The 138,512-nt window shown below is 44.3% G+C and overlaps 2 protein-coding genes across 2 annotated transcripts in view; both read right to left on the bottom strand.

Annotated features, from left to right (window-relative positions):
* Positions 1 to 11,174, bottom strand: part of PSMG1 (proteasome assembly chaperone 1) — a 28,940-nt gene extending 17,766 nt beyond the window's left edge. The window contains exons 1-4 of the mRNA XM_077479892.1: positions 10,975 to 11,174; positions 8,635 to 8,744; positions 5,941 to 6,089; positions 3,636 to 3,698 (exon numbers count right to left, since the gene is read on the bottom strand). Of these exons, the coding sequence (XP_077336018.1) occupies positions 3,636 to 3,698; positions 5,941 to 6,089; positions 8,635 to 8,744; positions 10,975 to 11,096 (444 nt within the window). The 5' untranslated portion in view covers positions 11,097 to 11,174. The remainder of the gene's footprint in view (positions 1 to 3,635; positions 3,699 to 5,940; positions 6,090 to 8,634; positions 8,745 to 10,974) is intronic.
* Positions 11,175 to 17,817: 6,643 nt separating this feature from the next.
* On the bottom strand, positions 17,818 to 119,788 carry FAM3B (FAM3 metabolism regulating signaling molecule B). The gene is made up of 8 exons (XM_077479891.1): positions 119,635 to 119,788; positions 76,511 to 76,654; positions 50,287 to 50,410; positions 47,726 to 47,784; positions 42,909 to 42,959; positions 33,680 to 33,767; positions 29,162 to 29,294; positions 17,818 to 20,510 (listed from the first exon to the last, which is right to left on the bottom strand). The coding sequence occupies exons 1-8, from the start codon at positions 119,660 to 119,662 to the stop codon at positions 20,427 to 20,429; spliced, it is 711 nt and encodes a 236-aa protein (XP_077336017.1). The 5' UTR covers positions 119,663 to 119,788; the 3' UTR covers positions 17,818 to 20,426.
* Positions 119,789 to 138,512: the final 18,724 nt, after the last annotated feature.

The raw sequence follows: 138,512 nt of genomic DNA, 5'->3' as shown, positions 1-138,512 counted from the left end.
ATCGTGAATCAGTGCTCCCGATTGAGCAGGAGCACCGGTAACAGCGGCGGGAGGCAGCGGGAGGGGGGGGGGGGGGGGACAACGTCCCCTCCCGCTCCCCCGGCATAACAGCCGAGCAGCTTTTGGATAGCCAATCGCCCGCTGTAAAAAACGGGACCAGGATGATGCCTGCAGGTGCGGGCATCATCCCGGTATAATCCCCGGAAGCCGAGTACGCACATCTGCATATGCTACATGTACACATCAATGCATTTTTGTGCCTCTGCATTTTTTGGAAAGGGTCATGGAAATTTTTTAAAAGCAAAACGTTTTTTTTTTCTTCTGTTTTTGGTTCGATAGACTTTAATGTAGAAGCTGCAGAAAAGCACGCAGTGTGTTTTAACCTGCAAATTTTTGCCGTGATTAGCGGTTTGCATTTTTTTAATCTGCCCTACAAAAAATTTGCCAAAAAAAAAAAAAAAGGATGAAAAATAATGTGAAACGCAAATCAATGTTACAAAAAAAAAAAAACTGCGGAAAGCACAATAAAACGCACTGCAGAAACACTCAAAAGCAAATGGCATAGGTGTGAATGGAGCCTTACAGGTTACCACTTCAGATTTACACAGGTGGCCTACTGCCCATGATCCGACGTTCATGCGAGCGGGATCAACTCGTGCATTCACCTGTGTGTAAGAACAGGGGGAAAAGATATACACCAACCCGGGGCTCTCTATCTTCAGACAAGTGACTGTAATGTTCAGATTTCATTGGACCCAACTAAAAATAACACTCACTTTTTTTTAATTAAAAGGCTACTTAAAGTATTTGTAATCCTTACATATACCTAATAAAGTGACTGGCTTCAGGTGATACACAGAGATGAAACAAATCCTTCTACACAAGTTTTACCGGTTTATCTACAGTCGTCTTTCCACTACAGCCATTCACAGTGCAGAATTTACACAGGATCTCTTAGCTCTGAAAAGCATGGGGGGGTAACATCAGAGAGCTGAAGTTACATCAGTGAAGAGAGCTCTAAGAGCTGATTGGAGGGGACACACCCCCCTTCACACAGCACACAGGGACAGAGCTGGGTCTGTCAATCAGCTGGAGGTCCCTCCCCTGTCACCATTTTTCTCTTGGTGTCAGGAAAACTTGTCAAAAAGTGATTCAGGCTGACAGCAGAGGAAGGAGGCAGTGGACAGAAATGGCACTTCGTGCTCTGGATTGAGACAAGTACACACTATAGAGGGATATGATTTGTTCATATTTCATGTCTGAGGTTTACAAGCACTTTAAGCCTAGTACACACTATTAGAAAAACCAAAATATTTGGAACGATCATTCGATTTTCTGTTCGTTAGCACACTGCTTTCGAGAGCCGATGTGGACTGTTCAGATGAAAAATTCCAAAAAGGGATATATTTTGGTTAGCCATCATAATGTTCCACTTCCGTTTAATTAGAACAGTATTCATCCTAATAAAATCAAAATGAAAGTCTGTGCGTGATCAGAATCAAAAGTTGGGCCATAGACAAGACACATGTACATGGGAAGTTGTTCTGTTTTTCGAGAATTTTCCTACTATTTTTGGCATTCTCGTTTTCAATCTATGACAAGGACATCCGATTTTCTATAGCTTGTATAAGACTTTATCTTGCTGTGTGGGCTTCATGAATTTAGCCACATATACAATATTTTGCCAAAAGTATTGGGACGCCTGCCTTTACATGCACATGAACTTTAATGTTATCCCAGTCTTAGTCCGGAGGGTTCAATATTGAGTTGGCCCACCCTTTGCAGCTATAAGAGCTTCAACTCTTCTGGGAAGGCCATCCACAAGGTTTAGGAGTGTGTCTATGGGAAGGTTTGACCAATTCTTTCAGAGGCTCATTGGTGAGGTCAGACGAGAAGGCCTGGCTTGCAGTCTCTGCTCTAATTCATCCCAAAGGTGTTCTATCGGCTTGAGGTTAGGACTCTGTGCAGGCCATTCAAGTTCCTCCACCCCAAACTCGCTCATCCATGTCTTTATGGACCTTGCTTTGTGCACTGGTGTGCAGTCATGTTGGAACAGGAAGGGGTCATCCCCAAACTATTCCCACAAAGTTGGGAGCATGAAATTGTCCAAAATGTCTTTGTATGCTGATGCCTTAAGAGTTCCCTTTACTGGAACTAAGGGGCCAAACCCAACCCCTGAAAACCAACTCTACACCCCCAAACTTTACACTTGGCACAATGCAGTCAGGCAAGTACCGTTCTCCTGGCAACCACCAAACCCAGAAAACGTCCATCGGATTGCCAGACAAAGAAGTGAAATTTGTCACTCCAGAGAACACATCTCCACTGTGGCGTCAGGCTTCACACCAGTGGTTCTCAACCCTGTCCTCAAGTACCCCCAACAGGCCATGTTTTGGGAATTTCTCTTAGCCCTTGTACACACGGTCGGACATTCTGACGGAAAATGTCAGATCGGACCGTGTTGTCGGATAATCCGACCATGTGTGGGTTCCATCGGACTGTTTCCGTCGGAATATCCAACCGACAAAGTTTTAGAGCTGGGCTATAAAATTTATCCGACAACATGATCCGATCGAATTTTGTCCGATCATTTGTAGAGAATTCCGATCGGACAAAGTGCCACGCATGCTCAGATCAAATACCTAGACCAAAGCTATTGGCTACTAGCCTGAACATAGTCCCGTCGTAACGAAATAACGTCATCACGTTCCGAACTATCGGATTTCCCAACAACTTTGTCCGACCGTGTGTATGCAACACCAGTTTCGGACAAAATTCGACGGATTTGGTTGTCGGAATGTCCGACCGTGTGTACAAGGGCTTAGATAACATAGCTATCCAAAATACCAAGCCATTGATTCTGATTTAAAGCACCTGTGCAAGATAAAGGAAAACCTGCAAACATGGCCTGTTGGGACTACTTGAGGACAGGGTTGAGAACCACCGCTTTACACCCCACCCTTGCATTCAACGCTTTGCATTGCACTTGGTGATGTAAGGCTTGGATTTAGCTGCTCGGCCATGGAAATCCCATTCCATGAAGTTCTCTACACATTGTTGTTGTGCTAATCTGAAGGCCACACAAAGTTTTGAGGTCTTGTTTGTCATTTTCTTACGTGGCCTACACCCCTTCATGGCTGTGGTTCCCAGGTGCTCCCGCTTTCGTTATAAAACCACTAACAGTTGACCGTGGAATATTTAGTACGGAAATTTCACGGATGGATTTATTGTGCAGATGGCAATCTATAACGGTACCACGCTTGAGTTCACGGAGCTCCTCAGAGTGACCCACTCTTTCACAAATGTTTGTAGAAGCAGTCTGCATGCCTAGGTGCTCGATTTTACATAACTGTGGGCATGAAGGTGATTGGAACAAGTTGTCCAATGATTTGGAGGCGTGTCCCAATACTTTTGGCAATATAGTAATATATATATATATATATATATATATATATATATATATATATATATATATATATATATATATATATATATATATATATATATTTTTTTTATTATTAAATATAATATATATATATTTTTTTACAGTTGTACACATCTCCTTGGAGTTCTTTGGAAAAGCCTACTATGATCTCCCTTTTGTAACTAGGAACAGGGAACAGATGATCACTCACCTTCTCACACCACTGGAACTGCTGGTCTTCCGCCACGTAACAGGCGCACTGACACAGCATCACCTGGAACACAGCACAGAACACCGATCACATCCAGAATCAGCCCATAGATTACAGTGCATTCAAACCTTGTATGGGCAGGATAAACATACCCAAGTTGATCGATCAACTTGTATACAACCAGCCTGTCAGATTCTACATGCAATTATTTAGCAGTGATTAGTCTTCTCATAGTGAGGACGGCTCCCCCCCCCCCCCCAATCGGAAGAATACAATATTGATGGGGGGGGGGGGGGGATGGGGGAATAAAGCAAATTTATTTCCTGCAACCCAATGGTTGCAGGAAAGAAATTAGTTTGGTCTATGGCAATGGTTTCCAAAATGTGGCCCTAGGGCCAGACGCGGTCCTTTGTTTGCCTTTATACGGCCCTATTTCTCCCACTGATACAAGACACTATTCTGCCATCTGATACCAACAATGGGGCACCATTTCTCCTTCTGACACCAATAACGGGTCATTGGTCTATGGTCTGCCTTACCCCAATGCTGATTATACATTTGGCCATTTTATTGCTATCATTGAACGGTCACCCACCAACATTTCCTGGTGGAGTGAACACCCACTAAAAATTTATTTGTTGGTTCTGATCCATTCTCTGCCCATTTTCAATCATTTAGTTGCAAAAACGTTGAGATTCGCCCATTTTGCCCAGTATGGCTACACATGCCACAAGGTTTAAAGATCTGTATAGAGGTCTTGTGCAGATTTTATTTATATATGATAACGACTAGAGTCGAAAGAGTAAAAACATTTTCCCAGATAAATATTTATTGCCCATTACTGTGATTTGGTCTGATTTAGCCAGCAGGTGGAGTGCTGGGCCCCTTTTCACATGTATGTTTCCATGTACTCCCTGCTGTATACAGAGCTCAATAGCTCAAACAGATATTCATACACACACAGTGACTGACTTGTTGCACTGAACCTAAACTGACTTTAGGGTCTCCACTGCATCAGCTACATCCCCCATTCAGTGTCTTCCACTGAGGGTGCAGGTAAGGCTAATGTAATTCACAGAACAAATAGAGAAAAATCTCAGCCACCGCACACCATACAAACCCAACGTGTAATAAGTAATAGCAGCCCTAGCTTAACTCCATCCAGGCCACAGCCCCTCTTCTGACATGTTTCGCCCCAACCACAGGGCTTCGTCATGTAGGTCCTCCATAACCAAGCCCTGTGGTTGGGGTGAAACATGCCAGGGGACGTGGCTTGAATGGAGTTAGGCTGAGGCTGCTATCCGTTATGACTCATTACTGTGTCTTATTTTCAAGATAGACCCTCCCCGGCCAATTTTGCAAAGATAATCATCACTTTAGCATTTATTTTTTTGGTGCTGTGTATACATTCTGTGACCAATGGAACTCTGCCTGTGAGCTGAGTTTAGCCTTACAGGTTTTTCTGCACACATGTGCAAAGCTAAAGGGGTAAGAATGTATGCACAGGTAGAAAGACAAACTTCTATGCACCTATGTAGGTATGCAAGGTTGAACCCAACCCGGTGCCACCTAAATCTGACCTCCGGTCTTAACTTCAGTCTTGCACAGTTGTCCAGGCATCTCTCCTCTACTGAAATCGCTTAGTCTGCTCTCCCTGCACACTTTAAGCCTCCTATTGTGTGCATTAGAAGCTGCAGCAAGTCAGGCAGAGCCCATCTCATTTCTTGGCTGGAAGACGTCCAGTGTCATCTAGCCATTTCTCCCCAGCCTGACAATCCTTGGCCTGCCCCTTTCATTCACTGGATTTCAGTTTCTTCAATCATGGAGGTTCAGCATCACATGTGAATTCATAGCAACCTCCTCTCCTCCAGTGTGACAGTCATCCAGCATAGTATTTTGATATTTGCACAACTCCCCCTAAGAGGCATCCCACTGCTTACATCTGGGGCCGTGGACTCCAAGAGGAGTAGTGAGGCAAGGTGATCTGATGATTGCAGGAAGTTATGTACCCCATCCTGCCCCACCCCCACCCACAAGCCATGATCTTCTGAATTTCATAGAGAAACACAGAGAAGGTTTAATTTATAAATGTTCATTAGCATGTTGATGGGGGGGGGGGGTGGAGGAAGGCACCAGGAAAGGTCAATGTGTCCACCCCATGCCGCTGCAGCTAGAAGGGGAGCGGGGAGGTCGGGGCATTAAAAATCCAGCTCAGTGTATAGCAGTTAGAGTTCAGTCTACTTTACTGAATACCCCGGAATGTATATGGCGCTTTCCCTATACATCCCTCCCGGTCGCGGCTCACCGTGGGGTCTGTGATACAGCGGTAGAAGACGCAGGAAGATGGGGTGCTGCCAGATCCGGGTACTTGCTCCCGACATCTCTCATTCCATAAGGTGATAGATCCAGATACCTCCCAACTTCCAGAGCTCAGGATATGAGAAGACAAAAACCCTGGAGAGAGACCAGAAAACATATAAATGTACTACTGTGCATCCAAACAACACTTCTCAATTCATTACACCAGAAGTAATGAGGGTCCTTTTATTAGATGCAAATTGCCATCATTTTATCCTTCCATCATGCTTGGGGAGAGTGAAAGAGGGGTGTTGGATCCTGACGATTCTTTATAGCCGGTTATCAGAGGATCTAGGCACCACATCCCCCAAACAATGACAAAAAATATATACACACAGGGAACTAGGGTTTTTAAGACGCCATAACAAAGCAAACAGAATATTGGCATTAAAAAGGGGATTAATTCCAGAGATAAAGCGATAATTCTCCCGCTCTACAAGACTCTGGTCCAGCCGCACCTGGAGTATGCTGTCCAGTTCTGGGCACCAGTCCTCAGGAAGGATGTATTGGAAATGGGGCGAGTACAAAGAAGGGCAACAAAGCTAATAAAGGGTCTGGAAGATATTAGTTATGAGGAAAGGTTGTGAGCACTGAACTTATTCTCTCCAAGAAGAGACGCTTGAGAGGGGATATGATTTCAATATACAAATACCATACTGGTGACCCCACAATGGGCATAAAACTTTTTTGCAGAAGGGAGTTTAACAAGACTCGTTAAAATTAGAAGAAAAGAGGTTTAACCTTAAACTACGTAGAGGGTTCTTTACTGTAAGCCCTTGTACACACGGTCGGACATTCTGACGGAAAATGTCTGATCGGACTCATAAGAAGTAAACTCATTGTTCATAGGAAGTAAACCCTGGTTCGTTTTACTTCCTCTTTATTTCCCTGCAAAGGTAAAGCATAATGGGCTACTGTGCATCATATAGCAGCCCATTATGTGTCACTTACCTGAAACCGAAGCCGGCGATGTCTCCGTTGTTCCCACTAGCAGGGAGCTTCCATCTTCACCCCTCTTCCTTCCGGGGCTGCGAACTCCAGCTCTGTGACTGGCGTGCGGGAGCCACCAGTCTCGGCATGACCCCCTTTAGAAACAGCACAATGTGCCCGTTCTAAAGTTTGCATGCGCCGATGACCATGGAGGTTTAGGAGATATTTCCAGCACCTACAAGTAAGCCTCAATATAGGCTTACCTGTAGACAAACATGGTTGTACAAACACTTTTACCTACTAGCTGCCCTCCCACCATCAAATGACGGCTGGGCGGTGCAGCTCTTGTTCTGGGCAGCTGTTATATGACAGCGGCCCGGAAAGGCTGCTCCCGCACGCAGATCGCAGCCGCACCATGTTGCGACACCGATCTGTGTAAAGAGCCATGTCAGCGGCTCTTTAACCATGTGATCGGCTGTGTCCAATCACAGCTGGTCACATGTAAGCACGGAGATGCCAGTAATCGGCACTCCTCGCCTCACAATGACAGAGTGTGAGAGGAGAGCCGATCACCCCCCGCCCAGGCATTCTAAAGCAGGGGTCTCCAAACTTTCAAAAGAAAGGGCCAATTTACTGTTCTTCAGACTTTAGGGGGGCCGGACCATGCCTAATGGGAGTAAACATTGCCCAATCGCTGTTATTACGGAAATAAATAGTTGGTGGTAGGGGGAAGGAATAGTGCCCCATTGTTGGCGGCAGGGGGGAAGGGATAGTGCCCCATTGTTGGCGGCAGGGGGAAGGAATAGTGCCCCATTGTTGGCGGCAGGGGGAAGGAATAGTGCCCCATTGTTGGCGGCAGGGGGAAGGAATAGTGCCCCATTGTTGGCGGCAGGGGGAAGGAATAGTGCCCCATTGTTGGCGGCAGGGGGAAGGAATAGTGCCCCATTGTTGGCGGCAGGGGGAAGGAATAGTGCCCCATTGTTGGCGGCAGGGGGAAGGAATAGTGCCCCATTGTTGGCGGCAGGGGGAAGGAATAGTGCCCCATTGTTGGCGGCAGGGGGAAGGAATAGTGCCCCATTGTTGGCGGCAGGGGGAAGGAATAGTGCCCCATTGTTGGCGGCAGGGGGAAGGAATAGTGCCCCATTGTTGGCGGCAGGGGGAAGGAATAGTGCCCCATTGTTGGCGGCAGGGGGAAGGAATAGTGCCCCATTGTTGGCGGCAGGGGGAAGGAATAGTGCCCCATTGTTGGCGGCAGGGGGAAGGGATAGTGCCCCATTGTTGGCGGCAGGGGGAAGGGATAGTGCCCCATTGTTGGCGGCAGGGGGGGGCTGGACTGTGGCCAGTGGGGGTAGAAAATGTCATGGTGTCAGTGAGAGTAGACAATGTCCTATCTTTGGGGGATTTTTAGTGCCCCATCATTGGTGACAGTGAGAGGAATAGCACTCCGCTGTTGGTGTCAGTGGCAAGAATTATGCCTCTATTGCTGGTGTCAGTGGGAGGAAAACTGCCCCAAGGGCCAGATAAAGGCAAGCAAGGGGCCACATCCGGCCCCGGGGCCGCAGTTTGGGGACCGCTGGTCTAAAAGGGAAACCAGGGAGGTCAGGAAGGTGTTAAGAATAAGGGGTCTTGGTGGAAAGATTCCACATTGGTCAGGGTTTATTTTTAATGCAGTTGTAGGAATACTTGTGTTTTTTATGGCCGTATTACCAACCTGTAGCATTGTCACCAACAGCGAGGATGAGGCTGGAGCAGCTGAGTCTGTGGTCAGGAGAATTCTCAATGGCGGCGCTGGTCTCCGGGCTCCAGGTCAGAGTCACCTCCCTGCAAGAAAAAGAGCAGAATGTAACACACTTTCTATAGAAATATCTGGATAGAGATGTGAGAAATCAAAGCTATGCAGAATATCCCACTATTCTGTCACTGTTTATTATCCAGCAAAAAATGTCATTATTATTATTATTATTATTATTAGTGGAAATGGCAAACGTCCTGGTGAAACCCGACAGACCTCCATTCCAAACCTTTTACTAGTTTTGGATAGAATTGGGAAAAGTTCAAGCCTAACGGAACGTTCAGCCTTGGCTAAACACATTCCAGAGGCAAAAGGTGTGCAAAGTCTTACAGTTGGTTTTCTTTAGAAAGCAGCCACAGCCCGAGTAGAGGAGCCTGTCCCCTGCCAGCATGCTGCAGAGAATTCTAGAGCCATGGTTCACAATGAATTCTGAACTGATGACTAGTGATGGGCTCAGGCATGTTCGGATCGACCCCGCTAGGAAGTCAGCACTGCCCACCGCCAATCATAGGCAGTGAGGCATTTCCCAACCTGTAGTGGCACACACACAGACTGCCTATCATGTGGTGGGGTTTGCTTTACATAACCGGTCATAGTTGGTGTAGTTGGGTGTAAAGGAGGTTATAATTATAATTGCAGACTCCTGTAGTGTGCTGTGTATGTGCCCCCTATATGGACTCTACACTCAGGATGCAGTGAAGCATTTAATAGATGGCAGGGCACATTCCCTGGTATAATATATTTTCCTACGATTAGATCAGGATCCCCAAGAAGAGTTCTATAAGGCCTCTCTGAGGATCACACCGACACGGATCCTATGACAACCATTGAAGAGACATTAAATTACAGCAGTATTACCCAGCCATCACAATTTTCAGCTTTCAGGTTTCGTGCGGGAGGCAGACAGAGAGCGCAGGCGTGATGCGGGAGGCAGACAGAGAGCGCAGGCGTGATGCGGGAGGCAGACAGAGAGCGCAGGCGTGATGCGGGAGGCAGACAGAGAGCGCAGGCGTGATGCGGGAGGCAGACAGAGACCGCAGGCGTGATGCGGGAGACAGACAGAGACCGCAGGCGTGATGCGGGAGGCAGACAGAGAGCGCAGGCGTGATGCGGGAGACAGACAGAGACCGCAGGCGTGATGCGGGAGACAGACAGAGACCGCAGGCGTGATGCGGGAGACAGACAGAGACCGCAGACGTGATGCGGGAGACGGACCGCAGACGTGATGCGGGAGACGGACCGCAGACGTGATGCGGGAGACGGACCGCAGACGTGATGCGGGAGACGGACCGCAGACGTGATGCGGGAGACGGACCGCAGACGTGATGCGGGAGACGGACCGCAGACGTGATGCGGGAGACGGACCGCAGACGTGATGCGGGAGACGGACCGCAGACGTGATGCGGGAGACGGACCGCAGACGTGATGCGGGAGACGGTCCGCAGACGTGATGCGGGAGACGGTCCGCAGACGTGATGCGGGAGACGATCAGAGACTGCAGACATACTACAGGAGATGGTCAGATAATGTAGATATAGTACAGGAGACGGTCAGAGACTACAGATGTGATATAGGAGATGGTCAGAGACTACAGACATAGTATAGTTATTGGAGACTTCAGGAGATAGTTAAAGACTGGAAACACATTACGTGTGACGGCTAGAGATGAACGCTCCGCTGATCTCCTTTATAAATCAAAGCGTTCACATTTTCGGTTCCTACATCATCTCATATCACAGTACATGGGAAAGAGACAGCACAGAAAAAGAGACGACACGTTGGGGGTTGATTTATAAAACTGGAGAGTGCAGCTTTGCATAGAAACCAATCAGCTTCTGGGTTTTATTGTCAAAGCTTAATTAAACAAGCTGAAGTTAGAAGCTGATTGGCTGTACAGCTGCACCAGGATTTTGCACTCTCCAGTTTTAGTAAATCTCCCCCATGAATGAAATGATCCATAATTATTCACCTACAAGAAGTCAGTATGAAGAATCTTGTCCTTCAATCCCCATAATAAAGACAACTGTCTGCAGGGGCCCCTGAGGGCCACACAATAGGTGCCAAAGGGCCATATGTGCCCCCTCCCCCCCAGCTGCAGATTGAGTACAAGAACCATAGAATGTGTCAGGATGTTTTGGTCCTCCCATGTATTATAATCCCCAAACCTCCCCAGGATAGGAGAGCCCATTACATGGAAATGTGAAAGTCATTCCTTGTATACCCCCCCCAGTAATAGAAGATGAGTGTGATATGGGGGACCTTTTCTTCTCCAGCTCTCTCCGGATCTCTCTGTCCTCCTCATCCTGTTCTTCTTCTTCTTCCTCCTCATCATCCACTGCCCGGCTGAACACAGACACAACCTCCCCGAAGAACGTGGCCATTCCTCCAGCAGTCTGCACACACCACACTCAGCTTCCTGATCAGCATGACACAGAGAGCAGGCCTCACTATAGAGGAGGGACCAGGAGGACAGGGGGAGGGGGATAGGGAGCAACGCCACTCCATGAGCGGCCGCTAGAGGGAGACATAATACCATCCACCACAGTGTGCTGACACTTACCACAAACGGCCGCTAGATGGAGACTAAACACATTCCTATAGAAACTAATGACAGCAATTGCAAAAAGAAGGACACAGTCATGGATTAAAATATATATATTTTTTTTACAGAATTATTAAAAAAAAAAAAAATAAAAAAAAAATAAACAGATGGCACTTGAAAGGTGTTAAACCCCCATTTCAGAATGATTACCAGTACATGGATTAACTTTTTTTTAAAATAAAAAAATGCTTAAAAAAGTGTCATATTGAGGATATACATCCCTTGTTAAAACCATAGCAAATAGTTACAAACTCATATTCAAACCCAAAGCACCCCTGAAGATACAGATCCCTCCTTGTGTATGTATACAGTATAAATTGTATTGTTATTTGGTAACCACCATACGCATATAAATTGTACATAAAACATCACACGATTTATATGTGTATGGTGGTTACCAAATAACAATACAATTTATACTGTATACATACACAAGGAGGGATCTGTATCTTCAGGGGTGCTTTGGATTTGAATATGAGTTTGTAACTAATTTTCTATGGTTTTAAAAACATATTTTTTAAAGAATTTTTTAATAAAAAAAAATGATTTGAATCCATGTACTGGTAATCATTCTGAAATCAATCATTCTGAAAGGGGGTTCAACATCTTTAACCACTTAAGCCCCAGACCATTTTGCTGGTTTAAGACCAGAGCACCTTTTGCTATTCGGCACTGCGTCGATTTAACTGACAATTGCGCGGCCGTGCGACGTGGCTCCCAAACAAAACTGACGTTCTTTTTTCCCCCGCAAATAGAGCTTTCTTTTGGTGGTATTTTATCACCTCTGCGGTTTTTATTTTTTGCGCTATAAACAAAAAAAGAGCGACAATTTTGAAAAAAAAAAACGCATTATTTTTTACTTTTTGATATAATAAATATCCCCAAAAAATATATAAAAAAACATTTTTTTTCCTCAGTTTAGGCCGATAAATATTCTTCTAAATATTTTTGGTAAAAAAAATTGCAATAAGCAATTATTGATTGGTTGGTGCAACAGTTATAGCTAAACCTGATTTATGGCTTTTTAACACTAGTGTAGGGGCTGGAGTTTTGTATGCACTAGAACACCAGTCAATGCAAGAGCATTAAATGAATTGATATCTTACCAGCCACTTTATTAGGTACACAGTTCAATTGTTTGGTAACACAAGTTGCTAATCAATCACATGGCAGCAACTCAATGCATTTAGGCATCTAGACGTGGTGAAGATGACTTACTGAAGTTCAAACCGAGCATCAGAATGGGGAAGAAAGGGGATTTTAAGTTACTTTGAACGTGGCATGGTTGTTGGTGCCAGATGGGCTGGTCTGATTATTTCAAAAACTGCTGATCTACTGGGATTTTCACACACAACCATCTCTCGGGTTTACAGAGAATGGTCAGAAAAAGAGAAAATATCCAGTGAGCGGAAATTGTGTGGAGGAAAATGCCTTATTGATGTCAGAGTAGAATGGGCAGACTGGTTCCAGATGATAGAAAGGCAACAGAAACTCAAATAAACCCTTGTTACAACCAAAGTATGCAGAATACCATCTTTGAACGCACAACACATCGAACCTTGAAGCAGATAGGCTACAGCAGCAGAAGACCACACCAGGGTGCCACTTCCGTCAGCTAAGAACAGGAAACTGAGGCTACAATTTGCACAGGGTCACCAAAATTGGACAAGAGAAGATTGGAAAAACGTTGCCTGGTCTGATCAGTCTTGATTTCAGCTGCGACATTCAGATGGTCAGGTCAGAATTTGGCATAAACATGAAAACATGGATCCATCCTGCCTTGTATAACCGGTTCAGGCTGGTGGTGGTGTAATGGTGCCGGGTGTATTTTCTTGGCAAACTTTGAGCTCCTTAGTACCAATTGAGCATCGTTTAAACATCACGGCCTACCTGAGTATTGTTGCTGACCATGTCCATCCCTTTATGACTACAGTGTCCCCATCTTCTGATGGCTCCTTCCAGCAGGATAATGCACCATGTCACAAAGCTCTAATCATCTCACCACTGGACAATGAGGTCACTGGACTCCATTGGCCTCCACACTCACCAGATCTCCTCCAATAGAGCACCTTTGGGATGTGGTGGAACAGGAGATTCTCATCATGGATGTGCAGCCGACAAATCTGCAGCAACTGCGTGATGCTATCATGTCACTATGGAGCAAAATCTCTGAGGAATGTTTCCAACACCTTGTTGAATCTATGCCATGAAGAATGAAGGCAAAAGGGGATCCAACTCGGTACTAGCAAGGTGTACCTAATAAAGTGTATATTCTCAGCACTTGATGTGATGAACTTTTCTGATATTTGGATTCATACAAACATGCACTATTAATTGCCCTTTATCTTTTATGATTTGTTTTAGATTGTTTCTGTTTTACACACATAATTGATTGCCCTTTAATACTGGTCACCTATTTGGATTATTTGCACTTATAATATTAGCGCTGCTTCTTTTGTTTATTGATCTATGTACATTGCAAGGATTTTATTAACAAACTTTGTTGCAGATTCCTAACTTTTTGTCATTCTGAAGAAATAGGTATTTGTCTGCGTCCATGTGGAAAGTGAATCTAATGGGAGTGACTTTATAATTATCAATCAGCTGCTGCACCTGCAGGGTTCTAATGAGGAAAGTGGCAGGATATACATCCCTTTAGACATGATTTGCCTTTGATATTCTCTTACCAAAATCTAACATTTCCGGAGGGGGGGGGGGAGCGTTCAGTGCAACATCTGTATACAGAACACCTCCAGGTTGCCGTATTGCATTTTGCAGAAAATCTACAATGCTGTAGATTGAAAAGGAAATTTCATTTTTAATAACATTCAATTACATTATGACTGGTGTAGAAATTGTATTCGCTATGTATATTTGTTTATTTTCTATTTTTCTTTCCCACGAAAGTGAAGTTACCCTTGTAATGGTTCTGATGCATATTTAATGCACACTAATTAATGTGTGTTATGGCATTCGCTAACATGCCTGGTAATAATGCAGACAATTCATTATGTAAGGGCTGCCAAAGTACCAAAACAGGTAGAAAATGTAAATACCCTTTTTTTAAAAATAAAATAAAAAAATGCAATGTACAACAAAGCACGGTATACATGTAGCCCCCTGGTGTTTAGGCAGGGTTGCTTATAAACTTAGTTTGCCAGGTGGTAATTTCCCTGGTTAATTGTTAGAAGATCCACTGATTCCTCTCTAATTCTGGAATTGCTGCACCTTTTCTCTTCCGTCACTAGGTGGCACTGTGGCTGGTGACATTAGAATGACAGGGGGCTTCGCAAGGTCAGAGTATGAATGGATAGGGTGTCTCAGCCCAGCGTTTCTCAACTCCAGTCCTCAAGGCGCCCCAACAGGTCATGTTTTCAGGATTTCCCTCAGATGAAACAGCTGTGGTAATTACTAACGCAGGGAAACTGATGAAATCACCTGTGCAAAATAATGGAAAACCTGAAAACATGACCTGTTGGGGCGCCTTGAGGACTGGAGTTGAGAAACACTGTCTCAGCCAATGAGCAGGGGTTTCTTTAGTCCCTTGGCCTGCTTGGAGAGCCTGTTTGTTTGGGTGGAGTCAGGTGATCGGGGGGTTCTGTACCACCTGGACGGCTGTCTGGGTGGACGTGTGTTATGTCTCTCCGAGCTGCTAGGCCAGAAGCCTGAGGCTCATCCAGGACACCTGGCTGCTAGGCTGCCTGAGGCCTATCCAGGAGCAGGAGAAGCAGCGTAGGGTTAGGACTGCAAGATTGGTGTCCAACCAAGTTGAGAAGGTTCAGCCGGAAAGGGAACCAGTTGTGGTCGGAGGTAGAAGGGAAGATGTCACCACTAAGAGACCATCCACTTTTCTACCAGAGACTACAGTGAGTAAGCTTGAGCAAGTACCAGAGCAGTCTTCTCCCCAACCCGGGATAGTGAAGAAGTGGGAAAGCTTCAACAAGTGCCAAGCCAGGGACCCAGCAGGTTAGCGGGGGTGACTCTTGAGGAGTATACAGCGGGCATAGCTGTGAAGAGCTCAGGGGATCCGGTGACGACTAGGATCTGGAAGTCTAGGGAAAGACTAGTAGCTCAGTGATTGAAGATCTACAATGGGATAAATAAAGGACTGTTCTGTGTTACCAAGTGTTGCGTATATCTACCTTTCATTGACTTTTGCAAGATTACTTGCCATAGGAGACAGCAGTCCTACCTATACAGAAGTGGTGTCTGGCTGGAGGCCTTCCACTGTATAGCTGTCTACCTATAGAAGTCTCGGAGTCTGCCAATTAGCATTGCATCTACTCAAGGATGTCCTGGCCCTAACCCTCTCTACCCCAGTTCTGTTAAGAGACAATAAATCTCTTGTTTACATTTAAAAAGTGACTGGCGCCCAGCATTTCTTCTTGCACTTCACCCACCATGCCTGGTAACCCACTTTACAAAGGATGTCAGCTCTCCCTGCCTCTGGAGGTCACCATTAGGCCTCTAGGGATCGGGGCCCTTGCTGCATACACATTGTGGTGTACTGCAGTGTATTCTGCATTGGACTCTACTGTACAACGCACTAAGGTGCCATTCACAATGAACGGTACTTCACATAGAGCAAGTGGGTAGCCATGCGTTGTAGTATCTTACATACTGCCAAAATGCAAATCCAGTAGAATGAATGACTGAAGGTCCTGCATTGCATGGGATGATATCAGAGAGCCGCAACCGGTTGGACAGTGAAGGGAAGAGGCTTTGGGGGAATTAGTTGCACAAAGAAGATGAAGCCTGTAGGAGTGAGGTTGGGCATATCACATTATTCATCATCCTCTAGGCCAGGGGTCTCCAAACTGTCTAAGCAATCGGCAATGGGCTAGTTTGCCATCCTTCAGATATTAGGGGGGCCAGACTGTGCAAGTGGGAGTAGAAAATGCTCCAGCATCCGTGGGAGTAAACAAGGTTTCAGGCTTTGTGGGTCGTCAGCCACAGTGCCTGTGGTTATTAGGAAGAGTAATGGTGCCCCATAATTGGTTTCAGTGGGAGGAATTGCGCCCCATCATTGGTGTCAGTGGGAAGAATGGTGCCCCGTCATTGGTGTCAGTGGGAGGAATGGCACTCCATCATTGGTGTCAGTGGGAGGAATGGCACCCCCTCATCAGTGTCACTGGGAGGAATAATGCCCCGTCATTGGTGTCAGTGGAAGGAATGGCACTCCATCATTGGAAGGAATGGCACCCCGTCATTGGAAGGAATAACGCCCCGTCATTGGTGTCAGTGGGAGGAATGGCATCCTGTCATTGGAAGGAATAGTGCCCCATCATTGGTTTCAGTGGAAGGATTGGCTTTCCATGATTGGTTTCAGTATAAGGAATAATGCCCCATCATTAGTTTCAGTGGGAGGAATAATGTTCCATCATTGGTATCAGTGGTGAAATAGTGCCCCATTGTTGGTATCAGTGTAAGGAATAGTGCTCTGTAATTGGTGTCGGTGGGAGGAATGGCGCCCCGTCATTGGTGTCAGTGGAAGGAATGGAGCCCCGTCATTGGTTTCAGTGGAAGGAATGGCACCCCATCATTGGTTTTAGCAGAAGGAATAGCGCCCCATGATTGGTTTCTATCATAGGTATCAGTGGCAAAATAGTGCCCCATCATTGGTATCAGTGTAAGGAATAGTGCCCCATATAAGTAGAAGCTCCAAGGGCCAGATAAAGGTAAGCAAAGGGCTGCATTCAGTCTGTAGGTCACAGTTTGGAGACCACTGGGCTAGGCAAAACAAGCAGCTACTACTTGCAGTGAAGAAGAGGACCCAGTGCAAGAGAAGGTTCTTTCCCTGGAGTTCAGCTAGACACCTGAGCACCACACATAACATAGGGGTTTAGATCAAATCTATGGATATTTATATTTTCAATTTATGGCTATAATAACTTCCGTTCTTCAGGGAAGACTTCCACAATATATCGGTATGTGTCGGAAAATAGGTCCATTGAGCGAAATGAGCATTTGTAAGGTTCAGGTACTAATGTTGGACAAGAAGACCTGGCTCAAATTCATCCCAAGGGTGTTCTATCGGGTCGAGGTCAGGACTCTGTGCAGGACACTCAATTTACTCCACATCTTTATGGAGTTGGCTTTGTCCACAGGTGCACAGTCACGTTGGAAGACAAAAGGACCTTCACCAAATTCTAGCCAGTCCTTAACTTAATTCTGGAGTTAAGCTTTAATTTATTGCCAGGACCAAGAACAGTTTTTAAAAACACAGTTAGAGTTAGAGAACAATCCTTAGACATAAACATGTGGCCAAAAGCTTGGGGTCACACCTATATGGGCTTATTGGACACCCCCCCCCCCCTTTCAAAACCATGGGCATTAATATGGAGCCTCCACTCCTCTGGGAATGCTTTCCAAGATTTTTGGTGTCTATGGGAATCTGAGCCATTCCAACCCAAAAGAACACAAGCCATGATCTGCCTGCAGTGCATAGAGACTCAATGAGGACATCACTGGGTCTAAAATAAAATACAAAATAAGAAAGGTTTTATTAAAAACATTTAATAGCATTTTGATGAGGAGGAACAAAATATAAGCAGAATAAACTTCAGCTTTAACATTCTATTTTTGTATACAGTATCTCACATAAGTGAGTACACCCCTTACACTTTTGTAAATATTTTATTCTATCTTTTCATGTGACAACACAGAAAAAAATGACACTTTGCTACAATGTAAAGTAGTGAGTGTACAGCTTGTATAACAGTGTAAATTTGCTGTCCCCTCAAAATAACTCAACAAACAGCCATTAATGTCTAAACCGCTGGCAATCAAGAAGATTGTCAAGACCCTGAAACCGAGCTGCAGCACGGTGGCCAAGACCATACCGCGGTTTAACAGGACAGGTTCCACTCAGAACAGGCCTCGCCATGGTTGACCAAAAAAGTTGAGTGTACATGCTCAGCGTCATATCCAGAGGTTGTCTTTGAGAAATAGATGTATGAGTGCTGCCAGCATTGCTGCAGAGGTTGAAGGGATGGGGGGGGGGGGAGGGTCAGCCTGTCAGTGCTCAGACCATACGCCGCACACTGCATCAAATTATCAAATGGTCTGCATGGCTATTGTCCCAGAAGGAAGCCTCTTCTAAAGATGCTGCACTAGAAAGCACGCAAACAGTTTGTTGAAGACAAGCCGATTAAGGACATGGATTACTGGAACCATGTCCTGTGGTCTGATGAGACTTATAAACTTATTTAGTTCAGATGGTGTCAAGAATGTGTGGCGGCAACCAGGTGAGGAGTACAAAGACAAGTGTTTCTTGCCTACAGTCAAGCATGGTGGTAGGAGTGTCATGGTCTGGGGCTGCATGAGTGCTGCCGGCACTGGGGAGCTACAGATCATTGAGGGAACCATGAATGCCAACATGTACTGTGTCATACTGAAGCAGAGCATGATCCCCTCCCTTCAGAGACTGGGCCGCAGGGCAGTATTCCAACATGATAACAACCCCAAACACATCTCCAAGATGACCACTGCCTTGCTAAAGAAGCTGAGGGTAAAGGTGATGGACTGGCCAAGCATGTCTCCAGACCTAAACCCTATTGAGCATCTGTAGAGCATCCTCAAACAGAAGGTGGAGGAGTGCAAGGTCTCTAACATCCACCAGCTCTGTGATGTGGTCATGGAGGAGTGGAAGAGGACTCCAGTGGCAACCTGTGAAGCTCTGGTGATCTCCATGCCCAAGAGGGTTAAGGCAGTGCTGGAAAATAATGGTGGCCACACAAAATATTGACACTTTGGGCCCAATTTGGACATTTTCACTTAGGGGTGTACTCACTTTTGTTGCCAGGGGTTTAGACATTAATGGCTGTGTGTTGTGTTATTTTGAGGGGACAGCAAATTTACACTGTTATACAAGCTCTACACTACTTTCCATTGTAGCAAAGTGTCATTTCTTCAGTTTTGTCACATATAGAAAAGATATAATAAAGTATTTACAAAATTCTAAGGGGTGTACTCACTTTTGTGAGATACTGTATATATATCTCCCAAAGTTTACCCACTTGAGCACCAGTCTAATACTCCTTCATATCCAGGCCATTTTTCAGCGCAGTGACAGTTTTGACTGATAATTACTCAAGTCTGCAATACAGTACCCAAATGAAACATTACATTTTTTTTTATTTTTTAGATAAAACAGAATTTTCTTTTGATGGTATTTAATGATGAGTTTGTTTTTTTTCTTTTTGAGTTTTGTTTTGTTTTTTTACTATATATAAAGAAGAAAAAAAGACCTCAAGTTTTGAAAAAAAAAAATATAAACCCAAACCTTTCTGTTATAAAATATATTAAATAAAAATCTCAGGACAGTACAAACACCCCCAAAATCACATTTTGTTTAAAAAAAAAAATGGACACCCCAGGGGGGGGGGGGGGGGGATCTCATTTTTTGCCACAACTGTTTGCAAATGAAGAAACATTACAGCGGTTAAAACATGGATCTTGGTAATGGTGCACTAGCTACAGCCCATCATTAATGTACAGGTAATACACAGAGGGTGGTAAAGGCGAAAGGGATTAAAGTACAGATCACATACAGTGGGAGGATGGGCTCTGATTGGCTCTGCCTGTGATCCATGCCATCCAATGACAGTACAATCACAGGCATTGCCCTCACAAGTACTAAACAGAGCGCCGTTTTTTTTTGTTTTGTTTTTTAAACAACCTGCCAGCAAGTAGTTAAAGTGATCAAATGCTTTAGATTTCCAGTGTATACAATGAACCTAACTTTGTGCAAAGGATTCTGGGTAAGGCAAACTTTTGACTAGTCATACAAGAATCTTAGTAGTTAATTTATAATAATATCTACAGTCAGTAGTAAAATACACTTTCACCAAATATACAAACATATTCTTCTGTACAAAGTTCCCAGAGTCCCGGTATAGTAAAAAAAAAAAAAATAACAGTATTTACGGCTTCATTGAGAATTTCCTGATTATTGTAATTTAATAACTTAATCACATTCTTCCACACCTTGCTCCTCGGATTTGGAAATGTGGATAAAATGTCATCCCTTTGTCTATTGTCCATTTTTGCTGTCTTCTTCTCTTTTTTCTTTTAACTCAACTTAAATATACAGTTGAAGAATTGCAGTTTAGCTTTTCTGTAAACAACCATCGATTTGAATTTCTGCCGGCCAGCCGTTGTATCTGTTCCTGGAACCGTCCGAGTGGATGATCTGCAGAAGAGAACGTAGAAAACAATTATAATATGTAGTGGAAGGAGAGTGACCATCAGCACTGTTGTCTAAGGCCGAGGTGTGAGACCAGGAGGCGAGAGCGTCGGTACCTGGACGCCAAGTACTGTTGTTATGGCAGCAGCTAGCTACCATAACCCAGGCATTTTCAGGAACGGCGTGCCTTTCTCTTTAGGACAAAAGTGGTCTCTGTGGTGGATTCACCGCTAGATCACTTTTAATCGGTAGCGAGAGAGGGGCCCCCTCCCGCCGCGCTGTGGTGGTCTCCGTCCCTAACTGGCGTCCGCTCCCCTCACTGAATGAATGCAGAGAGAGGGAAAGATGGCCCCCGCTCGGCTCCATAGCATTGGAGGGCGGATGCGACGTCAAACGTCACTTCCGCCCAATGCTCTTAAACGGGAAGTTTCCTTTTCTTAATTACATTTACTATATTATATACACACATATATATATATATATATATATTTATATTATTTTTTTATTTTTTTTATTGCATTTTTGTGTAAATATGAGAATCTGAGGTCTTTTTGACCCCAGATCTCAGATTTAAGAAGTCCTGTCATGCTTTTTTTCTATTACAAGGAATGTTTACGTGTTTCTATCTCCCGCTTTACTGTTTGGGGGTTCTAAGTAATTCTCTAGCAAAACAAAATTATTTTAACTTGTAAACAAATCTCAAAAAAGAGGCTCAGGGGTGAAATGGTTAACTCTTTTCCTGCTGCCAATGTAAGCATTAGATGGGTGGCTTTGGGGGGGGGGGGGGGTTTACACCCACTCCCGACAGTGCTCTCAGACAGAAGTGGTCCTTCCACAAATTCCGTTACTGCAGGCTCCTTTCTCCTCGCCATGTTTCCTGGGCTCCATGTGGGACTGACATGGTGAGCGCTGCCAGGTAGTGTCGGGGCTGGACTCAGCCCTTCCTTCTCTGAGCTGATCGCTCAGCTGTCAGCTAATTGCCAGCTCCTATCTCTCCACAGGTACTCAGCTGTTGATGATATCCTGCTAGTCAGTCCTGTCTACTTAAGCTGTCCATCCCAGAGGATTTCTGCCTTTGCCTTGGTCAACATCACAGAGACATCCTCCTGTGTTCCTGTTAAAGACTTGCTTGGCTGACATCCCTTCTGGCTTCAGATCCTGCCTGCTGTTTTACTACGCTCATCTCCGGCTCCCTGACGTTTGGCTTGTCTGACTATCGTTCCGGTTCCTGAACTCTGGCTATGTTTTGAATAGGTTTTTTCTATTTACATTTATTATTAAACAAGTGTAATTTAACTGTACTTCTGTCTTGGTCTGATGTCATGGATTTTGACAGGTAGAGAGGAGGGAGGATCAGCAAACATCCATTCGCTGATCTCCCCTTCCTGTTGCTGACCCATAAGTGTCAATTCCGGGTCCTGTTGTCCCTTTTTCCAGTCAATATGGCCAGGGAAGCAACTAATGCAGTGCAGAGGAGACATCAGAGGTCTAGCATTAAAGAGAACCTGTCACCAAAAATGCATTGCATAGGGAACATTTTGTCCCCTATGTGATAAAAAAAGTTTAGTAAAAAAAAAAATAAAAAAAATAAAAGAAAAGATAAATAAAGAAAACTAAGGAATTAAAGATGCATCCAAGCACCTAAAATCCCTCAGAATTAAAGTGTTACTAAACCCACAACAGTAAAATCAGTCTGTATATGCAGTAAAGCATACTTGTTAAATTTACTGTGGAACCTAAGGGGTTAATCCTCTGCATTGTGTAAAAAGGCTGTTTGATCCTGTCTTCTCCGATCCCTCCCCTTCTTCCACAGTCCCCAAACCATCTCCTGATAGGGGACAAGCTGCACATGCTCAGCTTGGTGTGTATTGCTAGAGAGTTTTTCTTTTCTTGTGAGGGTACATGTGATCAGCACAGGGCCAATCAGCACTGTCCAGACAGAGGGTCTGTGGAGAATGAAAACTCGTCCTACAAGCTTTAACCAGACACTGATAGAAGTCATAAGACTGCTATATACTGCTGTTGAGAAAAGGTATTTAGCCGTTTATATTTAGAGTCCTGGGTTTAGTAACACTTTAAAGTTACACCCAAGCACATAAAATCCCTCAGAATTAAAGTATATGTAAAACCTCACCTTGTAAAAGAACCCATTCAGTTTAAAATAGAAATGAAAGGCAAAACATTTGTGTATGATATAGAAAAAAAAAATATATAAAATCCTTTTTACCCTTTGTTTATTAAGTCATCACATAACCTCTGTTATCAACTGAATAAGGAGCCTAGAAAGCTGGAGAAGCAGCAGCACACTGATCTTCCCAGAGGATGGCTCTTCAGGGGGTAGGGAGCATGTCAGGACAAGTCTGATCATTGGGAGGAGAGCCTATAAATTGCCAGCACAGCCAGAAAACTGACCACCATGTGATCTTCTGCCTAGTGTAGTCAGTTTTTAACTGAAAGCAGAGGGACTGGCAAGAACACCAGGGATTTCACACAAAAGGAAGCAATACAAAGAGAACAGGACTAGTGATGGCCGAACGGTTCGCCCGGCGGTCGTTTCGCGGCGAATTTCCGACTTTCGCCGTCCGCGGGTTCGAACGCCTTTTTCCGTCGTTCGCCCCGGCGGACTTACGTGTTTAATGTATACAAGAACTTTAACCTTTCGTGACACGTTTATCATGTGTTACAGGACAACCAATTGAGACATGACAGCTCATGGACACTTGGACATTCCCCCTAACCTATAAATACACCCGATCCGGTGGCCATTTTACATTCTTTCTTCTGTCACTGTAGGGAAAGGATCCTGTGTGGAGTAGGGACAGAGAAAACGCTAGCTATTTGGTACACAAAAGTTCTTTTCAGGACTGGTATAGGTGTTAGGTCAGAGTTTCTTTTGTCAGTTTAGATAAAGGGACAGAGCGCTGTATGCTGCTATTTTAGGGACAGCTCAGCCAGATTAGTCTTTCTTCATCATCATCATCATCATCATCATTAGCTGTTACTATCAGGTCCACAAAAGAGCTGTTCCAGCTAATCGTTCCAGCCTACTCTTTTTTGCCAATTTGTATAGGGACAGGCAGGAAGCAGTGTGTCAGGCAGTGAGGATAATTTTAAAGACTTGCTGTTACTATTAGTTCCACAAAGGTTCTTTTCAGGACTGGTATCAGTGGTACGGTAATAGGCTTGTACACGTATAATATTCTTTCTTCCAAATATAGAAAGAATATTATACTTGACTGCTGCCCTTCTGCTGCAGTCTGCTAATCATTCACAACTCACTTGTTCCACAAAGCTCTTTATCAGGACTGGTAACTTGGTCTGTCTAGGGTGCTACGGTACATAGGCTTGGGTGCGGTACAGTCTGCTGTTCTGTAAGGACCGCTATCGGTCCACAATAGATAGGGTTGCCGTGCACTACTGCTGACCGCTGCCCTATACTGCAGCAGTCCTTCAGCGGTATAGGGACTGACGCACAGTCTGCTAAACACTAATACACAACCTGCTTGGTCCACAAAAGTTCTTATAAGGACTGGTAACTTGGTATAGGGTGCTACGGTACATAGGCCTGAGTGCGTTACAGTCTGCTGTTCTGTAAGGACCGCTATCGGTCCACAATACATAGGGTTGCCGTGCACTACTGCTGACCGCTGCCCTATACTGCAGCAGTCCTTCATTGGTATAGGGACTGACGTACAGTCTGCTAATCACTAACACACAACCTGCTTGGTCCACAAAAGTTCTTATAAGGACTGGTAACTTGGTATAGGGTGCTACGGTACATAGGCCTGAGTGCAGTACAGTCTGCTGTTCTGTAAGGACCGCTATCGGTCCACAATACATAGGGTTGCCGTGCACTACTGCTGACCGCTGCCCTATACTGCAGCAGTCCTTCAGCGGTATAGGGACTGACGCACAGTCTGCTAAACACTAATACACAACCTGCTTGGTCCACAAAAGTTCTTATAAGGACTGGTAACTTGGTATAGGGTGCTACGGTACATAGGCCTGAGTGCAGTACAGTCTGCTGTTCTGTAAGGACCGCTATCGGTCCACAATACATAGGGTTGCCGTGCACTACTGCTGACCGCTGCCCTATACTGCAGCAGTCCTTCATTGGTATAGGGACTGACGTACAGTCTGCTAATCACTAACACACAACCTGCTTGGTCCACAAAAGTTCTTATAAGGACTGGTAACTTGGTATAGGGTGCTACGGTACATAGGCCTGAGTGCGTTACAGTCTGCTGTTCTGTAAGGACCGCTATCGGTCCACAATACATAGGGTTGCCGTGCACTACTGCTGACCGCTGCCCTATACTGCAGCAGTCCTTCATTGGTATAGGGACTGACGTACAGTCTGCTAATCACTAACACACAACCTGCTTGGTCCACAAAAGTTCTTATAAGGACTGGTAACTTGGTATAGGGTGCTACGGTACATAGGCCTGAGTGCGTTACAGTCTGCTGTTCTGTAAGGACCGCTATCGGTCCACAATACATAGGGTTGCCGTGCACTACTGCTGACCGCTGCCCTATACTGCAGCAGTCCTTCAGCGGTATAGGGACTGACGCACAGTCTGCTAAACACTAACACACAACCTGCTTGGTCCACAAAAGTTCTTATAAGGACTGGTAACTTGGTATAGGGTGCTACGGTACATAGGCCTGAGTGCAGTACAGTCTGCTGTTCTGTAAGGACCGCTATCGGTCCACAATACATAGGGTTGCCGTGCACTACTGCTGACCGCTGCCCTATACTGCAGCAGTCCTTCATTGGTATAGGGACTGACGTACAGTCTGCTAATCACTAACACACAACCTGCTTGGTCCACAAAAGTTCTTATAAGGACTGGTAACTTGGTATAGGGTGCTACGGTACATAGGCCTGAGTGCAGTACAGTCTGCTGTTCTGTAAGGACCGCTATCGGTCCACAATACATAGGGTTGCCGTGCACTACTGCTGACCGCTGCCCTATACTGCAGCAGTCCTTCATTGGTATAGGGACTGACGTACAGTCTGCTAATCACTAACACACAACCTGCTTGGTCCACAAAAGTTCTTATAAGGACTGGTAACTTGGTATAGGGTGCTACGGTACATAGGCCTGAGTGCGTTACAGTCTGCTGTTCTGTAAGGACCGCTATCGGTCCACAATACATAGGGTTGCCGTGCACTACTGCTGACCGCTGCCCTATACTGCAGCAGTCCTTCATTGGTATAGGGACTGACGTACAGTCTGCTAATCACTAACACACAACCTGCTTGGTCCACAAAAGTTCTTATAAGGACTGGTAACTTGGTATAGGGTGCTACGGTACATAGGCCTGAGTGCGTTACAGTCTGCTGTTCTGTAAGGACCGCTATCGGTCCACAATACATAGGGTTGCCGTGCACTACTGCTGACCGCTGCCCTATACTGCAGCAGTCCTTCAGCGGTATAGGGACTGACGCACAGTCTGCTAAACACTAACACACAACCTGCTTGGTCCACAAAAGTTCTTATAAGGACTGGTAACTTGGTATAGGGTGCTACGGTACATAGGCCTGAGTGCAGTACAGTCTGCTGTTCTGTAAGGACCGCTATCGGTCCACAATACATAGGGTTGCCGTGCACTACTGCTGACCGCTGCCCTATACTGCAGCAGTCCTTCATTGGTATAGGGACTGACGTACAGTCTGCTAATCACTAACACACAACCTGCTTGGTCCACAAAAGTTCTTATAAGGACTGGTAACTTGGTATAGGGTGCTACGGTACATAGGCCTGAGTGCGTTACAGTCTGCTGTTCTGTAAGGACCGCTATCGGTCCACAATACATAGGGTTGACGTGCACTACTGCTGACCGCTGCCCTATACTGCAGCAGTCCTTCAGCGGTATAGGGACTAAGAGTTTTGTCACAGGGTGATTTAAAAAATGACAGGCAGAGGAAGAGGCAGGCCCTTCCGCAGGGGTGGTAGGGGTAGGGCAGGAGCAACAGCCTTGAGCCAAAGTGGGAAGTTGCAGAAGGTGCGTTCAATTACTTTAAAGGACGCACCAGACTTGGTTGAGTGGCTCACTCAGCCTTATTCTTCTGCACCCTCCTCATCCTCTCGATCTGCACCCTCTTCTTCACTCTCTGCTATGTGCACCCCCAAAGACACTACCACCAACAACACCACCACCACCACATACCTTCCGCTTGAGTGCAAATGGGGGCCTTCATGCTCCAGTGTTTTAATAGGGACCCCCGTATAAAAAGCATGAGGGTCAAGGACCAGTACTGGGTGGCAACGTACTTAGATCCCCGGTACAAACACAAAATGGCGGAAATGTTACCGCCGTCGCAGAGGGCTGTCAGAATGCAGCACTTCCAGGCCTTGCTTCGAGAAATGCTGCATTCTGCTTTTGCGTGCGCTGGCAGAGGAGCAATTCCCACTCCCAGAGAAGGATTTGCGGGTACCAATCCAACAGCGCCTGCAAGAAGAGGCCGGTTTGAAGATGTGTTGGTGACTTCGGATATGAGGTCATTCTTTCAGCCGACCCATCGACAGGTGTCATCCGGATCCAGCATCAGGGAACGCCTAGACCGTCAGGTGTCCGACTACATTGGGTTAACGGCCGATGTGGACGCTCTGAGGAGTGATGAACCCCTAGACTACTGGGTGGGCAGGCTTGACCTCTGGCCAGAGCTTGCCCAATTTGCAATCGAACTGTTGGCTTGCCCCTCATCCAGTGTCCTGTCCGAAAGGACGTTCAGCGCAGCAGGGGGGATTGTGACCGATAAGCGTACTCGCCTAGCTCACGACAGTGTTAACTACCTCACATTTCTAAAAATGAATGAGGCATGGATCTCGGAGGAATTCAACACATGTGATCAGTAGACCATGTATATGTCTATAAACAATTTTTGGAATCAAGCACACAGACCTTCTTAATTCATTTGGCTCACTTCCCTGACCCAAAAAAGCACACCGTACTATATGCCCCTACCCTCCTCTTTGAAGAGGTTGAGCGGTGTCATATTTCTACTGGGGCTGCTTATTATGAGGGGTTCCCACCATCCCTGTGCTGTGCTGACTTCCTCCTGGGTGTTCTTATTATGAGGGGCTCCCACCATCCCTGTGCTGTGCTGACTTCCTCCTGGGGGTTCTTATTATGAGGGGCTCCCACCATCCCTGTGCTGTGCTGACTTCCTCCTGGGGGTTCTTATTATGAGGGGATCACACCATCCCTGTGCTGTGCTGACTTCCTCCTGGGGCTGCTTACGGTGCTGCTGTCAGCGCTGTATGTCACGGAGCTGCTGTCAGCGCTGTATGTCACGGAGCTGCTGTCAGCGCTGTATGTCACGGAGCTGCTGTCAGCGCTGTATGTCACGGAGCTGCTGTCAGCGCTGTATGTCACGGAGCTGCTGTCAGCGCTGTATGTCACGGAGCTGCTGTCAGCGCTGTATGTCACGGAGCTGCTGTCAGCGCTGTATGTCACGGAGCTGCTGTCAGCGCTGTATGTCACGGAGCTGCTGTCAGCGCTGTATGTCACGGTGCTGCTGTCAGCGCTGTATGTCACGGAGCTGCTGTCAGCGCTGTATGTCACGGAGCTGCTGTCAGTGCTGTATGTCACGGAGCTGCTGTCAGCGCTGTATGTCACGGAGCTGCTGTCAGCGCTGTATGTCACGGAGCTGCTGTCAGCGCTGTATGTCACGGTGCTGCTGTCAGCGCTGTATGTCACGGAGCTGCTGTCAGCGCTGTATGTCACGGAGCTGCTGTCAGTGCTGTATGTCACGGAGCTGCTGTCAGCGCTGTATGTCACGGAGCTGCTGTCAGCGCTGTATGTCACGGAGCTGCTGTCAGCGCTGTATGTCACGGTGCTGCTGTCAGCGCTGTATGTCACGGAGCTGCTGTCAGCGCTGTATGTCACGGAGCTGCTGTCAGCGCTGTATGTCACGGAGCTGCTGTCAGCGCTGTATGTCACGGAGCTGCTGTCAGCGCTGTATGTCACGGAGCTGCTGTCAGCGCTGTATGTCACGGTGCTGATGTCAGTGCTCTGTATTACGGTGCTGCTGTCAGTGCTCTGTATCTCCTGCACCCTCTTGTTTGCCTACCCTGGTCCCTGACCTTCCCTCTCCTCCATTGCCTTCATTAGCTCCATAGTCCTGAATTGTCAGAACAATTTCCCAAATAAAAAAAAAATGCTTGTAGTTATCGATCCCAAATTCACCTCATACATGTATTATGCTATTGTCCAGGTGGTGGGACTACGTGCTACCCCCTAATAATTACCCCGTGGCCGCAAATTCGACCTAAAGGTTTGCGAAATTCGCCTCCCATTGAAGTCAATGGAGCCCGCGGCGAACGGTCGTTTTCGCGAACGTTTGTGTCCGTTCGCGTTTCGCGTTCGCGAAACGTCCCGTCGGAAGTTCGTCCATCACTAAACAGGACACATTCTCAAGTACATGGTACAGCAGCCACATATCAGCAATATGAAGTTTTGGGTTGACTCATTCCTTAAGGCATAAATGCTGCAGGTATGTGCATATATCTACAGATGGGTACACCTTAAAATAAAAATGAACATCTACAGTATAAAGTAATTTTAAAAGCCAATCTTGGAAATATTTTTGACACATTAATTTAAAAAAAATTCTAGCAAATTAAGATAAAGCATAGCCTGCTGGGTACCTTTTCTTTTTCAGCTTCCACAGGAAGGCTGCCACCTTTAATAGCCAAGAAAACAAATCCGGATCGGAATTTTAAGTTACGGATTTCTTTACTGCCGAGGTCTTCAAATGCTTTCTTCGCAGCATCGTTTAACCTGTGAGGACAGATGCGTGTTAGGGAAAGGAATACTATATACTGTGTGTATATATATATATATATATTTTTTTTTTAATTATTATTATACAGGTTTTATATAGCGCCAACAGTTTGCGCAGCGCTTTACAACATGAGGGCAGACATTACAATTTGGTACAAGAGGAATCAGAGGGCCCTGCTCGTTAGAGCTTACAATCTAAAAAAAAAAAAATGAATGAATGAATGAATGAATGAATGAATGAATGTATGTATATATATATATATATATATATATATATATATATATATATATATATATATATAAATTATACACACACGCATACATACATACATACATGCTGCTTGAGGATATACAATTTAAGTTGTTTTTGGATAGATGGAGGTCAGACTAAAATGGTGGTCATTGCAATACTTTTTTTTCACACCGTGCTTGCACAGCGGTCTTACAAGCGCACTCGAATAAAAAAAATAAGACAACCGTAAAATTAGCCCATTTTTTTTATATTGTGAAAGATAATGTTACGCCGAGTAAATTGATACCCAACATGGCACGCTTTAAAATTGCGCCCACTCGTGGAATGGCGTCAAACTTTTACCCTCAAAAATCTCCATAAGCAACATTTAAAAAATTCTACAGGTTGCATGTTTTGCGTTACAGAGGAGGTCTAGGGCTAAAATGATTGCTCTCGCTCTATCGATCACGGCGATACCTCACATGTGTGGTTTGACTACCATTTCCATATGCGGGTGCTACTCATGTATGCGTTCGCTTCTGCGCGCGAGCTCCTCGGGACAGGGTGTTTTAAAAAAAATTATTATTTTTTTTTCTTATTTATTTTACTTGATTTTATTTATTTTTACACTTAAAAAAAAAAAAATGGATCACTTTTATTTCTATTACAAGGAATGTAAACATCCCTTGTAATAGAGAAAAATCATGACAGGTCCTCTTAAATATGAGATCTGGGGTCAAAAAGTCCTCAGATCTCATATTTGGACGTAAATGCAATAAAAAAATGTAAGTAAATTGTCATATGAAAAAATGACATTGAAAAAAATGACATTGAAAAAATGTGCCTTTAAGAGGTATGGGCGGAAATGATGTTTTGACGTTGCTTCCGCCCAGGTATGGTATAGAGACGGGTGGGGGCTATCTTAGCCTCACTCGTCTCCATACCACAGACAAAACAGGTTCCGATTGCCTCCGCCGTTACCGACGGCTTCCGGTAAACGGTGGTGGGAGCGGGAGAGCAGCGGGAGGGGGGTCACACCTCTCCCGCCACCGATAACGATGATCTCGCGGCTAACCCACCCCAGAGGCCACCATTATTGTACACACGATCGGCGCCTGAAGAGATGGATATCTCGGTTGTGGCAGCAGCTGATGCAGTTACTGAGATATCCCTCTTCAAAAAATGGACGTACATCGTCATGCACTGGTCGTAAAGTGGTTCAACCTGCATCCGGATGACACTTAGGCCGCGTACACACGCGCGGACTGTTGGCCCAACCTTGTCCGCTGAACAGTGTTTGGGCGGACAGTCCGCTCGTGTGTGGGGCTTCAGCGGACAGTTTCAGCGGACAGTTGGACGAACAAGGTCTTACGGAAATTCCGAAAAACTGTCCGCTGAAACAAGGTTTCAGCGGACTGTTCGCTCGTGTGTAGGCTTGTTCGGCCAACTAAGTCTCGCGCATGCTCAGAAAGGATTTTCACGCCGAAAGCTATAATGCAGTGTATAGGACGTCGTATTTTTCGTCCCGTCGTACGTGCCGTTCACGTCATCGCGCACGGTTTCAGCAAACTGTTCGTCCGTCGTGTGTGGCCATGTCCGTCCATGCTAAGTTTGAGCGGACTGTTCGCTCAAACTGTTGGACGGACAAAGTTGGGCCAACAGTCCGCGCGTGTGTACGCGGCCTTACAAGAGGGGTGACACCATCAATTACAGGGGCGTAGATAATGAGGGCATCAAGGGGGTTCAACTCCTCCCCGTGTAACCATCCACAGTGTGGCAATCTGTTTCCTCCATGTACTTATATGCAGTGCAGTGAGAGAGCACACTTGCCACTTTGCCAGCTTTCCCTGAATCCGAGCTGTGGTGACAGGAGCAGTCTGCCAACATCCCTTGTGCTCAGAACATGCAGCAAGATGCCGGGCACTGGAAAGCTCCCTGCATTCCAGCACCCGGCAATGAAAGGAACACTGTACCGTGAGAGGAGATATCTCTGCCAACAGTGCAAGCAAAGACCTCTGATCAGGTAAGTGATCAACAATTGGGCAGTTGGGGTTGGTGGGTTAAAAAGCCACTGCCTTGACCAGCAATGCAGGATGGGGATTGAGGTTTACCTTCACTGAGGGACTACTATTGCCATGTTGGCACCATGTTTTACTGCACCATGTGACACCAACCCTAGTGAAGTCACTGCCAAGACCCACCCAGCAGCCAGAATATGGGTGGTGCAGTAAACTATTCAAGTGATGGAAGGACCCAGTGGGGGGATTCAAGCCCCCAACACTTATTGAACACAACACATCAGTTTTATGTACACAAATCCTTTACAGTCATCCAATACTTAAACATTAACATTCAACATGACAAAACTATGTCAACACTCTGGCTGGTATGAGTTACAAATGAGATGAACTGCTTATATTTCCTGGAGAAAGTGCTGCTCCAGGTTCCCTTTAGTATTGGCCACATACACTATATTGCCAAAAGCATTGGGACGCCTCCCTTTACACACACACATAAATTTTAATGGCATCCCAGTCTTAGTCTGAAGGGTTCAATATTGAGTTGGTCCACCCTTTGTAGCTATAACAACTTCAATTCTTCTGGGAAGGCTGTCCACAAGTGTGTTTATGGGAATGTTTGATCATTCTTCCAGAAGCCCATTTGTGAGGTCAGGCACTGATGTTGGACAAGAAGGCCTGGCTCGCAGTCTCTGCCCTAATTCATCCCAAAGGTGTTCTATGGGGTTGAGGTCAGGACTCTGTGCAGGCCAGCCAAGTTCCTCCACCCCAAACTCGCTCATCCATGTCTTTATGGACCTTGTTTTGTGCACTGGTGCGCAGTCATGTTGGAACAGGAAGGGACCATCCCCAAACTGTTCCCACAAAGTTGGAAGCATAAAATTGTCCAAAATGTCTTGGTATGCTGACGCCTTAAAGCGGAATTCCAACCAAAAATGGAACTTCCACTTTTGGGAGTCCTCCCCCCCTCCGGTGTCCCATTTGGCACCTTTCAGGGGGGAGGGGAGAGCAGTTACCTGTATAATCCAGGTATTAGCTCACACAAGTCCCAGAAGACAGGATCACGCATGCGCAGTAGAGAACCAGGCTGTGAAGGCACAAGGCTTCACTTCCTGATTCCCTTACCGAAGATGGCGGTGCCTCCACCTGAGAGCCGAGGGATAGTTCGGCTTCGGGTGCCGACATTGCGGGCGCCCTGGACAGGTAAGTGTCCATATTTTAAAAGTCAGCAGCTGCAGTATTTGTAGCTGTTGACTTTAAAAAAAAAAGAAATTCGGCAGGACCTCCAGTTTAAGAGTTCCCTTTACTGGAACTAAGGGGCCAAGCTCAACCCCTGAAAAAAAAACCCACACCATAATCCCCCCTCCACCAAATGATTTGGACCAGTGTCAAAAGCAAGGTCCATAAACACATGGATGAGCGAGTTTGGGGTGGAGGAACTTGATTGGCCTGCAGAGAGTCCTGACCTGAACCCGACAGAACACCTTTGGGATGAATTACAGTGGAGTCTCATCCAACATCAGTGCCTGACCTCACAAATGCACTTCTGGAAGAATGGTCAAACATTCCCACAGACACACTCCTAAACCTTGTGGACGGCCTTCCCAGAGGAGTTGAAGCTGTTAAAGCTGCAAAGGGTGGGCCAACTCAATATTGAACCCTACGGACTAAGACTTGGATGCCAATAAAGTTCACGTGCGTTTAAAGGCAGGTGTCCCAATACTTTTGGTAATAGAGTATATCTGAAAGCCTAGACCAGTGATGGCGAACCTTGGCACCCCAGATGTTTTGGAACTACATTTCCCATGATGCTCAACTACACTGCAGAGTGCATGAGCATCATGGGAAATGTAGTTCCAAAACATCTGGGGTGCCAAGGTTCGCCATCACTGGCCTAGACCCTTCTACTGAAGGAGTTACTCAGATGTCAGACTGGTTTACTCTCCCCCTTGGCAAGTACCAAATGTCCAAGCCCCTACACCCGAATACATGTGGTCAACAGTTTATTATTAAGATCATTGTGAATAGACGACTTCATCCCACACTGTTAGAACGCACAAGTGAGATCCAGTGTGGGGCCCATCCAGATGTGTACTGTATTAGTATTTTAGAAACATAGAACTTATTCTTACTTGGTATTTACGTCATCATAGCTGGCCACCATGATAATGGACTTATCAGGGATCTTATTTATAAACTCGACCATCGGTCCGGAGAAATCTGTCAAATAAGCACAACATAAAGACATGATTTATTGTACAATCTAAGTCTTCTGTGAGTATCCACTGTCGATTTGTTTCTGAAGGGGATTCTTCTGGCTTTTATCCTTATCCTGGCTTCACTTATATAATATATACAGTGCATCCTGAAAGTATTCACAGCGCTTCACTTTTTCCACATTTTGTTATGCTACAGCCTAATTCGAAAATTGATTACATTTATTATTTTCCTCAAAATTCTACAAACAATACCCCATAATGACAACGTAAAATAAGCCCCATGTAAATCACAACCTTTGCCATGACACTGAAAAGCTCAGGGGCATCCTCTTTCCACTGATCCTTGAGATGTTTACACAACTTGGACTCCACTTGTGGTAAATTCAGTTGATTGGACATGGATTTGGAAAGGCGCACACCTGTCTATACAAGGTCCCACAATTATCAGTGTATGTACAAACCAAGCTATGAAGTCCACGGGATTGTCTGTAGACCTCCGAGACAGGATTGTATGGCGGCACAGATCTGGGGAAGGTTCCAATGAGCACAGTGGCCGCCATCTTCCATAAATGAAAGAAGTTTGGAACCACCAGGACTCTTCCTACAGCAGGCCGCTTGGCCAAACTGAGCGATCGGGGGAGAACGGCCTTAGTTATGGAGGTGACCAAGAACCTGAAGGTCACTCTGACAGAAATACAGCATTTCTCTGTGGAGAGAGGAGAACCTTCCATAAGAACAACCATCTTTGCTGCACTCCACCAATCAGGCATGTATGGTAGAGTGGCCAGACAGAAGCCACTCCTCAGTAAACGGCACATGACGGCACGCCTGGAGTTTGCCAAAAGTCACCTGAAGGACTCTTGGACCATGAGAAACAAAATTCTCTGGTCAGATGAAAACAAAGATTGAACTCTTTGGGCTGAATGGCAAGTGTCCTGGAGGAAAGCAGGCACCGCTCATCACATACAATGCGGGGCTATTGGGCCTCACACGCAATGCGGGGCTATTGGGCCTCACACGCAATGCGGGGCTATTGGGCCTCACACGCAATGCGGGGCTATTGGGCCTCACACGCAATGCGGGGCTATTGGGCCTCACACGCAATGCGGGGCTATTGGGCCTCACACGCAATGCGGGGCTATTGGGCCTCACACGCAATGCGGGGCTATTGGGCCTCACACGCAATGCGGGGCTATTGGGCCTCACACGCAATGCGGGGCTATTGGTCCTCACATACAATGCATGGCTATTGGTTCTGCATTGTGCTTGAAGACATCAGTAAGTGACCACCGGCTGGAACGCCTTAGGCCGCGTACACACGGGCGGACTGTTCGCCCAACTTTGTCCGCTGAACAGTGTTTCAGCGGACAGTCCGCTCGTGTGTGGGCTTCAGCGGACAGTTTCAGCGGACAGTCCGCTCGTGTGTAGGCTTGTTCGACAAACTAAGTTTCGCGCATGCTCAGAAAGGATTTACACGGCGAAGGTTGCATTGCAGTGTATTGGACGTCGTATTTCTCGTCCCGTCGTACGTGCCGTTCACGTCACCGCGCACGCTTTCAGCGGACTGTTCGTTCATCGTGTGTGGTCAAGTCCGTTCATGCAAATTTTGAGCGGACTGTTTGTCGGATTGTTTGACGAACAAAGTTGGGCGAACAGTCCGCCCGTGTGTACGCGGCCTTAGAGTAAAGGCTTTAGAAGACTGGTCACACAATATGGTAGAAGCCTGCCAGCATAAGGAATGAGGTATTACACCTCATTCCTCTACCCCTAGACCAGTGGTCAAACTGCGTCCCTTTGGGGCACTATTCCACCAACTGACACCAATGATAGGGCACCATTCCCCCTACTGACCCCATCAATAAGGCAATATTGCTCCTATTAAAATCAATGATGGGCCACTGATGCCGGGGCATTTTCTACTCCCACTGGCCACAGTCCAGTCCCCCCAAAGCCTGAAGGACATTAAACTGGCCCCTTACTTAGAAAGTTTGAAGATTTACCAAGCATTGAACCTTTGCACTACTAGGGGGCCCCACTGCAAGGGTTAATTTTTTTTCTGCCTGAGGAGGGGGCTTTAAGTAAGAAAAAAATAAATAAAACAAAATATGGACAAAAATATAGGTCCCTCTTACACTTTATTGTCAAAAAATTATGGGACGCCTGCCTTTACACACACATGAAATTTAATGGCATCCCAGTCTTAGTCCATAGGTTTCAGTATTGAATTGGCCCACCCTTTACAGCTATAACAGCTTCAACTCTTCTGGGAAGGCTGTCCACAAGGTTTAGGAGTGTGTCTATGGGAACGTTTGACCATTCTTCCAGAAGCACATTTGTGAGGTCAGGCACTGATGTTGGACGAGAAGGCTTGGCTCACAGTCTTTGCTCCAATTCCTCCCAAAGGTGTTCTATCGGGTTGAGGTCAGAACTCTGTGCAGGCCAGTCAAGTTCCTCCACCCCAAACTCGCTCAGCCTTGTTTTGTGCATTGGTGCGCAGTCATGTTGGAACAGGAAGGGGGCCATCCCCAAACTGTTCCCACAAAGTTGGGAGCATGAAATTGTTCAACATGTCTTGAAAGACATGGATGAGCGAGTTTGGGGTGGAGGAACTCCTGACCTCACTGGAGAGTCCTGACCTCACAAATGCAATTCTGGAAGAATGGTCAAACAGTCCCATAGATACACTCCTAAACCTTGTGGACGGCCTTCCCAGAAGAGCTGAAGCTGCAAAGGGTGGGCCAACTCAATATTGAACCCTAAGGACTAAGACTGGGATGCCAGTAAAGTGTGTGTGTGTGTGTGTGTGTGTGCGTGCTAATACTTTTGAGAATATAGTGTATCTGATCACATAAATTACACCTTTCGTAATTAGTTTGCACTTTGAGTGCTTCCTTTATATTTCTTTATTAACCGCTTGCTGACCAGCCGCTGCAGTTGTACATGGCAACATGGCTCGGCTGCGCAAATCGCCATTATGTTATGTCGTACCCTCTGGTGGCCACTAGGGGCACACACAGCTCGCCCCCGTAGCCGATGCGGGCTCCTGCGATTGCTAGTACCATGGCGAGAACCGGGATCTCGATTCTCTGAGGGGAGAAGTGACAGAACGTCTGTTCGTACAAAGTATGAACAGCGATCTGTCATCTCCCCTAGTCAGTCCCCTCCCCCTTCAGTTAGAACACACACTAGAGAACACAATTAACCCCTTGATTGCCCCTAATGTTAACCCCTTCCCTGCCAGTGACATTTTAACAGTAATCAATGCATTTTTATAGCATCGATCACTGTATTGATGACAATGGTCCCAAAAATGTGTCAAAATTGTCCGATGTGTCTGCCATAATGTCGCAGCCACGAAAAAACAAAAAAAAAACAAAAAAAAAACAAAAAAAAAACGCAGATCACCGCCATTACTAGCAAAAAAAATAAAAAATATATCAGAAAATTTTTATAAAACTATCCCCTATTTTGTAGACACTATAACTTTTGCGCAAACCAATCAATATACGCTTATTGTGATTTTTTTCTTTTTACCAAAAATATCGAGAAGAATACATATCAACTTAAAATGTGGAAAAAAATTGTTTTTTTTATATATTTTTGGGAGATATTTATTATAGCAAAAAAGTAAAAAATAATGCGTTTTTTTTCAAAATTTACGCTCTTTTTTTGTTTATAGTGCAAAATATAAAAACTGCAGAGGTGATGAAATACCACCAAAATAAAGCTCTATTTGTGGGGAAAAAAAGGACATCAATTTTGATTGGGAGCCACGTCGCATGACCACGCAATTGTCAGTTAAATCGACGCCGTGCCGAATCGTAAAAAGTGCTCTGGTCAGGAAGGGGGTAAATTCTTCCAGGGCTGAAGCGGTTAAAAAGTAATTTATACCTGATAAAAAGGTGATTTATAACAACAGGTGCCGGTGCAGATTCGTAAGATAATGAATAGTCAGAAATAAACTTTGATCACTGCTGTGCGAAAATAAAAGTTAAAATTTGACAGAGTTGTTTAATTTCTCAGCCAATGATGGAAAATCTATTGGGCCAATGCCTGGTAGGAGTGCTTTCTGAAAAAGAAAAAAACAGTCCAACCAGACATGCTTGCATGAAAGTAATGCCGTGTACACACACACAGACAGAGAATAAACTCTGACGATTTTTCCAATGGAGTTACAACGGAGTTCTGCTGAAACGGTCTTGCCTACACACGATCACACCAAAGTCCGATCGTCTAGAATGCGGTGACGTACAACGCGTATGACGGGACTAGAAAAAAGGAAGTTCAATAGCCAGTAGCCAATAGCTGCCTTTGTGTCGTTTTTGGTCCGTCGGAATAGCATACAGATGAACGATTTTCCCGATAGGAATTGATTCCGTCGGAAAGATTTAAAACATGTTCTATTTCTGTCTATTTCTAGGTCCGTCAGAATTTTCGAAACAAAAAAAGTCAGATGAAGCCCACACACGATCGGAATATCCGATGAAATGATTCCATCAGACTTTTTCTGCCGGAAAGTCCAACCGTGTGTACACGGCATAAGGGTATGATTTCCTTGCTTCATCAATATGGATACCAGAGAGCAAACTGGAAACGGTCTTTTATGCCCCATACACACGGTCGGACATTCCGACAACAAAATAAATCGGATTTTTTCTGACGGATTTTGTGCCAAACTTGCCTTGCATACACACGGTCGGACAAAGTTGTCGGAAAATCCGATCGTTCCTATCGAGGTGACGTACAACACATACGTCTGGACTATAAACAGGCCAGTAGCCAATAGCTGTGGTCTCTTGATTTATTCTGAACATGCGTGGCACTTTGTCGTAATTGTCTACATACGATCGGAATTTAAACGATCGGATTTTGTTGCTGGAAAATTTAAGATCCTGCTCTCAACCTTTGTGTGTGGGAAATTCCGACGGAAAAAGTCCACTGGAGCCCACACATGATCGGATTTTCCGACACCATTTTTCCGTCACATTTTCCGTCAGAAATTCCGACTGTGTGTACAGGGCATAAAACCACTTCAGCCCCGGATTATTTGGCTGCTGAATGATCAGGCAATTTTTTGCGTTACGGCACTGCGTTGGTTTAACTGGCAATTGCACGGTTGTGCTATGCTGCACCCATGCAAAATTGATGTCCTTTTTCCCCCACAAATAGAGATTTCTTTTGGTGGTATTTGATAATCTCCGCGGTTTTGATTTTTTGCACTATAAACAAAAAAAAGCAACAAAAAGCAACAATTTTGAAAAAAAAACACAATATTTTGTACTTTTTGCTATAATAACTATCCCCAATTTTCTTTTAAAAAAGCTATTTTTTTCAGTGCCCAGTGTCGCCTAACAGTGCCCACCAGTGCCACCTATGGGTGCCCATCAGTGAAGGAGAAAACTTATTTACAACATTTTATAACAAAAACAAAGAAAAACAATTTTTTTCCAAAATGTCGGTCTTTTTTTTATTAGTTTAGCAAAAAATAAAAATCGTAGAGGTGATCAAATACCACCAAAAGAAAGCTCTATTTGTGGGAACAAAATGATAAAAATGTAGTTTGGGTACAGTGTAGCATGACCGCGCAATTGTCATTCAAAAAGTGACAGCGCTGAAATCTGAAAATTGGCTTGGGCAGGAAGGTGCGAAAGTGCCCGGTAATGAAGTGGTCAAACAATAAAAAGTGTTTGATTTATATACTACACTATCTGGAACCCCCCCCCCCCTTCTCTTTTCCTGCATACTGTACATATATCAACCGGGAAAGGTGACGCCATTGCCATTACTGGCTCCAAGGGGGCGGATATACATCACCATATTGTGAGCGTCTCATCAGGACAAAGAAGGTCCCCTAGATGTTCACTCACAACAAGTTATTACTGTGAATACCTACGATCCCTATTGCTATACATATACGCTGTTACCTTACAGCTGTAAGGTAAGAGGCCACCTTATGCCTTGTACACACGGTCGGAGGTTCCGACTACAAAATCCGTCTGATTTTTTCCAATGGATTTTGGCCCAAACTTGTCTTGCATACACACGGCCGCACAAAGTTGTCGGAAAATCAGATCGTTCTGAACGCGGTGACGTAGAACACGTACGACGGGACTATAAAGAGGCCGGTAGCCAACAGCTTTTGTCTCGTAATTTATTCTGAGCATGCGTGGCACTTTGCCCGTTGGAATTGTCTACAGGCGTTCAGAATTTAAACGATCGGATTTTATTGTTGGAAAATTTTAGATCCTGCTCTCAAAATTTGTGTGTCAGGAATTCCAAAGGAAAAAAAAAGTCAGATGGAGCCCACACACGATCGGATTTTCAGACAACATGATCCCATCGCACATTTTCCATTGGAAAGTCCGACCGTGTGTACGGGGCATTACACCCAAGTGTGTTGCACAGAAGAGGACAAGTCACTTTGCACATTGCGTTTTTGCATAACTTTTTTTTTGCATAGAAGAGGATGAAGTCACTTTATACATTATATTTGTACTTGTAGAGGAAATCCAGCACATGGCTTCGCTGCCCCTCCACCACACTTTCAAGACGGTTATTCATTTATTTATCTATGTTGGATTGTATCACATACAGTGGTGTGAAAAAGTGTTTGCCCCCTTCCTCATTTCCTGTTCCTTTGCATGTTTGTCACACTTAAGTGTTTCGGAACATCAAACCAATTTAAACAATAGTCAAGGACAACACAAGTAAACACAAAATGCAATTTGTAAATGAAGGTGTTTATTATTAAAGGTGAAAAAAAATCCAAACCATCATGGCCCTGTGTGAAAAAGTGATTGCCCCCTAAACCTAATAACTGGTTGGGCCACCCTTAGCAGCAACAACTGCAACTAAGCTTTTGCGATAACGTGCAATGAGGCTTTTACAGCGTCCTGGAGGAACTTTGGCCCACTCATCTTTGCAGAATTGTCCTAATTCAGTTACATTAGAGGGTTTTCGAGCATGAACGGCCTTTTTAAGGTCATACCACAACATCTCAATAGGATTCAGGTCAGGACTTTGGCTAGGCCACTCCAAAGTCTTCATTTTGTTTTTCTTCAGCCATTCGGTGGTGGACTTGCTGGTGTGTTTAGGATCATTGTCCTGCTGCAGAACCCAAGTTCGTTTCAGCTTGAGTACACCAACAGATGGTCGGACATTCTCCTTCAGGATCTCTTGGTAGACAGCAAAATTCATAGTTCCTTTTATCACGGCAAGTCTTCCAGGTCCTGAAGCAGCAAAACAGCCCCAGACCATCACACTACCACCACCATATTTTACTGTTGGTATAATGTTCTTTTTATGAAATGCAGTGTTCCTTCTACGCCAGATATACTTGGACACACACCTTCCAAAGAGTTCCACTTTTGTCTCATCGGTCCACAGAATGTTGTCCCAAAAGTCTTGGGGATCATCAAGATGTGTTGTGGAGAAATTGAGACGAGCTTTGATGTTCTTTTTGCTCAGCAGTGGTTTTCTCCTTGGAACTCTGCCATGCAGGCCATTTTTGCCCAGTCTTTTCCTGATGGTGGAGGCATGAACGCTGACCTTAACTGAGGCAAGTGAGGCCTGCAGTTCCTTGGACGTTGTTGTGGGGTCTTTTGTGACCTCTTGGATGAGTCGTCGCTGCGCTCTTGGGGTAATTTTGGGCGGCCGGCCACTCCTGGGAAGGTTCACCACTGTTCCATGTCTTCGCCATTTGTGGATAATGGCTCTCACTGTGGTTCACTGGATTCCCAAAGCTTTGGAAATGGCTTTATAACCCTTTCCAGACTGATAGATCTCAATTACTTTCTTTCTCAATTGTTCCTGAATTTCTTTGGGTCTCGGCATGATGTGTAGTTTTTAAGGATCTTCTGGTGGACCTTACTGTGTCAAGCAGCTCCTATTTAAGTGATGCCTTGATTGTGAACAGGTGTGGCAATAATCAGGCCTGGGTGTGGCTATAGAAATTGAACTCAGGTGTGGACAACCACAGTTATAGTATGTTTTAACAAGGGGGGGCAATCACTTTTTCACACAGGGCCATGATGGTTTGGATTTTTTTTCACCTTTAATAATAAACACCTTCATTTACAAATTGCATTTTGTGTTTACTTGTGTTGTCCTTGACTATTGTTTAAATTGGTTTGATGTTCCGAAACACTTTAGTGTGACAAACATGCAAAGGAACAGGAAATGATGAAGGGGGCAAACACTTTTTCACACCACTGTACACACTGCTACCTCTATATTGTTTATGTAGCACATACCGTATATACTCGAGTATAAGCCGAGATTTTCAGCCCCTTTTTTTCGGCTGAAAGTGCCCCCCTCGGCTTATACTCGAGTCACCGCCGTCTGTCTACCCGATCAGCGTGTCGTGCAGACAGACGGCGGCCATTCCACTATTCAAAAGCCGCGCCTCCCTGTCTGTGATAGGCGGAACACTCAATTTCCCAGCAGTCAGTGGTCTGCCTATCAAGGACATCCCCTCATCCTCATACTACGGACGAGGATGAGCGGATGTCCGTGATAGGCGGAACACTGACTGCTGGGAAATTGAGTGTTCCGCCTATCACAGACGGAGGCGCGGCTTTTGAACAGTGGAATGGCCGCCGTCTGTCACAGACGAGAAGAGGTGCGGCGATCCTGGCATGGCCGCCGTATGTGCAGAAGGACACAGGCTCAGGACACAGGTAGGCTGGACACACAGGGATGGACGGACACACAGGGATGGACGGACACACAGGGATGGACGGACACACAGGGATGGACGGACACACAGGGATGGACGGACACACAGGGATGGACAGGCATGTCTCACCCTCGGCTTATACACGAGTCAATAAGTTTTCCCATTTTTTTTGTGGTAAATTGGGGGCCTCGGCTTATATTCGGATCGACCTATACTCGAGTATATACGGTAGTCACTTTTGTTTCAGTAATCTGGTTTTGGTTATTTATCGCACATAACAGCGCAGCACCGTCTATTGTATATTATTTTATTCTCCGGTTATGGACTGACCGTTTCGGTGTTTGCAGCAGCTAAATAGTTCTTTGTTTAGTAGCGCGGGAATATGTATTTATTTTATCACCTTAATTTTCACCTTCCTCCCCCATTTATACACCACAAACAGATTCAACAATCCCATGAACTCACCTCCGTCGTACATGTCAAATGTCTTGGTGTCGATAACTTTCATGGTGTTAGCTGAAAAGAAAGATGCAGAAGTAGTCAATGGTAAACAGATATACAAGGGGGATGGGGGGGGGGGGGTTCCATATTTTACAAGAAATATAAGCGCAGCCATTGCTTTCTTGTTTTTGACGGTGTGTGAGCTGCCACCCTGATCCCTACTTTGTGACCCAAACCAAGCGTGTGCATATCGGATAAAACTTGCTTGCAGATACTAGATGCTGACGCGTTTCAAGGGTGACCCCCTCTTCCTCAGGGCTGGATGTCTGCTGTGTCTACAGGAAAAGTCACTAGCTCCACCTCTATATATTATAAATTTAAATTAAATGTAATATATATATATATATATATATATATATATATATATATATATATATATATATATATATATATATATATATATATATATATATATATATAAAAAAAAATATATATATATATATATATATATATATATATATATATATATATATATATATATATATATATATATATATATATATATATATATATATATATATATATATATATATATATATTTTTATTTTTTTTATTTTTTTAATATATATATATATATATATATATATATATATATATATATATACTAAAATTATATTTACACACACAGTATCTCACAAAAGTGATTACACCCCTCACATTTTTGTAAATATTATATTCTATCTTTTCATGTGACAACACTGAAGAAATGACACTTGTCTATAATGTAAAGTAGTGAGCGTACAGCTTGTATAACTGTGTCAATTTGCTGTCCCCTCAAAATAACTCAACACACAGCCATTCCTGTCTAAACCACTGGCAACAAAAATGAGTACACCCCCAAGTGAAAATGTCCAAATTGGGCCCAATTAGCCATTTTCCCTCCCCGTTGTCATGTGACTCGTTGTGCTACAAGGTCTCAGGTGTGAATAGGGAGCAGGTGTGTTCACTTTGGTGTTATCGCTCTCACTCTCTCATACTGGTCACTGGAAGTTCAACATGGCACCTCATGGCAAAGAATTCTCTGAGGATATGAAAAAAAGAATTACTGCTCTACAGAAGATTGGCAAGACCCTGAAACTGAGCTGCAGCACGGTGGCCAAGACCATAAATATATTTAACAGGACAGGTTCCACTCAGAACAGACCTCACCATGGTCAACCAAAGAAGTTGAATGCACGTGCTCAGCGTCCTATCCAGAGGTTGTCTTTGGGAAATAGATGTATGAGTGCTGCCAGCATTGCTGCAGAGGTTGAAGGGGTGGGGGGTCAGCCTGTTAGTGCTCAGACCATATACGCCGCACACTGCATCAAATTGGTCTGCATGACTGTCATCTGAGAAAGAAGCTTCTTCTAAAGATGTTGCACAAGAAAGCCTGCACACAGTTTGCTGAAGACAAGCAGACTAAGGACATGGATTACTGGAACCATGTCCTGTGGTCTGATGAGACCAAGATAAACTTATTTGGTTCAGATGGTATCAAGCGTGTGTGGTGGCAACCAGGTGAGGAGTACAAAGACAAGCGTGTCTTGCCTACAGTCAAGCATGGTGGTAGGAGTGTCATGGTCTGGGGCTGCATGAGTGCTGCCAGCACTGGGGAACTACAGTTCATTGAGGGAACCATGAATGCCAACATGTATTGTGACATACTGAAGCAGAGCACGATCCCCTCCCTTCAGAGACTGGGCTGCAGGGTAGTATTCCAACATGATAACGACCCCAAACACACCTCCAAGATGACCACTGCCTTGCTAAAGAAGCTGAGGGTAAAGGTGATGGAGTGGCCAAGCATGTCTCCAGACCTAAACCCTGTTGAGTATCTGTGGGGCATCCTCAAAATGGAAGATGGAGGAGCGCAAAGTCTCCAACATCCACCAGCTCTGTGATGTCAACATGGAGGAGTAGAAGAGGACTCCAGTGGCAACCTGTGAAGCTCTGGTGAACTCCATGCCCAAGAGGGTTAAGGCAGTGCTGGAAAATAATGGTGGCCACACAAAATATTGAAACTTTGGGCCCAATTTGGACATTTTCACTTAGGGGTGTACTCACTTTTGTTGCCAGCGGTTTAGACATTAATGGCTGTGTGTTGAGTTATTTGAGGGGACAGCAAATTTATACTGTTATACAAGCTGTACACTCACTACTTTACATTGTAGCAAAGTGTCATTTCTTCAGTGTTGTCAAAAAGATATAATAAAATATTTACAAAAATGTGAGGGGTGTACTTACTTTTGTTGTGAGATACTGTATATATTATACATATATATACACACACACACACTTGTGAGGTAAGTCACTTCCTTAGTCTCTGAGTGAACGAGGGAGACCATATCAATGATGAGCTCCTGTTCATCCACCTCCAATGAATATCAATAAAGAAGGATACGATCTCCAGATGCAATATCGTTTACTTCCAGATAGAATTTAATGACATAAACATGAAATGTATTAGTAGCAGTGACTGTACAATTTCAAGCATCCCTGCTCTTCATCAAGCTGGCAGTTCTATTTGGAAGTAAACGATATTGCATCTGGATATTGTATTGTATTGCATTATATTGTCAAAAGTATTGGGACACCCACCTTTACACACGCACATGAACTTTAATGGCCTCCCAGTCTTAGTCTGTAGGGTTCAATATTGAGTTGGTCCACCCTTTGTAGCTATAACAGCTTCAACTCTTCTGGGAAGGCTGTCCACAAGGATTTTACAAGTGTATCTATGGGAAGGTTTGACCATTCAGAATTTGTGAGGTCAGGCACTGATGTTGAACAAGAAGGCCTGGCTCGCAGTCTCCGCTCTAATTCATCCCAAAAGTGTTGAGGTCAGGACTCTGTGCAGGCCAGTCAAGTTCCTCTGCCCGAAACTCACTCATCCATGTCTTTATGGACCTTGCTTTGTGCACTGGTCCAAATCATTTGGTGGAGGGGGAATTATGATGTGGGGTTATTTTTCAGGGGTTGGGCTTGGCCTCTTAGTTCCAGTGAAGGGAACTCTTAAGGCATCAGCATACCAAGACATTTTGGACAATTTCATGCTCTCAAATTTGTGGGAACAGTTTGGAGATGGCCCCTTCCTGTTCCAACATGACTGCGCACCAGAGAAAAAAGCAAGGTGCATAAAGACATGGATGAGCTCATTTGGGGTGGAGGAACTTGACTGGCCTGCACAGAGTCCTGACCTCAACCCGATAGAACACCTTTGGGATATTGAACCCTAATGGGCTGTAGGATTTTCTAACAACAAGTGTTCGATGTGAGCTTGTTGTCGGACATTTCCAACTTTGTGTATGCTCCATCAGACATTTGCTGTCGGAATTTCCAACAACTGTTTGAGAGCAGGTTCTCAAATTTTCCGACAAGACTTGTGGGAAATTTCGGACTGTGTGTACACAATTCCGAAGCACAAAAGCCCACGCATGTTCGGAACCAAGCAGAAGAGTCGCACTGGCTACTGAACTTCATTTTTCTCGACTCGTTGTACGTGTTGTACGTCACCGCGTTCTTGATGTTTGGAAATTCCGACAACTTTGTGCGAGCGTGTGTATGCATGACAAGTTTGAGCCAACATCCATCCGAAAAAAACAAAACAAAACACGGTTTTGTTGTCGGAATGTCCGATTGTGTGTACATAGCATTAGAGTGGAGACTGCGAGCCAGGCCTTCTCATCTCGTCCGAAATTGACGTTTTTAAAATTATTATTATTAATTATTAATAATTATTATTTATAATATATATTTGTATAAATACATTGTTTTGGCTGGAGCTACACTTAAAAAATGTACCTGTTCTGACTTACAAACAAATTCAGCTTAAGAACTGCCTATAATTGTATTGTATGCAATTTTTTTATTTAATATGAATTTAAATTAATTATTTATTATTTTGGCGAGTTTCCACCTGATGGGACACATACGGTGGTGGATACCTTACGTGTTTTTTCTTAATTAGAATATCACTGGGAATATCATCCAATTTTTATTTTGTTATTTAAACAGGACTGCTATTGGACTTTTGTTTTGTTTTTCTCTTCATGAAATTTAAATGTTATTATTTTTTATATTTCCTATATTTTGTGAATTTTGCTATATATGCACTTTGGTTTATATATTTAATTTTCACTGGTTTTGATATTTATGGTTGTAAAGTAGTAGCATTGGTTGCAATTTTTCTTTGCCATTTGGAGCGCGGGAGATCACTATCACACACATAATATGAATTTATTGTATACCATTATCGCCATCTTTTGAAGTGGTGTTAAAAATCCAGCTTGCTCCATTTTTGGTCAGTTAAAAAAAAAAAAAAAAGAAATGCAAAAAAATAAAAAAATATATAGGAAAAAGAAAACGCAAAAAACTAAAAATAAAAACACAAAAAAATAAAATGTAAATAAAAAAAAATTATAAAAAAATGCATCTCCCCATTGAAATGCATTGAAAATGTAGCAAGAATGTATCAAAAATGCACTCATATTTCATTTTTGATGCATCTTTTGAGTCACATGACCTATGAAACACACATCATAACCATGGTAAAAATCACAGCAAAATCGTAGCAAAATCACGGCATAAAATTGCTGCAAATCATGATAAAATCGCAGGAGTTTTCGGCAGCCATTATCAGCACCTTTTTTCTTCCTTTCGCACAATACTCAAAACTCTGTTTTCAGATGATAAATTTCAGTCACTAATTTCAGATCACAGTTCTCAGACTTTCATCAGCGCACTTCTTACAATTGACAGTTGCTGAGCGGTCATTATTTCTCTACAATAGACAAACTTACGGTTGACGATGACGAAGTTGAACCCTCTATCCCCGGTCTTCTTAGGCCCGCCTAGTAATCTGAGCGACAAAATCAAAGAACAAATCAATAATTAGCAACATTTTCATTAAGGATCTAGAAAATTATATGATTTGTACAAAAAAAAAAAAAATTATAATAATAATCAGTACCGATCCCACTGCTCCCTCCCTAGCTATGAGCCTGTACCCATCCCCATGTCTCCAAAACTGAAGGGCCCATTCACACCAATGGGTGCGTACTATGGTCCACATACACCCATCACCCATAACATTATGACCACCCACCATAACTTGTCAAGGCATGGATTCCACCAGACCTCTGAAGGTATGCTGTGGTATCTGGCACCAAACCATCAGCAACAGATCCTTTAAGTCCTGTAGGTTGTGAGGTGGGGCCTCTGTGGATGAGACTTTTTTTTTTTTCCGGCACAACCCATCGATTCTCAATTGGATTAACCATTTGACCTCTTTGAAAGATTTACCCCCTTCATGACCAGGCCAATTTTTGCCATACGGCATTGTGTTAGTTTAACTGAGAATTGCGCTGTAATGCAACGCTGTACTCAAATAAAATTGATGTCCTTTTTTCCCCACAAATAGAACTTTCTTTTGGTGGTATTTGATCACCTCCACAGTTTTTTATTTTTTGTGCTATTAACAAAACGTTAACAATTGTGAAATTATATATATATATATATATATATATATATATATATATATATACACACACACACACACATACATAATATATATATATATATATATATATATACACACACACACACACACACACACACACACATATACATACATACATATATATATATATATATATATATATATATATATATATATATATATAATTTTACTTTCTGCTATAAAACATATCTAATAAAAAAAATTTAAAAAATTCTTCATCAGTTTAGGCCAATACATATTATGCTCCATTTTTGCTAAAAAAAATAAAAATAAAAAAAAATCCCAATAAACATATAGTTGACCCCCCCGAAAAATTTGCGGGGTTTACGTTCCTAGAGCACCCACGAATTGTGAAAAACTGCAAATTTTGGATGTGGTCAAATATAAAATGCCTATAGTTTTTCTTTTTTTTTTTTTTTTTTTTTAAAAGAAGACTCTAAGCACTCAAACAACTTAATCAATTTTTTTGATAGTTTAAACCCTAAATATGCACCAATATATAGTGCCATGAAAAAAAAGCCATAAAAAAATTTGGGGAGGATATTTGCAATTTCTGTGAAATTGCGGGGATTTCCGTTAACAAATTATTCGTTTGATTCTAAGGAAAGATCCACGACTGAGGCCACGAACTCTGAACCGCAACTTTCGCGGGGGTCAACTGTATATTGATTGGTTTGCGCAAAACTATGGGATATTTTATTTATTTAAATAGTAATTGTGATGATAAGCAACTTATAGCGGGACTGCGGGATTGCGCAAAACTATGGGATATTTTTATTTATTTAACTAGTAATTGCGACAATAAGAGACTTATAGCGGGAATGCGATATTGCAGCGGACAAAAGTGACACTTTTTGGGGACCAAAGACACTAATACAGTGATCAGACTACAAACAAACAAAATATATATAATATATATTTTTATAGAATTTACTTTTTTTTTTACTAGTAATGGCGGCGAGCAGGGACTTATAGCAGTGGCTTATAACGGGACTGCGATATTGTAGCGACAAAACTGGCACTGACTTTCTGAGACCAGTGACACTCATGTGGTGATCAGTGCTAAAAAAAATATGCACTGTCACTGTACTAATGACACTGGCAGGGAAGGGGTTAACAATAAGGGCGATCAAAGGGTGTGCCTAGCCTGTGTTTTAGTACAGTGGGGGAGATGCTTTTCCTAGGGGAAGACATGGATCCATGTACCTGCTTTGCAGGAACACAGGATCCATGTTTTCCCTCCTGTAAGAACGGCGATCTGCCTTGTTTACACAAGCAGACTGCCTATCTGTCTCCCCGCCTAACACTCAGCGACATGGAGTTTGTGGCACCCGCAGATCAGCTCCTGCTGTGTATAATCACAGTGGGAGCAGGCTGCCATTGGCGCGCATGCGCCCCCTCTACCCGGAAGTGTCGGATGGCATACTAGGTATGTGACGTGGTGCAGCAGAGCCACATTGCTGCTGTATATTTAAGTGGTTAATAGGTCATGACCACTGCAGACCAGGAACATCCCACAAGAACTGCAGTTTTGGAAGTTGCTGTGAGAATCTCAGGAATGTGAGGTTCATACATCAGTACAGTGTGCAGGTTCCCTAATCCCGCTCTCCCTGGGATCACCATGATTGGTCACCAGTGTTATCACATCACTGGGAACCACGCTGACTGCTTCCTTATCTTTTGTTCAGACTGACCGCTAGGAGCGCGCACCTGTGTGTGCTTCCAGCTGTGAAATGACCAATGTAGATCAGGGCTATCCATTATAAGAGCAAAAAAAAAAAAAAAAAGATCATTGTTGAGATGATATAACATTTTGATTGACGTGATCTGTGCCACACTTACATCTCATCTTCCAGACATATTACAGGTAGGATGGACTTTGCGCCACCACATCGTATACTGTACACGACCTCGTCTGGTTGGCATTTCCTCCACACGGCACACTTCTGTCTCACGGGCAGCGGGGCTGGCAGACAAAAAAAAAATGACAAAAAAAAAAGTGTGAAATTAAAGCCTTATAAGAAAACGAATGATGTTAAGTAGAACTATAGCCAAAACCTTTTTCCATTTTGGATAGAGTAATGAAGGGGTATAACTTATAACCCCTGTCAGTTTTTTGCCATCTGTGTCCCATTGGGGAGATTTCCCTTCACTTCCTGTCTCATAGCGAAAAACAGGAAGTGAAAGGAAATTCCTGAAATTAAGGGAATTCCTTGGGGACCCCCAGGTCACCAGAACTAGTGTCCCCATTGGAAGATTTCCCCTTCTATTACTTGTCCGGGGACAACCCAAAAGTTTAGGATTTTCTTTTACTTTCAATGATAATGGTAAAACGAGAGAGAGAGACGAGAGAGAGAGAGAGAGACTCCCTAATGGGGGCACAGACAGCAATAAAATAAATAATGACAGGGGTTCTAATCCCTCTCCACTCTATCCAAAACGATATAAAAAAATATATTATATCTATATACACACACACACACGTGGTACACAGATTAGTCCTGTCAATTTAAGAAGGTGTTCCTAAAGCCCCATACACACTATCAGTTTTTCTGCTGAGTTTTTTCTTCAGATTTACCAAAACCATATAATATGAGGACAAACCTTAGGAGTTGCAATGTGTATGCAATCAGGCAGGCCCTTCTACTACATGGTTTTGGTAAATCTGAAGGAAAAAACTCAGCAGATAATCTGATAGTGTGTATGGGGCTTAACGACAACTTGTGTATAAAAGACACCTGACCACAGAATCTCTTCCATTCAAACCTCACCATCATGGGCAAGACCAAAGAGCTGTCAAAGGACATCAGGGACAAGATTGTGGACCTGCACAAGGCTGGAATGGGCTACAAGGCCATCAGCAAGAAGGTTGGTGAAAAGGAGACAACTGTTGGAGCGATTGTTGAAATACGAAAGAAATACAAAATAACCACCAATTGCCCTCGGTTTGGAGCTCCATGCAAGATTTCCCCACATGGGGTAATAATGATCATCAGAAAAGTGAGGGATCAACCCAGATGACACAGGAGGAGCTTGTGAATGATCTGAAGGTAGTTGGGACCACAGTCACACCAAACAAACCATTGGTAACGCAATACGCCGCCATGGATTGAAATCCTGCCGTGCCCGCAAGGTCCCCCACCTCAAGAAGGCACATGTACAGACCCGTCTGAAGTTGGTCAATGAACATCATTCGTAACGATTAGGGATGAGCTTCGTGTTCGAGTCGAACGTACGTTCGACTCGAACATTGGCTGTTCGTGCGTTCGGCGAATTCCGAAAGTTTTGGCCGTTCGCGTCAAAATTCGAGTGACGCGCGCGCGGACCATAATGCACTGCGTTGGCGCAGTGCATTGCTGCCCGATGATTGGCCAAGCATGCACTGTGACCCCGCATGCTTGGCCAATCGCAGCGCCGGCAGCGAGGAGAGCCATGATTGGCCACAGGCATCCTGCCTGTGGCCAATCATAGCTCAGGCTGTGTAGTGCACGCCCCACACTATATAAGGCCGCCTTTGAGGCGGCCTCGTGTAGTGTGTTACTTAGCATCTGAAGCAGTGGGTGTTCTGTGTACCTTCAACACAGTACACACCAATCGTTTTTGGCTGATTTCCTATCTTGCTGCTGTGTAGTGGTTGTTGTCTGTGCCCTGACTGCAGTATACACCACTATATTCACCTCACCTATATAGCTAGTGATCTAGCTTTAACCACTTAACAACTGCCCATTGCCGATTAACGGCTTCAGGGGGGTTGTTTAACTCTGAGAGGCCGTTAATTAACAGCCTCCCAGAATTCTGCTTTTGCGTGCCCCGAGGTGTGCGCACTCGAGAGCATCCGTGACCGCCGGGTCGCATCACGGATCACGGTAAACGGCCGCTCATAGCGGCCGTTTACCACGTGATTGCTCCGTTAAATGACGGAGTGATCACTTGGAAACAAACCAGCGTCATGTTATGACGCCTGTTCCTCCCTCCCCTCTCTGTACCGATCGGTACAGCGGAGGGGAAGAGATCGGTGTCAGCAGCGATGTGGGCTGCATCTGCAGTGCCCACATCGCTGCTCACCGAATTTAACCCCTCAATTCCCTGCCAATACTCTGCAATACCAGTGCATACTCTGCAGTACCCTGCCATTACTCTGCAGTACCCCCCATTACTCTGCAGTAACCCCCATTACTCTGCAGTACCCCCCAATACTCTGCAGTACCCGCCATTACTCTGCAGTACCCGCCATTACTCTGCAGTACCCCCAATACTCTGCAGTACCCTGCCATTACTCTGCAGTACCCCCCATTACTCTGCAGTAACCCCCATTACTCTGCAGTACCCCCCATTACTCTGCAGTACCCTGCCATTACTCTGTAGTACCCCCCAATACTCTGCAGTACCCTGCTATTACTCTGTAGTACCCCGCCAATACTCTGTAATACCCTGCCATAAATTGCCATACCCAGCCATACTCAGAGATACCCAGCCATACTCGGTGATACCCTGAAATACCCAGCCATAGACGCCCCCCACCCCTCACCGCCCTCCGGTGCTTCTACCAACTCGCCAGTACGATCAAAGCCAGAATCTTTTTTTTATTTTTTATTTCAGGCTTCCCAGCCTAGAGGTGAGATGTGGGGTCATATTGACCCCCCAGATTTCACTGTAAAGAGGACCTGTCACCCCATATTCCTATTACAAGGGATGTTTACATTTCTTGTAATAGGAATAAAAGTGATCAAAAATATATTTTTGGGGGAAAAAATGTCAAACTAAAATAAATAAAGTAAAATGAACAATAAAAAAATAAAATAAAAATTAAAGCGCCCATGTCCCCATGTGCTCGCATGTGCCACACATGTGAGGTATCGCCGAGAATGTTAGAGAGAGAGCAATAATTCTAGTCCTAGACCTCCTCTGCAACTCAAAACATGTAACCAGTAAAAAAATATTTAAAGCGTCGCCTATGGGGATTTTTTAAGTAGCGACGTTTGGCGCCATTCCACGGGCATGTGCAATTTTGAAGAGTGACATGTTTGATATCTATTTACTCAGCATAACTTCATCTTTCACTTTATGCAAACATTGGGCTAACAAGTGGTTAATAATAGAGCTTGCAGTCAGTAGTGTTAGGAGATAGTGCGTGCTGTCTGCGTGCTCTGTACCCAGTACATACCGCTATAATATAGGGCAGGCCCCTACTTTCAAACATCCAACTTACAAACATCTCCTACTTGCAAACGCAAGGAGACAGCAGCAAGTGAGATGAAAAAAGATGGACGACAAAACAAATTATACAGGGGTGATAACCCTTCCCTATGTTTTCCAAAAAGCTTAAAGATAGTTTTTTTGACTGGAGCTACACTTTAAAAATGTACCGCTTGAAAATGACAAACAGATTCAACTTAACACAACAAACCTACACAGTCCCTGCCTTGTTTGCACCGCCTGTATACTGCTGTTCTGAGTATATAGGGCCTGGGGGCCACACGCATTTCCTTTTTTTAATATGGGTACGGGGTTCCCCTTAATATGCGTACAAGACCCAAATAGGCTGGTAATGGGCAGGGAGGGCTACCCATGCCATGTTTCTCAATGATTTTCAACCATATTGCAGGAACCAGATATAACATTAAAACCGCAAGCAGTTTTAAATGGTGTTATTTCCGTTTAATGTCATTTTGTGCAGGGACTGTTCTAAACATGGGAAACACGTGGCACTTCACAGGCATACTACAGACACCCCCCAGGCACCATATTTAAAGGAATATTTCACTTTTTTTTTTTCACTTTAATCGTCATTAAAATCAGTGCTCCCGCCAAAACGGCCGTTTTTAAAACTTTTTTTTGCAGTGACCCATGTCCCCTGAGGCAGGAGGCAGGTCCCCAAACCCTTTTTAGGACACTATCTTGCATATTAGCCGTTAAAATTAGCACTTTCCAATTCGAACGTTCGAGTCCCATAGACTTCAATGGGGTTCTAACGTTCGTACCGAACGCGGTGGTCGTTCGCAAGTTCTGGTGCGAACCGAACCGGGGGGTGTTCGGCTCATCCCTAGTAACGATTCAGAGAAGGACTGGGAGAAAGTGCTGAAGTCAGATGAGACCGAAATTGAGCTCTTTGGCATTAACTCAACTCACCGTGTTTGGTGGAAGAAAAATGCCATGACCCTAAGAACACCATCCCTACAGTCAAGCACGGAGGTGGAAACATTATGCTTTGGGACGGTTTCTCTGCTAAAGGCAAAGCTGACTTTGAGGGGCCAATGGACGGGGCCATGTATTGCAAGATCTTGGATGAGAACCTTCTTCCCTCAGCCAGAAGATGGATCATGGACGGGTCTTCCAGCATGACAATGACCCAACACATACCGCCCCAGGCAAAAAAAATAAAAATAGTGGATCAAGAAGAAGCACGTTAAGGTCATGGAGTGGCCTAGCCAGTCTCCAGACCTTAATCCTATAGAAAATTTATGGGAGGGAGCTAAAACTTTGAGTTGTCAAGTGACAGCCAAGAAACCTTAAGGATTTAGAGATCTGTAAAGAAGAAGAGTGGACCAAAATCCCTCGTGAGATGTGTGCAAACCTGGTCACCAACTACAAGAAACATCTGACCTCTGATTGCCAACAAGGGTTTCTCCACCAAGTACCCAGTCATTTTTTGCTTGGTTAATACTATAATTTTACTCACTGAACTGCAACTCAATTTATAACATTTGTATCATGTGTGTTTTTTTTCTGGATTTTAGGTTGATATTCTGTCTCTGTCATTTAAAACACACCTATGATAAAAATGATAGACCCTTCATTTCTTTTTAAGTGGGAAAACTTACAAAATCTGCAGGGGATCAAATAATTATTTTCTCCAATGTAAACACGTACAATGCTATAAAAATATCCTACGCATTTCAGACGTTAGTCCTTAGTCATGTATGTGGGAAGGTTTGTAGCGCCTATACACCTGTTTTTCCCTTGCTACAAAGTTACAATGTTGCAGTCTGATCACCAGGAAATGGAAATGCGTCCTCCTGCCTGCAGCAGACGAAGCTGTATATTGCTGATATGTTCCTGCTGTACCATGTACTTGTATGAGAAACTATCCTGTTCTCTTTGAATTGCTTCCTTTGTGTGAAATCCCTGGTGTTCCTGTCAGTCCCTCTGCTTTCCTATAAAACTGACCACACCAGGCAGGAAAGCACACACCGTGGTCAGTTCCCTAGCTGTGTTGGGAATTCAGTGTGCCCTGCCTGCTCTCCTCCAATGATGCGATTTGTCCTGACACCCAAAGCCATTTACTGGGAAGATCAGTGTACTGCTGTTTCTCCTCCCCCGGGTCTTTTGCAGCGGAGAACAGAGGGAATGCGATCACTTATAAATAAGGAAAAATATGTGTTTTTTATTTATTTATTTATTTTTTTATTTATACACAAATGTTGTTTGTCTTTCATTTCTATTTTAAACGTAATGGGTTGTTTTACAAGATGAGGGTTTACAAACACTTAATGGCGGTTTCACACTGCCGCACTGCGGTTTTGAGCGCACCGCAGTGTACCTGGGGTTCCCCATAGACTTCTATTAGATGGTACGTTTTTGTTGCATTTTCTGAAAGTGCACCAAAAGTCCCGTATACTGCATCTCTGGTGTCTATATCCACTTGCCGACCGGCTCGCGCCGATATACATCGGCAAAGTGGCACGGGCGAGCAAAATCATAAACCTGTATGTCGCTGTGTCATCAGCGGTTAGCGGGTGCGCGGCGGGAGCTTGCACGCGGACTCGATGTCCACTGGTGGCCCACTATCGTGGCATGTAGAGGAAGAACGGGGAGATGCCTATGTAAACAAGGCATTTCCCAGTTCTGCCTAGCAACATGACAGGGATCTACTGCTCCGAGTGATCTCTGTCATGTTCTAGTGAGCCCATCCCCCCTACAGTTAAAACACGCCTAGAGAACACACTTAACCCCTTGATCGCCCCCTAGTGTTTAACGCCTTTCCTGCCAGTGACATTTACAGAGTAATCAGTGCATTTTTATAGCACTGATCGCTGTATAAAGGCTAATGTTCCCAAAATAGTGTCAAAAGTGTACGATCTGTCCGCCGCAGTCCCAATAAACATCGCAGATTACCGCCATTGCTAATAAAAAACAAAATTAATAATAAAAATGCAATAAATCTATCCTCTGTTTTGTAGACGTGATAACTTTTGCGCAAAATCAATTAATATATACGCTTATTACGTTTTTTTCTTTTTTTTTTTACTAAAAATATGTAGAAGAATACGTATCGGCCTAAACTGAGAAAGAAATTCATTTTTTTATAGATTTTTGGGGGATATTTATTATAGCAAAAAGTAAAAAATATTGCTTTTTTTTTCAAAATGTTCACTTTATTTTTGTTTATAGCGCAAAAAATAAAAAACCGCAGAGGTGATCAAATACCACCAAAAGAAAGCTCTATTTGTGGGGAAAAAAATGCCACCAATTTTGTTAGGGTACAGCGTCACACGACCGCGCAATTTTCAGTTAAAGTGGTGCAGTGCCGGATCTCAAAAAAAGGGCCTGGTCAGGAAGGGGGTAAATTCTTCTAGGGCTGAATAGGAGACCACAAAGTAGACTGTGATGCACCTACACTATGGCTGAACCGCAGAGCGGCAGCGTGAAACCATCCTAACGCTATCATCTTGGGATAGGGAAGGTCGCTTAGCCAGGAGCTCAAGCTTAGCTTATTAACCACTTCAGCCCCGGAAGGTTTTACCCCACCTTAATGACCAGGTCATTTTTTGCAACATGGCACTGTGTTGCTTTAACTGACAATTGCGCAGTCGTGTGACGTTGTACCCAAACAAAATTGATGTCCTTTGTTTCCCACCAATAGAGCTTTCTTTTGGTGGTATTTGATCATCTCTGCGGTTTTTATTTTTTTCTCTATAAACAAATAAAAGACTGACAATTTTGAAAAAAAAAAAAAAACAATATACTTTACATTCTGCTATAAAACACATCCAATAAAATAAATAAATAAATAAATTAAAAAAAATTTTTATTTCTTCCTTGATTTAGGTCAATATGTATTCTGCTACATATTTTTGGTAAAAAAAATAAATAAAAATAAAAAAAATAAAATAAATCGGAATAAGCATATATTGATAGGTTTGCGCAAAAGTTATCGTGCCTACAAAACAATAGGGGATATATTTATGCCATTTTTATTTATTTTATTTTTTTCTTGTTATGGCGGCGATCAGTGATTTTTGATCGGGACTTTGACATTGCAGCGGACAGATCGGACACATAGCTGGCACTTTTGACACTTTTTTGGGAACCAGTGACATTATAACACTGATCAGTGCTAAAAATATACACTGACATTGTGTAAATGACACTGACAGGTACGTGATTTTGCCTAATCGCGCCACCTTGCATGCATTATATATAGTATATATGGTCGAGAAGTGGTTAAAAAGGCAGGGATTTGTTTGAACAACTGTGCTGTTATTGTAGATTGTAAGTTGTATGGAATGTGCGTATTCATGCAGACATACAAAATAACTGAACTGTCCACACTGTGACCCACGATAAAAGCTTAGTGGCCCCCCGACTCAGGCTGACAAGCTCTGATGAATTAAAATGCCGCTGACAAGTGAGGGTGCCAGGCTGGGGAAAGGTTCGTCCAGACCCAAAGCATGTTGTAGAAATAGGAAGAGATAGCCCGGCCGCCCCACACCTCCCCCGGCCTGAGTGGTTAGCAGGGAAAAGCAGCCTAAGCTCGATTCATCCAGGCCACGCCGCCAACATGTTTCGTCCTGGGGGCCTAATCACGTTTAAGCCCTGTGGTTGGGCGAAACACGTTGAGGCATGGCCTGGATGAATTTTTCAAAAAACTATTAGATAAGCACCTAAACTACCACAACATACAGGGATATACAATGTAATATTAACGTAAAAGCGCAAACATAGACATAGGCTGGAATTGATGGACTTGTGTCTTTTTTCAGCCTTACCAACTATGAGTCTGTCAGGGCTGGTCCGCCCTTCCTTCTCTGAGCTGGCCACTAATTGCCAGCTCCTATCTCTCCACAGTTACTCACCCGTTGAGGATATCCTGCTCGTCAGTCCTGCCTACTTAAGCCGTTCAGCCCAGTGGATCTCTGCCTTCGCCTTGGTCAACATCACAGAGACATTCTCCTGCGTTCCTGTTTAAAGACTTGCTTTGCTGACATCCCTTCTGGCTCCAGATCCTGCTTGCTGTTCCACTACATTGATCCCTGACTTCTGGCTTGGCTGACTATCCGTTCCGGTTACTGAACTTTGGCTATGTTTTGACTACGTTTATTCTTTTTACTTTTATTATTAAAAAAAGTGTGACTTAACTTTTACTTCTGTCTTGGTCTGATTTAATGGATTCTGACAAAGACTAATTTTACCTGCTAACCACTTGGGCCGGGTGAAGTGTGCGGTGGCCGGGCTATCTCTATTTCTGCAACTGAAATGTCCACTTTAGGGGCTGGTTCACATTACAAAAATGCCCTCCAGATCCGTTCCGCATGCACTTTTTTTTTTTTTTTTTTTACATATTTTGATGTGTTCCAGATGTTTTTTTTCTTGTTTTTTCCCCCCACTGTACTGGGATCCAGTGAGTTCAATGCGTCCCAGTGCATTCTGGTGCGTTTTACCACATTCCAGTCCAGTCCAGTACAGTGCACTGCAGGAAAAATGCAACAAGTTCTTTTTTTTTTCTGGATCTGGAACGTCCTGGTGTGAACTATGTAATTGGAAACCTTATAACCTACTTTCCATGCACTTTTGATGCAGAAAAAAATGCCCTGGACTGCATGTGGTGTGGTCCAGCCCTAAAGCTATGAATTTGCTTTACTTAATTGGATAAATAAGAAGCAACAGAAGGGTTTAAAACAGTATTAAGGTGATTGTAAACCCTTATGTAGCGGCCATAACCCTTGCAGGGCGACCTTAACTTTTGGGCTTACCAGTTACCTCCGCTTGGCTGGTTCTTCCACGTCTAGGGGTTCGCAGATTTAGTACCCAACAACTTTGGACGCTGACACCATAAAAGTCCTTTAGAAAAGGTTTTTATTTGCAGGGGTAACATTCAACAAACACAGTCTCATATGGGAACAGAGGGCACGGGTGAAGAAACTCAGGCACCTTGAACTGCTAATATCAGAAAGTCTCTAATACCACCCAGAGAGTAGCCACTCGCAGCTGGGCGCTTCAACGCTGAACAAATCTCTAGCCAGAGATTATGGCAGCCAGCACTTTGATTCAGAACTTGTAAAATCTCTGACCTTGAACAAGTTGTAACTGAAAGTGAATGGGAACCTTTTTCCTCAGTACCTGGAACTGTCTCCTTGATAGTATTGGAAAAAGTGTGAATTTGTCAATGTCCTTCCCAACTCAGTAACCAGGCACTTCTCAGAATGCCAGCTTGTTGGCCCTCCTCCGAAGAGTCCTCCCCTGGTTACTTTCACGAGCTGCAGTGCCCCTCCAAGCCAAGAGCACACCCGGAGGCCTTGAATCCTCCCTCAGTTACTGCGCCTCGGACCAGCCGGTTCCGAGACTCGGGAACAGACGGATCCCTACCCCAGACCAGGCGGGTCTATTGGGGTTAGCCGACCAAAGCATGTTGCATAGCAAAATACCCTCCCGTGACCGGGGCCCCTCACGGGGCTACCCCGGTCCAGAATCAGGAACAGGCCACTATGGCCTCACGAACTAACCCGGAACACGTGACCTCAACATCTTAAGTACCCTTCCCCAGACTCCTCAGCGGGGCCCGGTGCACCCACTGATTGGCTCCAGGGAAGCTGATACCTAAAATGTCCAACCAGGCCTGATTCTGAGCCTGTCATGTGCACCTCACTGTACACATGACCAGGCAGAACTCTAACACAGCCCAGCCAAACTGAGGTCAAAGTTAAACCTACACAATTAACCCTCAGAACCCCTTTACTGTTCTGAGGCAAAAACTAAATTTGTACATGATAGACACTTTGTCCGAAGTGTCATCGCTACACTTACATACCACTTTTACCTACAGGTAAGCCTCATTATAGGTACTGGAAATATGTCCTAAACCTGCGCGGTTTAGGAGAGATTTACCATATACGCTTGTGCTAACGTCATTGGCGCATGCACACTGAAGAAAAGCGCAGTTTCTAAAGGGCCTCTGCCGTGACTAGGGGCTCCCGCGCGCATGCAAGGCAGTGACGTCGCATGACTCCAGCTAGTCACAGTGCCGAAGTCCACGGCCCCCCGGAGTAAAGAGGGGTGAAGATGGACGCCGCCCACCAGTGGAGACATCGCGGGCTTTGTTTTTTGCAGGTAAGTGCAACATAATGGGCTAGTATGCGGAGCTTTTACTTTGCAGGGAGCAAAAGAGGAAGTAAAACCCATCAGGGTTTACTTCCTCTTTAAACCCACAACCAAATATTTATTACATTGCAGCACCAATTCTTAAATATGGTGGCTGCATTAGTTTCCTTTTTTAGGCAGTCTTTCTTCTATTTGACCTGGTGATCCATCCAGCAAGTCTGTTTTTCAAAAGATTAAGCTTTCCAGTAGAATGGATCAGTTTACATGGATGAGGCAAACCATTTACCACCGACAGATGTGGTTAAAATAATCAGCTGTTATTTATTCATGTAAAACCTTTATCCTCAAAAGGAAAAAAAAAAATGATTATAAAGTGAGATCTGCTATATATATATATATATATATATATATATATATATATATATATATAAAATATATCTAATGCTCCCCTCTTCCCAGATTGACAATGCTGCTCACTGTATCACTTGGCCCCGCCCCCCGGTGCGCCACATCATTGGATGTGATTGACAGCAGCGCAAGCCAATGGCTGCGCTGCTTTCCATCCATCCACTCTAGCCGATCAACGGCCAGGGTGAGCGGCGAAGTGGACGTCGGGGGCAAGCGCGGGACTTTCAAAGGGGTCAGGTAAGTAAAATGGGGGGGGGGGGGGGGGCGGTATTGTCGGATGTTTTTTCACCTTAATGCAAAGAATGCATTAAGGTGAAAAAACGTTTACCTTTACAACCCCTTTAAAGCGCAAGTTCCATTTTTGGGTGGAACTCCACTTTAATGCCATGCCCCAAGTTTCCTGTTTCAGGGTGGCCAATCTCTCTTGCGGCTTCCTGTGGAGCCACCCTTGTATTCTCTCTACACTGTGTGGAAGAGAAGAAAGGTAACAGCGCTCTCTGCAGGGACAACTCAATCCTTACACCAGGCTCAATGTGTCCCAGCACACTCCAATGCAACAGTAGTAAGAAGAGCCGGCAAAACTGTAATCCTTGAAGTGACGTTTTTTGGTACATTATAGTGACAATAAAACAATGAACCTGACGCGTTTCGGCAGTAGCCTTAGTCGTAGCTAGTTTGAAACAGATATGGCAAAATATATATATAATATATATATATATATATATATATATATATATATATATATATATATATATATATACACACACACACACACATACATATGCAAACTCCATCTCTACATAACCGGCCTATCAGGTTGGTGTCACAGAAAATGAACATATTTCATTGATACCACCAACTATTCAAGTGATTAGTGACTACACCTGTTTTTAGCCAGCATGAGATCGGGGGGGAAGAGGAAAGAAAGACAATAAAGTTATTTTGTTGAGCCAAAAAGAAGTGTGTAGAAAAAAATGCTACATGAGATATTAGGACCCGATTACTCCAAGGGAGAAATGTATTCCTTAGAAGAAGGTGAAAATGCAGACTTATGTTCAAGTAAAATACTTAGTGGTAGCAACACAATGTAAAATCAAGATAAATGGCAGAAAAAAAAAGAGAGGGGCATTCAATTTATGGCAGGATCAGAGAAAAGGGGATTACATTTATGGCAGGAAAAAAAAAAAGAGGGATGCATTTTATGGCAGGATCAAAAGAGAGGGATTCAAATTATGGCAAGATCAAAAAAAAATATGCAATTTATGGCAGGATCAAAAAAGGAGAGGGATTACATTTATGGCAGGATCAAAAAAAAAAAAAAGGGGGGGGGGATGCAATTTATGGCAGGATCAAAAAAGGAGGGATATAATTTATAGTAGGATAAAAAAAGGGATTCAATTTATGGCAGGATCAAAAGAGAGGGATTCAATATATGGCAAGATCAAAAATAAATAAAAAACGGATGCAATTTAGGGCAGGATCAAAAAAGGAGAGGGATGCAATTTATGGCAGGATCAAAAAATAAATAAAGGGGGGGGGGTGCAATTTATGGCAGGATCAAAAAGGAGGGATATAATTTATAGCAGGATCAAAAAAAAGGGATTCAATATATGGCAAGATCAAAAATAAATAAAAACTGATGCAATTTATGGCAGGATCAAAAAAGTACAGGGATTCAATTTATGGCAGGATCAAAAAAAAAAAAGGGATGCACTTCATGGCAGAATCAACACTGTGTGCATCAATAGAAACACACAGCCCTGTAGCCTAGGGTGGCAAGGCACTCCCCTCCTCCTCCCTTTTCCAAGCACACAGACTGGCTGGAGACTACATTGTCCACTGTTAACCATTTCCTGTGAAGACCAGAAGTTCAGGGAAGCAGCACTGATAGAGCAGGAGACAGGTGCATTGAAAGCTGTAAATTGCGTGTGAGGGGGTAGAAATTTTAACAAAATGTTTTCCAGGAAATGGTTATTTCACTGTGCTCATTGTATCAGGCTAAGAAACGCAGAGCACTTTAAATACTACTTTAAGGACTTAATGAAGTTGTAAACTCTCAGAGTTTTTGATCTGAATGAATTAAGGTGAAAAACCTCCTGTGCTGCACATGCCCCTCAGACTCCCCCCCCCCCCCTTTTACTTACCTGAGGCCGGTCTTCCCAGTGATGGGGATGAGCACAGTAGCTCCAGCCGGTGTCTCGGGTCTTCATTGGATAGATTGATAGCAGCAGGAGACATTGGCTCCCTCTACTGTCAATCAAATCCAATGACACGGGGGGGGGGGCGGGGCCAAGTCCTGCTGTCTGTGTCAATGGTTGCTGCAGCAGGACTCGGGAGCCCCCATGGAAAGCACTTCTCCGTCAGGGCACTTGAGAAGAGGAGGAGCCAGGAGAGGAGGATCAGAGCCACTCCCAACACAGAGGAGGCAAGTATGACATGTTTGTTATAAAAAAAAAAAAAGACTTTACAACCCCTTTAAAGTATAAGATGAGCCCATCTTTTTCTGTTTATTTTTTAATACATGAAAGAAAGGAAGGGGGGGGTTGCTTTTAAAATTGAGAATCAGTAAGCTTAGAGGAAAAAGAGGGAGGCCAGGGCAAAAGGCGGGAGGGGGGCAGAATAAAAGGAGGAGGGAGGGGGCCCAGAGCAAACGGAAGGGGAGGGAGGCCAGAGCAGAGGGGGGCGGGAGGCCAGATCAAAAGGAGGGGGGCAGAGCAAAACGTGGGGGGGGGGCACAACAAAAGGTGGGGGCAGAACAAAAGGAGGGAGGGCAGAGCAAAACGTGGGGGGGGGGGCAGAACAAAAGGTGGGGGCAGAACAAAAGGAGGGAGGGCAGAGCAAACAGAGGGGGGAGAGAGTGCAGAGCAAAAAGGGGGGGAAGAGTAATAGGAGGGGGGGCCGCAGAGTAAGTAAAAGGAGGGGGTGGGGAAGATCAAAATTAGGGGGGGCAGATGAAAAAGTGGGGGGGGGGTGCAGAGCAAACAGAGGCAGGCCAGAGCAAAAAGGAGGGGGGAGGGAGCACAAAGCAAAAGGGGAGGAGTCCTTTTCCCTCCTATACCGGACTAGTCTCAGGTCTTACTGAATCAACCTTAAAAATAAATAAAAGAAGGCGGGACACTCTTCTTACCTCCCGGCTCCGCACACAGCTATTTGGTGTTCACATATTTCTGGTGAGTCAAAGCAAAGATCAACCAGGATGTAGGAAATATCGCAATCCCTTCGCTCAGATCGTTTCTTTATAAAAACAACAGTAGATGGACGGACCGTATGAATGGCTAGAAATGTCCCCTAATGCAAAACCTCCCTCTAATCATATTTATTCTTGATTATTTCTATTATCAGTATGGTGTTGGGGCATTCAGACGGTCAGGCAGTCATCTTGTCCAATAGAAGATCATATTCGGGTCGATTCAGGCAGGAGCCAATCAACAGACCAGCATGTATCCCAGTGCCCTGCCTGAGATAGGAACTGAGAACCTGCCAGGTAGAATTGCCAACCACCCAGCCACTGTGATGCCCAGCAAGGTGTCACTTTGAATAGTTGAGAAGCACCGGAGCGCTCATCAGACGCATCCAGGGAAACCTGTAATGGAGTCTGCTTGATACACAATGCTTCTCCCCACACTACAAATCTAAATACATGACTCTTCATATTAAGGAAGACACATTTCCCTGCCCACATGACTTATCCTTAAAGTGAAACTCCAACCAAAAAAGAATGAAAGTCAGGAAGGGAGTGGAAATCTTCCAATGGGGGGTTGAACAGCAACCACTGCATACCCTCAGGTGCTCCTCTAATATGCGTCTCCTGTCCACTGCCATACTCTCAGGTGCTCCTCTAATATGCATCTCCTGCCCACTGCCATACCCTCAGGTGCTCCTCTAATATGCATCTCCTGCCCACTGCCATACCCTCAGGTGCTCCTCTAATATGCATCTACGGTCCACTGCCATACCCACCAGCAATTCCTGTAATGTACATCACCCTGTCCACTGCCATACCCACCGGCGCTCCTGTAATGCACATCTCCTACCCACTATCATGCCATCAAATGCTTCTCTAATGCACATCTCCTACCCACTATCATGCCATCAAATGCTTCTCTAATGCACATCTCCTGCCCACAGCCATACCCTCCAATGCTCCTCTAATATACCTCTCCTGTCCACTGCCATACCCTCAGGTGCCCCTCTAATGCACACCTCCTGCCCACTACAATACCCTCCAATGCTCCTCTAATATACCTCTCCTGTCCACTGATATACCCATGGGCTCTCCTGTAATGCACATCTCTTACCCACTATCATGCCCTCAAATGCTTCTCTAAGGCACATCTCCTGCCCACTGCATACCCTCAGGTGCCCCTCTAATGCACATCTCCTGCCCACTGCCATACCTTCCAATGCTCCTCTAATATACCTCTCCTGTCCACTGATATACCCATGGGCTCTCCTGTAATGCACATCTCTTACCCACTATCATGCCCTCAAATGCTTCTCTATGGCACATCTCCTGCCCACTGCATACCCTCAGGTGCCCCTCTAATGGACATCTCCTGCCCACTGCCATACCTTCCAATGCTCCTCTAATATACCTCTCCTGTACATGGCCATACCCATTGGCGCTCCTGTAATGGACATCTCCTACCCACTATCATGCCCTCAAATGCTTCTCTAAGGCACATCTCCTGCCCACTGCCATACCCTCAGGTGCCCCGCTAATGCACATCTCCTGCCCACTGCCATACCCTTCAATGCTCCTCTAATATACCTCTCTTGTCCACGGTCATACCCATGGACGCTCCTGTAATGCACATCTCCTACCCACTATCATGCCCTCAAATGCTTCTCTAATGCACATCTCCTGCCCACTGCCATACCCTCAGATGTTCCTCTAATGCACATCTCCTGCCCACTGCCATACCCTCACGTGCTCCTCTAATGCACATCTCATGCTCACTGCCATACCCTCCAATGTTCCTCTAACATACCTCTCCTGTCCACTGCCATACCCACTGTCGCTCCTGTAATGCACCCACTCCCACCCACTATCATGCCCTCAAATGCTTCTCTAATGCACATCTCCTGCCCGCTACCATACTCTCCAGTGCTCCCCTCGTACATCTGGAACCCACTACCATACCCTCCGCTGCTCCTCTAATGCACATCTCCTGCCCACTGCCAAACCCTCCGATGCTCCCCTAATGCACATCTCCTGCCCACTGCCATACCCTCAGGTGCTCCTCTGGCACATCTCCTGCCCACTGTCATATCCTCCAGTGCTCCTCTCATGCACATAATGCCCACTGCAATATTTTTCAGTAACGCCCTGCCCCAAGTAAAAAGATTTCCTCTTTCTTCAATCATATAAAATAAATTCCCTATTCACTATTTATATGCAACATTAAAAACACTTTGCTAGTAAATGATCAAAATGGTAATTTCCTAAATACATAACCACCTATACAAAGCACACAGGTGTAAAATTATTAAAAAAACAAATGGGTATGACACACTAAACTAAGACCTGGACCCCCCTTACCCCAGGGGCACCCCCTACCTTTCTCCCAACAGGAACCCTCCACCACTTTTTTTTATAAAAAGGAGTGTGCCCCTTTAAGACAAGGTGGCATTTAAAGCTGTGAACTTTCTTGATCAGAGGATGCAGGTGTCAAGGCGTTCCTCATCACAAAACCATACAGGAGTCCAGAGCTGTAAAACTGGTTGTGCCAGCTAAGAACAAAAAGGAAATTGTCTAATCCCACAGTGTTGCATTAAATGAGGCCAGTGTGGCGAGTTCCTCCCAGCGACAGCGGAACTGAAAACCCCCAGAGGAATGGCAGAGGAGATGTCACACAAATCCGTCCCTTGGCGATCACCAGGAATCCATATAAACACAGCAGGCTGCACAGGGCCACGCAAACCGCACAGCGCCATTTAAAGGTGAAGACTGAGCTGCTTATACTTCACCCACCCTGGTTTTGCCTCATCAACATGCTAATAAAATTATTAACCCCTTGGCACAGGCCATCCGCAAATATGCGGGCTCTCTGCGCCTGGTCCTTAGCGCCGAAGGATAAGGGCATATTTGCATGAATTGCCCCCAATACACCTGTGCCAAGAACGTACTCCCGGCACAGTTACCGCCGCCTTACCGAAAGAGTGATCGGGAGTTTTCTGACCACGTGACCACCATGACAGCCAATCACAATCTTAACCACTTTCAGACCGGACCATTTTGCTGGCTTAAGACCAGAGCACTTTTTGCAATTCGGCACTGCGTTAATTTAACTGACAATTGCGCGGTCGTGCGACGTGGCTCCCAAACAAAATTGGTGTCCTTTTTTTCCCACAAATAGAGCTTTCTTTTGGTGGTATTTGATCACCTCTGCGGTTTTTATTTTTTTGCTCTATAAACAAAAAAAGAGTGACAATTTAAAAAAAAAAGCATTATTTTTTACTTTTTGCTATAATTAATATCCCCAAAAAATATATAAAAAACATTTTTTTCCCCCTCAGTTTAGGTTGATACATATTCTTCTACATATTTTTGGTAAAAAAATAAAAAAAATAAGCGATTCTTGATTGGTTGGCGCAAAAGTTATAGTGTCTACAAAATAGGGGATAGATTTATGGCAGTTTTATTAATAATTATATATTTTTTTAACTAGTAATGACGGCGATCAGCGATTTTTATTGTGACTGCGACATGGCGGACACATCGGAAATTTTTGGCACATTAGCATTTATACACCAATCAGTGCTATAGAAATGCACCGATCCTGTGTAAATGACACTGGCAGTGAAGGGGTTAACCACGAGGTGGCAGTGTAAGGGTTAAGTGTGTCCTAGGGGCGTGTTTCTAACTGTGGGGGGCGTGGCTGTGTTTTACAGATCACTGATCTCTGCTCCAATCACAGGGAGCAGAGATCAGTGTCACTTGTTGCTAGGCAGAACGGGGAAATGCTGCTTATATCAGCATCTCCCCGTTCAGCCTCCCCGTGAGACGATCGCGGGAATCCCCGTGGCCATCAAGTCCGCGGCACCCGCGGTCGGACTCACGGGGGTTCCGACCGGAACGCGTGTGCGCCGGCGCACACGTGATGGCAAATTCAAAGGGAAGTAGCCGTAAGCCCATTTGCCTGACCGTGCCATTCTGCCGACGTACATCGTCGTGCGCCGGTCGGGAAGCGGTTGAGCCGCGCCCGCCTCCCAGTGTCATAAACCTCTTAAAAGGCCGGGAGGCACCAGTGCTATGAAGTTAAATACAATCGGTTTTCATTCCATACCTAATGTCAGACCCAGTGAAATCTTCATCATCAGTGCTTTTATATGCAACACAGGCAGAGCATGGCTGAGGGAAGGGGCCGGCAGGGTGCTCTACAAACTGGAAACACCTACATGTGATGCTGAGCCCCCCATGAAATTAATGGAATCCAATGAACAAAAAGGGCAGACCAGGGAGAGCTATTTTGGACATGAAAGGGCTAGACAATGCAGTGCGTCTTCCAGCCAGGAAATAAGGCGGGCTCCATACGACTTGCTGCAGCTTCTAATGCACACTGTGAGAGGCTCTCGGTGTGCAGTGAGATCAGAGTGAGCAGATCCAGTACAGGAGAGGAGCCTGAACAACTGGACTAGACTTAAAGTGATACTAAACACACACTGTTTAATTTGCATTGTCACTTCTATTTCTGTATATGGATAATGACACTGTAATTGTTTTAATTAAACAAAAACAAAAAACAAAGAATTACTTTTTTCTTAATTGATATTCAGCTGTCACATGACCCAGATCTTTCCCAGCCTGTCTGCAGGGAAACATAAGCAGGAGGAGCTTCTAGTCCCCTTCTGCTGGTCACATGTTCAAAGAAAAAAAAGCCATTGGAATGCAGAGTAAAAATAATGAATATCAATAAACTGTTTTAATTTTTCATATAAATATACAGAATATTGAAATTAAATTTGTATTATTTTTCGGCAATACCACGGTGTGGGCAGATTTCTGTCAGTCACAAGCTGCATCGCGCCCCTTCAGCCTGTGTCTTAGAATAAGAGGGAGGTGAAGCCTACATTAATCTACATGTAATATCCCATCCCCCCAATGTGTTTAGATGGTTAGTGGACATGGAGGAGGTGCTCGGTTTGGGGGCTCCTGACAGGAAAGAGGGGGCAGGAGCACTGATGTGGGACCCCAGAAGAGGAGGATCCGGGCTGCTCTTTGCAAAACGACCGCACAGATCAGGTAAGTACAGTGAGGGTAAAAAGTATTTGTTCCCCTGCTGATTTTGTACATTTGTCCACTGACAAAGAAATGATCAGTCTATAATTTTAATGGCAGGTTTATTTTAACAGTGAGAGACAGAATAACGCATTTCAATAAAGTTATAAATTGATTTGCATTTTAGTTGCAGAAAAAAATGACCCGGTATTTGACCCCTTCGCAAAACCCTTGTTGGCAATCAGAGGTCAGACATTTCTTGTAGTTGGCCACCCGGTTTGCACACATCTCAGGAGGGATTTTGTCCCACTCCTCTTTGCAGATCCTCTCCCAGTCATTAAGGTTTTAAGGCTGATGTTTGGTAACCTTCAGCTCCCTCCACATATTTTCTATGGGATTTAGGTCTGGAGACTGGCTAGGCCACTCCATGACCTTAATGTGCTTCTTCTTGAGCCACTCCTTTCTTGCCTTGGCCATGTGTTGTGGGTCATTGTCATGCTGGAATACCCATCCACAACCCATTTTCAATGCCCTGGCTGAGGGAAGGAGGTTCTCACCCAAGATTTGAAGGTACATGGCCCCGTCCATTGTCCCCTTGATGCCGTGAAGTTGTCCTGTCCCCTTGGCAGCAAAAAATCTCCAAAGCATAATGTTTTCACCCCCATGCTTGATGGTGGGGATGGTGTTCTTGGGGTCAAGCATTCCTCCTCCTCCAAACATGGGGAGTTGAGTTGATGCCAAAGAGCTGGATTTTGGTCTCATCTGACCACAACACTTTCACCCAGTTCTCCTCTGAATCATTCAGAGGTTCATTAGCAAACTTCAGATGATATATGGATGATGACACTGTAATTGTTTTAATTACAAAAACATAGAATTACCTTTTTTCCTAATTGATATTCAGCTGTCACATGACCCAGATCTTTCCCAGTTCAAGTCCCTTTGAACTATGAAAAAGTGCAGATGCACGAAACGCGTTGCCAAAGGCAACCACCACAGGTCACCCAGGTCCATGAGGTGCTCCAATGATCAGCTCCCCTGGAACCCCCAGCAAAGCTGACCAACTTACCGGGCCCTCAGCAGTGGCGGAGCCGATTGGATGTTGTTCCACACTGGGTATGGAGATGAATGAGGGGAAGATAGCCTCCACCCGTCTCCATACCATTGCAGGGCAGAAGCGACGTCAAAACATCACTTCCACCCATAGCTCTTAAAGGGCCATTTATTTATTTATTTAAAAAAAAAAAATTCTTATTGCATTTTAGTGTAAATATGAGATCTGAGGTCTTTTTAACCCACCTTCCTTGTAATAAGAATAAAAGTGTCATTTTTTTTTTTAAAGAACAGTGTAAAAATAAAAAGGTAAAATAAAAAAATTAAATAAAAAAAATAACTTTTTAAAAGCACCCCATCCCGCCGAGCTCGTGTGCAGAAGCGAACGCATACGTGAGAAGTGCCCGCATATGAATGAGGTATGTGAGGTATCGCCACGATCTGTAGATCGAGAGCAATAATTCTAGCCCTAGACCTCCTCTGTAACTCAAAACATGCAACCTGTAGAATTGTTTAAACGGCGCCTATGGAGATTTTTAAGGGTAAAAGTTTGTCGCTATTCCACGAGCGGGCGCAATTTTGAAGCGTGACATGTTGGGTATCAATTTACTCGGCGTAACATTATATTCCATAATATAAAAAAAAAATTGGGCTAACTTTACTGTTATCTTAGTTTTTAATTTTAAAAAAGTGTATTTTTTTCCAAACAAAATTGCGCTGGTAAGACCGCTGCGTAAATACGGTGTGATAGAAAGTATTGCAACGACCGCCATTTTATTCTCTAGGGTGTTAGTAAAAAAATGTATAATGTTTAGGGGTTCTAAGTAATATTCTAGCAAAAAAAAAAAAAAAAAAAAACAGCTTTTAACTTGTAAACAACAAATTTCAAAAATAGGCTGGGTGTGTGCCATAGTTGGGTTGGGTATCATATTATTCAGGGTGGCATGTTATGATTATAATTTAGAATTTCTAAAATGGAAATTTAGAAAAAAGTTGGCTGTACAAATAGGTACGTTTACAGGATATTATTTTCAGGCACGCTATATTAAAAGAGGACCTGTCACCACTGGTGGCTGAATGGATACGAAGGCGTCATGCACACTGAGGGTTTAGCCCCTAAGCATGAAATCCAGCAGGTCGGAGGGCTGCTGCTGTGGCAGGATGGTGCATCGAGTGGTTCTAGGGCAGTATGTGCCCAGTGACGAATACCCAGAACGCAAGCAGGCCACATCCCAGGCATTTATACCCGGGCGTATTACTGCCACATGGTACACCACCCAGCCCCGTTCAGCCGCAGCAGCTTTCAGCCTCTCCAAGTTTTCCAAAGTTCACTTCCAGTGACAGTTTTGGATCTGGTCTTACTGCCGGTTCACATCAGAATCCTGGATGGCGTTCTCCTGCAGTGTGCCATTTTCCAGCCCATTCATTTAAATAAGCTGCAAATCGCACTGGCACTGCGGTACCATTGATCTGGTCCCAAAAAAAGGAAACCTCTGCTCCAGGTGAGGCTGCAATCCATGTAATGAGATCCCGGTAGTGGGCGCTCGCTGCGGATTGCCACCGTTACATCGTAGGATAAGAAGGGTTGGCCACACACCACTCGATGCAGATACTCAAGCTTTTATTTCCTATAAACCAGAGAAAACACAGGTGACACCGTGTCTGTATGGTTAACGCGTTTCACACAGATCTCAGTGCTTATTCATAACGAGACGTATAAGCACTGAGATGTGTGAAACGCGTTTGTGAGCATCGAGTGGTGTGTGGCCGATTCTTCTTATCCTACCATTGATCTGGTGCCTGCAAAACGCAACTTGGTTGCGGGCTGCATTTGGAGTGACAATGTATTGGAACCCGCAGCAGATTGCAAAGGCAATGCGTTTTGAAGGCGCTGCAGAAAATGTGCAAAAAATGCGCCTTTCCTGCGCCGCGTTCTGGTGTGAAGCGGCCCTTACAGTAGAACGCATTACATTATATACTCACCACTACCAGTTCCCAAGTAAGTATATGTGGTACACTTGTAGAGTGATCGGACAGCACATCCGTAAAGTGTACACTGCTGCATCGGCGCACAATCCTTTTGCCATCCGGTTCACTCTATAAGTGTTTGTCTAGCGCAAGTTCTAACCTATTGTCCACATACAATGCGATGGGTTTTTGAGACCTGAAACGCGTTAGCTCTTTCTTCATGTCATGACAGTTTAAACCCTTACTGGACTCCAAGTTTGGGGAGCTCTTATCTTTCCAGTACTCGTATGCCGCATACAGACGATCGGACATTCCGACAACAAATTATTTCCGACGGATGTTGGCTTGCATACACACGGTCGCACAAATGTTGACGGAAATGCCGAACGTCAAGAACGCAGTGACGTACAAGACATACGTGAGCCGAGAAAAAATAGCCAGTGCAGCTCTTCGGCTTGATTCCGAGCATGCGTGGAATTTTATGCGTCGGAATTGTGTACACACGATCGGAATTAACAAAAACTGATTTTGTTGTCGGAAAATTTGAGAACCAGCTCACAAATATTGCTTTTGTCGCAAATTCTGACTGGAAATGTCCGATGGAGCATACACGCGGTTGGAATTTCCGACAAGCTCACACCGAACATTTGTTGACGGAAATTCGGATCGTCTGTACGCGGCATTATGCCGCGTACACACGATCGGAATTCTTGTCGGAAGAAGCTCTGATGGTTTTCCCGACGGAATTCCGCTCAAGCTGTCTTGCCTACACACGGTCACACCAAATTCCGATAGTTTAGAACGCGGCAACGGAACTAGAAAAGGAAGTTCAATAGCCAGTAGCCAATAGCTTCTCTCTCGTAGTTGAATCTGAGCATGCGTGAGTTTTGGCGTGTCAGAATTGCACACTCACGATCGGAATTACCGATAGAAAGTTTTTCCGTCTGGAAAATTGAGAACATGCTATCAATTTTTGGCTGGCGGAAATTCGGACAGCTAAATTCCGATGGAGCGTACACACCATCGCATTTTCGTTGAAAAGCTCTCATTGGTCTTTTTCTGGCCGGAATTCCAACCATGTGTACGCGGCATTAGGGTTCGGTCAAACATGTGGCAGCCCTCGCTGCCCCTCTGATCCACAGTGAATCGCTTTTAAAAGAGGGCAGCGATTAGGCAAGCATTGCGTGCTGGGCAGGTGCTGCTTGGTCTATTTACTTGAATGAGTTGCGTTTGGTGGTGGCACCGCCCCCCGAATGCAACTTTTCATTTAATTTTGGCTACCAAGCATCGCCGCAGTGGCATACAGCTGTGCGCATGATGGGTTGCTGAGGGGGGCGGTAAAACTGCAGCTCAACCATCTAATATTACCACCCTCCGGCTGCCCATGTGTCCTTATAGGCCACTCCAGGGACCCTCTGGGACACCCCGCTTAACGGAGCTGAACAAGAGAAATCTTTCAGCTTAAAGCTGGCCATACATTATACAATCTGATTGTAGAAATTATGCACAATCTCCTATAGATTTACCAAAAAGATATAATAAGAGGACAAACGATACTTTCAATTTTTAATCCAATCGGACAGATCCTCCTACATAGTTGATTGCAGATCCAGAGGAGATTGTACAATCACACTGGGCAGAGTATGGGCACATACCTATTATATACTTACTGACTCAGAAAAATGATGGCCCAGGCGTGACTCATTCACTAGAACAGAGATATCACCCCTCCCCCTCCCTTTGTCTCTATTGTGTTCCCGTCTTCAGTGTTCAGTGAATGAATGGTTCCTTTATTGTATTTGGACACTCAGCAATGTCACCTTACCGGGTCATCCTGCCCAACAGGACTAGAGTTGCCACCTCATCCCTGTAAACCTGAACACACACAGATTAGATTACAGGCTCTGAGACTAATTTAATGCAGATAAGGCACCAAGTATATTTACCCCCTTAATCAGCCACAGAACCCGTGTAATTCATATGAGTTCGGGTTTAGAGGGATGAGGTGGCACCTCTACCAACAGATCCGAGCACCCCGAGATCCCCACCATACATGGAAGACCTATGAGGCTCCTACACAATGACCCCTACGCAGTTCAGGCTCCTCTGCAAAGATCCCTAGGCTCCTAATAAATCCTACACAGTTCAGGTTCCTAATGATCCCTACGCAGTTCAGGCTCCTAATGACCCCTAACGCAGTTCAGGCTCCTAATGACCTCTATGCAGTTCAGGCTCAGACACAATGACCCCACGCAGTTCAGGCTCCTACACAATGACCCCACGCAGTTCAGGCTCCTACACAATGACCCCTATGCAGTTCAGGCTCCTACACAATGACCTCTATGCAGTTCAGGCTCCTACACAATGATCCCTACGCAATTCAGGCTCCTATTGACCCCAATGCCGTTCATGTGCCTACAAAATTACATCTACGCAGTTTAGGCTCCTAATGGTCCCTATGCAGTTCAGGCTCCTATGCAAATATCCCTATGTGATTCAGGCTTCTACACAATGACCCCTATGCAGTTCAGGCCGCCTTAAATCGCACTGGGTCGCACAAAAAGTAGTGCATGTACTACTTTTGAAAGTATGCAGTTCAGGCTTCTACACAATGACCCCTATACAGTTCAGGCGCCCAATGACCCCCTATGCAGTTCAGACTCCTACACAATGACCTCTATACAGTTCAGGCGCCCAATGACCCCTACGCAGTTCAGGCTCCTACACATTGACCCTTAAGCAGTTCAGGCTCCTATACAATGATCCCTACGCAGTTCAGGCTCCTACTGACCCCTACGCAGTTCAGGCTCCTAATGACCCCTACGCAGTTCAGGCTCCTACTGACCCCTACGCAGTTCAGGCTCCTAATGACCCCTATGCAGTTCAGGCTCCTATACAATGACCCCTATGCAGTTCGGGCTCCTAATGACCCCTACGCACTTCAGGCTCCTAATGAACCCGATGCAGTTCAGGCTCCTAATGACCCCTATGCAGTTCAGGCTCCTATGCTAATATCCCTATGTGATTCAGGTTTCTACACAATGACCCCTATGCAGTTCAGGCCACTATACAAAGACCCCTTTGCAGTTCAAGTGCTTTTACAAGGACCCCCGCTTAGTTTAGACTCCTATACAAAGACCCCTATACAGTTTAGGCTCCTGTACTAAGACCCCTATGCAGTTCAGGCTACAAAACAAAGATCCCTGTACAGGCTACAATACGAAGACTCTGTCTCTCCCAGATAGATAGCTTTCACTTGAACAGGAAACAGGTGACCCTATGGGAAGATTTCCCCCCACCATCTGTTCTGGTGACGTAAGCCACCATGACAAGTGTGGGGGATTCCAAGGGTTCAGTGCCTCCTGATTTGAGCAGTGCTACCTGGTCTGGCCAGGCAGAGAGCCTGCAGTGCCAAGCGCCCCTTGGGTGTGGCACCCTAGGATGCCAGAGTAACCACATGGGTTAGGAACCCCATTGTATGAAACCTCACTATACCTCAAGGGCTCGGTGCTTTGGCCAGGGCTGGGGCAATTTTAGTTACAAGGCCTAACTGATGCACTTGCCTTTTTTTTTTGCAAATTTATATTTGCTCTCCACATGTTGCACCCTGCACTTATGCTTGGGTTTTCCTTTCACTCAGGAAGGAGGGTGCGAATCCTCGGGCCTACCCTGAAGTCTAGAATTTTGGATATGTGGCCATCAGGTTCCTTCCCTGTCTTGAGGGGGGTCGGGTCTCTCTTCAGAAAAGAGCACCTCACCTAGTACTCCTTGGACGGCTTCGGCTGACCATGAGGAGTGGGGTTTGGCTAGGTGGACCAGAATGGACCTTACCTCTGTCAGGAGTCTTGCACCTGGGAGGTCAGGGAGGGGTCCTTTCTTTTTGGGAGAGGACCAAAGATACACCCAAAGTATCTTTTTTGGTGCACAGCTGGCCCTTTTGGTCCGGTTTTGGTTGTGCCTTTGTCCTGGGAGGATGTAACCAAGTAGAGGACCATGGAAGGCGGGGGGGTCAAAGAAAAGGGGGTATATAAAAAGGAGATACCCAACTATATCAATACCGGAAGATCCGAGACACATTGGGAGAAAAAAAAAAGGTACCTTTGATGATCGGTTTTTCTCCCAGCCGTTGCACGTGTCCGATGGCAGTCTGTATCGAATCTTCAGGTAGTATTTCGGCAAAGAAATAGCCCAAGTACCAGGCAAACACGGAGGCACATATTAATGTGAGAACCTTCACCGAATCTAGGGAAACACAAATACAGATAGTTATGGAGGAGCTCCGAAATCTGTCCAGGAGAGACGCACAGAAGAAGAGTCGTTCATACAGGAATAACCTAACTACTGTGCTAAAGTCAGGAAGTCAACCAATCTCTGTATTTAAATGCAGTCAGATTTCCCACAGCTCCTCACATGGGAAATGGACTGGTCTGCCCCCCAAAGCCTGCGCAATGCAATGTCCTTTCCCTCTTTGAGGGATACACCATTAGTTCAGACTGTGCATCTCCACAAGAGCCCTCTGGGACTTAGGGGCCCATTTCTACTAAATGTGGGTCAGAGGAGTTCTCGGATCCCCTCCTGCTGTCATGAAGAAGCATGTGCGGTCCACTTCTAACCAGCAGGCTGTTGATACACAGGCAATAGATCTATTTTTTACTTGACTGGTAGTTGAATGGAGGGGGCAAAAACAAATTCTGAAATGTGTTCCTTTACTGACGTCTGACCCCGGGATCACCAGATTCCAACTTTGACTGTAATGAATAGAGATGACACTTTGATACATACAGGAATTCTATAGATGAGTAAAAGGAGATCCCAGATAGCAATATATAGAAGTGGGGTACACGGCTGTGCTGCAGCAGGACCTGGATGAAAATCTTCAGTGATGAAGAGTAGACATGTGCAGAATGAAAATAATGCGTTTCGCTTCGGATCGATTCGTTAAGTTACTAAGGCATTTGTAACTAAATTTGTTTTGTTTTCGAACAGATGCAAATTTTTCCAATGGATTCAAATCATTCTAAATCCAATTTGATTTGAAAATATTGTATCGATCTGATTCATTGTGAAGAATACAGGGGGCCCCCAGGTTACGAACCCGTTAGGGACTGTCCTGTTTGTAATTCGGAAATGTTCGTAAGTCGGCCGCGTATGCGCAGAATGACAATTACGGACATTTTCGATGTCCCGTCGAATGCCGCTCTGCGCATGCGTGGCAAATTACGGACATTTCTGATGTTTTCCGTCATTTTACGAGTCTCTGTCTGGCCGTGCATGCACAGAACGGCCGATGTCCACGAAAAATGGCAGAGGGTCCCCGCAGCTCTCGGTTCGTAAGTAGGAGATGTTCGTAGGTCGGGGACCCCCTGTAGCTGGTTCTAGTCTACTCGAAATTTAAATTTCGGAAGACAGCTACATTAAATTTTATTCTGTTTTAGTCTATTCTTTTGCATTCTATTCTTTTCTAAATTCGAATTTCAGAAGACAGCTATATTCTACTTTATTTTTCTCTATTCAAACTTCAAAAGACAGCTATATTCTTTCAAATTTTATTCTATACTATTCTAAATTTGAATCTCTTTTCTATTCTATTCCCTTATTTTCTATTCAGTGCTTTTCCAAATTAGTACAGAGATCCCCTCTCAGGTATGTTTGCTATTAGCATCCATTTGAAAGATTTCCCCTCTATTCCTATACGGGTGAAAACACACAATTTGTGATTTTCTATCCCATTCAGTCCCTCAGTGCTGCTCTCCAGGATAAAAAGAGGGAAAACCTGGCGGGGCTCTAACCCTTTAATGCAAAACTGGGGGGGGGGGGGGAATACAGCTTAACAAAAACCAAACTCTAAAAATAAATTGAGTCAATTTATAATTTTGCCTTCACAGGTTGGGAGGAGTTATATACAGTATCTCACAAAAGTAAGTACACCCCTCACATTTTTGTAAATATTTTATTATATCTTTTCAGGTGACAACACTGAAGAAATAACACTTTGCTGCGATGTAAAGTAGTGAGTGTACAGCTTGTATAACAGTGTAAAAGGGATGTACTCACTTTTGTTGCCAGCGGTTCTGACATTAATGGCTGTGTGTTGAGTTATTTTGAGGGGACAGCAAATGTACACTGTTATACAAGCTATACACTCACTACTTTACATTGTAGCAAAGTGTCATTTCTTCACATGAAAAGGTATAATAAAATATTTACAAAAATGTGAGGGGTGTACCCACTTTTGTGAGATACTGTAAATGCCTTGATAGGTGGGTGTCAGTCTGGAGGTGTGGGCGTTCCTAGGCAGAAGGGGTTTGCATGCAGACCAGCCCAAGTAAATACCCACATGTGATGCTCCAGGATGTAAAAAAAGCCTGAAATCTAATCAATGAAAAGACGGGCCAGGGACAGTCAGGCTGCGAAGGAAAGGGCTAGATGATACTGGAGGTCATCCAGCTAGGAAATAGGGTCTCTACCTGACTTTCCACAGCAACTAATGTACAATGCAAGAAGCTCACAGTGTGCAGTGATTTTTTTTTCAGGAGGGGAGCCTGTACAACTGTGCAAGACTGAAGACTTTTGGTCCAAGAATTATGGAGGCTACCACTACTGCTAACATCTGTCCAAACAATATATATACTTTCTGAATCAATTACTAGGAATAAATGCACAGATAATTTTCAGAGTGAATCCAAGCCATTAGCATGTCAGCCAGGCATCTGACAGTCACCAAACTGACAGTAAGGGGCCTCTGTATTTCTGGCAGCTATAGGCCTCCCTATTTCTGACAGCTACAGGCCTCCCTATTTCTGACAGCTACAGGCCTCCCTATTTCTGACAGCTACAGGCCTCCCTATTTCTGGCAACTACAGGCCTCCCTATTTCTGTTACTATAGGCCCCCGTATTTCTGGCAGCTATAGGTCTCCCTATTTCTGGCAACTATAGGCCTCCCTATTTCTAGCAACTATAGGCCTCCCTATTTTTGGCAGCTATAGGCCCCCATATTTCTGGCAGCTATAGGCCCCCATATTTCTGGCAACTATAGGCCTCCCTATTTCTGGCAACTATAGGCCTCCCTATTTCTGGCAACTATAGGCCTCCCTATTTCAGGCAACTATAGGCCTCCCTATTTCAGGCAACTATAGGCCTCCCTATTTCAGGCAACTATAGGCCTCCCTATTTTTGGCAACTATAGGCCCCCGTATTTCTGGCAGCTATAGGTCTCCCTATTTCTGGCAGCTATAGGCCCCCGTATTTCTGGCAGCTATAGGCCCCTGTATTTGTGGCAACTATAGGCCCCTGTATTTCTGGCAACTATAGGCCTTCCTATTTCTGTCAGCTATAGGTCTCTGGTGTTACCAACAACTGGATTTCCCACTAAATGTTGGTAAATATGTGTAGAGCACATGTGACCCGATTCCCGAGCATGCATGGTCCTGTTGATGAAGGATCCATGAATTAATCATCTGCTGCTTCGGTGGATCACTTTCAGCCGCGATACCGCCTGCCAAATGGGCCATGATGTTTAACGTTTGCTGCAAAGCATGGGTATAGCCATTGCAGGGCAGTGAAATCCGCCTTCTTTTACTGCCCACCTAGAGTTGCAATGTGTATGGTTAGCTTTAGATACAATCAGCTCTAGTGAGGTTAATCCAATTCTCTCCTTGCTATATTTCACTTGCAGGCATTGAACAAACACAAGTGAATTTGCTTGAACGCTGTATAGCTTCTGCAAACAAAAAATGTATGCCTAACAGGGCGATGACAAAAAAGCGTCAACATACTAAGCCAACCAACGAATAAAACCTGGGTCACCTTTCCAGAGAACGTGTGTCATCATTTTCACTCAACTATATACATATTTACTACAAGGAAGTGAGAGTTTAACACACAACTCCAACCAGGAAAGATAAAAACTGTAAGTGATTTAAAAGATAAAATGAACATTATTCCACTTCCTCCTGCACTACTACTTTTTAGCCACAAGAGGTCCATCCCTTTATACTACAGCAGTGATGGCGAACCTTGGCACCCCAGATGTTTTGGAACTACATTTCCCATGATGCTCAAATATACTGCAGAGTGCATGAGAATCATGGGAAATGTAGTTCCAAAACATCTGGGGTGCCAAGGTTCGCCATCACTGTACTACAGTGTCCCCATCTTCTGATGGCTCCTTCCAGCAGAATAATGCACCATGTCACAAAGCTCCAATCATCTCACCACCGGACAATGAGGTCACTGTACTCCAATGGCCTCCACACTCACCAGATCTCATCCAATAGAGCACCTTTGGGATGTGGTGGAACGGAAGATTTGCATCATGGATGTGCAGCCGACAAATCTGAAGCAACTGCGTGACGCTATCATGTCACTATGGACTAAAATCTCTGAGGAATGTTTCCAACACCTTGTTGAATCTATGCCACGAAGAATGAAGGAGGTTCTGAAGGCAAAAGAGGGTCCAACCCGGTACTAGCAAGGTGTACCTAATAAAGTGGCCGGAGAGTGTATATAGCTGGATGGGTGATATGCCTCTATGCTTGCCATGATAGAAAGGGACTAAGTCTTTTGAATGGTACTTCTGACCATTGTAATATTTACAAATTCCCTGCTGGGTTATGTCATCTGTTCCGGAATCCAATAAATGTGTCTCTCTGATGAGTTGGTGCGGGAGAATTTGGATGGACTGAAGGAGATTTGCATTGAATTGGTGTACGCCTCTTTCCATAATAACACAAATTACCATACTAATTATCATTCCTCACTCATATTGACAGCAGATGCTAAAGAGATTTCTGCCTCTCAGATAAGTTCCCACTGACACCATTGATCTATTTATCTACCTGTAATTAGGTCATTCCCAATGACCACAAATGTAAGGAGCATTCTTCCCAAATGTAAGGAGCATTCTTCCCAATGACCACAAATGTAAGGAGCATTCTTCCCAATGACCACAAATGTAAGGAGCATTCTTCCCAAATGTAAGGAGCATTCTTCCCAAATGTAAGGAGCATTCTTCCCAATGACCACAAATGTAAGGAGCATTCTTCCCAAATGTAAGGAGCATTCTTCCCAAATGTAAGGAGCATTCTTCCCAATGACCACAAATGTAAGGAGCATTCTTCCCAAATGTAAGGAGCATTCTTCCTAATGACCACAAATGTAAGGAGCATTCTTCCCAAATGTAAGGAGCATTCTTCCCAATGACCACAAATGTAAAGCCGCGTACACACGGGCGGACTGTATGGCCTACTTAGTCCGTCGAAACACATTTCAGCGGACAGTCCGCTCGTGTGTGGACTTCAGCAGACTTTTTCAGCGTGCAGTCTGGCGTACTAAGTATTTTGGATTTTTCGAAATTCTGTCCGTCATACTTTGGTTTCAGCGGACAATCCGCTCGTCAGTATGCTAGTTCGACGGAATAAGAATGGCGCATGCTCAGAAAGGATTTACACGGCGAAAGGTTGCATTGCTGTGTATTGGACTTCCTATTTCTAGTCCCGTCGTACGCTCTGTACACGTCATCGTGCAAGCTTTCGACTGACTGTTTTGCATCCGTGTGTGGTCAAGTCTGTTCATTCGAAAGTATGACGGACTGTCCGTCGGATTGTATGACGGACTAAGTAGGCCATACAGTCCGCCCGTGTGTACGCGGCTTAAGGAGCATTCTTCTCAATGACCCCAAATGTAAGGAGCATTCCTCTCAATGACCCCAAATGTAAGGAGCATTCTTCTCAATGACCACAAATGTAAGGAGCATTCTTCTCAATGACCACAAATGTAAGGAGCATTCTTCTCACTGACCACAAATGTAAGGAGCATTCTTCTCACTGACCACAAATGTAAGGAGCATTCTTCCCAATGACCACAAATGTAAGGAGCATTCTTCTCAATGACCACAAATGTAAGGAGCATTCTTCTCACTGACCACAAATGTAAGGAGCATTCTTCTCACTGACCACAAATGTAAGGAGCATTCTTCTCAATGACCACAAATGTAAGGAGCATTCTTCTCACTGACCACAAATGTAAGGAGCATTCTTCTCACTGACCACAAATGTAAGGAGCATTCTTCTCACTGACCACAAATGTAAGGAGCATTCTTCTCACTGACCACAAATGTAAGGAGCATTCTTCTCACTGACCACAAATGTAAGGAGCATTCTTCTCACTGACCACAAATGTAAGGAGCATTCTTCCCAATGACCACAAATGTAAGGAGCATTCTTCTCACTGACCACAAATGTAAGGAGCATTCTTCTCACTGACCACAAATGTAAGGAGCATTCTTCTCACTGACCACATATGTAAGGAGCATTCTTCTCACTGACCACAAATGTAAGGAGCATTCTTCTCAATGACCACAAATGTAAGGAGCATTCTTCCCACTGACATCACACTAATATATCATGAGTTGTAGGTATAGTCTTTATTAGCAGGAGTTCCCCGAGACCTGAAAATGAACTCAAGGGTTCCTCTGTGTTGAAAAGGTTGAGAAAGGCCAACCTAGACATTCTCTTTATATAGAAAAGCAGGAGGCAGAAATATTTTATTAGGTAGAGAATGTGAGTGTTTTGGGGGCTTCGAAATATTAGGCGGAAACTGAAGGAGTACTGGACATTTATAAGGAGACACAAAAAAAAAGTAAAAAAAAAGGACAAGCATTGGGAACACCGCTTTCCAATCTGACCTGTGTAAAGTGCATTTTACGGCCTCACCCAACATTACTCCACTGATGCATTTCACCTGCCCACCAATCCTTAGACATAGCCCCGATGCATGGTGGCGAAATGCATCAGGAACGTTGTTGGTTGAGTAACCCTGGCTGAGGCCGTATAATACACTTTGCACAGGTCAGGTGGGAGAGCGGCATTCCCGATGCTTGTTATCAATAAGGCTGGATGTGACATTTGAACGCCGGCGCCCCTACACCTGAGAACTGAGGGGAAACGACAATATGTTCCTGCGTGGAGCAGCGCTGCAAAGTTTTTGGGTAACAAAAAAAAGGCAAAACCGTGTAAAAGAAACTACTCCAGACTCGGACTCGTCTTCACTGTATGACTGCCATTAATTTCCCTCTTCATAATAATGAGATGTAAATGCACAATTCTTTATGGAGAGGAACAGAAAACAGACCAGGAAGTTGGAATATAGTTATTATATGTCACTATAATTTTATGAGGTGTATAAACTTCACAGGCCTCGCCTTGTGTGTAATATATCATTTTAACACTGAATAGGCACAAGCTAAAGCAGACCTTGCACTTCAGACAAGATTCATCTATATAATGTCACCCCCTCCCAGGAGCCTGCATTCACTATATCTGGTCTCGCACAGTACACAGTACACGGAAATGCAATCGTTTTAGTAAATATAAACTGCTAAATACCTTTTCTCATCAGCAGTATATAGCAGTCTTGTGACCTCTATCAGTGTCTGGTTAAAGCTTGTGGGAGGAGTTTTCATTCTCTTCTGACTGTCCTATGAGGCTGCAGGACCCCTGACCCTCTGTCTGGACAGTGCCGATTGCATGTGATTAGCACAGAGCCACTCTGTTCCGCGCATTCACAGACGTGCAGTCATCCTGGCACACAGGCATTGCGCTGCAATGAAAACTGAGCTGCGCATACACAACGCAGTGTGCATTCTACAGCCTGCAAGCAGACAGGTCGTGTATGTATATATATATATATATATATATATATATATATATATACAGTGGTGTGAAAAAGTGTTTGCCCCCTTCCTCATTTCCTGTTCCTTTGCATGTTTGTCACACTTAAGTGTTTCGGAACATCAAACCAATTTAAACAATAGTCAAGGACAACACAAGTAAACACAAAATGCAATTTGTAAATGAAGGTGTTTATTATTAAAGGTGAAAAAAAATCCAAACCATCATGGCCCTGTGTGAAAAAGTGATTGCCCCCTAAACCTAATAACTGGTTGGACCACCCTTAGCAGCATCAACTGCAACCAAGCATTTGCGATAACGTGCAATGAGGCTTTTACAGCGTCCTGGAGGAATTTTGGCCCACTCATCTTTGCAGAATTGTCCTAATTCAGTTACATTAGAGGGTTTTCGAGCATGAACGGCCTTTTTAAGGTCATACCACAACATCTCAATAGGATTCAGGTCAGGACTTTGGCTAGGCCACTCCAAAGTCTTCATTTTGTTTTTCTTCAGCCATTCGGTGGTGGACTTGCTGGTGTGTTTAGGATCATTGTCCTGCTGCAGAACCCAAGTTCGTTTCAGCTTGAGTACACGAACAGATGGTCGGACATTCTCCTTCAGGATCTCTTGGTAGACAGCAGAATTCATAGTTCCTTTTATCACAGCAAGTCTTCCAGGTCCTGAAGCAGCAAAACAGCCCCAGACCATCACACTACCACCACCATATTTTACTGTTGGTATAATGTTCTTTTTATGAAATGCAGTGTTCCTTCTACGCCAGATATACTTGGATACACACCTTCCAAAGAGTTCCACTTTTGTCTCATCGGTCCACAGAATGTTGTCCCAAAAATCTTGGGGATCATCAAGATAAGTTGTGGAGAAATTGAGACGAGCTTTGATGTTCTTTTTGCTCAGCAGTGGTTTTCTCCTTGGAACTCTGCCATGCAGGCCATTTTTGCCCAGTCTTTTCCTGATGGTGGAGGCATTAACGCTGACCTTAACTGAGGCAAGTGAGGCCTGCAGTTCCTTGGACGTTGTTGTGGGGTCTTTTGTGACCTCTTGGATGAGTCGTCGCTGCGCTCTTGGGGTAATTTTGGGCGGCCGGCCACTCCTGGGAAGGTTCACCACTGTTCCATGTCTTCGCCATTTGTGGATAATGGCTCTCACTGTGGTTCGCTGGATTCCCAAAGCTTTGGAAATGGCTTTATAACCCTTTCCAGACTGATAGATCTCAATTACTTTCTTTCTCAATTGTTCCTGAATTTCTTTGGGTCTCGGCATGATGTGTAGCTTTTAAGGATCTTCTGGTGGACCTTACTGTGTCAAGCAGCTCCTATTTAAGTGATGCCTTGATTGTGAACAGGTGTGGCAATAATCAGGCCTGGGTGTGGCTAGAGAAATTGAACTCAGGTGTGGACAACCACAGTTATAGTATGTTTTAACAAGGGGGGCAATCACTTTTTCACACAGGGCCATGATGGTTTGGATTTTTTTTCACCTTTAATAATAAACACCTTCATTTACAAATTGCATTTTGTGTTTACTTGTGTTGTCCTTGACTATTGTTTAAATTGGTTTGATGTTCCGAAACACTTAAGTGTGACAAACATGCAAATGAACAGGAAATGAGGAAGGGGGCAAACACTTTTTCACACCACTGTATATATATATATATATATATATACACACATTCTGAAATAAAAACAGTCTGTAGATCTGTAGAATGTACACTGCGTTGCGTATGCGCAGCTCAGTCTGCATTGCAGCGAAATGCCTGTGTGCCAGGATGACTGCTATCCTGTGAATGTGCGGAACAGATGTCCTCTGGCACTGGCCAATCAAGATGGCTGAAGACCAGCACCCGGGCGAAGATGTTGATACCAGTGAGGGAGCTCCTGTCCGTTAAGGCAAAGGTAAGTACAGATTGCAGTGGGGCAACCCCTTCTCACTGCAAAAGTTTATGCCTAGGGCAGTGATGGCGAACCTTGGCATCCAAGATGTTTTGAAACTACATTTCCCCATGATGCTCATGCCCTCTGCAGTGTAGTTGAACATCATGGGAAACGTAGTTGCAAAACACCTGGGGTGCCAAGGTTTGCCATCACTGGTCTAGGGTATCCTTAACAAGTACTTTTACTGACCCGATCCCTCACTACAGCAGGCTCCCCAACGCTTTCCCAATCACAGGCACGGCAATGTAATCATGTCACCCGCGTGGCTTAATAACTATATAAAGGCAGCCTTTCTCAACCTTTTCAACACAGAGGTCTCGGGGAACCCCTGCTAAAAATTCGAGATCTGGAACTCATGATACATTAGTGTGATGGTCAGTGGGAAGAATGGTCCTTACACTTGTGGTCATTGGGAAGAATTACCTCCTTACAGATAGTTAAAAAGATCAATGGTGTCAGTGGGAACTTATCTGAGAGGCAGAAATTGCCCAATGCTGAAGGAACCCCTAGTAACTTCTGGAGGAACCCTGGTGTTCCACGGAACCCTGGTTGAGAATCACTGATATAAAGGTAATATTAAATCCATCCTCATCTGCATCACTTTAGTCTAGTGGTCTCCAAACTTCAGCCCTTTGCTTTCCTATATCTGGTCCTCAGGGCACTATTCCATCCATGGGGCATAATTCCTGTTGCTGGCACCAACGATAGGGCACTATTCTTCCCACTGACATCAACGATGGGGCACAATTAATTTATTTGACACCATTGATGGGGTATAATTCCTTCCCACACCAACAATTGGGACACTATTCCCCCCCACTGATACCAACGAAAGTAGAATTTTAGGCTACATTTAATAAAAGCCAACACATTTTAGGAAGGTTTGACCATGTTTTCAGAAGCACATTTGTAAGGTCAGGAACTGATGTTGGACGGGAAGGACTGGTTTGCAGTCTCTGCTCCAATTCACCCCAAAGGTGTTCTATCGGGTTGAGGTCAGGGCTTTGTGCAGGCCAGTCAACTTCCTCCACCCCAAACGCTCTCATCCATGTCTTTATGGACCTTGCTTTTGTGCACTGGTCCAAATCATTTGGTGGAGGGGGGATTGTGGTGTGGGGTTGTTTTCCAAGGGTTGGGTTTGGCCCCTTAGTTCCAGTGACGGGAACTCTTAAGGCGTCAGCATACCAAGACATTTTGGACAATTTCATGCTCCCAACTTTGTGGGAACAGCTTGAGGATGGGCCCTTCCTGTTCCAACATGAATGCCACCAGTGCACAAAGCAAGATCCATAAAGACATGGATGAGTGAGTTTGGGAAGGAGGAACTTGACTGGCCTGCAACCCAATAAAACACCTTTGGAAAGAATTCGAGCAGAGACTGCAAACCATGCCTTCTCGTCCAACATCAGTGCATGACCTCACAAATGCGCTTCTGGAAGAATGGTCAAACATTCCCATAGACACACTCCTAAACCTTGTGGACAGCCTTCCCAGAAGAGTTGAAAACTGGGATGCCATTAAAGTTTATGTGCGTGTAAAGGCAGGCGTTACAATACTTTTGGTAATATAGTATAGTGTATAGAAGAAAGCCTTTTCAGAAGGAGTTGAGCTCTAGCAGTCTCAGTGTATCTCTCAGCACAATTTCCTTTAAATAATAGAGAGAGCAAAGTGCAATGTTACAAGAACTGATGCAGCGCATGAATCTGGTTCTAAGTTTACAACCCAGTGACACACTCATACCTATTAAACATTAATGATGACAAATGACACTCACATCTGCTATACTGCATGTATGGTAAGCAACCATCGGTAAAGCCAACGTCAGGCAAACATAAAAGACACAAATGAATGCAGCTCTATCTATATTCCATCTAGAAGGGAGAGGTGCAGGGGCCCAGCCAGATGGCAGCGGCGCAGGGGCCCAACCAGGACGGAGAGGCGCAGGGGCCCAGCCAGGACGGAGAGGCGCAGGGGCCCAGCCAGGACGGAGAGGCGCGGGGGCCTAGCCAGGACGGAGAGGCGCGGGGGCCTAGCCAGGACGGAGAGGCGTGGGGGCCCAGCCAGGACGGAGAGGCGCAGGGGCCCAGCCAGGACGGAGAGGCGTGGGGGCCCAGCTAGGATGGAGAGGCACGGGGGCCTAGCCAGACAGGAGCGGTGTAGGGGCCCAGCCAGATGGCAGTGGCGTCGGGCCCAGCCAGAAGAGCATGCCCGGGGGCCCAGCCAGAAGAGCGCGCCACGGGGGCCCAGCCAGAAGAGCTCGCTACGGGGGCCCAGCAAGAAGAGCGCGCCACGGGGGCCCAGCAAGAAGAGTGCGCCACGGGGGCCCAGCAAGAGCGCGCCACGGGGGCCACAGCAGTGGCCTATATCAATCACCAAGGCGGTACCAGGAGTCTGGTAGCGCAAAAAGAGGTGAATCGCATACTTGTCTGGGCAGAAAAGCATGTTCCATGCCTTTCTGCAGTCTTCATTCCAGGAGTGGAAAATTGACAGGTGGATTTTCTGAGCCGCCTGCAGTTGTGCCCAGGAGAATGGGCTCTGCACCCCGACGTGTTTCGGAACATATGTCACAGGTGGGGTACTCCAGACGTAGATTTGTTTGCCTACAGGTTCAACAGAAAACTGGACAAATTCGTGTCAAGAACAAGAGATACACTTGCTCAGGGGTCGGATGCTCTGACAGTTCCCTGGGATCAGTACAATCTGATTTATGCCTTTCCCCCGAGCCCGCTACTGTCGCGGTTCCTGGGAAGAGTCAAGAGGGAAACAAAGTCGGTCCTTTTGGTAGCCCGGCTTGGCCCAGGCGACTGCGGTATGCAGAGATCATGAAGTTGGCAGTAGGGAGGCCGTGGATCCTCCCTCTCCGGCCAGATCTGCTCTCACAGGGTCCAATCTACCATCCTGCTTTACACAGTCTAAATTTGACGGTTTGGCTGCTGAGACCCACATTCTGAGAGACCGTGGGCTTTCGGGGCCAGTCCTTTCTACTCTGGTCAATGCCAGAAAGCCGGCCTCCAGGCTTATTTATTACAAAATCTGGAAGGCATATGTTTCCTGGTGTGAACTCAGGAAATGGCATCCTAGAAAGTATGTCATTAGCAGGATCTTGGCCTTTCTCCAGTCAGGCCTAGAAATGAATTTGGCCATAAGCACTATCAAGGTGCAGATTTCGGCCTTGTCAGTGTTTTTTCAGAAGCCACTTGCATCGCATTCCCTGGTGTGGGCTTTCATCCAGGGGGCTATGCGGATAAGGCCGCCAGTCAAACCTCCGGTATGCCCATGGGATCTAAATTTGGTTCTCTCGGCTTTGCAGGGGCAACCTTTTGAACCTTTGCATCTGGCTTCATTAGTTCTTTTGACCAAAAAATTGGTTTTCTTGGTAGCCATTTCCACGGCTAGAAGAGTGTCAGAACTAGCAGCTCTCTCCAGCAAAGAGCCGTATCTAATTGTTCATAAGGACCGGGTGGTCATGCACCCCAACAGGTCCTTTCTACCTAAGGTGGTTTCGGGATTCCATTTGAATCAAGATGTAATCCTACCATCCTTTTTTCCGGATCCACAGTCCGCAGAAGAAGAATCTTTGCACACTTTAGATGTGGTTAGAGCAATCAGTATATATCTTCAAGCAACTGCTCAGATAAGGAAAACTGATTGCTTGTTTATTTTGCCGGAAGGCCCTAGGAAGGGCCAGGCGGCGTCAAAATCCACTCTCTCAAGGTGGATTAGACAGATTATTTCTCAGGCCTATAGTGTTAGAGGGAAAAATCCCTCCTTTTCAAGTGAAAGCGCACTCAACTAGGGCTGTAAGTGCTTCTTGGGCAGTGCATCACCAGGCCTCCCTGGCTCAGATCTGTAAGACTGCAACTTGGTCATCAGTCCACACATTCCCCAGATTCTATCAGGTGGATGTCAGAGGGCAAGAGGATATCGCCTTTGGCCGCAGTGTACTGCAGGCTGCAGTTTAGGTCCTCCGGTCCATGGAGGTCTATAATTATGATCTGTGTCTCCCATCCCTCAATCTGAGCATTGCTATGGGTATCCCACTATGTAATGAGCTCCTGTGTCCCGTGATGTATGATCAAGAAAATAGGATTTTTATATACAGCTTACCTGTAAAATCCTTTTCTTGAGAGTACATCACGGGACACAGGGCTCCCGCCCCTCTTGGGTTTTACGTGGTTTCTTATTGCTTTGCTATAAAACTGAGGTGCCTCCCATATGGGAGGGGTTATATAGGGGAGGAATTCTCCTTAATTGGGGGTTAACCAGTGTCCAATCACCAGAGGTGCCTATATAACCCACTATGAAATGAGCTCCTGTGTCCTGTGATGTACTCTCAAGAAAAGGATTTTACAGGTAAGCTGTATATAAAAATCCTATTTTCATCTATCAAAAAGTATTTTCCAGTGCTAAACCTTTCCTCTAATTTCTAAATTGCTGCATTTGTAAATTCCAAAAGCCAATATAAAGGAATATCAGTGATAAAAAAAAAAGCCCTTGTGGGTTTAACCAATCTTGTTTTTTTGTACAATTCCCCTTTAAGGGGGCGTGGTGAGGAGGTGTGTCCTATGCCTGCATACTTTTGCTGATAGGTGTCCCTCATTCTCATCTCAAAAAGCTGGGAGGTATGGCAGTACACGAGTGGCTTCAGCATAGCAGGAAAGAGGATAAATAAACAAAACTAGAACAGAATGCGTGTTCTTTAGATGTGTTATTGTAGTTGTGCCAGGCCATGAGCCGCGGGACCCAGACAGAAGGGTGCCTTTCACAAAGGCGCAATTTAAAGAGGAACTTCACGCCTCTACCATTTTTTTTCCTGCCACTTACTTGTACTGCTGGGTTCTCTTCAAAACATTGTCACCTGCCCAGAAAACCCAGCATTGTCCCACTGACACCCTCAATCTAGATATAACCTTGGCCCCCGAATCACCATCTTGGCCCTCCCCACTAATGGGAGCTGGCTGTTTCTATAGGATTCAGGCAGTCGGTCCTCCTGAAGACGGATGCCAGGCCCTCCCTCTGGCTGCTTTGTATCCCTGGTCCTGCAGGTGTTCACATCAATATAACCTAGCACAGTCCTAGCACAGTATGATTTTTGAAGTTGCAGGTGCTTTTTTTTGGTGCTGCATGTAGCTTTTTTTGGCCACGTAGACTTAAAGCGGGAGTCCGCCGGGACTCCGCGTTTTTTTTTTTTTTTTAAAGCCAGCAGCTACAAATACTGCAGCTGCTGACTTTTAAAATAGTGACACTTACCTGTCCAGCGGGTGCTGCCGCCGCCATCTTGGGTATGGGAATCAGAAAATGGAGCCTTTCGGCTTCATTTCCCGGTTCCCTACTGCGCATGCGCGAGTCGCACTGCGCAATAAGGACGGTCCCCGCTGCCTCTGGGATCTGTGTGTTTCCCAGCAGGCAGCGGGGCACTTGCGGAAAGGGGCGGGCACTTGTGGAAAGGGGCGTAATCTACGCCCCTTTCCGCAGAGAGCTATCCCCGAAGTGGGTGCAGATACCTGTACTGTACAGGTATCTGCACCCCCCTCCCCCCTGAAAGGTGCCAATTGTGGCGCCGGAGGGGGGGAGGGTTCCGATGAGCGGAAGGTCCACTTTAGGGTGGACCTCCGCTTTAAATGGGGAGCAGATGAAAAGCACAAGTACTTTCATTTTTGGTGTGTAAAAAAACAAAAAAACAAAACATGGAGAATGAAAATGCAATAAAAATGTGTAAAACTGCTACAAAAAAAAGTTCAGAAAAAATTGAAAAATGCACTGATTATACAGCAGCACTAAGGCGAGCCTCGGCTAAATGCCTCCAGTCAAATGGACGTGTCATTGAATGTTCAATATAACAGTCTGACACTCCTAAAAACAAGGAATTTTAAAGCGGAGCTCCACCCTAAAGTGGAGCTTTCGCTCATTGGAACCCTCCCCCTCTCCGGCGCCACAATTGGCACCTTTCAGGGGGGAGGGGGTGCAGGTACCTGTACAGTACAGGTATCTGCACCCACTTCCGGCATAGATATCTGCAGAATCTACGCCCCCTTTCCGCAGAATCTACGCCCCTTTCCGCAGGTCCCCCGCTGTCTGCTGGGAAACACACGGATCCCAGAGACAGCGGGGACCATCCTTATTGCGCAGCGCGACTTGCGCATGCACAGTAGGGCACCGGGAAATGAAGCCGCAAGGCTCCACTTCCTGATTCCCATAGCCAAGATGGTGGCGGCAGCACCCGAGAGACGATCGAGAGATCGGCTTCGGGTGCCGACATCGCGGGCACGCTGGGCGGGTAAGTGTCATTATTTTAAAAGTCAGCAGCTGCAGTATTTGTAGCTGCTGGCTTTAAAAAAAAAAAACGGCGGACTCCCGCTTTAAGAGCTACAATTATAAACCGACTCAGCTTGTGTCTTTATTATCATGTTGACTGACAACAGAAATCACCAAAGAGACGACTAGTGCAACGTCTGTTCCATTGTTGGGGAAGAGCTGCTTCAGATGAACTCAACAACCGCAAGACAAGGAGAAAGAATGGCCAGGAAGCTGCAGGAATGGGACATGTTATTCTCACTTAGGCAATAATGTTAATGAGGTTTGATTCAAGGTCTTCAAAGGCAGGAGCCATTAATGAATCTAGCCAAGCTGCACTGCACTCATGTAATCAATGGAGATCACAAGGTGCCATATACAGATGGTTCCTGCCTAGGCAAAAACATTGCCTAGTAAATATAACCCCCCTCAAGTACTTTCACAGTCATCCTCAAAGACCAAGCCTAAACATTTCCTCTTTTACATTCAGCCTGCCCGCATATGCACCAGAGCTGTAGACCAGAACTTAAGAATGAGGAAGAAGTATGCATCAAATTTCAGTTTTTTTTCAACTTCAGTGGCAGAAGCCATAAATGGTGACTGCCAAGCTGCCCTGCACTTGTATAATCAAGGGAGATTATAAAGTGCTAGAACCAGGCGGCCCCTGTATAAATTTGGTTACTCCCAGGTCATCCTCCCAATACCAGACATCTAATTGTGGAACTTAGAACGTCCATCTATGGGTTACCCTTGGGTCTTTGTTCTTCTACATCTTGTAGGATTGATGTGAAAGCAGAGAATCAATGTAGTAGTCTTCCAGGTCCTGTATGCGCTCGGTATGGGCACCATTCACAAGGTGCCTTACATTTTTCTAAATTAATGTATATTATTCCCTGTTTGGACGAGGTGGAGATAGTGACACCTCTCCACTTTGAATGAAATACAAGATACTCTGTGAATGGCACCCATGTTCCATTCTTCACCCTGTAGGACAGGGATATGCAATTAGTGCACCTCCAGCTGTTTCAGAACTACAAGTCCCATGAGGCATAGCAAGACTCTCACAGTCACAAGCATGACACCCAGAGGCAGAGGCATGATGGGACTTGTAGTTTTGCAACAGCTGGAGGTCCGCTAATTGCATATCCATGCTGTAGGACCACCACTGTGGAAGTAGAGAATCAATGGAGTAGTCTTCCAGGTCCCATGCTGGCTCAGCATGGGCACTATTCAAAGAAGGCCTTGTGTCTTTCTCAAGGAATGCAAAGCTTTTTCTGATTGGACAAGGTGGAGATTATGACAACTTTCTACTTCAAAAAATTTAAAGACATTTTCTGTGAATGTTTTCAATGCCAAGCAAACATAGGTTTGGTAGACTACTACATTGATTCTCTGCTTCCACATCAGTCCTACAGGATGTAGAAGAACAAAAGCACCAGGGTTACCCATAGATGGACATTCTACTTTCTGAACAAGCAACTATGCAGTAGAGTTGTTACTTAGAAAAGGATCCAGAGACAACAAGGTCCTTGTAGCAGCGGCAACTATTCTTCACTTCCACAGTGGTACATCATGTATGGCATATGATACTTGCATGGTCCAAGCTGAACCAATGTAACAGTGCCATGAAATCCATGCAAAAATTGAAGTTCCAATATAGTTCTCCCTTTGCAAAGAGAGTTATAAGGGGTGTCACCGACTAACGCCTTCTGACAATGACATTTCCCTGACTGTTCTAACAATCACTGAACCATTGCATATCCATTGCATATCTATAACTGACAAGAGGATACATCTAAAAATAGAATAAAATAGGAGTTACAGAAATCTAAAATTGGAAATGTGAGATTCAGCTATATAATAATTAAAATGGGAGTGGAGGCAAAAGGTTCTAGAATAGAATGGAACTAGCACAAATGGAAATTCGAAAACAAACAATTAGCAACAAAACAACCTTGAAATCTGATAATTAAACCAGATTTTCAGGTTCCTTGGGCTGGCCTATTCTATTGATAAATTACACTTAGTGAATTATAAAAGCATTAAATTGTATGCAGAGGTGTCTCTCCCAGCACAGTCAATTTGGCGATCCTCATCACTCGGCCCAAAAACCAAAGAGCAACTTCAAATAACCTCCCCTTCCCGACTGTTGTTCATTGAGCCCATCTCTCCAGGACCATCCCAGCACAGATATTCCACATTTGTTTTTTCTCTCCCTGGGAATATTCCTGTTTACAGACCTGATGTTCTAATTCCACATTATATTCATGAACGATCGAAAAAACGTGAAACTTTCCCTAATACTTGCCGTCCAAAGGTCGACTTCTAAATGGCCTGAACTTCAAATGGGTAAAACAAGCTGCAGTTGTGGAACTGGTATCATATTTTTCACTCGACTCCCAGCTTTTTACCAAATGTGATCTGGGTGGCTATAAAGTTTTTAGACCCCTTTCACACTGGGGCATTTTTCGGGCGTTTTTCAGGCGCTTTAGCATTTAAAAAAGCGCCTTTAGAGCGGCTGAAAGAAGCCTCATCTGCAATCCCAATGTGAAAGCCCGAGTGCTTTCACACTGAGGCCCCTTTCACACTATGGCGTTTTTCAGGCGATTTAGCGTTAAAAAAGCGCCTGTAAAGCGCCTGAAAGAAGTTTCATCTGCAATCCCAATGTGAAAGCCCGAGTGCTTTCACACTGAGGCGCTGCGCTGGCAGGGCGTCAAAAAAAGTCCTTGCAAGCAGCTTCTTTGCAGAGCTTTTGGAGTGGTGAATACACCGTTCCTAAAGCACCCCTTCCCATTGAAATCAATGTGAAGCGCCTGCAAAACGCCTGCAAAGCGCTTTTGGCAGCAGCTCTTTGTGGAGCGCTTTTAAACCCTTTATTTGGCCACTAGCGGGGGTTAAAAGCACCCCACTAGCGCTCTCTCTCGCTGGTAAAGCGCCACTAGTTTAAGCGTCGTTTTATGAGTGTTTTTCAGGGGCTGGCAGTGTGAAAGGGCTGTTAAAGCACTTGGGCTTTCACATTGGGATTGCAGATGAGGCTTCTTTCCAGAGCTTTTTTTTTAACGCTGAAAAAAAACTCAAGTGTGAAAGGCGTCTTACAGTACTTTATTGAACCGCTGCTCCGAGGGCCCAGGACCACGGCAACTAGTTTCAGGATGCAGTGCAGGAGGAGCTCATGGGTACGGATGAATGAAGGTGAAGTGATGAGCATTTCATCATTAACGGGTTCAGAGTGGTCATTCCCTGGCTGCTGTGGCTGGGTGAGCAGTCAATCAAGCACAATCTGTACTTGATTAGCTGCAGTGGAGGGCAGAGGCAACATAAGCAGTCAAATAGGTCCCTGATGTATTAATAAGGACTACTTGTCACCGGTCCACATTATCACATAGGGGCACGGGCATTTTATGCAAGCAGTGGCCCTGCATGCAGGATCATAAGTTGGGCCCTTCTGAGCAAAGAAAAAAGAAAGTGCCCCTAGTGAAGCGCCGACTGATTACTTGACAGCTGTTATCTGGAAAAAAATGAATGTTTCTTCTGATCCTCAACCCCGCCGCTCCCCCTGGTGTTAAATGAATCTTTGCTGCAGCTCTGGCACTGGATGTGGAGGGGATCAGGCGCTGGGCAGAGTGGCAGGGGGAGAGGATCAGATGAAACATTCATTCCTCACCAGATGACAGCTGTCCAGTAACCAGCAAGCTCTTCATGAGCGCCCACTGGCAATATAGAATAGATGTGGCCGACAGCTGTGGGGTTTAGCTCCCCCTCCAGTAGGCAGGGGGGGGGGGGTTAACTGTTACGTGCAGCCAGCTTCCTTGCCCAGACAAGAAAGGCAAGGAACTGGCGTCTGCCCATGTTGTACAATGGGAGGGTGCACCTCGTCCTTTAGAACCCATGTGAACCGCACATATTGCACCCATGGATGATACGCCATTACATAGGGGGCTTACTAGCCCCCTTGTTACAGAAATAACACTGAGTGCCAGTTCACACCATTGCACTCTCCAGGATCGCATGTGATTCGCACCACACTGCAGTGCAAATCACATGCGATGTCCGTGTGATACAATTTCAGCCATACAGATAGTATGACTGATATCGCATCGCATTCGGGTCAAACTTGTACAGGACCCTTTTTTGGTCTGCAACAGAATGGGCTTGCATGGGTGTTCACACCTATGCGATCCGATTCCTGTCCGAACTGTCAGTTCGCAGTGGGATAGGTGAACTGAAATGGGAGTGTCATTAAAAATGTATTGACACTGCTGGCAGTTCGCATATGGCAGTGTGAACTGCTGTGCTAGTCGGGTGCGATGCACAGTGGTTTTGCAGGGTTCCCGCATCACAAGTGTGAACCGAGCTTAAATAAAAAATAAAAAAAGAATTAAAAAAAAAGAGAGTTAAAAAATATAATAAAAAAAAAAAAAAAAAGCAACCCGATTGCCCTACACACAAGCAAATCAACATCAAAATGACTCTCTTTAAATTCTATGTATGTCTACAAACCACACTGGTGTGACAAGCAAATCAACATGCTGCGCTGGTGTGCATTACAAAAAAAGAAATAAATAAAACACATTGGAAGGCTCCACATCAGAGCACATGGTCAAGCAAAGAGTTAAATGAAGATTAGGTTATATCAAGCATGGTAAGAAAAAGGAAGGTAGACCCGGAATTGGTTCCAAAACCTGGCTTTATTATTCCCCTCCCCCCCCCTCCGCCACAAGACTTACCCCATCCCTTCCAGTCAGCGGAGCAAAACCACCCAACTTGGTTATCTTCTCACTTCCTATTTACTACCATTATTGTACAATACTAGGGATAGGGCTTTTTACGGTTGACAATAATCTTTACATGTCTATATTCTTATGTACATTTCGTTCCTTGGAAAACCCACCAAAAATGTATTGAATGAAAAAATAATCGAGCACTGCTATGCATTTGAACAATTTATCACATCACACATAGCAATGCACACCGGCAGGCAGTCGCTATGAGCACTTTTAAGCGCGCCTGCTTGTGTGAACGAGCCAGCACACACGAGTGCCCACCATTAGGGTGACCACATTCTGAAACTGACATTCAAATACCCCCATCCAATCCCCCCCGTCACCAATCCAAAAAAAAGATGATAATGATGAGGATGACTTGTCACCTCTTCTTCATTACTGTCCCCCACTTGTGTCAGCTTCATTATAGTCCCCCACTTGTGTCACCTTCTTCTTAATTACTGTCCCCCACTTGTGTCACCTTCATCACTGTCCCCCACTTGTGTCACCTCTTCTTCATTACTGTCCCCCACTTATGTCATCTTCTTCATTACTGTTCCGCACTTGTGTTATCTTCATTGCTGTGCCCAACTTGTGTCACCCTCTTCTTCATTACTGTCTCCCACTTGTGTCACCTTCTTCATTACTGTCCCCCACTGGTGTCACCTTAATTACTGTGCCCAACTTGTGTCCCCCTCTTCTTCATTACTGTCCCCCACTTGTGTCACCTTCATCACTGTCCCCCACTTGTGTAACCTCTTCTTCATTACTGTCTCCCATTTGTGTCACCTTCTTCATTACAGTCCACCACTTGTGTCACCTTCTTCATTATTACTATTCCCTCAGTTGTCAGCTTCATTACTGTCCCCCACTGATGTCACCTCTTCTTCATTACTGTTGCCCACTTGTGTCACCTTCATTATAGTCCCCCACTTGTGTCACCTTCTTCTTCATTACTGTCCCCCACTTGTGTCACCTTCTTCATTACTGTCCCCCACTTGTGTCACCTTCATCACTGTCCCCCACTTGTGCAACCTCTTCTTCATTACTGTCCCCCACTTATGTCATCTTCTTCATTACTGTTCCCCACTGGTGTTATCTTCATTGCTGTGCCCAACTTGTGTCACCCTCTTCTTTATTACTGTCTCCCACTTCTGTCAACTTCTTCATTACTGTCCCCCACTGGTGTCACCTTAATTACTGTGCCCAACTTGTGTCCCCCTCTTCTTCATTACTGTCCCCCACTTGTGTCACCTTCATCACTGTCCCCCACTTGTGTAACCTCTTCTTCATTACTGTCTCCCATTTGTGTCACCTTCTTTATTATTACTATTCCCTCAGTTGTCAGCTTCATTACTGTCCCCCACTGATGTCACCTCTTCTTCATTACTGCCCCCCACTTGTGTCACCTTCTTCATTACTGTCCCCCACTTGTGTCACCTTCTTCATTATTGTCTTCCACTTGTGTCACCTTCTTCATTACTGTCCCCCACTTGTGTCACCTTCTTCATTACAGCCCACCACTTGTGTCACCTTCTTCATTACTGTCCCCCACTTGTGTCACCTTCTTCATTACAGCCCACCACTTGTGTCACCTTCTTCATTACTGTCCCCCACTTGTGTCACCTTCTTCATTACAGCCCACCACTTGTGTCACCTTCTTCATTACAGCCCACCACTTGTGTCACCTTCTTCATTACTGTCCCGCACTGGTGTCACCTTCTTCATTACTGTCCCGCACTGGTGTCACCTTCTTCATTACTGTCCCCCACTTGTGTCACATATATTACTGTCCCCCACTTGTGTCACCTTCATTATTGTTCCCCACCCGTGTCACCTTCTCCTTCATTACTGTGCCCCCCACTTGTGTCACCGTCTCCATTACTGTCCCCCACTTGTGTCACCTTCTTCATTACTGTCCCCCCTTGTGTCACCTTCATTACTGCCCCCCGTCACCTTCTTCATTACTGTTCCCCACTTGTGTCACCTTATTCATTACTGTCCCCCCTTGTGTCACCTTCATTACTGTCCCCCACTTGTGTCACCTTTTTCATTGCTGTCCCCCACTTGTCACCTTCATCACTGTCCCCCACTTGTGTCACCTTCTTCATTACTGTCCCCGCTTGTGTCACCTTCTTCTTCATTACTGTCCCCAACTTGTGTCACCACCTTCATTACTGTCCCCCATAGAGCTGCAGCTAATGATTAATTTTTCTGTCGACTAATCTATTGATTATTTCTTCGATTAGTCAACGACTATCCAATTATTTTTTTTAATACATTTTTTTATGAATCTAGTGTTTTTTTTTTGATTAGCTAATTAATCCTTTGGATAACCTTGAGAGTATTGTATTGCAGAGTATTGTATTGCAGAGTATTGTATTGCATTGGCTGGCAGAGTATTGTATTGCATTGGCTGGCACAGTATTGTATTGCATTGGCTGGCAGAGTATTGTATTGCAGAGTATTGTATTGCAGAGTGAGTATTGTATTGCATTGGCTGGCTGAGTATTGTATTGTATTGGCTGGCTGAGTATTGTATTGCAGAGTATTGTATTGCATTGCAGAGTATTGTATTGGCTGGCAGAGTATTGGCTGGCAGAGTATGGGCTGGGTATGGAGGGATGGCTGCTTCCATCTGACCTCTCCCCTCCACTGCACAGATCAGTACAGAGAGGGGAGAGAGAAACCGGCGTCATGTCATTACGCCGGTTTGTTTACAAGTGATCGCTCCATCGGAGCAATCACATTGTAAACACCTGGTTGTAGAAAGACGGCCGCCACTTCGGAGCTAGGCCGAAGCCACGGCCTCTCCTAAGGCTGAGACCGCGGAGCACTCCGCGGATCCCGGCAGGTGCCAATCCGAGCGGGGTGACCAATTCGGATAACGGATCGGTGACGATCCGTTGCACCCCTAGGGATGGCGGCACCGAGGGGGAGAAGAGAGGGGGACGGCGGCACAGAGAGGGAGAAGAGAGGGGGATGGCAGCATGGAGGAGAGCGGGAGATACGGAGCACTGTGACGCATCGATGCCCTGCACGCACGTCAACGTATTTTTGTAGTCGACGTAATCGATTACGTCGACTCGTCATGGCAGCTCTAGTCCCCCACTTATGTCACCTTCTTCTTCATTACTGTCCCCCACTTGTGTCACCTTCTTCATTACTGTCCCCCCTTGTGTCACCTTCTTCATTACTGTCCCCCCTTGTGTCACCTTCATTACTGTCCCCCACTTGTGTCACCTTCTCCTTCATTACTGTCTCTCGCTTGTTTCACCTTCTTCTTTACTGTCCCCAACTTGTCTCACCATCTTCATTACTGTCCCCCACTTGTGTCACCTTCTTCTTCATTAAATATATACTACTATTCCATCCAATCCTCACTTTATCCCCTCTCTGGGGAGTGGTCCACTCTGGTTCCTCAGACAGTCGCTCAGGTCGCAGGCGGGAGGAGGAGAACTCCACGGGCAGTCGTGGATCTTCTAAGCCAGCCAGCAGTGCAGCAGCACACAGACAGAAAGGGTGGGGCCGGCTGCTGCAAGTCACTCTCTCTGCATGCAATGCCGATGGGTAGCAGGTGGTGGTGGATGGTGGGCGACAGAGATGGAGTGGAGCCGTGGATACACTGGAGTGAAGAAGATCACACCAACCAGTCCCTCCCCTACTGCCAAGTCACTCCCCCTCATGTCGCTGTGCGCTGGAGAAGGAGGAGGTGGGTGGAGACAGCTATGCAGTACTAGGCACAGGCCTCTCTCTGCTGACTCTATGATGTCTCTATGATGTCACTGGTTACTAAACCCCAGTGGGGGTGACCCTAGCAACCAGTTCTGGCAATCTAGTTAGAAGGGTGGCTGTGTCCTCTATTACAATCTGGGACACTGTATTGTCCCAGAATGAAGGTGCCCGGGACCAGGGACAGAGATGGCAATTGCGGGACAGTCCCGAGTAATCTGGGACATGTGGGCATCCTAGTCCCCATGGGAAGCATCATCCCGTGTGGGCACCGGACAGATAAAAGGAGCCATGAGCACCGGTAGGGGACCCAAGAAGGGAAGGTTCAATTCCATTGCAAAGAGCAGGTAAGTATACACATGATTATACACTTTTTTTTTTCCTTTTAACAAAAAAAGAAAAAATGATAATATATATATATATATATATATATATATATATATATATATATATATATACACATACACACACACACACACGTTGTTGGTATTTCATCACCTCTGCGGTTTTTATTTTTTGTGCTAGAAACAAAGAACATTTTTGAACAATTTTGAAAAAAATATATATATTTTTTACTTTCTGCTCCAAACATATCTAATATTTTATTTAGCCTGCCTATGTTACGCCCCTTGTTACCATAAACGTACAACTATAATATTAATGTGATACCTACGTAATCATGTGTATAAAAACCTTCAATTGCGTCATAATAAAGCAGTTATTTGGAAAGATGTCGAGTGTATATTGTGTGTCAGTTCCCTACTGCAGTAGTAGAGCTTTACGGTTCTGGCTAAAATGAGAATCACCATTTTTTTTTTGCTTTAGACTTTAAGTGGTTAAATGTCCTGAAAACTTGTCTGCCTGGATTATTTCCCTTTGATCAAAGAAGGAAGCTTAGTTACAACTTTGCAAGTTAAAAAAAACTTGGCAGACTGCCCAGATGTTTTCTTTTGGCAGCTGAGTGAGCAGATAATTTCTCCACTTGTTTATATGAAAGAATGGGCAACCTCTGCAGGAGAGATCTCAGAGGGGGTGAATCGAGATCACGATTTTTTAATGATTAATTGTGCAGCTCTATGCAGTTGTTGCCTGTCTATAAAATGTCCAGGTCACACACACACACACACACACACACACACACACGACTCTGCACAGATCTGCCACCCTGTAGCAGTATATCTGCTATGGGGTGGTCGGCAAGTGGTTAAAATGCACTGAAAACTGACCCATGTTGCGTTTGATGAGGTTTGATTCTGGGGAAATTGATTGCATTTTCGGTGGCCATTATTGGCACCTTTTTTTTCTATTGGAAAACCACCCAAAAAAGTATTTTCGGCCGAAATTTTGAAACATCACCATTTACAATCACTTTAATTGAACAAGCTGAAGTTAGAAGCTGGTTGCCAAGCACAGCTGCACCAGATTTGGCACTCTCCAGTTTTGGTAAATCAACTCCAGTGAATGAGTGGTTTTACTTAACCAGTACTTAAATGGGATGAGGGGGGGACCAAAAGTTGGTGTCACAGAGGGGCCCCTTGATGCCTCTGTCCACCACTGGGTATAGCACAATGAACAGCAAGGGAGGCAACATATCCCCAGAGGGACCACACTGCATATGTAGCCATTGACCACTTTCTAGGGACCATCTCTCCGAAAGATTAGGTAACCTGTCCCAATCGCTTTAGATTCTCAAGATAAAGAGATCGGGCGGCATAGAAAACTTGCCCTAGGAAACGTTCCAGAAACCGGATATTCTACTGATATGACTGTTTGCAAAATAAACACGCAATGCTAGCAGGGAATAAGGAATGTACGCTTTCAGATGCAGGAAATGTAAAATAAGGACAATCCTTTGATTATTTTAAAATGGACCATTAGTTAGGTAAGCCATAGATGATGCGATTTTATTTTCTACAAATACGGGTTTCCGGAAAAAGAAAATTGATTGATTTCTCCCCATCAACGTAGTCAGTGACACCAATGATGGGGCATTGTTACCAATGCAAAAAAAAAATTCTATGCCTACTGGCAACACTCTGCCCCTCTAAATTTTGAAAGATAATAAACTGGCCCTTTGTTCAGAAAATCTTGACACCCCTGCTCTATCCTGTTACTCAATGCAGCAGGGACTGACCTGTGTCTGACATTTGTTAACAAAGCCATAAACTGCAGGGGCACCAAGGTTTTTAGGTCCTATTCACATCTAACATGGCTGGAACACACGTTCCTTCTCACGATTTTTGTGGTGCAATATACATGCACTTCTGTGGGTCACGCATAGGGCAGCCTATTAATATGAATGGGCTTCCCTATGCGCATTTGTCATGGCAAACAAGCCCGAAAACCAAATTGTGGCCCCCCGAGCCAGGCACGTTCTTACTGATTTGTCGCGTGACATACGTAGCAAAATTGCACCGCAGTTGGGATGCCATTGAGGTTGAATGGCACCCAGGCGCGATTTTAGTTCAATTCCAAATAGCCAAGCCTTAATGAGTCATCCCTAAGCTGGCATCTCAGACTAGAAGTGGATGGTGACCCCGGATAATGCCCAAAAAAATAAAAAAGATGGCGTTCGAGTACAAACGTTCCAGCAGTTTGGATTTGTATTGTATGTATACTTGAAATTTTGTCAAGAAAAATTAGAGCTGTACGATTCTGGAAAAAATTAATCATGATTTTTTTTTTGCTTAGAATAAAAATCAGGATTCTCTCACGATTCTCAACATCACATCATCTTTCATATTATAAAAAATTAAAAAAATTAAAAAATCGTGCTAACTTTACTGTTTAGTTTTATTTTAATTCATTGAAGTGCATTTTTTATTCCAAAAAAATGTGTTTAAAAGACAGTGTGACACAAAATATTACAATGATTGCCATTTTATTCTCTAGGGTCTCTGCTAAATATTATATATATATATATATATATATATATATATATATATATATATATATATATATATATTATAATATATGTTTGGGGGAATCCAAGTAATTTTCTAGCAAAAAATACAGATTTTTAACCTATAAGCAACAAGTGTCAGAAAAAGGTTTAGTCTTTTAGTGGTTAAACTGACCTCATTTACAGACCAAAGTTCGTCCCTTTGATCTAAAAGAACCAAACGATACAATGTTTATAGTTATCTCCCAATGTTGGTAAACATGGAGGCATTTTTTCTCTTTTGACAGCTGTGAGTGAGCAGAGAACGGCTCTGTACTGTTTACATAGAATCATGGTAATGCCGGAAGGGGGGGGGGGGTGGGGGGTTGAATCAAGATCACGATTTATTAACAATTAATTGTGCAGCTCTAATAAAAATGATAGGAACAAAAAAAAAAGGAAGATATCTCCATCCATCTGGGAAGAATGACAAATGACCATTGTCAGGTGGAGTATTGCGATTTCTATGAGAGGTAATAAATACCTATAAGGGTTCACATAACTTAGCATGTTTGTACATAAACTATAGCGTGTACTAGTTCAACTTTAGGATGGAAAATAGACATGAGGTAAAAAGCCAGTTAGATCCCTCGCTGATTATTGCATTAAACCCAGTGGCAGATAGGGACACTATTTGAGAACCCCCCACTTTTCAAGTATTGGTCAATTAAAAACATTTACTATTTTTTTTATCTGGTGACAGCTCAGGACACCAAGTTAGAGGGACAGTGTGGCATTTACCCATCTGACCCATATCTAGTTTAAATAGGGCCCTAAAGTATCAAAGAGCTCTTGTGCAGCTCAGCAGATCAATGTTTTAGTGATATCCCAACTACCAAAAAATGTATAAATGTGTTATTTACTCAAACTAGTTGTCTGTGGATAGCCATAGCCAGGAACATCACAGGTGTTGAATGGTAATTTTGTGCCGGCACGGCGGACTGACTGCCTTCCAATGAGCACCGTGCCCCTTCATCCAACGGCCTAGATCAGTGATGGCGAACCTTGGCACCCCAGATGTTTTGGAACTACATTTCCCATGATGCTCTTGCACTCTGCAGTATAGTTGAGCATCATGGGAAATGTAGTTCCAAAACATCTGGGGTGCCAAGGTTCGCCATCACTGGCCTAGATGAACACCTGCAACTTACTCACAGATATACCAGAACAGGAAAACAAAACTCTAGACAAGTAAAGATCTGCTCGTCTGCTACTACTTTGGGGTTGAACACCTTAAAGTGGTTGTAAACCTCAGACATGAAATATGAACAAAGCATATCCCTCTATAGTGTTTACTTGTCTTAATCCAGAGCACTAAGTGTAATTTCTGTCTGCTGCTTTGTTCCTCTGCTATCAGAATGAATCACTTCTGACAAGTTTTCCTGACAGCAAGAGAAAGAAAAGGTGACAGGGGAGGGACCTCCAGCACACAGCCTGTTATTGAAAGCCTCAGCGCTGTCCCTGTGTGCTGTGTGAAAAGGGGGGGGGGGGGTGGTGTACCTTTCCTCCAATCAGCTCTCAGACTGCTCCTCCCTAAACTCAGCAGAGTGTAATGTCAGCTCTCTGCCCTCTGACTGCTCAGACAATCTTTATAAATTCTGGACTTTGAATGGATGTAGAGATAAGAAGACTGCAGATAAACAGGTAGAACTTATGTAGGAGGATTTGTTTCATCTCTATGTACAGTGCCTTGAAAAAGTATTCATACCCCTTGAAATCTTCCACATTTTTTCATGTTACAACTAAAAACATAAATGTTTTTAATTGAGATTTTATGTGATAGACCAACACAAAGTGGAACATAATTGTGATTTGTGGAAGGAAAATGATAAATGATTTTCAACATTTTTTACAAATGAATATCTGAAAAGTGTGGCGTGCATTTGTATTCAGCCCCCCTTTAGGCTTGATTCACACTAACGCGTTTTTGATGCATTTTGCAGAAATGCAGGGAAATGTTTTAATGGGTTCCTATGGAACATGTTCACATCAATGCATTTTTGTGCCTCTGCGTTTTTGGAAAGGGTCGGGGACTTTTTTTCACGCAAAATGCAGCATTTTGCCTGTAATAGAAGTCAATGGACCTGCATCAAAAATGCAAGTACCGCGTTTTTACCGCGATTTGCGGGGTTTTTTTCACTGTATATAGCTGGTTGCTAAGCAACTGCAGTGTAAAAAAAACAAAAAAAGCGGCAAAATCGTGGTAAAAACGCGGCAAGCACCGCAAAAAGCACTGCAAAGACGCTCAAAAGAAACATGCATAGATGTGAATCGAGCCTTACTCTGATCCTCTTAACTAAAATCTAGTGGAACCAATTGCCTTCAGAAGTCACCTAATTATTTAATAGAGTCAACCTGTGTGTAATTTAATCTCAGTTTAAATACAGCTGTTCTGTGAAGCCTTCAGAGGTCAGGGATAAAGTTGTGGAGAAGTAAAAACCAGGGTTAGGTTATAAAAAAAAATATCCCAAGCTTTGAACATCTCACGGAGCACTGTTCAACCCATCATCAGAAAATAGCACAACTGCAAACCTACCAAGACCCGTCCTCCTAAACTGACCGGCCGGGCAAGGAGGGCATTACTCAGAGAAGCAGCCAAGAGGCCCATGGTAACTCTGGAGGAGCTGCAGAGATCCATAGCTCAGGTGGGAGAATCTGTCCACAGGACAACTATTAGTCGTACCCTCCACAAATCTGACCTTTATGGAAGAATGGCAAGAAGAAAGTCATTGTTGAGAGAAAGCCATAAGAAGACCCATTTGCAGTTTGCGAGAAGCCATGTGTGGGACACAGCAAACATGTGGAAGGTGCTCTGGTCAGATGAGACCAAAATTAAACTTTTTGGCCTAAAAGCAAAACGCTATGTGTGGCAGAAAACTAGCACTGCACATCACCCTGAACACACCATCCTCACTGTGAAACATGGTGGTGGCAGCATCATGTTGTGGGGGTGCTTTTTTTCAGCAGGGACAGGGAAGCTGGTCAGAGTTGATGGGAAGATGAATGGAGCCAAATACAGGGCAATCTTAAGCCCCATACACACTATCAGATTTTCTGCTAATTTTTTTCCTTCAGATTTATCAAAACCATATAATATGAGGTCAAACCTTAGGAGTTTCAATTTGTATTCAATCAGGCAGGCCCTTCACTACATGGTTTTGGTAAATCTGAAGGAAAAAATCAGCAGAAAATCTGATAGTGTGTATGGGGCTTTAGAAAAAAACCTTAGCGTCTGCAAAAGACATGAGACCTTTCGCAGAGGTTCACCTTCCAGCAGGATAATGATCCTAAACATACAGCCAGATATACAATGGAATGTTTTAGATCAAAGCATATTTATGTGTTAGAATGGCCCAGTCAAAGTCCAGACCTAAATCTCATTGAAAATCTGTGGCAAGGCTTTTCACAGACGCTCTCCATCCAATCTGATAGAGTTTGAGCTGTTTTGAAAAGAAGAATGGGCAAAAATTTCACTCTCTAGACGTGCAAAGCTAGTAGAGGGTATGAATGGTTTTTCACCAGTCCCTTCACTGGGTATATGTAAAGCTTTGTGTACACTAGCAGCCTCTAAACTTAAGTTTAGGAGCTTTTGGAGTTTTTTTGTCAAAGCTCCTAAACTCAACTCCATAAAAGCCTATGTGTCCATGTACACATAGGCATTAAGGATCGTTTAGGACTGCCCTCTCCTGAATGCGGAAGAATCGGGTCCACGATAGGAAAGGTTTGACCGCTGGCAGCGACACATGCACAATTGCCACGGCCGCCGGTCAAAGTAGTTCAAGTGTACATGAAGCCCAATTGTTTACAACCGATTTAATGCAGGTAGACCTCTTGCCTTTGATGTGCTTGTTGGACTGCCATCCGCCAAGAATCGATCATATGTTAGTTCTACCTGTTTTTTAGTGTTGCTGTTTAAAGTACAGTAGATCTATGTGAAAAATACCGAAACATGTAACCCGGCACCAGTAGTAAAGTTACACAGCTGTCTTTATTTGTCTTTCAACTGCATTGCAACTGCCACGGTTTTCATCACACCTTTTCTTCAGGAGGCAACGATAAAGCACCTCTCCATACCAGGCCACCCTCACCCTTCGGGCTAGTTGGATAATTTTTCAGAGGGCTTTTGACAGGCATTATGTCACCAACTGTTTTCAGGGCCGTCTTTAATATTGATTGGACCCTGGGCAAAAATTTTCTTGCGCCCCCCCATGCAATTTTGCTCTCCACCTACTCTGAGACATACAATAGATATCAGCTAAACTTAAAATCAGTTTACTGTATCAGATCAGGCAGTGATTGTGATGGGTTGCCAGAGGTTACAGCATATCATTACCACTTGACTGGTTGCTAGAGGTTACAGCACACATTATATGTTATTTCTGCTTGCTGATTGGTTGCTAAAGATTACTGTACAGTAATACTGCTCACTGATTGGTTGCTAGAAGTTACAGCACATCATCTCTTCACTGCAGAGGGGCATGATATACATATGAATGTCGGCTTTATTTACATATCAATGCAGCCGGCCTCAGTTATTTACATAAAAAAGCTGCCCCTATTTACATATGAATGCTGCTGCTATTTACATATGAATGCTGCTGCTATTTACATATGAATGCTGGTTTTTTACATGTAAACACAGGGTCTGCATGTGAGTCATCTGTACACAAAAATAGGCAGAGCTGGGCAGCATTAGTAGCAGCACTTCACACTGAGATATCAGGACACAGCACAGGACTAAAACTTCAAGGGACAAGGGAATTTAAACTGGGATACTTGTCAAGTATAAGACAGCTGCTTTGGGCCCCACAATGACAATGACAGGGCCCAGGGCAGCTGCCCCTTTTGCCCTGCCTTAAAGACGGCCCTGACTGTTTTACCTGACACCGTTCCATTTGAATTTGGGTTTTTTCCATCATGAACCATGTCTAACTGCCTTTGAAGCTTAATCAGGGCGATCATCACAGCGGCTCAACTGCCTATTTTTACTGACCCCAACTGGAAGTGTAAACTAGGCCTTAGAGTCAACTGGGCTTGCTGGTGTGACACCACCAAGTCACAGAAGAGTCTCCTGGATCATATCTAAACCCACTTGGTTGGCCCACTACTACCTTATTCTATCCACCACTGTCTAACCTTATGGGCTTATAGACACAATGGGGATTGTAAGTAACCCCACTTACCACATTACACTCAGGCACCAAGTAGCAGCAATTAGAACAGATGGCATTGCAAGGAACATAGTACCAAGTGTTGCTGTACGCAAGTTGAAATATGCATGTAACCCCAATGCACATGTGTTAAGTCAGGCTAAGGGTCATATCAATGAGCTTCTGTTCACATCAGATGGGTTTTGCATTTCCGTGCATGCTATTGGGTATACAAAACCCCCCTTGAGGCATGTCAACCGCAGGTCAAATACGCTTGTCAATGAATTCTGAATGATTTCAGAAGCTTCTTAGACGGACCTCAAATGAATGTCTTCAACACAAATCCAAAGCCCATCCATACATACAGGCCTTCAAAGATATGGACAGTTGCGGACATGGCCAAAACTTGTAGTTGCAGATGTTCAAGAACAGGCTGTCGCACGTTCCATTGTTTCCCCCTCCTCTACCCAAAATTAGAAAAACTGGTTTTGTTTTGAAGCCTAGAGCTCTACTACACAAGGCTGCAATTAGGGACTCTTTGGGAAGTCCATAAATGCTGGTGGCCTTCTGGAAGTTTGGACTGACCAGTCTGTCCTGTTTCCCCCGTCATCTCAATGAATTAAACAAAATGTGCATTCTCCCCAAAAAAAAAAAAAAGGGGTTGCAATGCTTTCATAGTACACTTGCCTTATGGCCTTAGCTACATAAAGTACTACAAGCCTGTACGGTTGAATAACAGGCATCATTGCATGGTCATTTACACTACTGATTTCTTAAAATGATCAAAATTACCCAAGAGCCCCAAAATCAGGGTTATATACGATATACAATCTACAACTACCGCCCATCCAACGTGCGCACATCAATTTATAGGTACTTTCATGAACCTTTTCGCTGCCAGAGCCGATTTTGCGTTTTCTTGCACGTTAAAAATTTTTTTTTAGCCCTGTAGATGATGTAAAACCCAGAAATATGATATATTATCTGAAAGCAGACACCCTGGAGAATAAAATAATGGTAGTTCCAATTTTTTGTGTCAGACGTTATTACCGCAAAAGATTTTAGGGGAAACGTAAATAAATTGCCCAAATTATTGGTAAAATATAAAAGACAAGGTTGTGCCAAGTAAATAGATAACAAACGTGCCAAACTCTAAATTTGTGTGCGCCCCGGAAAATGGTGACAAATTTAGTTCTCTATATTTTCTATAGGCGACACTGCCATAGCCCCATATAGGTATCCATTTAGTGTTACGGAGGAGGTCTTGTGCTAGAGTTATTGCCCTCACTATGTGACAGGTGTATCGCAATCAACGTTTGAATGCGTAGGCGCCCCGTCACATGCGTTTATGTTTGTATTTGCGTATATGTGGAGCGGAGGTGGGCCTCAACATTTTTATGCAGGGGGCATTTTATGGGCTTGGGTATAACTTTTTTTTTTACTTAACTTTTTTTTTTTTTATAAGTACACAAAAAGTCCCCTCTGTGATGTTTTTTAGGCGACAGGTTCTCTGTAATAAAACATGCACGTCTTCCCTGAGCTTCACTGAATGTACTACAATGCAGATCCCACTGCAAAACATCCTTTCCTGGCTAAGATAGCCGGAGACACGGAGAGGCTGATGTTGCTCTCCGGGTCACAGCAAGAAGGGGAGAAGACAGGACACACTTCTCTCCCCCCCCCCCCCCGCCATTTCCTCCTGGGAAATAATGGTGGACAAACAAAATATTCACTTTTGCTGCCAGCGGTTTAGACATTAAAGAGGAAGTAAACCCTGATGGGTTTACTTATTCTTTGTCTCCCTGCAAAGGTAAAGTATAATGAGCTACTATGCATCGCATAGTAGCCCATTATGTGTCACTTACCCGACACAGGAGCCAGCGATGTCACCGCTGTCCCCTGTAGTCCGGAGCGTCCATCTTCTTCCGGGTGTCGCTGCTCCGGCCACTCACAGCGCCGGAGCAGCGATGACATCGCTCCCGCGCATGGGAGCCGCCACTAACGGCATATCACCATTAGCAGCGGCATGCGACTTAGACAGCGGTGCCTGTCTTTTAGTAAATATCTCCTAAACCGTGTAGGTTTAGGAGATATTTCTTGGACCTACAGGTAAGCCTTAATCTAGGCTTACCTGTAGGTCAAAGTGGTTTGTAAGGGTTTACAACCACTTTAATGGCTGTGTGTTGAGTTATTTTAAAGGGACAACAAATTGACACTGTTATACAAGCTGTACACTCACTACTTTACATTGTAGCAAAGTGTCATTTCTTCAGTGTTGTCACATGAAAAGATAGAATAAATGTGAGGGGTGTACTCACTTTTTGTGAGATACTGTATAAAAAAAAAATATATATATATATATATATATATATATATATATATATATATATATATATATCTCACACACACACATACACAAACATTGTAAGCCTGTTAGCATACTAACAAATCTTGTTCTCTTTGTTGAACGCATAAGAGAAAACTCGACAGATAAAGTTGTCTAGAGCTGGGAGGTAACAAAGACACGATTGGCGTTGGTTATCGTCGCCCTTCCAATTGACAATGACTATTTGCATACCTCTCTATCTTTAACTGGAGTTAACCATAGTGCAATGTTTGTAGAATCCAATGCTATGATGTCATACAACACCCAGAATTTCCCTTGCATTAATATACCTTTTGTAATATTGTACAACTTTCTTACCACTTTTAAGGCTGCATTCACACCTCAGCGTAGCGTTTTTGAGCATTTTTACCGGCGTTTTGTCGCACGTATTCGCGTGTTTGCATACAGCATTTTGCGCCGTTTTTTAACTTCAGCGTTTTTTTTTTTCAGCCAATAGGAAAAATGTTCATCTCTTTTTTCATCTGCTTCCTTTTCTGCTTCTGCTTTTCATCTGTCATTTCCTTATGTAAATTATGTAAATTATATTTTCTCTTGAGCAGATACAGCGACAAAACGCCCATAGAAACGCTCGTTGTCGCGCTAAACACTTGAATCAAGCGTTTCCATTCGTTTCTATGGGAATAAAAAACGCCCAAATCAGCCTGATTCGCGCAACAAAAAAGGGTCCGGAAATTGTTTGGGCTTCAGGCGCGGAGTGGAGATGTGAACCATCTCCATTGAGATCAATGTATTTTTTCCCCTCCAGCGTTTTGTAGCTTCAGGCGTCAAGCTACAAAACGCTCAGGTGTGAATGGGGTCTAAAGACCAGGCCTCTCTTTCACTCTGTGTTAAAAACTGTTTTTTTACTAGAAAATTACTTAGAACCCCCGAACATTATACTTTTTTTTTCTACCACCCTAGAGAAAAATATGGCAGTCATTGCAATACTTTTTGTCACACTGTATTTGCAAAGCGGTCTTACAAGCGCACTTTGTTTTTTTTTTACTCACTTTTTTGAATATAAAAATAAGACAACAGTAAAGTTAACCCAATATTTTTTTTTAGATTGTGAAAGAGAATGTTACGCCGAGTAAATTGATACCCAACATGTCACGCTTCAAAATTGTGCCCGCTCGTGGAATGGCGTCAAACTTTTACCCTTAAAAATCTCCATAGGTGACCTTTAAAAAAATTCTACAGGTTGCATGTTTTGAGTCACAGAGGAGCTAAAATTATTGCTCTCGCTCTAACGATCGCGGCGATACCTCACATATGTGGTTTGACCACCGTTTTAATATGTGGGCGCTACTCACGTATGTGTTTGCTTCTGCGTGAGAGCACGTCGAGATGGGGAGCTTTAAAAAAACATTTTTTTCTTTCTTATTTGATTTATTTTTACATTGTTTTTAAATTAAAAAAACATTTGGGTCACTTTTATTCCTATTACAAGGAATGTAAACATCCCTTGTAAAAGAAAAAAGCATGACAGGTCCTCTGAAATATGAGATCTGGGGTCAAAAAGTCCTCAGATCTCATATTTGAACTTAAATATAAAAAAAAAAAAAAAAAAAAAATTTTTTCATTTGAAAAAAATTACAACAAAAAAAAATATGTCTTTAAGACGTATGTGCAGAAGTGACGTTTTGACGTGGCTTCCGCCCTGCTATGGTCTGGAGACGAGCCTCACTCGTCTCCATTCCCAGCCACGGACAGGTCCCGATTGCCGACGGCTCCGGTAAGCGGCGGAGGGCGCAGGAGAGCAGCGGGAAGGGGGGGGGTGGCCCCTTTCCCACCGCCGAGAACGGTGATTTCTCGGCGAATCCGCCGCAGAGACCACCATTATCGTACACAGAACCGCCGGGTCCAAAGATAGATATTGCTGCTGCCCTTTCCGAGATATCTAAGTGCCGACATATATGTACAGGAGGCGGTCGGTAAGTGGTTAAAGAACTGAAAAACCTCAATAAAAAAATAATTTGTAAAGATAGGGGGTAGCTGGTGTTCTTGTGTATACGTTAGTAGATAAACTTTAAAAAAAATAACAGAAATGAGCCAAAACTATGGAGAAAAATGTAATATAGGAAAAAAAAAAAATAACGATATGGTCGATGTTAAAAAAAGTTAGTTTTTAAAACATTTTTTGGCAATTGCTGTTTTTGGGTGAAGTTCCACTCTGTACAAAAGAGGAGCTCCAATTCAGTGTGGCACCAAGGCCTGTTCCTCAAACTCCTAGAGCAGTGATGGTGAACCTCGGCACCCCAGATGTTTTGGAACTACATTTCCCATGATGCTCCACTACACTGCAGAGTGCATGAGCATCATGGGAAATGTAGTTCCAAAACATCTGGGGTGCCAAGGTTCGCCATCACTGTCCTAGAGGGTGGAATTGGAAAGGAAAACATGTTGGGGGTGGGGGGTTCAGCGGGATTTGCTAACATTGGAGCACTCATTATCTGGTGCAGCTGTGCATGGTAGCCAATCAGCTTCTACCTTCAGCTTGTTCAATCAAGCCTTGGTAATAAAACCTCAAAGCTGATTGGTTTTTATGCAGAGCTTCACCAGATTTTGCACGTTTCAGCTTTAGTAAATAACCCCTCATTATGTCATCAAACACTCATACTTACAGCTGCAACATAAAGGTGAATGAGAAAAGAGCAGAGTACTTCCGGGAGCCCGGTAGAGTCAACTCACTTCGACATATAAATCAGTGAACTGGCTACAGCTTTAGAATCCTCAGCAACAGGACTAACTTCATTCCACCAAAGAGATGTTTTAGCAGTTTGCCGATGACCTCCCATTACCATCACTACTAGAGCGAGGCCTACAAGACCACCTGGAAGTGCTGAAGAAATACTATACAGTGTGACGGGGTACTACACATTAATCCAAAGAAAACAAAAATCACCGTGTTCGGAAAGAAGAACAAGAAAAAACAAATGTACTTCCTTTACATTAAACAACTGAGCACTCCTAGTGAACATGACAGCTACACGTACTTTGCTCTAGAAACAACTCAGGAAGTCTCAAGTGAGCCACAGAAGCAGCACCTCATAAACCACCAGGAAACAGCTTTAAAAGCTACAAGCACTTAAAAACTTTTACAATGTCATCAGCCCAATCCACCTTTATGGCAGTGAAGTGTGGGGCCCTGTCACCTACCAAGACCAACCTAGATATGACGCCAACCCAACATAGATATTTAACCTGGAATTCTGCAAGAACCTCACAAAGGTTTTTGGAGCTCCTCCAAGAATGTTTTTGGGCGAATTCTTATTTCTGACGATTCTATTTACCTACACAACAGCAGCCATAAACTCATAATATCATAAAGCCTTACTGACCAACAAGGACCAGGTCAAACGTGCACTTTACAACCACTCATTAGCATCTGGAGCACCCAAAATGTCCAACAGTGTGGCCTGACAAATACCCAAATAATGGATGTATTATACAATTCCAAATAATACGTCAAGAAAATTGAGAAATGAAATAAACTGCCAGAAACTAACTGCTTACCAGTCACTACAGAGAGACTGCCAACTGGTATTTTACCCAGAGATGCTACAGGACCCCAAAGAAATAGACTTACTTAGTTGGTAGTCCCTCTGTAGTGACTGGTAAGCCTATCAATCTATTGGGTCTTGTAGCATCTCCTCGTACAAGACCAGTTGGCAGTCTCTCTGTAGGGACTAGTACATCTATTTCTTTGGGGTCCTGTAGTGATTGCCAACTGGCATTGTACCCAGAGATGCTACAGGACCCCAAAGAAATAGACTTACTAGTCACTACAGAGAGACTGCCAACTGGTCTTGTACGAGGAGATGCTACAAGACCCCATAGATTGATTGTAGTGACTGGTAAGCCTATCTATGGGGTCTTGTAGCATCTCCTCGTACAAGACCAGTTGGCAGTCTCTCTGTAGTGACTAGTACATCTATTTCTTTGGGGTCCTGTAGTGATTGCCAACTGGCATTGTACCCAGAGATGCTACAGGACCCCAAAGAAATAGACTTACTTAGTTGGTAGTCCCTCTGTAGTGACTGGTATGCCTATCTATCTATGGGGGTCTTGTAGCATCTCCTCGTACAAGACCAGTTGGCAGTCTCTCTGTAGTGACTAGTACATCTATTTCTTTGGGGTCCTGTAGTGATTGCCAACTGGCATTGTACCCAGAGATGCTACAGGACCCCAAAGAAATAGACTTACTAGTCACTACAGAGAGACTGCCAACTGGTCTTGTACGAGGAGATGCTACAAGACCCCATAGATTGATTGTAGTGACTGGTAAGCCTATCTATGGGGTCTTGTAGCATCTCCTCGTACAAGACCAGTTGGCAGTCTCTCTGTAGTGATTAGTAAGTCTATTTCTTTGGGGTCCTGTAGTGATTGCCAACTGGCATTGTACCCAGAGATGCTACAGGACCCCAAAGAAATAGACTTACTTAGTTGGTAGTCCCTCTGTAGTGACTGGTAAGCCTATCTATCTATGGGGTCTTGTAGCATCTCCTCGTACAAGACCAGTTGGCAGTCTCTCTGTAGTGACTAGTACATCTATTTCTTTGGGGTCCTGTAGTGATTGCCAACTGGCATTGTACCCAGAGATGTTACAGGACCCCAAAGAAATAGACTTACTAGTCACTACAGAGAGACTGCCAACTGGTCTTGTACGAGGAGATGCTACAAGACCCCATAGATTGATTGTAGTGACTGGTAAACCTATCTATGGGGTCTTGTAGCATCTCCTCGTACAAGACCAGTTGGCAGTCTCTCTGTAGTGATTAGTAAGTCTATTTCTTTGGGGTCCTGTAGCATCTCTGGGTACAATGCCAGTTGGCAATCACTACAGGACCCCAAAGAAATAGACTTACTAGTCACTACAGAGAGACTGCCAACTGGTCTTGTATGAGGAGATGCTACAAGACCCAATAGATTGATAGGCTTACCAGTCACTACAGAGAGACTACCAACTGGCCTTGTATCTTGAGAGGCTACAAGACCCCAAAGACAGATATACAGATTCTGAGCCTGTGCACAGTAAGCGCCCACAACCTGGAAACTGAATCAGGACAACAGACCTACAAGTCCAAGGAGAATAGATTGTGCTAGTGGTGTGACAAGGGGACCCTCGAGGATGAGGCCTACTTCCTACTATGCTGCCCCAAGTGTGAGCAGTGAGAGACATTCACTTCGAGATACTGTCCGCTCTCATCCCAGACTCCACGTTTATAGAACAGAAGAGGAAAGCTCCACATTCTACTGGAAACAATATGCCATCTGGAATTCTGTAACCACCTTTACCAAGGTTATTGGATGCTTGCTGGACCGAGCAGGGCAGATTCTCTTTACTGCTTGCAGTACAGAAGTGTGCACTATTATACTGGGATCATCTGCAAAAAAAACAACCCCCACTCATACAACCACAAAGTCTTATTGCCTAACAAGAACCAAACCAAGCACCCCATCACAACTTATCTGACCACCCAAATCTCCCAACAATGTGTCCTGACAAAAAGTCAAATAAAGGACATAACTAAGACAGGCCAACCGAGAGAAGGACAGAGACAGAGCGAGAGAGGGACAGAGATAACAAGCGAGGGACGCAGACACCGACAGAGAGACGCAGACACAGACCAAGATGAACAGAGATAGACAGAGAGAGGGACAGAGAGATAGACCGAGACACAGAGGGACAGAGACATAGAGCGCGAGGGACAGAGACATAGAGAGAGAGGGACAGAGACATAGGGAGAGAGAGGGACAGACACATAGGGAGAGAGAGGGACAGAGACATAGGGAGAGAGAGGGACAGAGACATAGGGAGAGAGAGGGACAGAGACATAGGGAGAGAGAGGGACAGAGACATAGGGAGAGAGAGGGACAGAGACATAGGGAGAGAGAGGGACAGAGACATAGGGAGAGAGAGGGACAGAGACATAGGGAGAGAGAGGGACAGAGACATAGGGAGATAGAGGGACAGAGACATAGGGAGATAGAGGGACAGAGACATAGGCAGATAGAGGGACAGAGACATAGGGAGAGAGAGGGACAGAGAAATAGAGACACACAGAGACACGGGGACAGAGACATAGAGAGAGAGAGAGAGACAGAGAGAGAGGGGGGCAGAGACACAGAGGCATAGATAAAGAGACACACACACACAGACAAAGGGACAGAGACATAGAGACAGAGACACAGAGAGAGAGAGAGAGAGAGGGGGTGTCAGAGGGACAGAGACATAAATAGCGAGGGACAGAGACATAGAGAAAGAGGGATAAAGAGGGACAGAGACATAGAGAAGGACAGACACATAGAGAGGGACAGAGACATAGAGAGGGACATAGTCACAGATAGATAGATAGAGAAGGACAGAGACATAGAGAGGGACAGAGACATAGAGAAGGACAGAGACATACAGAGGTACAGAGACATACAGAGGGATATAGTCATAGATAGAGAAGGACAGAGACATAGAGAATGACAGAGACATACAGAGGGACAGAGACATACAGAGGGACAGAGACATACAGAGGGACATAGCCATAGATAGATAGATAGATAGATAGATAGATAGATAGATAGATAGATAGATAGATAGATAGATAGATAGATAGATAGATAGAGAAGGACAGAGACATAGAGAAGGACAGAGACATGGAGAAGGACAGAGACATGGAGAAGGACAGAGACATGGAGAAGGACAGAGACATGGAGAAGGACAGAGACATGGAGAGGGACAGAGACATAGAGAGGGACAGAGACATGGAGAGGGACAGAGACATAGAGAAGGACAGAGACATGGAGAGGGACAGAGACATGGAGAGGGACAGAGACATGGAGAGGGACAGAGACATAGAGAGGGACAGAGACATAGAGAGGGACAGAGACATGGAGAAGGACAGAGACATGGAGAAGGACAGAGACATGGAGAAGGACAGAGACATGGAGAAGGACAGAGACATGGAGAGGGACAGAGACATGGAGAAGGACAGAGACATGGAGAAGGACAGAGACATGGAGAAGGACAGAGACATGGAGAGGGACAGAGACATGGAGAGGGACAGAGACATGGAGAAGGACAGAGACATGGAGAAGGACAGAGACATGGAGAAAGACAGAGACATGGAGAAGGACAGAGACATGGAGAGGGACAGAGACATGGAGAGGGACAGAGACATGGAGAAGGACAGAGACATGGAGAAGGACAGAGACATGGAGAAGGACAGAGACATGGAGAGGGACAGAGACATAGAGAAGGACAGAGACATGGAGAAGGACAGAGACATGGAGAGGGACAGAGACATAGAGAGGGACAGAGACATGGAGAAGGACAGAGACATGGAGAAGGACAGAGACATGGAGAAGGACAGAGACATGGAGAAGGACAGAGACATGGAGAAGGACAGAGACATGGAGAAGGACAGAGACATGGAGAGGGACAGAGACATGGAGAGGGACAGAGACATGGAGAAGGACAGAGACATGGAGAAGGACAGAGACACGGAGAGGGACAGAGACACGGAGAGGGACAGAGACATGGAGAGGGACAGAGACATGGAGAAGGACAGAGACATGGAGAAGGACAGAGACACGGAGAGGGACAGAGACATAGAGAGGGACAGAGACATGGAGAGGGACAGAGACATGGAGAAGGACAGAGACATGGAGAAGGACAGAGACACGGAGAGGGACAGAGACACGGAGAGGGACAGAGACATAGAGAGGGACAGAGACATGGAGAAGGACAGAGACATGGAGAAGGACAGAGACATGGAGAAGGACAGAGACATGGAGAGGGACAGAGACATGGAGAAGGACAGAGACATGGAGAAGGACAGAGACATGGAGAGGGACAGAGACATGGAGAGGGACAGAGACATGGAGAAGGACAGAGACATGGAGAGGGACAGAGACATGGAGAAGGACAGAGACATGGAGAGGGACAGAGACATGGAGAGGGACAGAGACATGGAGAGGGACAGAGACACGGAGAGGGACAGAGACACGGAGAGGGACAGAGACATGGAGAGGGACAGAGACATGGAGAGGGACAGAGACATGGAGAGGGACAGAGACATGGAGAGGGACAGAGACATGGAGAGGGACAGAGACATAGATAGAGAGAGAAGGACAGTGATTGGTGGGCAGGCTCAGGCACAGCTGCCTGTCACACAGTTCCATAGTATCCGGGAGGAACAGTGCTGATGATACAATGTATCCTGTGTACAGATCACACTGTCTGTCTATGGAGTAGGATCGGTGGTCTCCTCCATACATTGTATACACCTGATATAAAGGGGTCCCCCTCTCCCCTCCCCCCGGGTCCCCTCTTACTTGCAGACAAGAACCTGAAGTTCACCATGGTTGGTTGCGGCAGCGCAGACTGGGACTTCTCTGAGCTGAACTGCGCATGCTCACCAGATAGTTCCCTGGTTCCTCTTATCACGACCTGACCGAACTGGTCTTTCCACTACAGAGGGCCGATCATCAGGTGGGTGTGGTCACCACCCCGTCTAGTCCCGCCCACTATTAACCTATGGGAGCCTCGAACTGCTGGGAATGGATAGACTGACCTCAGTCTATAGAACTTTCCATATCACTGATCTCAGCCAATCCCAGCACGTTATGTCCCTGTCATCCTATAGGTAGGTTGTCACACGCGATGGCTCAGGCTGTCGTGCCGACAGGTCCTATAAAATCCCATGAGTGTAATGATTAGAGAGAAGAGGAGCTGTACCTTCATCCCCCCCATGTGATCAGGGGATCAGAGAGTAGTGAAGCCGGAGGATCAGCATGACCATCAGATCCCCGGTCCTCATCCATCATCTCACATGGCTCACGGGGGGCTTCTGTCTTCTACACCCCCCTATACATCCCAATGGTTGTCCGTCCAATCTACTATTTATAAACATTTGTACCCCATGGGAACCCCCGGAAACTATATTCAGGTCTCGGGAAACCCCTATAAAAACCAAGTGATTGGTGGTCAGTGAGAAGAATGTTCTTACATTGGGTGGTCAGTGAGAAGAATGTTCTTACATTGGGTGGTCAGTGAGTAGAATGTTCTTACATTGGGTGGTCAGTGAGTAGAATGTTCTTACATTGGGTGGTCAGTGAGTAGAATGTTCTTACATTGGGTGGTCAGTGAGTAGAATGTTCTTACATTGGGTGGTCAGTGAGAAGAATGTTCTTACATTGGGTGGTCAGTGAGTAGAATGTTCTTACATTGCGTAGTCAGTGAGACGAATGTTCTTACATTGGGTGGTCAGTGAGAAGAATGTTCTTACATTGGGTGGTCAGTGAGAAGAATGTTCTTACATTGGGTGGTCAGTGAGAAGAATGTTCTTACATTGGTGGTCTGTGAGAAGAATGTTCTTACATTTGGTGGTCAGTGAGAAGAATGTTCTTACATTGGGTGGTCAGTGAGAAGAATGTTCTTACATTGGGTGGTCAGTGAGAAGAATGTTCTTACATTGGGTGGTCAGTGAGTAGAATGTTCTTACATTGGGTGGTCAGTGAGAAGAATGTTCTTACATTGGGTGGTCAGTGAGAAGAATGTTCTTACATTGGGTGGTCAGTGAGAAGAATGTTCTTACATTGGGTGGTCAGTGAGTAGAATGCTCTTACATTGCTGGTCAGTGAGAAGAATGTTCTTACATTGGGTGGTCAGTGAGAAGAATGTTCTTACATTGGGTAGTCAGTGAGAAGAATGTTCTTACATTGGGTGGTCAGTGAATAGAATGTTCTTTCATTGCTGGTCAGTGAGAAGAATGTTCTTACATTGGGTGGTCAGTGAGAAGAATGTTCTTACATTGGGTGGTCAGTGAGTAGAATGTTCTTACATTGGGTGGTCAGTGAGTAGAATGTTCTTACATTGGGTGGTCAGTGAGAAGAATGCTCTTACATTGCTGGCCAGTGAGAAGAATGTTCTTACATTGGGTGGTCAGTGAGAAGAATGTTCTTACATTGGGTGGTCAGTGAGTAGAATGCTCTTACATTGCTGGTCAGTGAGAAGAATGTTCTTACATTGCGTAGTCAGTGAGAAGAATGTTCTTACATTGGGTGGTCAGTGAATAGAATGTTCTTTCATTGCTGGTCAGTGAGAAGAATGTTCTTACATTGGGTGGTCAGTGAGAAGAATGTTCTTACATTGGGTGGTCAGTGAGTAGAATGTTCTTACATTGGGTGGTCAGTGAGTAGAATGTTCTTACATTGGGTGGTCAGTGAGTAGAATGTTCTTACATTGGGTGGTCAGTGAGTAGAATGTTCTTACATTGGGTGGTCAGTGAGAAGAATGTTCTTACATTGGGTGGTCAGTGAGTAGAATGTTCTTACATTGGGTGGTCAGTGAGTAGAATGTTCTTACATTGGGTAGTCAGTGAGACGAATGTTCTTACATTGGGTGGTCAGTGAGAAGAATGTTCTTACATTGGGTGGTCAGTGAGAAGAATGTTCTTACATTGGGTGGTCAGTGAGAAGAATGTTCTTACATTGGGTGGTCAGTGAGTAGAATGTTCTTACATTGGGTGGTCAGTGAGTAGAATGTTCTTACATTGGGTGGTCAGTGAGTAGAATGTTCTTACATTGGGTGGTCAGTGAGAAGAATGTTCTTACATTGGGTGGTCAGTGAGAAGAATGTTCTTACATTGCTGGTCAGTGAGAAGAACGTTCTTACATTGGGTGGTCAGTGAGTACAATGTTCTTACATTGGGTGGTCAGTGAGAAGAATGTTCTTACATTGCTGGTCAGTGAGAAGAATGTTCTTACATTGGGTGGTCAGTGAGTAGAATGTTCTTACATTGGGTGGTCAGTGAGAAGAATGTTCTTACATTGGATGGTCAGTGAGTAGAATGTTCTTACATTGGGTGGTCAGTGAGTAGAATGTTCTTACATTGGGTGGTCAGTGAGAAGAATGTTCTTACATTGCTGGTCAGTGAGAAGAATGTTCTTACATTGGGTGGTCAGTGAGTAGAATGTTCTTACATTGGGTGGTCAGTGAGAAGAATGTTCTTACATTGGGTGGTCAGTGAGAAGAATGTTCTTACATTGGGTGGTCAGTGAGAAGAATGTTCTTACATTGGGTGGTCAGTGAGAAGAATGTTCTTACATTGGGTGGTCAGTGAGTAGAATGTTCTTACATTGGGTGATCAGTGAGTAGAATGTTCTTACACTGCTGGTCAGTGAGCAGAATGTTCTTACATTGGGTGGTCAGTGAGTAGAATGTTCTTACATTGCGTGGTCAGTGAGAAGAATGTTCTTACATTGCTGGTCAGTGAGAAGAATGTTCTTACATTGGGTGGTCAGTGAGTAGAATGTTCTTACATTGGGTGGTCAGTGAGAAGAATGTTCTTACATTGCTGGTCAGTGAGAAGAATGTTCTTACATTGGTGGTCAGTGAGTAGAATGTTCTTACATTGGTTGGTCAGTGAGTAGAATGTTCTTACATTGGGTGGTCAGTGAGAAGAATGTTCTTACATTGGGTGGTCAGTGAGAAGAATGTTCTTACATTGGGTGGTCAGTGAGAAGAATGTTCTTACATTGGGTGGTCAGTGAGTAGAATGCTCTTACATTGCTGGTCAGTGAGAAGAATGTTCTTACATTGGGTGGTCAGTGAGTAGAATGTTCTTACATTGGGTGGTCAGTGAGTAGAATGTTCTTACATTGGTGGTCAGTGAGAAGAATGTTCTTACATTGGGTGGTCAGTGGGAAGAATGTTCTTACATTGCTGGTCAGTGGGAAGAATGTTCTTACATTGGGTGGCCAGTGAGAAGAATGTTCTTACATTGGGTGGTCAGTGAGTAGAATGTTCTTACATTGGGTGGTCAGTGAGTAGAATGTTCTTACATTGGGTGGTAAGTGAGTAGAATGTTCTTACATTGGGTGGTCAGTGAGTAGAATGTTCTTACATTGGGTAGTCAGTGAGAAGAATGTTCTTACATTGGGTGGTAAGTGAATAGAATGTTCTTTCATTGCTGGTCAGTGAGAAGAATGTTCTTACATTGGGTAGTCAGTGAGACGAATGTTCTTACATTGGGTGGTCAGTGAGAAGAATGTTCTTACATTGGGTGGTCAGTGAGAAGAATGTTCTTACATTGGGTGGTCAGTGAGAAGAATGTTCTTACATTGGGTGGTCAGTGAGAAGAATGTTCTTACATTGGGTGGTCAGTGAGTAGAATGTTCTTACATTGGGTGGTCAGTGAGTAGAATGTTCTTACATTGGTGGTCAGTGAGAAGAATGTTCTTACATTGGTGGTCAGTGAGAAGAATGTTCTTACATTGGGTGGTCAGTGAGTAGAATGTTCTTACATTGGGTGGTCAGTGAGAAGAATGTTCTTACATTGGGTGGTCAGTGAGTAGAATGTTCTTACATTGGGTGGTCAGTGAGAAGAATGTTCTTACATTGCTGGTCAGTGAGAAGAATGTTCTTACATTGGGTGGTCAGTGAGTAGAATGTTCTTACATTGGGTGGTCAGTGAGTAGAATGCTCTTACATTGCTGGTCAGTGAGAAGAATGTTCTTACATTGGGTGGTCAGTGAGTAGAATGTTCTTACATTGGGTGGTCAGTGAGTAGAATGTTCTTACATTGGGTGGTCAGTGAGAAGAATGTTCTTACATTGGTGGTCAGTGAGACGAATGTTCTTACATTGGGTGGTCAGTGAGAAGAATGTTCTTACATTGGGTGGTCAGTGAGAAGAATGTTCTTACATTGGGTGGTCAGTGAGAAGAATGTTCTTACATTGCTGGTCAGTGAGAAGAATGTTCTTACATTGGGTGGTCAGTGAGAAGAATGTTCTTACATTGGGTGGTCAGTGAGAAGAATGTTCTTACATTGGGTGGTCAGTGAGTAGAATGCTCTTACATTGCTGGTCAGTGAGAAGAATGTTCTTACATTGGGTGGTCAGTGAGTAGAATGTTCTTACATTGGGTGGTCAGTGAGTAGAATGTTCTTACATTGGGTGGTCAGTGAGAAGAATGTTCTTACATTGGGTGGTCAGTGAGTAGAATGTTCTTACATTGCGTAGTCAGTGAGACGAATGTTCTTACATTGGGTGGTCAGTGAGAAGAATGTTCTTACATTGGGTGGTCAGTGAGAAGAATGTTCTTACATTTGGTGGTCAGTGAGAAGAATGTTCTTACATTGGGTGGTCAGTGAGAAGAATGTTCTTACATTGGGTGGTCAGTGAGAAGAATGTTCTTACATTGGGTGGTCAGTGAGTAGAATGTTCTTACATTGGGTGGTCAGTGAGTAGAATGTTCTTACATTGGGTGGTCAGTGAGTAGAATGTTCTTACATTGGGTGGTCAGTGAGAAGAATGTTCTTACATTGCTGGTCAGTGAGAAGAACGTTCTTACATTGGGTGGTCAGTGAGTACAATGTTCTTACATTGGGTGGTCAGTGAGAAGAATGTTCTTACATTGCTGGTCAGTGAGAAGAATGTTCTTACATTGGGTGGTCAGTGAGTAGAATGTTCTTACATTGGGTGGTCAGTGAGTAGAATGTTCTTACATTGGGTGGTCAGTGAGAAGAATGTTCTTACATTGGGTGGTCAGTGAGAAGAATGTTCTTACATTGGGTGGTCAGTGAGAAGAATGTTCTTACATTGGGTAGTCAGTGAGAAGAATGTTCTTACATTGGGTGGTCAGTGAGTAGAATGTTCTTACATTGGGTAGTCAGTGAGAAGAATGTTCTTACATTGGGTGGTCAGTGAGTAGAATGTTCTTACATTGGGTGGCCAGTGAGTAGAATGTTCTTACATTGCTGGTCAGTGACAAGAATGTTCTTACATTGGGTGGTCAGTGAGAAGAATGTTCTTACATTGGGTGGTCAGTGAGAAGAATGTTCTTACATTGGGTGGTCAGTGAGAAGAATGTTCTTACATTGGGTGGTCAGTGAGTAGAATGTTCTTACATTGGGTGGTCAGTGAGAAGAATGTTCTTACATTGCTGGTCAGTGAGAAGAATGTTCTTACATTGGGTGGTCAGTGAGTAGAATGTTCTTACATTGGGTGGTCAGTGAGTAGAATGTTCTTACATTGGGTGGTCAGTGAGAAGAATGTTCTTACATTGGGTGGTCAGTGAGAAGAATGTTCTTACATTGGGTGGTCAGTGAGAAGAATGTTCTTACATTGGGTGGTCAGTGAGAAGAATGTTCTTACATTGGGTGGTCAGTGAGTAGAATGCTCTTACATTGCTGGTCAGTGAGAAGAATGTTCTTACATTGGGTGGTCAGTGAGTAGAATGTTCTTACATTGGGTGGTCAGTGAGTAGAATGTTCTTACATTGGGTGTTCAGTGAGTAGAATGTTCTTACATTGCGTAGTCAGTGAGACGAATGTTCTTACATTGGGTGGTCAGTGAGAAGAATGTTCTTACATTGGGTGGTCAGTGAGTAGAATGTTCTTACATTGGGTGGTCAGTGAGTAGAATGTTCTTACATTGGGTGGTCAGTGAGAAGAATGTTCTTACATTGGGTGGTCAGTGAGAAGAATGTTCTTACATTGCTGGTCAGTGAGAAGAACGTTCTTACATTGGGTGGTCAGTGAGTACAATGTTCTTACATTGGGTGGTCAGTGAGAAGAATGTTCTTACATTGCTGGTCAGTGAGAAGAATGTTCTTACATTGGGTGGTCAGTGAGTAGAATGTTCTTACATTGGGTGGTCAGTGAGAAGAATGTTCTTACATTGGATGGTCAGTGAGTAGAATGTTCTTACATTGGGTGGTCAGTGAGTAGAATGTTCTTACATTGGGTGGTCAGTGAGAAGAATGTTCTTACATTGCTGGTCAGTGAGAAGAATGTTCTTACATTGGGTGGTCAGTGAGAAGAATGTTCTTACATTGCTGGTCAGTGAGAAGAATGTTCTTACATTGGGTGGTCAGTGAGTAGAATGTTCTTACATTGGGTGGTCAGTGAGTAGAATGTTCTTACATTGGGTGGTCAGTGAGAAGAATGTTCTTACATTGGGTGGTCAGTGAGAAGAATGTTCTTACATTGGGTGGTCAGTGAGAAGAATGTTCTTACATTGGGTGGTCAGTGAGTAGAATGCTCTTACATTGCTGGTCAGTGAGAAGAATGTTCTTACATTGGGTGGTCAGTGAGAAGAATGTTCTTACATTGGGTAGTCAGTGAGAAGAATGTTCTTACATTGGGTGGTCAGTGAATAGAATGTTCTTTCATTGCTGGTCAGTGAGAAGAATGTTCTTACATTGGGTGGTCAGTGAGAAGAATGTTCTTACATTGGGTGGTCAGTGAGTAGAATGTTCTTACATTGGGTGGTCAGTGAGTAGAATGTTCTTACATTGGGTGGTCAGTGAGAAGAATGCTCTTACATTGCTGGCCAGTGAGAAGAATGTTCTTACATTGGGTGGTCAGTGAGAAGAATGTTCTTACATTGGGTGGTCAGTGAGTAGAATGCTCTTACATTGCTGGTCAGTGAGAAGAATGTTCTTACATTGGGTGGTCAGTGAGAAGAATGTTCTTACATTGGGTAGTCAGTGAGAAGAATGTTCTTACATTGGGTGGTCAGAGAATAGAATGTTGTTTCATTGCTGGTCAGTGAGAAGAATGTTCTTACATTGGGTGGTCAGTGAGAAGAATGTTCTTACATTGGGTGGTCAGTGAGTAGAATGTTCTTACATTGGGTGGTCAGTGAGTAGAATGTTCTTACATTGGGTGGTCAGTGAGAAGAATGCTCTTACATTGCTGGTCAGTGAGAAGAATGTTCTTACATTGGGTGGTCAGTGAGTAGAATGTTCTTACATTGGGTGGTCAGTGAGTAGAATGTTCTTACATTGGGTGGTCAGTGAGAAGAATGTTCTTACATTGGGTGGTCAGTGAGTAGAATGTTCTTACATTGGGTGGTCAGTGAGTAGAATGTTCTTACATTGGGTAGTCAGTGAGACGAATGTTCTTACATTGGGTGGTCAGTGAGAAGAATGTTCTTACATTGGGTGGTCAGTGAGAAGAATGTTCTTACATTGGGTGGTCAGTGAGAAGAATGTTCTTACATTGGGTGGTCAGTGAGTAGAATGTTCTTACATTGGGTGGTCAGTGAGTAGAATGTTCTTACATTGGGTGGTCAGTGAGTAGAATGTTCTTACATTGGGTGGTCAGTGAGAAGAATGTTCTTACATTGGGTGGTCAGTGAGAAGAATGTTCTTACATTGCTGGTCAGTGAGAAGAACGTTCTTACATTGGGTGGTCAGTGAGTACAATGTTCTTACATTGGGTGGTCAGTGAGAAGAATGTTCTTACATTGCTGGTCAGTGAGAAGAATGTTCTTACATTGGGTGGTCAGTGAGTAGAATGTTCTTACATTGGGTGGTCAGTGAGAAGAATGTTCTTACATTGGATGGTCAGTGAGTAGAATGTTCTTACATTGGGTGGTCAGTGAGTAGAATGTTCTTACATTGGGTGGTCAGTGAGAAGAATGTTCTTACATTGCTGGTCAGTGAGAAGAATGTTCTTACATTGGGTGGTCAGTGAGTAGAATGTTCTTACATTGGGTGGTCAGTGAGAAGAATGTTCTTACATTGGGTGGTCAGTGAGAAGAATGTTCTTACATTGGGTGGTCAGTGAGAAGAATGTTCTTACATTGGGTGGTCAGTGAGAAGAATGTTCTTACATTGGGTGGTCAGTGAGTAGAATGTTCTTACATTGGGTGATCAGTGAGTAGAATGTTCTTACACTGCTGGTCAGTGAGCAGAATGTTCTTACATTGGGTGGTCAGTGAGTAGAATGTTCTTACATTGCGTGGTCAGTGAGAAGAATGTTCTTACATTGCTGGTCAGTGAGAAGAATGTTCTTACATTGGGTGGTCAGTGAGTAGAATGTTCTTACATTGGGTGGTCAGTGAGAAGAATGTTCTTACATTGCTGGTCAGTGAGAAGAATGTTCTTACATTGGTGGTCAGTGAGTAGAATGTTCTTACATTGGTTGGTCAGTGAGTAGAATGTTCTTACATTGGGTGGTCAGTGAGAAGAATGTTCTTACATTGGGTGGTCAGTGAGAAGAATGTTCTTACATTGGGTGGTCAGTGAGAAGAATGTTCTTACATTGGGTGGTCAGTGAGTAGAATGCTCTTACATTGCTGGTCAGTGAGAAGAATGTTCTTACATTGGGTGGTCAGTGAGTAGAATGTTCTTACATTGGGTGGCCAGTGAGAAGAATGTTCTTACATTGGGTGGTCAGTGAGTAGAATGTTCTTACATTGGGTGGTCAGTGAGTAGAATGTTCTTACATTGGGTGGTAAGTGAGTAGAATGTTCTTACATTGGGTGGTCAGTGAGTAGAATGTTCTTACATTGGGTAGTCAGTGAGAAGAATGTTCTTACATTGGGTGGTAAGTGAATAGAATGTTCTTTCATTGCTGGTCAGTGAGAAGAATGTTCTTACATTGGGTAGTCAGTGAGACGAATGTTCTTACATTGGGTGGTCAGTGAGAAGAATGTTCTTACATTGGGTGGTCAGTGAGTAGAATGTTCTTACATTGGGTGGTCAGTGAGTAGAATGTTCTTACATTGGTGGTCAGTGAGAAGAATGTTCTTACATTGGTGGTCAGTGAGAAGAATGTTCTTACATTGGGTGGTCAGTGAGAAGAATGTTCTTACATTGCTGGTCAGTGAGAAGAATGTTCTTACATTGGGTGGTCAGTGAGTAGAATGTTCTTACATTGGGTGGTCAGTGAGTAGAATGCTCTTACATTGCTGGTCAGTGAGAAGAATGTTCTTACATTGGGTGGTCAGTGAGTAGAATGTTCTTACATTGGGTGGTCAGTGAGTAGAATGTTCTTACATTGGTGGTCAGTGAGAAGAATGTTCTTACATTGGGTGGTCAGTGGGAAGAATGTTCTTACATTGCTGGTCAGTGGGAAGAATGTTCTTACATTGGGTGGCCAGTGAGAAGAATGTTCTTACATTGGGTGGTCAGTGAGTAGAATGTTCTTACATTGGGTGGTCAGTGAGTAGAATGTTCTTACATTGGGTGGTAAGTGAGTAGAATGTTCTTACATTGGGTGGTCAGTGAGTAGAATGTTCTTACATTGGGTAGTCAGTGAGAAGAATGTTCTTACATTGGGTGGTAAGTGAATAGAATGTTCTTTCATTGCTGGTCAGTGAGAAGAATGTTCTTACATTGGGTAGTCAGTGAGACGAATGTTCTTACATTGGGTGGTCAGTGAGAAGAATGTTCTTACATTGGGTGGTCAGTGAGAAGAATGTTCTTACATTGGGTGGTCAGTGAGAAGAATGTTCTTACATTGGGTGGTCAGTGAGAAGAATGTTCTTACATTGGGTGGTCAGTGAGTAGAATGTTCTTACATTGGGTGGTCAGTGAGTAGAATGTTCTTACATTGGTGGTCAGTGAGAAGAATGTTCTTACATTGGTGGTCAGTGAGAAGAATGTTCTTACATTGGGTGGTCAGTGAGAAGAATGTTCTTACATTGCTGGTCAGTGAGAAGAATGTTCTTACATTGGGTGGTCAGTGAGTAGAATGTTCTTACATTGGGTGGTCAGTGAGTAGAATGCTCTTACATTGCTGGTCAGTGAGAAGAATGTTCTTACATTGGGTGGTCAGTGAGTAGAATGTTCTTACATTGGGTGGTCAGTGAGTAGAATGTTCTTACATTGGGTGGTCAGTGAGAAGAATGTTCTTACATTGGTGGTCAGTGAGACGAATGTTCTTACATTGGGTGGTCAGTGAGAAGAATGTTCTTACATTGGGTGGTCAGTGAGAAGAATGTTCTTACATTGGGTGGTCAGTGAGAAGAATGTTCTTACATTGCTGGTCAGTGAGAAGAATGTTCTTACATTGGGTGGTCAGTGAGAAGAATGTTCTTACATTGGGTGGTCAGTGAGAAGAATGTTCTTACATTGGGTGGTCAGTGAGTAGAATGCTCTTACATTGCTGGTCAGTGAGAAGAATGTTCTTACATTGGGTGGTCAGTGAGTAGAATGTTCTTACATTGGGTGGTCAGTGAGTAGAATGTTCTTACATTGGGTGGTCAGTGAGAAGAATGTTCTTACATTGGGTGGTCAGTGAGTAGAATGTTCTTACATTGCGTAGTCAGTGAGACGAATGTTCTTACATTGGGTGGTCAGTGAGAAGAATGTTCTTACATTGGGTGGTCAGTGAGAAGAATGTTCTTACATTTGGTGGTCAGTGAGAAGAATGTTCTTACATTGGGTGGTCAGTGAGAAGAATGTTCTTACATTGGGTGGTCAGTGAGAAGAATGTTCTTACATTGGGTGGTCAGTGAGTAGAATGTTCTTACATTGGGTGGTCAGTGAGTAGAATGTTCTTACATTGGGTGGTCAGTGAGTAGAATGTTCTTACATTGGGTGGTCAGTGAGAAGAATGTTCTTACATTGCTGGTCAGTGAGAAGAACGTTCTTACATTGGGTGGTCAGTGAGTACAATGTTCTTACATTGGGTGGTCAGTGAGAAGAATGTTCTTACATTGCTGGTCAGTGAGAAGAATGTTCTTACATTGGGTGGTCAGTGAGTAGAATGTTCTTACATTGGGTGGTCAGTGAGTAGAATGTTCTTACATTGGGTGGTCAGTGAGAAGAATGTTCTTACATTGGGTGGTCAGTGAGAAGAATGTTCTTACATTGGGTGGTCAGTGAGTAGAATGTTCTTACATTGGGTAGTCAGTGAGAAGAATGTTCTTACATTGGGTGGTCAGTGAGTAGAATGTTCTTACATTGGGTGGCCAGTGAGTAGAATGTTCTTACATTGCTGGTCAGTGACAAGAATGTTCTTACATTGGGTGGTCAGTGAGAAGAATGTTCTTACATTGGGTGGTCAGTGAGAAGAATGTTCTTACATTGGGTGGTCAGTGAGAAGAATGTTCTTACATTGGGTGGTCAGTGAGTAGAATGTTCTTACATTGGGTGGTCAGTGAGAAGAATGTTCTTACATTGCTGGTCAGTGAGAAGAATGTTCTTACATTGGGTGGTCAATGAGTAGAATGTTCTTACATTGGGTGGTCAGTGAGTAGAATGTTCTTACATTGGGTGGTCAGTGAGAAGAATGTTCTTACATTGGGTGGTCAGTGAGAAGAATGTTCTTACATTGGGTGGTCAGTGAGAAGAATGTTCTTACATTGGGTGGTCAGTGAGAAGAATGTTCTTACATTGGGTGGTCAGTGAGTAGAATGCTCTTACATTGCTGGTCAGTGAGAAGAATGTTCTTACATTGGGTGGTCAGTGAGTAGAATGTTCTTACATTGGGTGGTGTGTGAGTAGAATGTTCTTACATTGGGTGTTCAGTGAGTAGAATGTTCTTACATTGCGTAGTCAGTGAGACGAATGTTCTTACATTGGGTGGTCAGTGAGAAGAATGTTCTTACATTGGGTGGTCAGTGAGTAGAATGTTCTTACATTGGGTGGTCAGTGAGTAGAATGTTCTTACATTGGGTGGTCAGTGAGAAGAATGTTCTTACATTGGGTGGTCAGTGAGAAGAATGTTCTTACATTGCTGGTCAGTGAGAAGAACGTTCTTACATTGGGTGGTCAGTGAGTACAATGTTCTTACATTGGGTGGTCAGTGAGAAGAATGTTCTTACATTGCTGGTCAGTGAGAAGAATGTTCTTACATTGGGTGGTCAGTGAGTAGAATGTTCTTACATTGGGTGGTCAGTGAGAAGAATGTTCTTACATTGGATGGTCAGTGAGTAGAATGTTCTTACATTGGGTGGTCAGTGAGTAGAATGTTCTTACATTGGGTGGTCAGTGAGAAGAATGTTCTTACATTGCTGGTCAGTGAGAAGAATGTTCTTACATTGGGTGGTCAGTGAGAAGAATGTTCTTACATTGCTGGTCAGTGAGAAGAATGTTCTTACATTGGGTGGTCAGTGAGTAGAATGATCTTACATTGGGTGGTCAGTGAGAAGAATGTTCTTACATTGGGTGGTCAGTGAGAAGAATGTTCTTACATTGGGTGGTCAGTGAGAAGAATGTTCTTACATTGGGTAGTCAGTGAGAAGAATGTTCTTACATTGGGTGGTCAGTGAGTAGAATGTTCTTACATTGGGTAGTCAGTGAGAAGAATGTTCTTACATTGGGTGGTCAGTGAGAAGAATGTTCTTACATTGGGTGGTCAGTGAGAAGAATGTTCTTACATTGCTGGTCAGTGAGAAGAATGTTCTTACATTGGGTGGTCAGTGAGTAGAATGTTCTTACATTGGGTGGTCAGTGAGTAGAATGTTCTTACATTGGGTGGTCAGTGAGAAGAATGTTCTTACATTGGGTGGTCAGTGAGAAGAATGTTCTTACATTGGGTGGTCAGTGAGAAGAATGTTCTTACATTGGGTGGTCAGTGAGAAGAATGTTCTTACATTGGGTGGTCAGTGAGTAGAATGCTCTTACATTGCTGGTCAGTGAGAAGAATGTTCTTACATTGGGTGGTCAGTGAGTAGAATGTTCTTACATTGGGTGGTCAGTGAGTAGAATGTTCTTACATTGGGTGTTCAGTGAGTAGAATGTTCTTACATTGCGTAGTCAGTGAGACGAATGTTCTTACATTGGGTGGTCAGTGAGAAGAATGTTCTTACATTGGGTGGTCAGTGAGAAGAATGTTCTTACATTGGGTGGTCAGTGAGAAGAATGTTCTTACATTGGGTGGTCAGTAAGAAGAATGTTCTTACATTGGGTGGCCAGTGAGTAGAATGTTCTTACATTGCTGGTCAGTGACAAGAATGTTCTTACATTGGGTGGTCAGTGAGAAGAATGTTCTTACATTGGGTGGTCAGTGAGAAGAATGTTCTTACATTGGGTGGTCAGTGAGAAGAATGTTCTTACATTGGGTGGTCAGTGAGTAGAATGTTCTTACATTGGGTGGTCAGTGAGAAGAATGTTCTTACATTGCTGGTCAGTGAGAAGAATGTTCTTACATTGGGTGGTCAGTGAGTAGAATGTTCTTACATTGGGTGGTCAGTGAGTAGAATGTTCTTACATTGGGTGGTCAGTGAGAAGAATGTTCTTACATTGGGTGGTCAGTGAGAAGAATGTTCTTACATTGGGTGGTCAGTGAGAAGAATGTTCTTACATTGGGTGGTCAGTGAGAAGAATGTTCTTACATTGGGTGGTCAGTGAGTAGAATGCTCTTACATTGCTGGTCAGTGAGAAGAATGTTCTTACATTGGGTGGTCAGTGAGTAGAATGTTCTTACATTGGGTGGTCAGTGAGTAGAATGTTCTTACATTGGGTGTTCAGTGAGTAGAATGTTCTTACATTGCGTAGTCAGTGAGACGAATGTTCTTACATTGGGTGGTCAGTGAGAAGAATGTTCTTACATTGGGTGGTCAGTGAGTAGAATGTTCTTACATTGGGTGGTCAGTGAGTAGAATGTTCTTACATTGGGTGGTCAGTGAGAAGAATGTTCTTACATTGGGTGGTCAGTGAGAAGAATGTTCTTACATTGCTGGTCAGTGAGAAGAACGTTCTTACATTGGGTGGTCAGTGAGTACAATGTTCTTACATTGGGTGGTCAGTGAGAAGAATGTTCTTACATTGCTGGTCAGTGAGAAGAATGTTCTTACATTGGGTGGTCAGTGAGTAGAATGTTCTTACATTGGGTGGTCAGTGAGAAGAATGTTCTTACATTGGATGGTCAGTGAGTAGAATGTTCTTACATTGGGTGGTCAGTGAGTAGAATGTTCTTACATTGGGTGGTCAGTGAGAAGAATGTTCTTACATTGCTGGTCAGTGAGAAGAATGTTCTTACATTGGGTGGTCAGTGAGTAGAATGTTCTTACATTGGGTGGTCAGTGAGAAGAATGTTCTTACATTGGGTGGTCAGTGAGAAGAATGTTCTTACATTGGGTGGTCAGTGAGAAGAATGTTCTTACATTGGGTGGTCAGTGAGAAGAATGTTCTTACATTGGGTGGTCAGTGAGTAGAATGTTCTTACATTGGGTGATCAGTGAGTAGAATGTTCTTACACTGCTGGTCAGTGAGCAGAATGTTCTTACATTGGGTGGTCAGTGAGTAGAATGTTCTTACATTGCGTGGTCAGTGAGAAGAATGTTCTTACATTGCTGGTCAGTGAGAAGAATGTTCTTACATTGGGTGGTCAGTGAGTAGAATGTTCTTACATTGGGTGGTCAGTGAGAAGAATGTTCTTACATTGCTGGTCAGTGAGAAGAATGTTCTTACATTGGTGGTCAGTGAGTAGAATGTTCTTACATTGGTTGGTCAGTGAGTAGAATGTTCTTACATTGGGTGGTCAGTGAGAAGAATGTTCTTACATTGGGTGGTCAGTGAGAAGAATGTTCTTACATTGGGTGGTCAGTGAGTAGAATGTTCTTACATTGGGTGGTCAGTGAGAAGAATGTTCTTACATTGCTGGTCAGTGAGAAGAATGTTCTTACATTGCTGGTCAGTGAGAAGAATGTTCTTACATTGGGTGATCAGTGAGAAGAATGTTCTTACATTGGGTAGTCAGTGAGTAGAATGTTCTTACATTGGGTGGTCAGTGAGAAGAATGCTCTTACATTGCTGGTCAGTGAGAAGAATGTTCTTACATTGGGTGGTCAGTGAGTAGAATGTTCTTACATTGGGTGGTCAGTGAGTAGAATGTTCTTACATTGGGTGGTCAGTGAGAAGAATGTTCTTACATTGGGTGGTCAGTGAGTAGAATGTTCTTACATTGGGTGGTCAGTGAGTAGAATGTTCTTACATTGGGTAGTCAGTGAGACGAATGTTCTTACATTGGGTGGTCAGTGAGAAGAATGTTCTTACATTGGGTGGTCAGTGAGAAGAATGTTCTTACATTGGGTGGTCAGTGAGAAGAATGTTCTTACATTGGGTGGTCAGTGAGAAGAATGTTCTTACATTGGGTGGTCAGTGAGAAGAATGTTCTTACATTGGGTGGTCAGTGAGTAGAATGTTCTTACATTGGGTGGCCAGTGAGAAGAATGTTCTTACATTGGGTGGTCAGTGAGTAGAATGTTCTTACATTGGGTGGTCAGTGAGTAGAATGTTCTTACATTGGGTGGTAAGTGAGTAGAATGTTCTTACATTGGGTGGTCAGTGAGTAGAATGTTCTTACATTGGGTAGTCAGTGAGAAGAATGTTCTTACATTGGGTGGTAAGTGAATAGAATGTTCTTTCATTGCTGGTCAGTGAGAAGAATGTTCTTACATTGGGTAGTCAGTGAGACGAATGTTCTTACATTGGGTGGTCAGTGAGAAGAATGTTCTTACATTGGGTGGTCAGTGAGTAGAATGTTCTTACATTGGGTGGTCAGTGAGTAGAATGTTCTTACATTGGTGGTCAGTGAGAAGAATGTTCTTACATTGGTGGTCAGTGAGAAGAATGTTCTTACATTGGGTGGTCAGTGAGAAGAATGTTCTTACATTGCTGGTCAGTGAGAAGAATGTTCTTACATTGGGTGGTCAGTGAGTAGAATGTTCTTACATTGGGTGGTCAGTGAGTAGAATGCTCTTACATTGCTGGTCAGTGAGAAGAATGTTCTTACATTGGGTGGTCAGTGAGTAGAATGTTCTTACATTGGGTGGTCAGTGAGTAGAATGTTCTTACATTGGTGGTCAGTGAGAAGAATGTTCTTACATTGGGTGGTCAGTGGGAAGAATGTTCTTACATTGCTGGTCAGTGGGAAGAATGTTCTTACATTGGGTGGCCAGTGAGAAGAATGTTCTTACATTGGGTGGTCAGTGAGTAGAATGTTCTTACATTGGGTGGTCAGTGAGTAGAATGTTCTTACATTGGGTGGTAAGTGAGTAGAATGTTCTTACATTGGGTGGTCAGTGAGTAGAATGTTCTTACATTGGGTAGTCAGTGAGAAGAATGTTCTTACATTGGGTGGTAAGTGAATAGAATGTTCTTTCATTGCTGGTCAGTGAGAAGAATGTTCTTACATTGGGTAGTCAGTGAGACGAATGTTCTTACATTGGGTGGTCAGTGAGAAGAATGTTCTTACATTGGGTGGTCAGTGAGAAGAATGTTCTTACATTGGGTGGTCAGTGAGTAGAATGTTCTTACATTGGGTGGTCAGTGAGTAGAATGTTCTTACATTGGGTGGTAAGTGAGTAGAATGTTCTTACATTGGGTGGTCAGTGAGTAGAATGTTCTTACATTGGGTAGTCAGTGAGTAGAATGTTCTTACATTGGGTGGTCAGTGAGTAGAATGTTCTTACATTGGGTGGTAAGTGAGTAGAATGTTCTTACATTGGGTGGTCAGTGAGTAGAATGTTCTTACATTGGGTAGTCAGTGAGAAGAATGTTCTTACATTGGGTGGTAAGTGAATAGAATGTTCTTTCATTGCTGGTCAGTGAGAAGAATGTTCTTACATTGGGTAGTCAGTGAGACGAATGTTCTTACATTGGGTGGTCAGTGAGAAGAATGTTCTTACATTGGGTGGTCAGTGAGAAGAATGTTCTTACATTGGGTGGTCAGTGAGAAGAATGTTCTTACATTGGGTGGTCAGTGAGAAGAATGTTCTTACATTGGGTGGTCAGTGAGTAGAATGTTCTTACATTGGGTGGTCAGTGAGTAGAATGTTCTTACATTGGTGGTCAGTGAGAAGAATGTTCTTACATTGGTGGTCAGTGAGAAGAATGTTCTTACATTGGGTGGTCAGTGAGAAGAATGTTCTTACATTGCTGGTCAGTGAGAAGAATGTTCTTACATTGGGTGGTCAGTGAGTAGAATGTTCTTACATTGGGTGGTCAGTGAGTAGAATGCTCTTACATTGCTGGTCAGTGAGAAGAATGTTCTTACATTGGGTGGTCAGTGAGTAGAATGTTCTTACATTGGGTGGTCAGTGAGTAGAATGTTCTTACATTGGGTGGTCAGTGAGAAGAATGTTCTTACATTGGTGGTCAGTGAGACGAATGTTCTTACATTGGGTGGTCAGTGAGAAGAATGTTCTTACATTGGGTGGTCAGTGAGAAGAATGTTCTTACATTGGGTGGTCAGTGAGAAGAATGTTCTTACATTGCTGGTCAGTGAGAAGAATGTTCTTACATTGGGTGGTCAGTGAGAAGAATGTTCTTACATTGGGTGGTCAGTGAGAAGAATGTTCTTACATTGGGTGGTCAGTGAGTAGAATGCTCTTACATTGCTGGTCAGTGAGAAGAATGTTCTTACATTGGGTGGTCAGTGAGTAGAATGTTCTTACATTGGGTGGTCAGTGAGTAGAATGTTCTTACATTGGGTGGTCAGTGAGAAGAATGTTCTTACATTGGGTGGTCAGTGAGTAGAATGTTCTTACATTGCGTAGTCAGTGAGACGAATGTTCTTACATTGGGTGGTCAGTGAGAAGAATGTTCTTACATTGGGTGGTCAGTGAGAAGAATGTTCTTACATTTGGTGGTCAGTGAGAAGAATGTTCTTACATTGGGTGGTCAGTGAGAAGAATGTTCTTACATTGGGTGGTCAGTGAGAAGAATGTTCTTACATTGGGTGGTCAGTGAGTAGAATGTTCTTACATTGGGTGGTCAGTGAGTAGAATGTTCTTACATTGGGTGGTCAGTGAGTAGAATGTTCTTACATTGGGTGGTCAGTGAGAAGAATGTTCTTACATTGGGTGGTCAGTGAGAAGAATGTTCTTACATTGCTGGTCAGTGAGAAGAACGTTCTTACATTGGGTGGTCAGTGAGTACAATGTTCTTACATTGGGTGGTCAGTGAGAAGAATGTTCTTACATTGCTGGTCAGTGAGAAGAATGTTCTTACATTGGGTGGTCAGTGAGTAGAATGTTCTTACATTGGGTGGTCAGTGAGTAGAATGTTCTTACATTGGGTGGTCAGTGAGAAGAATGTTCTTACATTGGGTGGTCAGTGAGAAGAATGTTCTTACATTGGGTGGTCAGTGAGTAGAATGTTCTTACATTGGGTAGTCAGTGAGAAGAATGTTCTTACATTGGGTGGTCAGTGAGTAGAATGTTCTTACATTGGGTGGCCAGTGAGTAGAATGTTCTTACATTGCTGGTCAGTGACAAGAATGTTCTTACATTGGGTGGTCAGTGAGAAGAATGTTCTTACATTGGGTGGTCAGTGAGAAGAATGTTCTTACATTGGGTGGTCAGTGAGAAGAATGTTCTTACATTGGGTGGTCAGTGAGTAGAATGTTCTTACATTGGGTGGTCAGTGAGAAGAATGTTCTTACATTGCTGGTCAGTGAGAAGAATGTTCTTACATTGGGTGGTCAATGAGTAGAATGTTCTTACATTGGGTGGTCAGTGAGTAG

The sequence above is a fragment of the Lithobates pipiens genome, unplaced genomic scaffold (genome assembly GCF_037356315.1).
Source record: "Lithobates pipiens isolate NorthernLeopardFrog02 unplaced genomic scaffold, aLitPip1_a1.2 Scaffold_16, whole genome shotgun sequence".
NCBI classification, from domain to species: Eukaryota; Metazoa; Chordata; class Amphibia; order Anura; family Ranidae; genus Lithobates; species Lithobates pipiens.
Note: the sequence above shows the minus strand (reverse complement) of the source record. Positions and strands in the feature narration are given on the sequence as shown.

Coding starts and splice junctions, on each gene's coding strand:
- FAM3B (XM_077479891.1), bottom strand. CDS start 119,662: ATGGTGAACTTCAGGTTCTTGTCTGCAA. Junction 50,411..76,510: donor AGAAAAACCGATCATCAAAG/GTACCTTTTTTT, acceptor TTTGTCTGCCAG/CCCCGCTGCCCGTGAGACAG. Junction 29,295..33,679: donor TATGATGACGTAAATACCAA/GTAAGAATAAGT, acceptor CTGTCCTCACAG/GTTAAACGATGCTGCGAAGA.